The sequence below is a fragment of the Nelumbo lutea genome, chromosome 2 (genome assembly GCF_056320005.1).
Source record: "Nelumbo lutea isolate HS-2025 chromosome 2, American lotus-T2T, whole genome shotgun sequence".
Classification (NCBI taxonomy): domain Eukaryota; kingdom Viridiplantae; phylum Streptophyta; class Magnoliopsida; order Proteales; family Nelumbonaceae; genus Nelumbo; species Nelumbo lutea.
In genome coordinates this window covers 46,675,121-46,796,809 of record NC_142685.1, presented here as the reverse complement: position 1 = coordinate 46,796,809, position 121,689 = coordinate 46,675,121, and the positions used below count along the sequence as shown (strand labels likewise).

The following is a 121,689-nucleotide window of genomic DNA, read 5'->3' as shown; positions in this document are numbered from 1 at the left end:
ATCTTAGCTCCATCTTACAGTTGGGGTAGGTGTTATCTCTGAATTGATATCAATATATGGGCAAGTATTGATGTTATAAGTAGACGTATTTAAAATTTGGGGTTTTTATAATTCAGTCCATCTCTAAGGTGGAGTTAAGATTTTTAGGGGTGGACAAAATCCTGCTCGTGGATTGATGCTAAATTCACGGGCATGATATGGTTTATAGGGGGCTACTAGTAGATTAGGAGGGGGCTGCAATTCAAATTTTTGAGGTGGATTGCAGTTTATATATCCCTTAAAATTTTGGAAAAGTTCAGACAGGCTCATTGCATATTTTTTAATCCCACTACATATCTATAAACATTCAAAATGTCAAATACCCCCACTCTATGCATGGATGCCCATCTTTAAATTAGCATCAATTCCAAGTTGGCACCTATCCCAACAGTACTCTGGGCATAAAAATTCTGACCCTGTGCTAAACCGTCATTCTTCCTTTAAATTTTTTAATTGTTGTAAATTTGCAGTAGAATTTAGAATTCTGAAGTGAAATGCATTATAGTTTTTACATTATTCTTCCATTAGTTAAATTCTTTTGGTATAATACCTAGCCTTTTTTTCAATTGATTTAATGGACATTTCGAATGGATCGACCAATGAAAATCATCAAATGCCCAAAAAGCCCACTGAAGATTTTCTATCCAAAACCCGTATGACCATCCCCAAATACATAACACCCTCCCCCCTCCAACCCAGCAACAGGATTTCCTAAAGATGTGTAGCTGCAATTCACGGCGGGTAGAGGGCAACTCTAACCCTGGTGACAGTTGAATTTGATCTCAAGTTTCTGCTGCAAGAGAGCTTATCAATTGAACCACTAGATGGTTTATATAGGGTTGACTATAATACAGAAAATACATGATATGAGAAAATTCTTACAGCCAATCAATAAAAAGGTGACTAATCATGTGGTATTAATCACAATTTATGGAGTGCTTTGGTTGATCAAAACTCTTCCCGTATCATAGATTTTTCCCTATTGTAAAACATTATTTGTAAGTTTGATAGGTAATGTATTCTGACCTCCTAGGCTTCTTTCCTTAACCCAACCAAACCCAACTGCCTTGTCATCCCCTCCCTTACAGTGAAGGCATTGGATCAAAACTTGCAAGTCTTCAAGATCTTCATGTTATGGATGGTGGGTTTCACTTGCACCATGTCCTTTATCCGGTTATCCCCATCTTATGTCCATTGAAAAAATGTTGGCTGTTCGGGAGAAACATCCCCGGCTGTGCAGAATTAGGTTGCGTTTGGAACGAGTGTAAATCCCGGTTCAGTGCATTATTGCACTCTGGTCCGGTCCAGAATTCTATGTGATTGGAAACAGTGTAAAAATACTTCTATTGATGGAAATTTGCAAACATCGGATGATTTACATCGATCTACCGGTTTCGAAGTAAAAAATCACGCCCTCTTTCATCGAGGGAAATAGGAGAGGAGTTTACTCTCTTCCACCGGCATGGCGCTCTGAGTTCGAAACATCCACCAACAGCCATTTGAGGAGTCCGATCCATTAGCAGCCTTCTAAGATCTGAGGAGTCCGATCGAAACGTCTGAGTGTCAGCGTTTAAGCCTCCGACTGGTGAGAGAACAACGAACCTTCTGTCTGCGTTGAAGTCTTGAAATATACAAAACAGAGATTAGAGAGAACGACGAACCTCTTCTGTGAACCCAGTGCTGGTCAGAGAACAACGAACCTCTTCTGTGAAGACCCTCTCGTACTACCTGAAAGTAAAAAATAACTTCTTCCCCTATTTTGTGCACTTGCTTTTTTGCGTTTTTAGATTCTCTTGTATTTTCATTTTCTCACTATTATATTGAAGATAAATTGTGTTTTGATGACTGGTATTGGCATTTTCATTTTCAACAATTATTCAGCAGAATCACCATACTCTGCTCTTCGAAATCACAATCATGAGAATCAATGGTGGTTCAGGAATTCGAAGGAAAGTACCTACTATATTATGACACGTGGCACCTCAGAACAAGTAGGTAAAACCCATAACCACTTGGGCAACAATTTGCCTTAGGCAAGTTGATGGTGTCCCACATGGTGGCCTGGCCTAGGCGTGACCTGGCGGCCTGGCCCAAGTGCTGGCGACTTGGCATAGGCGCTAATTTGACGACTTGCGAGACGTGTTCGTTAACAAATTCGACAGGAATATCCAAATACTCCCACGATCCTTGGAAGTTGGCCCATGTGCCGAACGATCCAAAGGGTGGTCAACGTGCAAGGCGGTTACCTTAGGGAATCTCAGACCACTTAGACGACTTCTCAGAATCTCGGATGCGGTGCGTGAACCCCACGCCAAACTATGCCTATATAAAGGCACCAACCCCAATGGCATAGGGGGGCAAGTAAGCATATTATATCTCTCATATTTTGTGATTTTTAGCTCGCAGTCTACTATGAGAGTATTGACTTAAGCATCGGAGCGACCTCGCCTGGTTAGCCACCTCAAGTCATCTGACATTGATTCCTTGCAGGTCTCTAAAGAACTGCAAAGCTCAACAATCAATCCAGCTCGCCACCAGGTAGCTCGGCACTCTGGTAAGCTCGGCCCTCTGGTCAGCTCGTCACCTAACCTGCCTAGCTCGACCCAGTCAGCTCGTCACCTAACCTGCCTAGCTCGATCCAGTCAGTTCAGCACCTAACCTGCCCAGCTTGGCCCAGTTAACTTGGCACCTAATCTGCCTCCAACTTGGCCTGGTCAGCTCAACATCCAGGTCCTCATCCAGCAGAAGTTAACTTCGGCCTCTGAGTCATCGGCCACTTGGAAGCAGACCAAATGACGAGGTACTTAACCAAAAAATTGATACATCACCAAAACTTGATTCATCAATTGGCGCCATCTGTGGGAAACGCTACAAAAAGCTAAGTTCTCATCCTCCGAAAGGCTAAGTCCCTTCCAGAAAGCTAAGTTCTCACATTTTAGAAACTAAAAGCTCTCACTTTATAGTTTCCATTTTTTATGAACTCAAAGACTATGCAGAAATTTGATGGCCAACAGACTAAGCAGCTCTACCAACTTTATTTCAACTCGGATAAAGCCTCATCAGTCCTCTTCGTGAGGTACCCTCTACAAAGATGAGCTCTTCGTTGCTGTTGCGGGAGTAGGCGGCCAACAGATTGCATGGACGCCCCTGCCGGTTGAGCCTTCCAAGGCTCCCGTGCGAGCTGGTGACCTAAAGTCAGTAGTGCTGCCCCCATAGGTCGAGCTCCCAATAGCTTCTTTTAGGAGTAGGTAACCGATGTCACTAACGATGCTGATGCAGCGTAGCCATAGCTCTAAGGTGTCGAGCTGATAAAAGACATCGGCACCACATAAGACCCGGATGCCTCTTCGGCATGAGCAAAATCAAAGATCAATGAGAGTGGACTACGAGTCGCTCCCAGAGCCTAAGGGATAAAGTGACGAACTGGCAAAGACTTCGGCACCACATAAGACCAAGTCGCCTCTTCGGCATGGGCAAAATCAAGGGTAAGGAGAGTGAACTACGAGTTGCTCCCAGAGCCTAAGGAATTGAATCGATGCTTACGAGCTCATTGAATTAGTCATTTCAGGCCAAAAAGAGCAATATACTCCATTTCGCCGAGTTACTTTCAACTCGGGAGTGGGGGGCAAATGATGAGGGAAGATTTGGCCCTCCATTGATATTGTGGCACATGGCACCTCAGAACAACTAGGTGACACCTGGAACCACTTAGGCAACAAGTTGCCTTAGCCAAGTTGATGGTGTCCCACCTAGCGGCCTAGTCCAAGCGAGACTTGGCGACCTGGCATAGGCGCCGACCTAGCGGCCTAGCCCAGGTGTGACCTAGCAGCCTGGCATAGGTGCTGACCTGGCGGCCTAGCCTAGGTGCGAACTAGCAGCCTGGCACAGGTGCCGACCTGGCGGTCTGGCCCAGGTGCGAACTGACAACCTGGCATAGGCGCCAACCTGGCGATCTGCGAGATGTGCTCACCAACAAATTCGACATGCATATCCAAACATTCCCACGATCTTTGGAAATTGGCCCACGTGCCGAACGATCCGGAGGGTGGTCAACGTGCATGGCAGTTATCTTAGGGAATCTCGGACCACTTAGACGACTTCTCCGAAATCTCGGATGCGGTGCGTGAACCCCATGCCAAACTATGCCTATATAAAGGCACCAACCCCAGTGGCATAGGGGGGCAAGTAAGCATATTATATCTCTCATACTTTGTGATTTTTAGCTCGCAGTCTACTATGAGAGTATTGACTTAAGCATCAGAGCGACCGCGCCGGGTTAGCCACCTCGGGTCCTTTGACATTGATTCCTTGCAGGTCTCTAAAGAATTACGAAGCTCAACAATCAATCCAGCTCGCCACCAGGCAGCTCGGCCCTTTGGTCAGCTCGTCACCTAACCTGCCTAGCTCGGCCCAGTCAGCTCGTCACTTAACCTGCCTAGCTTGGTCCAGTCAGTTCGATACCTAACCTGCCCAGCTCGGCCCGATTAACTCGGCACCTAATCTACCCTCAGCTCGGCTTGGTCAGCTCGGCATCCAGGTTCTATCCAGCAGAAGTTAACTTCGGCCTCTGAGTCATCAGCCACTTGGAAGCAGACCAAATGACGATGTACTTAGCACAACAAATTGATACATCACCTACTTAATGGAATCTCAACTGATACTTATTAGTGATGGATATAGAGTACGAACAGAACGCTTAACCTTCATTCATTCACAAATTTTATCTCCAAACATTCCCTCATCCAAATCCCCAACAAAAAGAATGGAAGTACAAGTTTTATGGTTAAAGGAGGAGAATGGACAGTGGGTGGTGATAGTACGTGGCTTAGTCATTCCCTCAGCCCAATCTCACAGTTGACTGTACATTAAGCCCCTTCCCTCTGGGTTCGTATTTTCCACTTAATGATGAAATACATCTGAAATTGTATAAGCTTGGCTTTTTCACACTTTCCCCATAATACATCTGCCAAAGTTGAGTTCAAACAGCCCAAAGTTGCCCTAGTGGACCAAACCAAGAATGATGCCTCAGGCAGCCCAAAGTTGCCCTATCCAATTATGTTTCAGAGTTCAAACAGCCTAAGCTTGCCCAAGTATGGAAACCTAGCAATGTTTATATATAGGAAATTATTGAGCAACCACATGTTTCTGAGTCTCTTTTGCTAACTCTTTGAATGGGTTCTAACTAGTTCATGCCAATACCCAAAAAAAAAAAAAGATGGATGTCAAGTGGATTAAAGTTTGATGTCTGACCACTGCTAATTTGCACTTAGGTGATAGGTGCTTCTAGGATCACTTTACCTGTTTGTGTATATAATATTTGCCTTAGATATTGTAATCTATACATGCTCATAGGTGAAGTAATCAATCGCATCTACCAAATAAATAAATAAAATAGGCCTCAATCACATCAACAACTAAGCTGAAATCACTATTTTTATTATTCATTATTCCCTGATAAAGCTATCTATGTCAATCTCTAAAAGGGGAGCTACTCAGAGGTTGAACCCTTGTTTTTCTTTGCTAGACCTAAGGAATGGTGTGATGGGCTGTGAAGAATGTACTTTCCAATTTCTACTTCCTCTCAAGCCTAAGAGACACATGTGACAGACAAGATATAGGTTGTAATGCAGTTTTGACCATGTAAATTGTAATGCAATTCAAAGCATGTGAAGATAGAAATTATCATCTTCTAATTAGTGTTTAACTAACTGATGATCTTGATGCAAGCCCTGAACAGCTCATTGGGGTCTGGGTTTTTTATTATTTTGATTGGATCAATGGCCTAGCCATCTGATTGTGTGCCCTGTTTTACTACTCTTTGAGTACAGTAAAACAGAAACAACATGTCAGATTTGGGTGGGGGTTGTTAAATGATACATACTACAATCTAGGCCTTGATACATGTTTGTATCATTCACCACACGTCGTTGTTTGAACACCTTCCAATAATAATATTCACCGAACTCTACTTTTATTATTATTACTATGGTAGATAGTGCGGATCTTCTAGTAACAAACAAAGCTACATACATCAAGCTTGATCACCTATCAATGTATTAGAATTTAAAGACGCACGCACAAGTTTATTTTCTCATATGTCAGGGAGAGGTGGTACAGAGCTGTTTGTTTTGTTATTAGCAGATGTAGATGTAGTCATGTAGATATATTGGCAATAAAATCACCCACAATCCTCTCCCAATCACAATAAATCATGTCTACATGATAGAGGTTGATAGACACTAATATATATTAGTTGTGATATTTTGAACCTTGGCTGAACTGAAAAGCTTTGTTGTCTTGTCTTTTGCTAAGTAAGTTTTCATGGAGAGGTTGTGGGTTCCTTAATAATTGAAGCTGAAGTTGGATAGATTACTGTACCATTGAATATTTTATCATCTAACTATTATTACTGTACCCTTGAATATTTTATCCACTAAAAGGTACAAGTCAGTAAGTCATTCATTTAAGCAATTTTAGAGAGTATCGGCATACTTATCCTCAAGGCCATTATATTTATATATGTGCAGTTTTAATACTGGTTTACACCAACTTCTTGAAGGTGTTTTTGTTGCTTATTCATTTCAAATGGTGTGGCACATTTTGTCTTTAATGTGTACAAGAAATGGAGTCTGGAGCATTCCAGTTAGCTAGGGTATACCTTGTCATTTTGAATTTCATTCCATTCTCTCAGCAAAAAGGCCATTACCTAGTGCTGGTCCTAGAGATACAGGGCCTTGGGAGTTGGGAGGGATGGAACTAGGAGTAGGAACAGTCAATCTTAATCTCTAGTTTTATTTAGTTATTTATTTTTTGTTCTCTTCCTTCTTTTTTCTCACAAAGTTGTTGCCCTTAAATCTGGAACCCCCATTCACATGCTTTTCAGCCCAATATTTTCCAATGTTTTACCATCAGATCAAGCAATAATCAATCCCAAAAATTCCTCAGAAAAATAGCCAATGAACAAGGAAAGCTACCTTAAAAATTGAAGATTTTTAAAAAGTTCTAGCAAGAATGATTTAACTGATACTAAAGCATTCATCTCTGTTTTGAGATGCATTGATGAAGTGAGTAGCTGAACAATAAATGAATAGCTGACAAATTCATTACTCATTTTTTAACAATTGTGAGAAGGTTTTGGTCAAGAGGTTGTTGAAATCACGAGATACAGGAAATCGGGTATAGGGTAAAGAGAGAAAATATAAAATGACTCTTAACAAAAAAAGCACAAGTTAATAAATAAAATGCCTATACTAAGATATTTATTTGGAGTATTTACCAATTCCCAGTTCCAGTGGTTTGATTGTCTCGTGTGGTCCAATGCAAGCTTTCATACAAGTCTACAACATACTTGTAGATCTTGAATTTCAGTAGATTTTTCTGTGGAAATTTCAGTGAATATTTTGGTGGAATCTCAGTTAATTTTTATGTGGAATTTCATTTGTTTTTTTTTTTTGTGGAATTTCAGTACATTTTTTATGTGAAATTTAAGTGAATTTTAGTGATATTCATACAAATTGGGATATAAGCTGGTCATTGAGCGACATAGGTTATTGGGCTAATGACCAGCTTAATATTTATTATATAGTTGGCCTCTGCATATGTGGCAAAAGATGCAGATGTCTCATCTGCATGTAGGACAAATGAGAGATTGTGGCTGATCAATCAATGGTATCCTCTGATCAATCAATGATCACCGGTTGGTGGGCTTTGTGAGAAAGGCAGGTGAGATTAATTTTCAAAACCGGGTGACACAAGTCTACAAAGTATTTTTACATCGCTTAAGTATCCAAATGGTAGCAAAAGCACACACCGTTGTTTTGTATCTCGTGCCAAACATGAAGAGCGTAAATCAAGCATGCAAAAACAAATCGTTTTACATTTTTCTGAACCGGTGAAATGCAATTTTACACACTGCAATTTTGCATTTACACTCCTTCCAAACGCAGCCTTAAGAACATTTTTTGTATTTTTATGTTATTATTCATTGGAAATGTTCTCAATACACAATGGGATGTAGCTATGAGGTCAGTGTTAGGAGCACTCTATGAGGAGCATATCCCAATTCTATCATAAAAAATTCAAATATTAATTGAATGCAGTATCTATGTAGCCAAATGTTGAATCAATAACAAATTAATAATAATCCACATCAGTCATAAAGCGGTAAGTGAGAGAGAGAGAGAGTGGTCATAGGTCATATACATTTAATAAATGACATGGGGTGTTGTCATTAGTTCCACAGTCCATTACAGAACCATTGCCTTCAACTAGTCCAATCTATATCCTGGGTGTGAATTGGGATTTGCTCCTTACAAAACACTCTTTACACTGACCTCAGAACCACATCCCACTACATAATGGGAATATCTCCATTGAATAATAACATACAAGTATGGGAAATGTTCCTAATATTCTGTTGGTACATGCTGTGAGGTTGGTGCTAGTGCTCTATAAGGAACAGATATGGGCTTAGAGGGTGTGGAACAAAAGAGTATTTGTAACATAAATATATAAATATATATACACAAAAAAAAAAGACGAGGAAGAGGCATTAAGTGTGGATTAGAGACGAGTTGAGTCGAATATTTAGCTATTCAAGATCGACTCGCCAAAAAGCCATGAGGCTCGAGCTTGGTTCGAGCTAGAGAGTTGAGTTCGAGTTTGACTCGATTCAAAAGTTTGCAATTCGATTCAAGCTTGATTGTGAGCCAAGCTTCCTATAAAATTAAAAATATATATATATTTTTATTTTACATATAAAAAATTTATGAATTACAAAAACTAGTTATTATTACATGCACAAAAATAGTTGCATATAATATTTTATTTTTTATTTATATATTTATGTATATATTGTTTTTATATGTATAATATTTTTATCTCGATTAGGCTCGCAAGCCTTACGAGTCGAGCTATATTAGACCTGAGATTGGCTCAATTAGAAAATGAGCATATATATTGGGCTCAAATTCAACTCAAAGCTTGATTTAGACCGAACCGAATTAAGCTTTTCAAAAGTTGAGATCGAATAGCTCATAAAAGGCTCAATTCACTTCCACTCCTACGAGGAAATGAATGAGATAATGTGTCATATGTAAAAAGCTTCCAAACAGTGTGGACTGTTTTCCCTAAATAGGATCAACAAGTCATTGACAACGTCAACACCAAGATGGGGATTGTGACCAGATCACTGGTTCAATTAGCGGGTTGAGGCATTACATTTTTTATCCATTTAATTCAACTATTTCATCACCAAAACAAATGAATAAATAAATATATGAACGTCCAATATTAAATTTAAAACCCTTGGGTTAAGTGTTGATTAATTAGGGAATTGGGATATGCTCCTTACACCAAACCTCATAGCTACATTCCACCGTGTATTAGAAACATCTATACTATTTTAAAAAGTACCAATGGCCTCAAGAATATTTCTGGAATTTTCTAAGGACAAAATTTACCCATCTATATTTAAATTTATTGATAAAAAATGAGGGCAAATAAGGTAATCGGTTCTTGATATTAAATGAATTAAAAATATGTAATTTTAAGATAGTCAATGCATTCAATTCTCTCTCATTAAATACAACATTTAAGTTATTAACTTACATTCATGTTCATTGAATCATATATTTAAGTCATTTTTGTTTATTCTCATCATTAAGTTTTACTAATTAAATCCATACTTAATAAATTAATAATTCCAATAACATAAAAGCTCATACATTTAAAATCTACCTAACAAAAATAGTGTCTTCATCTAGGTGATGGTAAGAAATTAAATCATTTTGGGTTAAACGAGTCAATCCATGTTTCCACGATTAAATAATAAAATGAAAAAATAGATAAAATGAAAAAAATAGGGAAATTTTTTAACATACATATCAAACAATAGTAAGTATGATAAATAAGAAATGTTTTTATTAATGATGGAAATGGAATATAAATTTAAAACCAATTAGAAATAAAAAAAAAATTCCTATTCTACTCATTAAGTCATATATTTAAGATATGTTTTTCTCATCATTAAATTCTATTAAATCCACAATATTAATTTTAGTAGTATAAAAATAAATATTTTGAAAGCAAAACCATTTTCTTCCCTTCCGGTGGTGGGCAAGCAATTCAACCATTTGGTGTCAAATGGATTAATAAATAATGCCATAATTAAATAATAAAAAGTTAAAATAAATAATCATAAAATGTAAAAAGAATTTTTATTAATGATGAAAATGGAATGCTAAATTTAAAATCTACCTAGAAATGAAATGATGTCATAGTCAAATAATAAAATTTTTAATAATAGAAAATAAAATGAATAAAAAAAAAGATAAATAAATTATGGGAACATATCTAATGTTATATATTTATAAAAAATAAAATATTGGATACATCTCTAATATTATGGATTCACTATATTGAACAAAAATAAGTTTTATACATAAGAAATACATCTCTTAGTCCATGTTGGACACAACAAAAAGCCTATACCGAAAATAGGTTTTCAGTTTCTCTCCCACTCCATGACTCCATTTGTCTCTTGATCTCCCACTCTTTCGGCTTTGGTATGTAGCCAAATCAAAACCTTTCTTTATTTTTCTCTCTATCGTTCTCCGTCAATCTCTCATTTTCTTCTCCTTCACTCTCCCTCTAAATCAATATCTCCTTCTCCCTTAATCTCTACCATTCTTCAGTTAGTGTAAATTTTATAGACAAGAGTTTATTGTAATTTTTTATCAAATTGGTGTAATGATTTTTTAACCATACCAAGTTGGTCTCATGTTCCTTTATACAATCTGATTAATACCAATATAAGTGTGTAAGAAAATAAAAAAGAACGAGAGAAGGAGTGAGAGAGAAACAGAGGGAGAATGATAGAAATTAAGGAAGAAAGAGAGATCGATTGAAAAAAAAGAATGAGATAAATTAAGGAATAATGATAGGTAGAGAGAGAATGAGAGGAATTGATATTGAGAACGTAAATACATAAACCAAAAACCGTTTTTATTTATTTTCAAATCACATAGTCGTTGGGTAGATAAAGATGACTGTGAGAGTAAGAGAGTGTGAAGGAGATTGAGAGAGAAACTAAAATCATTTTTTTATTTTTATAATCACCCAACATTAAAGGGCAATTTTGGTATAAGTTTTTTGTTGTGTTCAATATGAATTAAGAGTCCCATGTTGGCAACGACCACATAAGCCTCCGATGACATGGTGAGGGTTTTTATATTTTGAAATGTAGAGCCGGTTGTTAGAGTTTTGTTGGTTTATGGACCAATTTGTAGCCTAATTTAAAATATATGGTTGGTTCCGACTATATTTTTCCCTAATTTAAAACTAATCCAAAAACAAAGCTATTTTCTTATCTAGATGGTGGGTTAATGATCCAAATTTTCAAAGAAACCCATGATGTTACAATTGAACAATAAATATTTAAAAAATGATAGAACACAAAAAATGAAAATGTACAATTTTGTCAAAAACATTTGAGAACATTTCTGATGTTATATATTCACCATATTAAATAAAATAATTGTTAAAATAAAAGTTATTTTTATTTATGATAAAAATGCAATACAAAATTTAATAATAATTGTTGTTTGCTACAAGTATTTAAGTTTATTTTTAATCATGTTATTTTTGTTATTTTTCAATTTTTATCTTAACTATGATATATTTAAAACTCAAATAATTAATATGAAGAAAAATTTGTCACGTGCAACACATGTGCTCAATTACTGGTTTCTTCTAAATAATAATATACAAGTATAGAAAAAGCTCCCGATGTACCTTAGATCGGCTTCTATCAGGGCAAATCAGTGCCCACACCGTTCTAGCAGTATTTTGCAACCTTGCATTGGGAATATCTCTCCATGAAATAAAGCATACAAGTATGGAGATATTCTCAATGCAGGGCAGTAAAGGTTGATCGAATGGGCTTTGCCCTAATAGAAGCCGAACTCGTTTGATACATGTTGTAAAGTCAGTGTGAGGAGTGCTCTGTGAGGAGCAGACCTGGGCTTTGATTAGGGTCATGACACTGTATCTAGACATGTTCATTGGCCAGGCTTCGGGTCTGATTTACACTATGTCAAGCTCGGGCTTCGGGTTGGGGCCCATTCAAATTTTGACAAAAGCCAAACCCGAGCCTGGCCTATGAATAGGTCTAATTTTTGGCAAAGCTGAACCAACCCTAACCTGATAGGGTCGGGCCAGTGTGGTTTTACCACCTAACCCAACCCACTAACATCTCTATGTGTATCCAAATCCATTTAAATATGAGTTAGTGTGACCTAAAAAAAGCTTTTAACAAACTTGTGAGAATGTATACGTATATGAGATTATGGTGAAGGTCTATATTAACCCTAAATCTGTTATCCCACACTACCCACAAGAGATTATAACTGTACATCCGGAACATCTTCTGATGAACGATATCATACAGGCACCCGGAGATATAGATTTTAGGCGATCATAATATAGTTACTTTATGCAACAAATAAGGTAATGCGTTTGACAACTTTTGTTTGGCTCTATAGGACTACATAACGGGATCTTGAGGGGGGACTTGGTGCATGTGGAATTCGATCCCAAATTTCTGCTACAAGCTTATAAGTTACAACTAGTTGGAGACCTTACCAATCAGCAAATTGGCACCTTGCAATATCTATTAATTAAAGTAGGCATTGAAAGGGAAATGTAGAAAAAGCTTCCTTTTTTCTGGTAGGCAAATAGGCATTGGAGTCGTTATTTTACCCCACTGAATTTTGTCATATATCTCTGTTTTCAAATTTGAAAATGTTTCATGTCTCACCTTTCTTGCCTATTTTATTAGTTATCAAATACCACCTAAGACAGGGAAATGAAATATGTGAACTTTGCAAGACAATGGGGCTCCTTCACCCATTAGAGTTACATGGTCCATGAGATTCGTTATGCTTCTTGCCGTAGAACTTTCAACCATTTGGATGGAATTTGTTCTTCCTAACCCTGTGGTCCACACCCACCTACTGCAAGGAACATCTACGATGGTATGGGTATATTCTTCAAAATCTTTGTCAATACGCCACACAATAAAATGAATTCGTCCAAATTAGTTGCTATTGCTTTTTGATACGTTTTCAAATTATCTTTTTTACATAAGTATGCACGCTTTTCAAGTTTGTGCTTGCAATTCCTTATAAAAAAAAGAAAAATAAAATGTTCACAATGCACATGAACATTTATACGTATAATTTTGTCTCGATATAATTTGTATAAGTTAAATCTAAATACCATATATTAATTATATTACACACATCTATATCAGATATCCTTACACCAGTGATGACAAAGACAACCTAATTATACATTTCTTTATTAACCAAACACTAACTCATTGATGGGAGAATATAATTCTGGGATTCTAATAAAATTCTATTTGCATGTTTGGGCCTACCGGGTGAAGCATTTACTTAAAAAAATAATATTCTTCCAAGGTCCTTGTTATGCTTAGAAAAGGGAGTGGTTTATATTATATCTTTGTCCCTCTGCTACAGAAAAGGACTCTCAGAGAATAAGCATGCTAATTCTGATTTTATTTATTTATTTTTTTATAGTCTACTATCATGTGTTTTGAGACAATGGCTTTGGCTTCACCCGATAAGAATAGGTGCAACCTATTGATATTTAGAAGTCTAGAAATCAAAATTTTTCTCACAGGACCAGATCAGCTAACAAGTTAGCACCTGAAGTAGCCAAGTTTATTTTCAAGAGGAACGTTAACGTTTTTGAAACATGTGACTCAAATCACTCTTGGGTTAGACCAATGGTTTTGAAAACCAGATCGGATCAGACAGTCAGACCAATTGACCAGGGAATTCGATCAGGCAATTGGCTCCATTTCACCCTAAAAGCATTTTGGGGCCAAAATCGTTGATTTGATCAGTGATCCACTGACCCAGGCAGTTGAATCATTGACTCAAACAATAGTTTTTGGCCATTTTTTAATTTAATTAATTTTTAAAATCAAAACGAACCATCTATTCGAACCGGACAGTTAGACCATTTTACTTGAAAACCAGTAGTGAAAATGGTTCCATGTCCAGTCCTATTTTTAAAGCTTTGGTGAAACCTAAATCCCACTCTCAGAAAATCTAAATCCCAAGACACCCCAAATTTCACCCTCAAGTTGCTCTCTCTCTATATTTTTTAACGACCAAAGGATACATAAAATAGAAAAACCCAACAACATAACATAGCGTATTAATATGACCCATAAGTTAGATATGAATTGAGTCCTATTCTTCCACAACAAATTACTATGAAAATTCATGACCCATAAGTAGGCCACAACAAAAATTCATGACACAACACAAAGATTATTACCATAAATCTATTTTAGATGATAGGTGTTGAATGATGATTTTGTGCAACTAGTTATCAGTATATATTAGAAAGAACAGAAGCCCATTAAAGAATATCTGATTTAGAGTTTGAGAGATGGAATCTTTTGAACCTTTTTTCTTTTCTTTTGCAATAATCTCTAAGAGGAAACGCAATTTAGTGGAGGAATCTTATGGTCATGTAAGAAAATCCCACTATACATGCGCGTATCTTTGGTATCCAAGCCAAGTTCTTTGATTTATCTCCTAATAAGAGGCACCATTTTGGTATCATGGTGTCGTGTTCTTGTTTTGACTCCACATAAGTGTTATATTGGCATTTTCATTTCAATGTTCTAACAAGTCATTTGGTTGAGCATATTTAGGTAATATTTGATGCATTTCTATTTCTAATTACAAGGTTTTGAGTTGATTAATGCAAACTGCAGGTGAGATATATGTATTGTTACATCACAAATAAGAGTTAATTCAGCTAGAACGATTAATACTATTGTTGTTTGTTTCTGCCTGAATTGTCAACTTGGTTTTTTTACAAACGGCTTCTCACACATGTTTATGTTTATTTAAGGTATGGCTGTTTCAATTATGAGCAGCTCCCAAATTGCATTAATCAACCCCAATGTTCATTTTTCTGCCTTATTTTTTGGCCAAAAACTGTTGATTTGGTCAGCAAATCACTGATCTAGGCAGTCAGGACTATCGATTTGAATAACAGTTTTTGGCCATTATTTACTTTTTTAACTCTTTTATTCTTTTTTGTCAGAACGAACCATCCATTTGATTCAAACAGTTAGATCATCTGACCCAGAAACCAGACACAGACCCAGTTATTAGATATGATCCTTTATATTTGCAAGCCAATCTACTATCTGATTTGTTTCCTTATAAATGTTGACTTAGTAACATTAAGGCTCCATTGGGAAGGAGTCAAATACAAATATGTAGAGCACAAAAATGTAAGGTTTTGCACTGTACATATTTGTGTTTGTACTTCTTCCAAACTGAGCCTAAAACTCAAATTGAAAATAGTGCAAATACAAATGTATACAGTACAAAGCCTTGTATTTTACATTGCTAAGCCTGTATGTACATCAGTTTGGATGTCCTACCCACAAGAACCCTACCCACACCCATCCATATATCAGTACAACCACACATTGAGAACATCTCACTATTTACATGTTATCATTCATGTGAAAATGTTCTCAATGTACAAATATAATGTCCCGTGGGTAGGAATGGATAGGATTCTTGTGGTTAAGAAATATTGATTGTATTTTACATTGTACACATTTGTATTTACAGTCCTAAACTGAGCATAAGAATCAAAATATCAGCATTAATATGCCCCATATTAAATGTATTATATCTGTATCAGTGGACTTGAAGACACATGCATAGCATAGCATGGATGCATTGAGACTTATATCGGTCCCCAAAATAATTGCTAGAATGTTAGTAAGTTACAGAGTTTGTTTGACCAAGGCACTGTTAACCTCATTTGCAATCTGGTGGTGAAAACAAACTGGTATGGACTCTAGACAATAAGCCTATGTTTGGTTTGAAGGAAAATGCAAGGAAATGCAGGGAAAGGTAGGGAAACATTTACAAACCTCGTATAGGTTCCCCTGTTTTTCCCTTCCTTTCCCTACCTTTTTCCTTCAAACCAAACATAGCCTAAAGGAAAATTCTCAGTAAAGTCTGCTTATCATCTGGCTACCTCCCTTCAACATAACTAGAATGCTAGAGGCAGTTGTGTTATCTTGACCCCAAAAACATGGAAAAAGACTTGGGCTTTAAAAGTTCCCCCCTAAGATTAAGCATTTCATCTGGAAATGCTGCCACAACAGTATTGCAGTGAATCAGGTTTTAGTCAAAAGAAAAATTAAATTGGACCCACTATGTAATCTCTGTGGAATAGAGGAGGAAAGCATCTTGCATTCACTCTTTTCATGCGAACATGCAAGAGCAACCTGGTTTTGTAGCAGCTTGAGGGCTTGTTCCTTTCCTTTTTAACTCTTATCTCTTAACAGGAATCTTTTAACTTTAAGAGAAAAATGGTTGTTCATTTCCTCTTATCTCTTATCTCTTAAAGTTCAATCATACAGCTTTTTGTTTTTCAATAATACCCCCAAAAAGATACACAAAAACTCTCACTTATATGGGATCAAAATGGATATTTGATAATTTTTAGAATTCAGAACAACATTCTCCGCATTCGGAGTTAAGAGGAAAGAAAGGTTCACCAATACCAATATACTTCTTAATGTAATTATTGCACTTTCAGATGTCAAACTTCAGAGCAAACGAACAGGCCCCGAGTCTCGCTTGTTTAAATTTAAATTCATTAGGAAGCTTTGCAGAATGGTGGACTTGGTGTCTAAATCAGGACATTCATAATGCTGAAAATCCTAACCAGTTGGTAGAAGTATATATTGTTGTTATCTGGAATATTTGGAATGCAAGAAACAAATCTGTCTTTGAAGAGGTGCAGCCTAACCCATTTGTAACTTTGATTCATGTAAACAGGATGATGAAGGAAGTGTGGAAAGCTTCCCATCCAGAATCAACTGATTCTTCTCTAATTGAAGCTGATGTGAGCAAAGAAAGTGTGCCTGCTTAGAAGTTAGAAGGTTTCCTCTTCATGTAGAGCAAAAACATATGGCAGTTTTTGTAATAGTGGGCAGGGGGGTTTGGTTTTTGGATTTCAAACGATTCAGGTTCTTTTTTATTAGCTGGGTGTGGTATGTGTAAGTCTGTCTCAGCTGAATTCTCAGAATTGATAGCCATTTTGGAATGTTGTTTATCTGCTAAAAATTTGGATACATCTAGCATAATCATTGACTGTGACTCAGCTAATATAGTACCTGTGCTGAATCAAAGATCTTTTGATTGTTCTCCTCTGCTGTGGCCTCTTTTACAAGATCTGTACTCTTTAGCAGATTTCTCTTTTCAAGTCAGATTCTGTAAAAGATCTCAGAATGTTGGTGCTCATGAATTAGGTTGGAATTCTGTTTGGAGAAGCCCCCCTTCATTGTTATTTTCGTTGATGCAGAAGGATAATGCAATCTCAACCTCTGCTGTGTGGGAGCCACCTTAGTGTGTGTGGAATGGTGGTTAGTCCTTTTTTTCCTGGCTTCTCTGTTTCTGTTTTGTTTGTGTTCTGTTTTCTTGAGGAATTACCAAAAAAAAAAAAAAAGCATGGATGCATTTATATACACCTGGTTGAAGGGTTTTAAAACCTAACGACTAACGACTATTACTTGATGTCCCTCTAATGCTTATAAAATATATAAAAAAAAAGAAGTATCAACTTTATCCATACACATCCATACCCAAGCGTTGGGATTTGATGTATCGATATTTTGACCATTGGGTGATAAGAGCTTCATAGTCTTGTAATACTTTGACAGATCTCTATATTGGGCTATTAACTTTCCATGGAGCTTCCAATTTTATGCTTGTAGCACTTGTTCACTACTTCGAGTCTCTTTCAATTTGGATGTTGTAGTGCTTATTAAACTTGGAGCTTCAATAAAGTTTTTCTTTTTTTTTTTCTTACAAAATATTAATAGGCTGCATTTGGTTGAAGTGCAGATTTCATTTTGCACCAGTATAATGCATGGGGGTGCAAATAGGGTTTGATTTATCCTGTTTGTTTGTGAAGAGTAAAATAGTAGGGTCCCACCTTAAATGCAAGAGAATGATGGTAGTAAAGGGGTTATTTGTTTGGGAGTGAGATGGGAAACAAAGTGCCATAGTCCCCAATTTTATATGAAAGGGAATTGAGGTAGAAAGAAGGTGATACAAATTTGCATCAATTATTGAGATGCAAAATTAACACTGCTATTGAATTGAATGCAAATGAGACAAGGTTAATTTAGACTGGATTCAGCCCTTCAGTCCTCACAAAAACGGTGCTTACTCATAACCATTTTGCAGCTGTGCATTGAGAATATCTCCCTATGAATAATAAAAACATACAATTACCGAGATATTTTCAATACATGGTTGCAAGTGGCTGTGAGGGCGGTGTGAGGACTGAATCCAAGTTAAGGCTCGGTTTGAAAAGAGTACAACTACAAATATATACAATGCAAATACATGCAAAATAAAACAAAATACAAAATTTTGCACTCTATGTATTTGTATTTGTATTCCTTCCAAATTAAGAGAAAAACCAAAAATACAAATTTGGTATCATATAATAATGTAAATTATAATTACAAGCAAATAGATGCAAATTTGCATTGCAACCAAACACAGCCATAGAGAAAGTTTAACTACATGTGGTCTCAAATGCTAATGCATCCTATTTCATTAGGTATGGCAAGGGACTGCTGTTACCCGTGACCATGGTCATAGAGAGTCCGGATATGATACTCGAGAGCACTCCTTACACCAATCTCCCAAGTCATACATTGGGAATAAGTACTTATATGTTTGTTCATGAAAGATGTTCTCAATACACGGTAAGATGTGTTGTGAAGAGCCCGATTGAATCACAGCTTGGAATCTTGTGAAAAATGGAAGAATACTTGGGGGTTATTAATAGTTTTATTTGCCACATGTTCATCATTCTTGCCACGTTGGACGAATGATTTACTAGCGCCATCATTGGTTATTTTCTATTCTTTTTGGTCTGTAAGTATGAGGTAAGGTCTGAAGAAACGAAACGGAATTTCTTAAAATTAAAAAATCGCATAAATATTCTCGATGTGCGGCTAGATGCCGTGCTCTCACGATATTTGGACGGTTTTTGCTTTCAGGAGATCGGGGTTGAGAAAGAAACACAAACGATTTAACTTCGCTCCAAAATAGTCCCAATAGGGAATAGACAGGCGATAACGAGAGGGACCGGGTGCTCTACCGTCCACAGTCCATAGTTCCACACCTCCAAGTACGGAACCACGCCTTATCCCAAGAGACCGGATCTTCTTCTCACAACTAACGCCTCACATGCGCCTCACATACATCCTAAGATCATTTTCCGTATTTATTTGTTATTATTCACGCGAGATGTTTTCAATGCACGGTGGATGTGCATGTAAGGAGCAGATCCGTCACTTATCGAAAACCCCATTTCCGTACGAATCAAGCCATGAGTCCCACAACCACCAAGAGCTCCACCGGCCCACTCCCGCGAAATACAAAAGCGGCAAGTGCTACAGCTGAATGCTGATGATGCAAATACAAGAGAGGAGAAGGCAGGAAGGTAATTTTCCTACCACCACCACCACCAGCTCAAAAGCAGATATACATAGAGTCTGAAAATACCACAGCCAGCATCGGAATATGTCCTCCTCTTTCCTGTCTTCTTACACGTTATAAATACTCTAACAAACCTCATGATCTCTTCCAGATAAAGACGAGCTCTTTCTCTATATCCACCTTCTTCTTTGGTCGTGTATTGAGTAGGGTTTCTGCCATTACAGTCATACTCTTAGAAGAACTCAGTTAAAGATAGCGAGAGAGATAAGCAAAATAGTGAGTTTATAATGGATACATACACTCTGCATATGGTCATGGCGGCTTTCTTTGGGGCTTCTTTCGTGGCCGTTTCCGCCTACTACATGCACCGGAAAACCCTAACCCAGTTACTGGAGTTTGCGAAGACGGTTGAACGAGAGAGTGAAGATGGCGATGAGGTGGTGGACAAAGATGACTCGCCGAGGCATTTCAAGAAGCACGCAGATAAGCGGAGAAACCATGGGAGGCGTAAGGCAGCAGGGTATTACCGACGAACGTCCGCCTCGTTGCCGGATGTTATGATGATTGCCGCTGCTGCCGAAGTAGAGGAGAAGCGGAACGGCCCGCTTTCGGCGGAGGACCGTAATTTTTCGATTCCGGCTGGGTTGCCTCGTTTACACACGCTTCCTGAAGGTATGTATCTTCCTGACTTCTCTTTCTCTATGAAGTGAAAAAAAAAGCTAACGTATTTGACGCCTTTTGGTGGTGAATTAGAGTTTGCAGGTTTTGCTGCAATGCTATTCATGTTACCAAATAGATTATAAAACTTTTTTTTTTAAAGAGATCATAAAACGTTGGCACATTGCCAGTTTTACCACAGTTTAAACTCTCCATCGTATTCTTATATGTAGAAATTTGTTTAGGAAAAGTCAAATGGAATGCTTGATTTTGATCATTTTGCTGACGACGCTGAATGAAATGAATGTCAAATGAGCATTTTGGGCTCTGGACTGGGCAGAAGAGACAGAGCTATCATCTATGGACGATGTAACAACAATCTGCATGTACCAGGAGTGTGTTTTCTTCTTCTTCTTCTTCTTTCCTTTGGCTGCCTCAGACTAACGTATTTTTTCTTGAGCTGACTCACTAAAATACTTAGGTCATGCACAGCGTATACTTGATTAAGTAGTCTTGGATTAACGCATCCTTTTTCTTTGACACTCATTTTTCTGGATCTCAATGCATTGTTCCACAGAACTCTCTTATCTTCAGAATACTTTACCCTATTGGGGATTGGGGCTCTGACAAAGCTGCACCTTGAATTCCCACCTTGTAAGACAAGAGAGAATGTTGCCAAGAAATCATTATTCTGATCCTCATAGAATAACAGAGTGGAGCAAATCCTTTTGGCGTTCAATATGACTTTTTTAAACCTTCTTGCGTATTTTCTTCTTATCCAGGTATGAGTTTCCCACAGAGGGAGGATGGAGAGGCAAGTCCAATAATGAATAAAGGAGTAGTAATCAGTAACCAGAAGAAAAAAGTAGTGGCCAGTGTATAAAAAGCTTATGCCTTGAGGCTTGCCTTGATGCGAGGCTTAAGGAAAAAATGCTTGATGCTCATGCCTGAAAGCATAAAACCTTGAGACGCCTAATGCGTGTGTGGTTATATGTTTATGTATATTTATATACATGTCTTAATGATTATATTTATGTTTGAACATATTTAAAGAGGTTGCTTTACGTTTAAAGCTTTATAAATTATTAAGTGGTTTTCAAGTTCCTGATATACTTATGAGGCTCATGTCTCTTGCTTCAAGGCTTTCTCCTCACACATCTAAAGGTCCAACCTTATGTCTCTTGCTACAAGGTCCCACCTTGCTTCAAGGCTCCTTTCCTTGTACATGTTTTTTTTTTTCAAAACCTTTTCAGAGGGGTTAGTTTAAGGCCTGTGGCCTGCCTACCCCCTGAAATGAGAAACCTTGAAAAGGGAAAAGAAAATGATGTAATAGTCAGATAAAGCCACATTTGTACCTTTCTGAGGGCTTTTCTCTTATCCTTCATTGTATGAAGAATCGACATCTCATGTTTTCAAGAGACAATGATTAAGATTGCAAAACATTAAGCATTGAAGATATGATACTCCCATAAAGAATCCTGTAACAAGTGAAAGCATGTCATTTTGGCTATTATTTATGTGGATAAAATAGAAAAAAGCGAACCATTCAGAAATTAGCTATTTCTTTTATTGGTAGGTTTTTCTTGTTAAAATTTGAAGCTTGCATTCTGCTCTTATAATGTTAAGAATTCTTGATGTTTCTCTCTCAATTCAAGGATTCAGGATGTAGATGTCTGAGATATTATAAAAGTTCTACTCTTATAATATCAAAACTTGTATGTGTTTTCAGATGTACCAAATAGAAACTAGAATGTAACGAGTTGATTAGAGTATGTGCTGTACTCAGGTGGCAATTATGGCTTGACTCCAAGTTACTTATATTCAATTTTGCTAGTTTGTTAAATGAACCATTGAAATGCATCTACCTGTGTCTACATCTACTACTACCTCTTGGTTATCTTGTAAGATTGGCTTCAGTGTCTAGCTAGGCACAGATGATGCCAGAGTCTTTCTGGAGGAGTCAAATTTTCATCTCATTGAAAATTACGAGCTACTATTTGTAATCTTCATTAATGATAAAGCATATATTTTTTCTGCCTCCATTGATTGTTTAATTTATTTTAGAACTGTTGTTTCAGGACAATCTGCAGGGAGAGCAAGCTCAACTAAGAGAACTGGACACATAATGAGACCAACTTCTCCCAAGTCTCCTGTTGCTAGTGCTAGTGCCTTTGAGAGTGTTGAAGGATCCGATGAAGAGGATGATTTAACTGATAATGCTAAACTAGACACTGCATATATGCACGCCAATGGAAGTGCTGTAAGTTCATCATTCACTTTTGTATGTGCTTTTGCAATGCACTCATCTTTTTTTTTTTTGATAAATGAATGGCAGTTTTATTAAGAAATGTAAAAGTGTACAATCACCCTAAGAGATGGCACGAGATGTTACCTCCCCTTAGAAATGAGAAAATGAGCACACTCTAAACAGAATTACTATTATAAGGTAGCCCAGAACAATTCACCCCTTGATACCCCTTGTTTAGACAAAGAATCAGCCATTGTTTTGCCGATCTGCTAACCCACTGAAATCTAACTGACATGTTCCTTGTAAGCCAATTAACTTTCTTGAGAAGATCCCTGTAGCCCCAAAAAACTGTTTCTGCATCCAATGTCCAACCCACTACCACCTTAGTGTCCCCTTCAACTATCATGTCCTCCACTCCAAGTTGGTTAGCCACCTGTATTCCTCATTTCCTTGTACTGCTGCTAGTATCTCAGACCTTGTAGAGTCATCAACTCCCACTGGTCTGGAAAATAAACAAGGATAGGATGTTGCTATCCTTATCTCTCAAAATCCTTCCTATACCCGAGGGCCCTGGATTGCCTTGCAATGCACTTATCTTTGCAAGCAATGCAAATTCCTGCACATTGGTGGGGCAGCTTGGCATTACATTTGTGTAAAAGCATACATACTTTTAGATAGGTACCTATCTACATGTTTGTGTATATGTATGCATATTAGCATATGAATATAAACAGTACTATGGACCACCCTTTCTTTTCTTTCTGCACCCCAGTTGTAGACTTGTAGGTTCCTATAATCTCATGATAGTTGATATTTATATTCTCAAGGAATTTTATTTGTGTTAGTCCACCAAGCTCATCCATATTGTGGTAATACCAATGTTGCATGGACTCTCCTAAATAGTTAAAGTATCTGTGTTGGATGTTTATTAGATTCCGACAATCGGTAGATTATTTAGGGATGCGTCCACATAGCAATTTCCTTTTAAGTCTAACATAAATGAACAACTAATATACATGATGAATAGTATTTTTCCTATTGAACATTCTTAAAATAACAAATATAAGTTCTAGACCTTTTCCTATGGGTATATGTTATTAAAATTTGAAATATATGGGCTCTTTATAGTATTTAGTATTCTATAGAAGTCTTTGTGTGTCCATGCTATTTTGTCTTACCAAGTCAGACTCCTCAACATGTATTGGGTTCTGGTTCCTGTGTCCATGTCCATACAACACTGGCTTATACATTATTTTGACAGTTGACAGAATCTTAAAAGAATGTATTTTGTATCTCTGATGGACAGGGACCTCAGTGTGGAAGTCTTCTCCAGAATTTGCCTGATAATATTAATGGCAATACCGAGGAGAAGCCAATAGCTGCTGCTAGCATGATCCGGTCCCATAGTGTATCTGGTGACCTGCATGGGGTTCAGCCTGACCCTGTAGCAGCTGATATTCTTAGGAAAGAACCAGAGCAGGAAACTTTTGTACGGTTGAAAATTACTCCAAGTGGTAATCACATCTTTCCATCTCTTGTCGGTGTACATCTTTGCATCTCGGAATTCTTGTATTTGTTATTAGAGTGGTTTTACATGTTTTAGTCAGTCTGTATTTGGATCTTCTCTTTTTGTCCATATACACAGAAACTGGTTGCATTGGCTTGTAGATCCCAGAATGGAAAGGCAGCAAGTAGAAATGGTTTGTTCATATGTGTTCACAATTTTGGAAAAGATAATCATCTTGTGTAGAAAATAGTGTCTGTCAGATTCTTCTTATATAGGCCATTAAGCAAAGGAAGTAAACCAACTTAATGGAATAATATAAAATTCCTGAAGCCAATTATTGTTTATTTATTTATTTATTAGTCTTCCATTAATATACTAGACTAGTAGAGTTATATTTTAAGTTAAACTTCAAATGCAAGAAGAATGTGGTGACTAACTAGAAATTCAACCAAGGCAATCAGCATTGCACTATAAAGGGTTCTGGAATGAAGGCAGTGCAGACTTGACAGGAAGCTTACAATCCTTCAGATATTTTATGTTTTTATTGTTTAAAAAAATAGTTAAGTTCTCCTTATTATTTCCGTAGCACTATGTCCAAGTTTGCTGGCAATGATGCTACTAGATGTTGTGTAACCATAGGCTATTAATTAATTAACTGATTTAGCAGTTAGTTTAGTTAGTTTGTGATTATTAAAACAGGTCTATTTGCTTCCAAAGTGGATCCTGAAATGAGTCTTGCTTTGCTTATAGTGCCTGGTATAGACATTCCACACAGAGGGTGATCACTGCCATTAATTTCTTGTTTCTTTGAGCTGACTTGTGAGTATAGTTCCTAATGTGGCACATGTTTTTCTAACTTCCATGGGGCTTCTGGAAAGCTGCCATATAATTTCTGATGCATACATACATTATGAGGCATCTTAAGATGTATAGAAAATTTAACACAAACATTTGTGCATGTATTTTACTGTTTTTTTTTTTTAAATTCTGATGAAGTATTTTAGTCCAAACAAGCTACCTGATTTTTCTCTATTTTGATATTGTGGTCTGGATGCTTATAAGGTGCTATTTCATGGTCTACCAGTCAAGCAATTTAAAGGCATTGTGTATTTAATCCTGCATTGATATTGAGGCTGAAATATAACTATTGTAAATTTATTTGTAATAATGGTTGCTTATCAATAAAACAAGTACTCTTTCATTGTCTGTCGGCTGAACAATTTAAAGGTAACGTTACCATGTATTTAATCCTGTATGAATATTGAGGCTGAAATGTAATTATTGTAAATTTATCTGTAACCTTGGTTAGAGGTACCATCTCCGGATGAAGTGGAAGCTTATCTGGTACTTCAAGAATGCCTTGAGTTACGAGAAAGTTATCTGTTCAGAGAGCAAGTTGCTCCATGGGAGAAAGAAGTAATAACAGATCCTAGTACTCCAAAGCCTATTCCAAATCCATTTTCATATTCCCCTGAGGGGAAAAGTGATGTAAGTTTGTACTTTGTTTTCTTACTTTTTATAATAGGTGCTTTCTATTTTTCCAATCCAGACTAGTATTAAAATATGTGATTTCTTAAGTTGGTCTTTTCTGATGCCATTTGTCATTGTCTTTTTTTTTTTTTTTTTTAATTTCTCAGCATTATTTTCAGATGGAGGACGGAGTTGTTCAAGTTTATGCGAATAAATACTGTAAAATGCAAATCCAGTCATTTCTCTTGCCTTTTGTTGTTTGGTCTGTAGTCTTGATTCTGGAATACTTCCCTGTTCCACCCAAAATTCATGATATGCATACTTTGTCATGTTTCAGCCAAAGAGAAACTTTTCCATGTAGCTGATGCAACGACCTTCTTCACTGATTTGCATCATATCCTTAAAGTAATTGCTGCAGGGAATATTCGAACTTTATGTCATCATAGACTGGTTCTTCTGGAACAGGTTTTATCCCTGCTGACAAATGTTTATTACAAGAATGAAATTTATATACTTAATGGCAAAATGCTGAATGCTGAATTGATTTTTCACCTTTACTTCCATTCAGAAGTTCAACCTTCATTTGATGCTTAATGCGGATAGAGAATTTCTTGCTCAGAAAAGTGCACCCCATCGTGATTTTTATAATGTAAGGAAGGTTGATACACATGTTCACCACTCGGCATGCATGAACCAGAAACATCTTTTGAGGTTTATAAAATCGAAGTTGAGAAAAGAACCTGATGAGGTACTGATTTGGATCAACTCCCTTGTACTGTTGCAATACTTTTTTTTTGAGTCAGTTCACATAAGAACCTGACTTTGAAACCATTACCTCTTTGGAACAACTTAGGAATTAGGATCTATGCTATTTAGAGACCTGTGCAAGGGTGCCGTATTGTGTTGGATAGTTCAATTTTTAGTGTAAATTTCTTATCCAACACCTTGACCAGCTGTTTCCTTGCTGAATCTTGGCAACATTAGTCTAGAACTGTACTGTATAAGCAAATATGGAATCAAAGACTGCCTGACAGAGTTGCATACTTGATTACTTAGAACTAATAACTAGAACATTTTATTTTGAAGATAAGTTGCATTTGTATTACATTGAAGCCTTTAAATAGTAGCTTTGAATGTTTTATCTCTTTAGGACAGCTTAGGCTCTTATTTGGGCAAGCAACAGGACTGAAGCCTGTCCAATAATTCTATCATTGTTTGCCTGGAAATTAGTGACAAATATAACCTTTCCTTTTGAAAGCAAGTCACATTGCTAGTACACTGAAGTATTATGCTTTCATGTACTTCTATGCAGGTTGTAATATTCCGAGATGGGACATATTTGACATTGAAAGAAGTTTTTGAGAGCTTGGATTTAACTGGGTAACATGAAATTCAGTTTTACTATTTTAAAATTGTCTAATATATAATGTATTTTGAGACTTGGTAGATAATTATGGTGTTTCTTCTGACAGCTATGATCTTAATGTGGATCTGCTAGATGTTCATGCTGATAAGAGTACATTTCATCGTTTTGATAAATTTAATCTAAAGTATAATCCTTGCGGTCAAAGCAGACTCAGGGAGATTTTCCTTAAACAGGATAATCTTATCCAAGGTACACAGTACACCCTATTAATTTAGTTAATTTTCTTGTTTTAATACACAAACCTTGAAAGAGAGATTTTGAACATTCCAATTCTACAATCCTAGTTTATTATGTTTGGATGCTATGGGACTTGCACTGCATTCACCTTATTGTCATCAATTAGCTTTCCTTGTTATCTCAATAGTTTAGATGTGAACATGGAATTGACCTGGATTGTCCAAAACTGGATGGTTCAATATGATTAGTGCATTCTTTTTTTCTAATATTCTGATGCAGGTCTACAGAATGGAGCCACTATACATGATAAGTAGCAGATATTGGTATCTGTGGAAGTGTCGGTCATCTAAATATGTTAAACATGTCAGAAATATCGGAAATATCATATGAAAATATTGTAATAAAATTATAGACATGATGGAAAGTTGGAAACATTGTGAACATGCAAAAATATAGAACGATATGTTATGAAATGATAAAAGTAGTGTACACAGACCTTTTTAAATTATTATCTTGTTCTAAATCATTAAACAACACTAAGAAACTAAGGTTGTAGACAAAATAATATATTGTCAAGTTGTCCTGTAAACCTTATGGCCCCATTTGTTTTTTGGTAAGCTACTTTCCCGGGTAAGTGCATTTACCCATGTTCTTTTATTTCCCAGGTAAATAAGGCAATGGCCATTTTGTCCATAAAAATCCATTATTAAAAGGTGCATTTTTGTCCCGTTCAAGTGTCGGCAACTTCCCCCCTAGGTGAGAAAGTTATTTACCCACCTATGAGATGGGTATCACTTACCCCAGGAAAATAAATTCTGGAAAAAGAACATCGGTTTCTTGGTCAATGGGAACCGAAATCTCATTGACCAACTTTCCCCCTCTCAAAATCCAAAAAAAGAACGCCTCCTAAGAGTCAAAACTACATAATAGAACAAGTTCAAGCAAAAATTAAAGTCAAAGAAAACCAAATGATTCTAGTAGGCCAACCAAGTAATCTATTACACAAACAAAGACTGACATTTAACTTCCATTTTTTGGTAGAAATATGTAACTTCATGTTTGAAAAGAATATTGAACTCTCAAGTGGTAATCATGTCCATTAGGCAGGCGATAACATTGCTACTCCACATATTTACAATATTGTCACCAACTTATGCTATAACACTATCTCTCTTCTACGCCTCATAGTGCTTGTGGTGTTCAGTGGGGAGTGGAGAATATGTTGATTCCTGTAAAATTTCTTGTCAGTACCCACAGAAATGGAAATATATTGTGGATATGTTAGGAAATTTATGGATATTTTAAATCATGAGTGGTAGTTTGTTTTTTATTTTCATTCACATTTGGATTCATATATTTTTTCTATGACAGAACAGTACTGAAATTAATTAATATAAAAAGTGAATAAAACAATACAGAATCCAAAGTAGGGGTCTAGCCTCAGCTAACATACATGAATACAATCTGATAATTTCTTTGATTAGCCTGCAACTATGTTGGCAATCTTGCCTGCTTTCCAGTTGTATTTTGTCCATGGTTCTGTTATTAAGGAGTAATTTTCATTTGCTTTCCTAACCAACAGGTCGTTTCCTTGCTGAGTTGACTAAACAAGTGTTTTCTGATCTTTCTGCAAGTAAATACCAGGTGCTTCATAGATCTTTTTCTCAAATATTTATTTTGTTCAGTGCTTTGGATTTAAATCTGCCATTGAGTTTTTTTTTTTTCAATAAAAAAATACCTTTTTCAAAAAAAAGTTTGATTTTTGGCTGAAGCAGATTCTTTATTGCGGCCTACGTTTCTTAAACTTGTTGGGCCAATGGGGTCTCATAACTGTATGGATTCTCAAGATGGGATTCTTGGATTCTTTCCAGGATTAAATAAAGAACTTAAGAGAGATTGGGGAAGGGCAGTGGAAGCAACATCAAAATCTTTTTAACTTACTTTCATAGAAAATATTCGGTTTGGAAATCTTTTATCTGGTTGGTGCACTTTTAATTTGGTAGGATTTAGTTTATTTAGAAGGATATGCATGGTTGGTCTTAAGGACTTTGGTATTATGAATTTATGATCTTAAAATGCAGGTGGTTTGTTTTTGCTTTCACGTGCCAAATTGGCAATGGTGACTGACGTTCATTGTTGTTTTGGCAGATGGCTGAATACAGGTTATCAATATATGGTAGAAAACAAAGCGAGTGGGACCAATTAGCTAGTTGGGTAGTGAATAACGAGCTATACAGTGAAAACGTTGTTTGGTTAATTCAGGTATTTTATGTCTCGTTGAAATTCACTACAAGCCGTACTGATAAAATATATACTCTATAATATGGTCTAGTGCGTACTGTCATGTTGCTTGTATAACCAGTTACTTGGGTTCAAGGTGCAAGGACATTTATTTCTTGTTATATTTAAACATTTGATCTAGTTTGTTGTACAAATAATGCACTTACTAACTTACAGTGTTAAATGGATGATCATTATTATTAATGTTCCTTTAGTTTCTAGAACTTCCAATTGTTTTATAAAATTATTATGTCCTGAACAAATAGTAATGCAGCACAAGTAAGATATTTCTTTAGCTATTAGGAGCTAATAACTTCAACTAAAAGTGTTTTTTTTTCCTTGAGAAAGAGAAGTGTATTTGTATTATTGAAGTATAAATGGGACTATGGGAGGGACTTCCAGTATCACATTACAGCAAATGTCATAAAACTGAGAGAATTTGTTTTCAAAGACTATGCAGTTCCTCCATCCAGATTGACCATAGGACAGTGGCTGGCAGCAGGCGCCAAATAATCATGCCTTTACTGCCCAGTCCCTCAATATGCCAATTATCGAGGAAATCATGAGTTATCTTAGGGAAGATCCAACTCAACTGTAAATTGTTAAGAAAATGAACCCAGATTTGTCTGCTCATGGAGCAATGCAGGAAGAGATTTTCCACTGTCTCCAAGTCATAGTTACATAAAGGACAGCTTGTTGATGAAATGTTTATACCCCTCTTGATTAGTTTATTGTTGGTTAGACGTTGTCCAAGATCAGCTGTTCAAACTAGAAAGGCCACCTTAGATTGTACATTACCCACCAGAACAGATTTATGGGGGAAGCTAGGAGCATTCAAACTTGGAAGTATGATGATGTATCGTGGATTTAAAAGCAACCAGATCTATTCTACCTCCCAACTCTTCTGTCTGTGTAATTGACATTGATTTGGTAATTTTGGAGCTGACAGAGCATTTGAATTTGGGGGATCATTATACGGATAAGTTCAGATAGAGAGAACATTTCAACCACAATGGCCTCCTTGTTAGCTGCAATGTTAAAAGAAACTTGGGTAGGATTCTACTAGGTGCCTGTCTCCAAACCAATAATTGTGTTAAAATCTTAATCTTGTTCAATTGCCTAGTTTTAGAGTGATGCCTTAAAGGAAATGTGGTTGGGCTTTTATCATTCATCAACAAATGAGGTTGGGCTTTCTGAATACCCTTCCAAACTGATCACCCCCCATTTATAAGCCCATAGTTGGATACAATCATCTGTCTCCACCAGTTGTCCCTGTCAACATCGGATCTTGAGAGGCATTTTCTCAGGAGAGTTAGGTTTGTATCTTTTGTTATGTATAGTCCCAAACCACCCAATTGCTTCGGAGAGCAGATTTTTTCCCAATCTACCAGGTGGATCTTCTTGTCATCCTTCCACCCATTCCCCAAGAACTCCCTTTACAACTTTTCTGCTTGTTTTTAATTTTTTATGGAATGTGATACAGCCATAGGAAGTGGCCAGTCATAACTGGCCTTCCATGAAGAGAGTTTTATATGACAAGCAACAGCACACTATACAATTGGATCCCACAGAGAGCAGGAGGAACATTTTACACCAGGGGGAGAAGCCTAAGTAGGTAATAGGCTATAGGTAGAAAGGTAACCTTGCAGCTGAGGACATTTGCAAGGATCTGTGTTTGGTACTTGGTTCTATGGATCAAGGAGATCTTTTTCTAGGTTGATTCACAAGTCAGAAACAGTGAAACCATCTTAGGGTTTGTCAATGAAGAGGGAGAAAATTTGGTTACAAATCAAAAATTTGACAACACGGTTTTGGAATTAGAGAGGATTAATGAGAAATCTAAGGATCCGAAGGATTTCAGGGAGACTCCTGCTGTGAGAATATTTAAGAGTCAGAGAAAACATCAATATGTTCTAGTTTCAAAAGCTTTCGATTGATTGAAAAGGAGTTCATTTGGGATAGGGCCAAACAAGAAGGTGAAAAAGAGTCTTTAAGAAGTAGAGTGGTTCATGTCCAAGCTATTGTAGAGATGAAAAGTGATGATTTGAGTTTGGAGTGTTAAGCTGATTGCATGCTTTTCTTGGTTTATAGGATTGTTGGCATTTGTGGGGGTCTGGTCTCTTTGTTCTTTCGGATGGGTTGGTAATTTGATTGTTTGAGCTTGTTGTATGGAAGTTGATATGTATGAGTTGTCTGGTTGTTAGAGTCTGGATGTATGTTTTTTGATGTCACTGTTTGGAGAGATTGGTGTCTTAGTGATTGTTCTTGATAGAGTGGTTTTTAGGTTGGAGTTGGTTGGCAATAGGTCTTGTCTTTTCTTTATTCTCTCAATTGACTTACGGTCACCTTGTAATATGCTTTTTTCTTTTAATTAATTATTCTATTACTGAAAAAAAAATTAGCACCCTAGAGTTGATTATGAGAGGCCTCTAATAAGAATAAAGTGTTGCCAGCAAATTGGAGAAGGCAGGTCTTGGGCATGTTGCTACTCATTTCAAATCCTGAAATATAACCACCTTCCATGGCTTTGTAAGCGAGGGTGGACAAAGCTTCAATGACACAAATGAAGAGAAGTGGGGAGAGGGGGTCAGATTGACAGTGTCCCGTTGAGCTCTTGAAGAATTCAGTTGGAGATCTATTGAGAAGGATGGAGAATTAGGAGGTCAGATGCATACTTTTGTCCAGATTCTCCATTTGCCACCAAAATTTATTCTTTCAAGAAGATGAAAAGATCACATTACCTAATATTGGTCCCAGCTGGCATGATCACAAGCCTTTTCTATATCTACTTTACATAGCACCCCTGACTTACCTGGTTTCAGTCTCAAGGCAATCAATTCACTGGCCACTTAGTACTCCATCTAGCATTTGTCTACTTGGGACAGAAGCTTCTTGGGAGTTTCTGATGATGCTGGATAAATTTCATTTGAATCTAGTTGTAAGCAGTTTCACCAGAATCTTGTAAATACTTCCCACTAATCTGATTTAGCCCAAAGTCCTTGATGCCAACTGCCCCACCTTTTTTAGCCATTAAGGCAATGAAAGTATTGATGAGACATCTCTCAATAGAGTCATTTTTTGTGGAAATCTGCAAAGCCTTTCAACAATTCAGGTTTTATTGTTCTCTTAGCAAAGTGTGTTTGGTAAATCATCCCTGCCATTGTGTTAGGAACTATCTGGGCTGAAAGAAACAATCAAATTTTTTATAACAAGAAGAGGAGTCTGGATGTTTTAATTCAGCAGGCTGTTAGTAGAGTTGCATCTTGGGTCTTGGTTGTAAAAGATTTTAAGCATCAGAATGTGTCTCTGTTGCTTAAGTCTAGAAATTTGTGGGAGGTGTAATCTGTTGTTTCTTCCTGGGTGGGGGTGTTCACCCTAGGAGTCTGTTGTACCATGCTTTTCTGTTTTTTAATAAATTTACTTTACCTTTCCTTCAAAAAAAAAAGTTCTCATGGCAAACTCTTGAAGAAACACATGTCAAAATCATCTAATCAGGGGCTTATCTTGTCCTTGATTACTTCCCAAATTTCCTCACTTAAGGGGGTTTCAATGGCAGGCTGGCAGCTTGTTGGACTGAAGTTAATTACTTGAACTGAAGATCATCTAGGTTGGGTCTCTTTGTTGTTTATTTCTTATATAAGCTCTTCCTTGTAGGTAAGTTTATCAAACATCAGCTTTGAATTGACTTGAATTTTTCTCTCCTCTTGGGAAATGCTTCCCAATTCCTCCTATATGTGTATTTCTTTTCCTAATGTTTTATGCATTCCACCAACTCAAACTTTTATCTTTGAAGCCTTCTTCCTCAAGCCAGTGATTTTCCAAGTGGAAAGGCCCAGGAGCTCAAAAGAAAATGCCCCCAACTAGAAGCAGGGATGAATGGTGGGATGGGGGTCTGGATAGGGCTTCTTGGTAAGTGGCTGGGCATCATTCTAATCCCATTATATAACTCATGACTCATATACATTGAAACCTCGGAACACTATATACACGATATCCTAGACTTAATATTTTGCATTTTTTTAGACCTAGGTACTTCCCTACACTTTCGTCCCCAAGAATGCCCCATTTTTGGTTTTTCTTTACCCCATAATATTTTTAATAGATTATAAATTTAATATATAGAAAAAGAAGGGAAAAGATCATTCGAGAAAATACCCCTCATCATTCCATCACCTGGAGGCCTAATAACTATAGCAATTTTTGCAGTGGCCATTCTCAGGCTCAAACCTGCATTGTCTTGCTTTCCAGCCCGAGATTTTACCATCATACCAAGCAATGGCCCACACACCAATTAAGGGGCCACTTGATAAACAACTGAAGTGGTTGATGCTTTATCTTTTGATGGATAAAATAATTAAATGATAAAAGATTTGAAGATATGGTAATTAACCCAATTTCAGCTTCAACCTAAGGATCTCACAACCTCCTTCATAACTTATTCACTAAAATACAAGACAGTAAGTCATTCAGTTCAGCCACTTAAGCTGTAATCAAACAGCCTCTAAGGTTAATAATCTCTTTACCCTACATTTGATAGGCATACACATGAAAACCCAAGCATTGAATGAATTGACTTTTCATAGACTCAAACACATCTGCCACAAATTTTGAATGAATTCTTATTAAATACCCTCTTTACAAATTTCAAGAAAATTCCTACTTCACCTTTGACAAAAAAAAAAAAAAAACTAAGGTACCCTTTCTGTGTTGACACCATTTCCCTTGGGCTAGATGAAATCCTGCTGATGAATTTGCTTGAATATATTGTTGAAAGAGAGCTTTGTTTGATTCCTCCAGTTGGAATAATCTTCTATTTGTTCTAGTCAATCCATAAATGATATTGGATGCAATAAATCATATAATTTAATCTTCTATTTATTTCGAATGAGATCTTTCATGCATAAATCATATATAACTGAAATCGTATCATGTCATTGCGGATTTTCTTTTCATGGATTATGAAGGTTTCATTAGATAAGGAAAATATACTAAGCATCTTTAATTGTCATTTATTATACTTACAAGTTTTTACATTTATCTGAAATTTCTGGTTTCTCCAGCTGCCAAGGCTGTACAATGTATACAAGGAAATGGGCATTGTGACATCTTTCCAGAACATGCTTGACAATATTTTCCTTCCCCTTTTTGAGGTTACTGTTGACCCAGATTCACACCCGCATTTGCATCTTTTCTTGAAGCAGGTTTGCCTCATTCCTGTTATATGAATATAACTTTTCATTGTAGTTTGTGTTCGAGGTTGGCTAAAACTATGAATGTGAGTAAGAATGTTGCATGTTGTATCAATCATAAGAGATTTCTGAATTAAACTGATGCACTGCAAATGTAGGTTTTGTTTCTTGAGATATGTACTGTATTTTTTCCAATTTCCCACTATTTAGGTTAAAGGTTAAGTTGGTTTGTGCACCACATAATGTGTGGCTTTTCCATGGATGCACATGACAAAGGAAGGGAAATTTAACTCTTAAGGATAAACTTTTCTCTCTGATCTTTGTGAGCACATTGATTGAGTTGGATTCAAAATGTTCCGAGTACAGATGTGAATGTGGTCAAAGGAGGGCATAGATGGAAAATGATTGAGGTGCAATTTGCATATCACATGTGAACATTACATGAAGTGGTGATTTGGTTTGCTTTTATTATATTGATCTTAAACCATGTGGAGTCCCACTGGTCTGTTAACTTGTAGATGCACCTCATTAAATAAGGCACTTTTTGGAGGGAATCAAGCACTGCAAACAAGTAACAAAATCCTTCAGGGCTCTAGGGATTGGTAATTTCAAGAAAAGGAACATGGCTCTTCTGGGGAAGTGGTTGTGGAGGTTCTCTTTGGAAAGGGATAAATTGTGGACTAAGATTGTGGTTAGCATTCATGGGCTGGAAGACAATGGCTGAGATCCTGGAATCTTGGCAAGGGCTTCAGTTGCTTCTCCTTGGAAATCCATCCACAATCTGCTTCCAGTTTTTTCCCTTTGGATCAGGTATGGTCTAAACTCTGGTAACCGAATAATTTTCTGGGAACATCTTTGGGTTGGGGATTCTTCTCTGAAAGACAAGTTTCCTTCCTTGTATGCTCTTTCAGATTTGAAAAATGGACCCATTTCTTATTTCTTAGTCCCTTCAGCTTCCACTTCGGGCTTTGGTTGGAACCTTGGCCTGCGTAGGGTAATTAGGGATATGGACTTGGATAACCTGGTAGCTCTGCTAGCCTCCCTTGAGGGTGTCTTCCTAAACCTTGCTAAGGAAGACACCCGATTTCGGACCCTTTCTAGCTCTGGTACCTTTTCTTGTGCTTCTTTCTTTGAAACTTTAACACAGCCTCCTACCCTCTTGGGGTTGTCCTTTCTAGTTAAGGAAATTTGGAGCAGACCTATTCCTCCTCGAGTGGGGTTTTTTTGTTGGGAAATTTTCCTGGAAAGAATCAACACCTTAGACTTACTCCAAAGAAAGAGACCCAACTATTGTCTACTTCCTAATAGATGTGCTCTTTGTAAAGCTGATGGGGAATTTGGCTACCACCTCATGGTCTCTTGTAAGGTTGCTAAATCTGTTTGGGAGTGGGTTTTCTCCCGTTTTGGGTGTTCTTGGTATCCTCCGGAGACTGTCCAAGGTTTGTTTTTCCCATCTTTTTTTAGTTGGTCTAAGAAGCGAGGGAAGACCATGTGGAGGTGTATTAGGGCAACGGTTTGCTGGTCTTTGTGGGAAGAAAGAAACTCACGCATATTTTCTGACAAGGAAAAAACTTTGGAAGATTTTGTTAGATCGAATCCCTTATAAGAGCGGTCCACTGGCTAAAATATTTGGAGTTGTGTTCAGATTGTCCTATGGATGACTTGCTAAGAAACTGGAAAGATATTGCTTTCACTGCAAGATGCAAGAGGACTCTTTGTTCGTTCTGGTCCCCTCCCTTCTCGGGCTTTTTAAAGCTGAATTTTGATGGCAGCAATGTAAGGAACCCAGGGCCCTCTGGGAGGAGTCTTCAGGAATGAGGAAGGGATTGTTACTGCTTTATTCTCTGGTCCTATTGGAGAAGGTGACTCTCTTAGGGCTGAGATCCTTGCAGCGCTTGAAGGAATTTGAAGAGCAAAAGATCTAAATATTAGCCGTTTGATTCTGGAAGGTGACTCGAAGGTGGTGATTAATTGGTTGAAGACAGAGGACAGTGGTTTGTGGAACTTTAACAATGAGAAAAAACAGTTCTTATGGCTGGGTAGGGACATAGAGATTCAGTACAACTGGGTGAAGAGGAGTGCCAACTCATTTGCGGATGGGTTGGCCAAGCAAGGAGTGAATAGGGAGGCTGTTTTTTGGGCTAGTTTTTAATTTTCTTTGCTTTCCCTGAGTTTTCTGATTTTTGGGGAGCTAAGTTATTTTATCTCTCTTTGTATTCCTTTCCCTCTATTCTCTTAATTTAATGAAATTGATGTTATTGATCAAAAAAAAAAAAAAAACAAAAACAAAATCCTTCAGGGGAACAAAAGAAACACTTTTATGGCAGAATTGCATTTGGAAACTCCATGAATGCAAATTACATTTTGAAGCTGCCTATTGTGAAATGTTTTTTTCCTCCCTTTTTACTTGAAGCCAATGTTTTATCCCTTTTTAGTTCCATGTAGTTTTATGTACCATGATCTACATTTTGCAAATTGAATAAAAGATGGTTGATGTATAAAGTTAGAATTGCTTCCTGTTTTATTTTCTGGAATCATCAAATTGATATATTCAAACTTTATTATGTCAATTGGAATCATCATCATCATCATCTTCATCTTTCAGGTTGTGGGATTCGATTTGGTGGATGATGAAAGTAAGCCTGAAAGACGTCCAACGAAACACATGCCAACACCAGCTCAATGGACAAATATTTTTAATCCTGCATACTCATACTATGTGTATTACTGTTACGCCAACCTGTATATACTAAATAAGGTACAAATTAGACTTTCTGGAACAACTATTTCTTCCTGCTTTGCCAAATACACATGCTTAGAAAGTCGGTTAGTCTGCTTTGGTGGATCATAGTAGCTACAGCTTGTACACTGTCAGAGTTATAATGCAGAAAGACATTCTTCCTGCCTATACCACCTGTACCACATGAATGGCAGTATTGTTTGGACATTTCAATCAAAGCCTGTAGATGATCGAAAAAACAGCCTCATCAGATATTGATCATCTTATCTGTTGACCCTCCCCCTACCACGCACAATGGATAGATTTGTTCCTCATTTATGCATGGATGGAGGCTTCATCTGATCTAATGTTCTGGGACTGCATTAAAGGACTACTAATCTGTTTACTGTAATCTGTCAGCTTCGTGAATCAAAGGGCATGACAACAATCAATTTCCGTCCACATTCAGGAGAGGTATCCATGGACTCTTTTCAACTAATCAGGCTAGCACATAATCCAATGTTTTAGTGGTTGTCTTATGTGCATTGCTATTTTCAGGCTGGTGACATTGATCACCTTGCTGCAACTTTTCTTACGGCTCATAACATTGCCCATGGGATCAATTTGAGAAGATCTCCTGTCCTTCAATATTTGTATTACCTTGCACAGGTAACAGGAATGTTCTCATCAGCTAATTTTATTTTAAATGAGTTTCTCTCACATGTTTTTAACTCTGTTGGGATTTTGGTTTATAGATTGGCCTGGCTATGTCTCCTCTCAGCAACAACTCCTTATTTCTAGATTATCATCGGAACCCTTTTCCAATGTTTTTCCTACGTGGCCTCAATGTTTCACTTTCTACGGATGATCCATTACAAATCCATTTAACAAAAGAACCCTTGGTGGAAGAATACAGTATTGCAGCTTCTGTAAGATCTCTCTCTCTCTCTCTATATATATATATATATGTATGTATGTATGTATATATGTATGCATGTATATATGTATGTATGTCCTTATGTACAGATATAGGCAGATAATTTAGCTCTAAAGAAACTAATCTCTAATTTTCAGGTTTGGAAGTTGAGCTCATGTGATCTATGTGAGATCGCCCGCAATTCAGTTTACCAGTCAGGCTTTTCGCATGCTTTGAAGGTACATAACATTAGCACACAATACTAGTGTTTATTTCTGGTAAGGCAGTAAGCTGAAGCTGGATTCTATTGTGCTTCCACATGGCACAGTATGCTGCACCAATTATTTCTTAATATCACTACAGATTTCTTTAAGATGTATCTGGACTCTAGGGTCTGTGGCACTCTTTTTTAAGATGAGAAGATAACAAAATCAGATGGGATTTATTAGGAAGCTACATAATTTTTTTCTAAGGATACTCCCTCAAAATCTTTTTTAGTTATTCCTGCACAGGGAAAGTTATAGTGAAACTTCTACAGAACTTCGCATAGCCAGAATGATATGCCCCCATCTGACTGGTTGGCACTGAAAATCTGGTAAGTGTGTCAAAAGTGGCATAGAACTTCCTTGTGTCATATCTATAGGAGCTCTTATTGAGAGTATTACCTATTTGGTTCTTTGATTAGACTTGAGTGATATAATGCGGCTATGTCATACAGGCATACATGTTAGAAGGGCATTAATAAGGACCTTTTCTTCCCTAATTTGTTTATTTACTAAAAACTGCCATCATCTCTCTCATTGTACAGTGCTGCTGTCAGTGAGAACTTGGAACTACATACATATTTTAGTTCACACTGTTTGGGAGCAGAAACTTGGTTGCTGATTGATTTTATTGAGATGCCTGTTCTACCATGTCCAATCTGTGCTTCTCAACTATAAGCAACATAAAGTGCTTTCTATGGCATGTAGATAATATTCAAGTTAAATTAAATCCTACATACTTACGACACTGGTAAAATTACTTTACCTGTAACTGATGTGTTCGAACTCTTTTCATACTAGTCACACTGGATTGGGAGATCATACTACAAGAGAGGTCCAGATGGGAATGATATTCACAAAACAAATGTGCCTCATATCCGTGTGGAGTTCCGGGACATGGTATGTTTTCATCTGTTGTTTTCCACCTACAAGTTTTTATCTTGGATCTGTATTGTGATGAACTAAGGGCTATTGCTTGGTGTTATGATAAAATCCTGGGCTGACAAGTGAGAACATGGGTTCAACTCTGAGAGTCACCACTTTGCACAAGAACAAAGGCTGGGTCCTCATCCAGTCCACCCTCCCAATACCCTTGATGGCTTGGACCAACTTTGCACAAAAGTTGAAATGAATCATTCAAAAAACAGAAACTTAAATAAGAATGATAGAGAAGATGAAATGTTCATAAAAAAAAATGATAGAGAAGATGAAAGTTAACAAAAATTCAAATAATTTTTTACAGATATGGAGAGAGGAGATGCAACAGGTTTATCTGGGTCGAGCTAATATTCCTGAAGAAGTGGACAAGTGAAGTGCATGATACATTGCCAATTTAGCTATTGGTGATTATTCAATTCTTTTCCTGGTAAGCTTTCAGTGGATGTTCACGGTACAGATGGGTCTGAATGAAATTTCCATTTTGCAATCCTCCTGATATTTAACCTCTGGGATCAGAAACTGAAATGTTTCTACTTCCTTAGTAATGATATGTTCACGGTACAGATCTTCTAACTGCATCAATCTGTAATAAAGAATGTGTTTTGATTGCAGGATGGAGTTACAACGACGATGACTTTATTTGTGTGTTAAAGACGAGGTTACCTCTTTTGCTATAAGATTCAGGGGTGAATGCCTGAATGTCCATCAGTTCACAAGGCATCAGGGGAGCGTTAAGTTGCCTGAATGTCTCCATCAGTCAGAAATTGAATGGGGTTAAAGTTGCCAGCGTTAAAATATATAAGCTTAAATACGTGATGAAATCAATTGGGCCAGAATTTGGACCAAAAGAAAATACATTGTGGCCTTGATGTGGCTTAGACTTTACAGTTTGAGGCTCCGAGCAACATAATACAGGTTATACCAGAGTTACAGTTGCTGATTCAAAAAATAAGAATAAAAAAATAACAGGTTTTACTAGAAGACCCTGTCTGTGGCTCATGTTAAGCTTCTTTAATCACCTATTCATTCCATTATTTGTAATAAGATAAGAAGCTGCTTATTCTTAAAAAAGTGGCATTACCCTTGTTTCCATCAAGGATGATAATTGTACCTTTTAAGTCCGAAACAGAAAGTAATTGGTCCACCAATTACATGTCAGTATATACATCAAAATTTTGGCACCAGACGGTATAAAGATGGTTGTTTTTAATGGTATGGTTTTGAGAACAATGGTTATTCTGTTTATTATTGTTGTGGCTGCCATGTCCCCTTGATTGTTCTGGGCAAGCGGCAAGCCCTTTCCAACGTTTTCTCTACTAATCCTGACTAGTAAACGCCTACGTGCATTTGCACGTGGCAGTATCTCCAAGACAATTATTTATAATTCATGAGTAGTGTCTGAACGGTTATAACTTACAAGTGGATAATTTCTTAACAGTTATGAGTGGGCAATTTCTGAAATGAGAGTAAAAGACATATGCTCTCTTTATGCCTGCTGTGTGCTTAGACAAAAGGGATAGAAAACTGATGGCTCATATCATGAGCCATTTTTATGGCTAGCACTTGAAAACAGAGGACAACGTTCTGGCAAAGTGAATTGTAGAAAACTGAACTTATAATTTAAATGGCATCTCAAAATTGAAATAGCAAGAAAAATAACAAAAACCAATGTTTTACAAACCCAATGTTGAGCAATTAGTCAAAAAGAAAATTCATGTTTCAATCAGTAGTTTTTTAATAAAACCCAGTTACAAAAATGCAGTCATTGTTGTGGTGATAGATGGTAGATACCCAAATCAATTGTAATTTGTACAAAGTGAAGTAAATTTTCTCAAATGTCTATTTCAAGGAATAATGCTGTCAAACAAGAAGATAAAGGTAGGAAATCTGAAAATGGGAGGGGATCTACCAAAAAGTTTCAAGATCAAAATCCCTAAAGTTGATAAAGAAAAAGAGAAAAAAGCTGATATAGATGAAACGAATTCTGAAAAAAAAAAATAAAAGTACCCACATTCAGATTTGTACACAAAGAATAAATAAAATGATATGAACAAGGGAATGATGTTACACACCCGAATTGATGACCAGTGCCAAGCATAAAACTGTTCAACTCGCTAAGGCTATTGCAGACATAACTATTCATCAAGCAACTCTTGATCTTGTTGCAGTTTTTGTTGTTGTTAACCCTCTTCCGCAACCAATTTGAATAGTCCCCTAATTTATACTCCTTATACCCTTTACACGACAGAACCTCTCTTGCACTCTTGTTAGTCACCACGAAAGTGAGGATCATGAAGCAGAAAAGAAAAACAATGAGGAGGAACATCACTTAGAGGTAAATTTAGAGAAGCCATGAGACCTGTATCATGCACCTATGAGTTTGGCGAGAGACACCAAAAAGAGAAACACCCTAGAGCGATAATGGATTTTTCAAGGAACTTCTCACGGTCAATATTCGCTCTGTTTGCCAGCCATATTCCACCTCCCAAGATCATAATTGAGAACAAAAAGATCGCGAGCTTCATAATTCCGATTAAGTTATTACTCACTCGGAACAACTTCCATCGTTCTTGAAATATCAATCAATCTACTACAAAAGCAACTAAGATTAAGAAAAACATAATAGGAACAAAAAGAGAGAGGTCAACGACGGATTGAAAGGAATACATATAGTTATTGTTCAGGACTCGGGGCTTTCGTCCATTCAATGTTTGTTCATATAGTGATTTCATAGAAGGATGTGGAATACCTCCGCTATGTTGCTACAACGATCGTTGGAGATGGATTTCTCTTCAACTCCAAGCTTAGATGGAAAGTAGCGGGAATGGGGAGAGGTTTTGGTTCTGAGCAGTATCTAATTTATGGACAGTTATAAGTGCGCAGTTGCAGACAGGTGATTTGAACCTCATATGTAGATAGTATGTCGATAAACCACAGAGAGTATGTTGATAAACCACTTCAGTTAATTAGAGTGTTTAGCACAACTTCTGATTAAAGTGGGTCACTTTATTTATAATGTGCATACCCACTATTATATTCTTGAAACTGGATTGACAGGTGTCCAAATGGTTGGAAGAAAAAGAAATGTTTTGAAGTTGGAATGATAAATATTATTGAGCTTTTTCTTTCCTAAAATTAAGGAACCTGGCTAACCCACGTATAACAAACTTGACAACTAAATTTGAACTTTACATGCAATTGAAATTCTTCTTCCTGCAAGATTAAAATGCCACCTCTCTAACTGGAATGACAAATATACCTTCAATATTGCTCACCGAATGCAGGGTAGAATTAATCCAGTGAAAAGCTCAGAAAATTGTTTATCATTTTATATTTGCGCTTCATCGACGACGAGCGAGGCGAGGTTCATTCGAATTGGTTTTGAGAACAATTGTGCATCATTTCACAAAAATATAATGGCTAGGCGAGGTTCAAATAATTTATGTGAAGAATTTGATGTCTGAAGAATTGTGCTTGCGTTTGCGAAACCGGGAAAGATCTTCACTCGCCAAACGTCCCAAACACTTTGCCCTTACCTTCTGATTTTAGGATGTAATCTCAAGATAGAATGGTCTAGTGGCCTGAATGTGGAGTTGAATAACAGCCTATGGCTATGGACGTTGACTAGAAAGTCTTGATTATCACATCTGATTTAGAGCGGCCGCCGATGGTTTATGTGCACGGGGTATAGAGGAACTAGCGTTAGATCTTGAAAGACATGCACATAGATGGTAACAAAAAAATGACCATTGATCATTACAATCAAAAGATGACATACTTTAGCTGAAGCACTTTGTCCTATTAAATTCTGATCTAATACTCCAATTTTGTTTTAAGCTCCGGATAAATACTAGTCTTGGCTTCAAATGATAAAACATAGACCGCAAAAGTTAAACTGTAATCCTGGTGTATTTGCAGTTTTGCACAAATCCCCGTTGCATTTCCTGCTTCCATCATTATTAAGGGCTCTCAAGATGCTCTTTCATCACTCTGGGTTTGCTTTATTTTCCATAGTTGTCAGACTCGGACTGGAGTGGATGGTTGAAGTTGAACCAGTGACTTGGTGACTTGGCTTAAAGGGTTCCCAGTTAATTGATGGTTTTCACGGTCCGAATGAATTAACTATCCACTTCAACTGGTAAAATCATGATCCAGAGAGCATTCCGTTTGTCTGGTCCTCTGACAACATTGCTATTTTATCTCACTACAAAGAAAATTAACAGGAGAATTGCAGGTCCCAAAGTGTCCAATCCATCAAGCCGTTCTCTAGGGCTGTTCACAGGTCGGGTTGGGTTGGTTTAGTAGTGTTTTTTCAACCAACCCGATGTGGTTGGGTTACTTGTAGACCAAACCGAAATCGACCCTCTATTAAGTAAAACTGACATGGTCAGTTTGGGTCGATTTGGGTTTCAACCAACTCTAAGCTTGCACAATGCACATGAAGTCAAAGTGCTAATATTATATATAATATTTCAGAATATATTTTCTGGAAATATATATTTAAAACCAAAACATATATCTTCTAATTTCTGGAAATATATACCCGATATATTTCAGAATATATATTTTTTCAGATATATATTTATTATTTAAAACTAAAATATCTATATTTAACAGATATTTTTTCAGAATATATATTTTTTCACATAACTCAATTCGGTTCGGTTCGGTTTCGGTTTTCACATATGAAAACCGAAACCGAACCGAATTATTGATTTGCTCATCTTTGCAACCCGAAACCGACCAGTAGTGAAGAAAAACCAGCTAACTTGGGTTGGGTCGGGCCGGATTGGTCGGTTTGGATTTATTTGTGAACAGCCCTACCATTCTCAGATCCAAACTGGAGTGAACCAAAAACCAGGATAGAATAGGAGGTTGTTTGGTACTGTGGCCATTTATTTAATAATTGTTTTGTATTAGATTTATCTTGAAAACGAGAAAGTGGTTGATAATCCTTATCAAATTTGATAAGGGTGGTGGAAAATTTTGAAAAGAAACTTATCTTGTGGAAGATAAATTAAATCTCCTTAGGGGTAGGATAATCTTTATTGAATGCACTTTACCTAATCTCCTAGTGTACTTCCTTTCAGTCTTCAAAATGCCTTGAGCCATTGGTAACAGGTTAGAAATGATTATGAGGGATTTTTTGTGGGAACCGGGGGAGGAGAAAAAGGACCACCTAATTAGGTGGGGTGCTGTGTGTAAAGGAGTCTAGTGGTTTGGGTTTAGGAAGGCTAAAAGAAAAGAATGAGGTCATGCTAGGAAAATGGCTATGGAGATTTTCACGTGATAGAATGGCTGGGATGCTGGGGTGTCAAGCGGGGCTTCAAGCGCCTCTCTGTGAAAAGCAATCCATAAGGTCCTCCCACTCTTTCAACCACATCAGATATGACCTTAAATTGAGGAACAAAGTGAAGTTCTAGAAAGATATTTGGGTGGGCGAAAACCCTTTGAAAATCTCTTACCCATCCTTGTTTGCTTTATCTTCCTTCAAAGATAAACTGGTTTGTGACTTCTTACTTCCTTCTCCTTCACTCTCGGGGTTTGGGTGAAACCTAGGGTTTTGTAGAAATGTAAGAGACTTAAAACTGGATCTGGCTTCTAATCTCCTTTAGTTACTAGATGGGATTTTTCTTGACCCTAATAGAGGAGATAATAGGGCTTGGACTGTACAATCCTCGGGAGTTTTCAGTGTCCTCTTTTTTCAATGCTTTTACTGCCTTAAATCTCCCTTCTCTACCTTCTCCGGTCAAAGAAGTTTGGAGTCACCCTATACCCCCCAAAGTGGGTACTTTTTGTTGGGAAATCTTCCATGGTCCAATCTACATCAGCAACATGGCTTGTGTAATTCTAATGGTGAAACTGCTTACCATCTTTTCATATCCTGTCCCTTTGCTAACTGCATTTGAGAGAGAATCTTTGTGCTCTTTGGTTGCATGTGGTATACTCCAAGCGGTTTGGACAGGTTCTTTGATTCATCCACATTCAAGTACTCGAGAAAAAAGAGGGAAGATGCTCTGGAGATGCACAAGGACAGCAATGTAATGGATGATTTGGGAAGAAAGAAACTTCAGAATTTTCAAGGAAAAGAGGAGCGCATAATCTACTTTTCAGGGCATTGTGGTTAAAGCTCATTGGGTAAAGACTATGACTGTTTTCAGATTTCACTTTTGATGATATTATCAGAAATTAGGGGGTGATTCAAGCTTCCTCCTCCAAGAAAAAACTGGTAGGACAATAGACCCCACCCACAATTGATTTCCTCAAACTGAATTTTGATGGCAACAGTTTTGGCAATCTAGGTCTGTTGGGCTTAAGCGGGATGTTGAGAAATGTTGGCGGAGAAATGTTGGGGTTATTCTCGACCAATTGGAGAAGGGGACTCCATGAGAGCAGGCTAAAGGCAGTCATGTTTGGCATACAGAAAGCTGTGGAGTTAGGTTGTATTTCTAATCTGGCTAAGAAAAAGGAGCAACATCCATGGTGATTCAGAAATGAAATAAAAAAAATTATAAATTTGTCAAAAAACATGCAATTATTAATTCATTGGATTCCAAGGTCAGCCAACAATCTAGCCGATCAGTTGGCAAAACAAGGTGTGAACAGAGAACAGTTTTTTGGGCACAGTTGCATCTTTCAAAAGCAAAATCACTGGGGTTTTTCTATTTTCTGTTGTAAGGGATAGATAAGGCTACATAATAATGTAAAGATACCTTTCTATTATCAATAAATCTATTCTATTTTTACTGATAAAAAACGAAAAAGTGGCTGATAAATGTTTATTTGGTGTTGTTTGACGGTTAGATTAGACACCATATAAGCTGTACAGCATATAAACAGCTAGGTATTGGAAGAAACATTAAAAATAGTGTTTCCCAAACAGTTGGCTCTCACATAAATCAAGAAAATATCTATTTAATAAAGTCTTACCAAATAGCATTTTTGGAATAAACACCTGTGTAGTGTGTGGCAATGAACTGACGCCATTTTTCAAATGAATGGCCACAGAACCAAATACCATCTAGATTTACCATCATTTAATCTTAACATAGACTAACAGGTGATTGGGTTGATTCAAAGTTTTCAGTCCCAGATAGATGAACCCACTTTACACAACAGTGGTGAAACAGAATTCATGTAGCCCACCCCATAGATGTGGTGATGATGATGATGAAGAATTCATTTGCTTCCGATTTGATTAACAATAGTATTTGCAGGTTTTACTTACATGTATGGCGGATCATTTACTCCTTTTGCTCAAAGATGTTGAATGATTTTAAACATCAATGACACGTACACTTTACTATATGTGATGTCTAAACCAAAAGAAAATTTATATTAAAAAATCTCACTACTAATTTCTAAATGATGCTGCTGTAAATGTTGTTTTACATTGATATTTTGCTGGAAAAACTGTTTTTTTTTTTTGAAAGCTGGAAAAACTGGTATGGATATGCTCAAAGTATACCTGAACTATCATTCCAGTTTTGGCGGTCTCACCATATAAAGTAGCATTTCTCTAATTAACTAGATCCTCAAGCACAGAAAGACTGAACTAAAAGTCGCCCGTGAGAAACAGAGGTTACAAAATTCATGCGACAAAAGTAAATAAGAAAGTATAAGAGGGACCCAGAATCAAACTTTTTTATACTGATTTATCTCTTTAGTTACTCCTTCAGCAAGTGCATCCACATTGTGGTTCTTCCTGAAAAACTTTACAAATACCATGTCTGGTCCCGGCTGGACAGATTGGATAGTGACCGACCTTTGGCATTATCTTGCATGAAGTAGCTGCCGAGACTGGAACCCACTTCCTACAAAAAAAAAAAAAAAAAAGAGACTGGAACCCACTTTTCTTATGTTGCTGCCTAATATTTGACCATTGCACTTTGCCTCTTAAAAGGGCCATTACCAAATGTTGGTCCTGATTAGGGTTGTCAGCAGGTCACATTCGGGCACCCCAACCCCAACCTGACTAAATGAAAGAGTTGTTGAATCCAACCCGACCGGATAACAACTAATTCCAATCTGATCCATAGACAGTATGCTATTCTTAATGAAGATTATATTTACAAATTTTTAAATGTTACTATCTCACTTGTTGTATAAGATTTATGAATATTTCATTATAACTATCTGTCACCTGTCTAGAATTATGATAAACTTAGTTTCAGTTTTCATTTAAAGAAAAAACATAATCTCAAGTCCTCTTCAAACAAGAGAGAAATAACACAACATCACCAAATTATCTAAACCAACAACATGACACCACCTCTAACAATAAGGAATAGAAAGGAAAAAAATGACTTAGTGATGCTTACGAATTGGGTTTGATGCAGGTTAGCCTTAACCAGGACCTGACAAGGATGGTAGGGTTGGAAAAAAAATGTTGAACAAGGAAAATTAGGCGGTGTTTGGTTTCGTGTTCATCTCATGGATGGACCGTTTTGGTCTGGTCCACGGGATGAACACCCTGTTTGGTTGGCTGTAGACGGGACCAGTCCACGCTATATCATGGACCGGTCCCGTCCACACCTCAATTTAGCAGCAACGGAAAAATCTCGTGCTTAGGATCCGTCCACAGTCTATTCTTTGATCCCCTGCTTCACACTCTCCCTGAAACCCTATTCTGCTTCACATTTTACCATTGGAGGTCTCCATCGCCTGCTGAAGCTCTCCACTGGTTCACCTGCCAAGGCTCCATCTTGAAGAAACTCACAATGTAAGTTTCTCTCTTTCTCTCTCTCTGTTCAGTTCCGTTTCAAGTGTTGTTCTTGACAAATGTTAGATCTACATCCGAAAATCCTCTGTACTGTGTTTCCCTCTTGATGTTAAATCCTTCTTTATTGTGTGAATAGTACTGTGTTTCCCTCTTAGCTGTTGAATGATGTTAAATCCTGAACAGCCGATTGTTTGTTTTTGTGTTCTTGATGCATCCATCCGGTTTGTAAGGAAGGTTGCCTTAGAGTTACAGTCTCACCCCTAAAAAGCAAGGAAGGTTGAAACATATTGATATGCTGAAGACTAGGAAGGGCACTCAACTAAAGATGCCATAATCAACAACTTGCGTTTAGACAATTGATTTCTTTTCTGTATCAAAAGCTCTTTCCAATCATGCCAACTTGGATGGTGGAATCAAATCTGTCAATTTATTCACTCTTCTCCTCTTCCCTCCAAATGTTGTGGAAAAAAAGTATTTTGTTGCTTCTTTTATTTTTATTGCCAAACATATAAGCATAGGAACATTATGATGTAATGGGCATTGAACTCTAATGCAAAGTATTAATGCATGATTTAAAGATTTTTTGACTTTTATGTTGCCCTATAGTTTGATCCATAGAAAATGTATGTAGATAGGGAGAACCATGACTTCATTATCAAATCAGCCATTTAAAAACAAAAAGAAGAAAATAAAATGGAAATATAGTGTAATTGTTCTAAATTTCTAATACCATTTGTTGGAGAAAGAGATATAATGAGAGAAGTAAATGAGTCTAAGTGATCTCTGTGATGTGGTTGGGTTGGGCTCTGTGAGGAGTAAAAGTGAGTAAGAAGACTGGTTGCATTACTGATGTCTTATCAAGTTTGGACTAGGGTTGATATTAATTCATTGATGCCTTTTTCAATATATTTATCATGTAAAATGCAAAAATTAGATATTTATGATTAACTGTGTAGGTCATTCATAAAATGTATATGAGATGCATGGAATCAAAAAGTGTGGCGTGGACTGGTCCACACCACACCTACAGAACGCCACTGTGGGTGTGGACTTCAGAACAGCTATGGACTGTGGTGTGGTGTGGACCAATCCACACCCACCAATTTCTCATCCACACTACAGAGCACCCCCTTAGATAGGGGAGAATCGTGTAGGATGGCCGTAGGCTTGGTTGTGTCTTGAAAGCCTTAATGGGATTTTCCTGGGTTCTGGAGTTTAATGGGCCTTGATGTCTTTTTTTTTTTATTGTTGGGTAAGGGGTAAAGCCAGTACTTAAAGGGATTGGAGGTTTCTGTCTTTTTTGGGGATTTGAGTTTTTTTGTGTGTGATATCTTATCACCTCGTAGTACTTTCTACTTTATTCTCTATAATAAATTTTTTCTTTATTATTTATTATCAAAAAAAGGACCTGACCAAGGATGAACAGGAATACTTCTTTGTTGGAATGAAGATGACAAAATACATCCTGCATGGACATTTCTGGATATACTCTATAGCTTTAACACCTCAAAAATGTACATAGTATGTTTTAAGAAACCATGTTATAAAAAATCTGTTTAAGCTTCAAAAACTATATATAAAAGCATAACATAAGCATATTATATGGGATATACCTGTATCCATGTCCAAGATTTTGGGAAATGTGGTATCTCCGTTTGTTGTGTCTGCGTTGGTATCCATATCTGTTTATCATAGAGATCCCATAGTGGCACCAATTTCTTTTTCTCTTTTGGATTTGCCTATCTCTGCCTCCTTATTCCTGAGTGTTTCGCAGTTGGTAGATTCCTCAAATCCATCATATATAACATAGTATCATGCCATATTTTACAGCTGCCCTAAAATGTGAAAGTAACATAGCAGGAAGGACCAAGCTTATGCCTCACATTCACCAGGTGATTTTAAATAAATTTGATTGGATGAATGAGACCATTCCCAAGGATCCCGGGATATGTGGCTATCAAATCATAGAGGCTATGCATTTGACTGCCAGGTTGAAGCCATCATTGCACTGAGCAGTGTTTCAAAACTCATCAATCAAGATCCACGTCTGCACAATCTGGTTGGCCCTTACCAAGGAAATGGAGGGTTACCTTGCTTAAGTGAATTGTATATATTCTATACATGGAAAGCTAGAGAATTTATGGGGATACCTTTTTTCTTTGTGTCTGGAGTGGGTGGATGGCCTTGCCTTTGTAATGAAAATATGAAATATTTATGATAAAGAGAAGAGACTAATGTACTCGCTCATGTAAACAGCTGAGGAAGTGACAAGGCATCAAAATGGCATCTAGAGACAAATCACCTGAAGGTGCAATTTCTCAAATAATCCACTCCTCCCAACATGATGACCCTTGCCAAGACTGTAACCAACAAACTTGGAAGTTGGAAGACCTAGGAATGCATCCAAGTTAAATGTTTCATCTAAGAGCTCAAGGCTCTATTCTTCCTAATGGGATCATCAGAACCAAAACATAAGAACCAGCCAACGACAATCTAGGATCACTGTGCGTTTAATCCTAGGGAAAGAATCAACCTCAAAATCTAAAATAAAGCCATGATTTCAGCTCAGATTGTACATTTAACCTATCAAGCCATAAAAGACCAGGACAATTTCCCTGTGATCTATAAAAAATTCCATTTTAGCCAATTCCTGAATGCCCTGGGTTCAGCAAGGAGCACCTACTATAGCATTCAACCATGCAAGGAGAAAAGTGAAAAACATAAAATACTAAAAAATCTTGGAAACAGTGGTGGGCCTTGGTGCAATGGTTGGGTTGCTCCATTGTGACCTGGGCTACCGTTTGCAGGGGTAAGGATGTGTACATCTGTTCCTCTCCAGACCCTGCATTGGCAGGAGCCTCGTGCACTGGGCTACCGTTATACTAAAAATAAAAGATGGATATGTTAGGAACACTTAAAATGGCAAGAATACTGGCAAAATACACAAAGCAATACATACATGATTATAGAGTGATCAACCAGGTAATCAGAGCCTTCCTTTTCTGTCTTCATATAATACACTTGATAAGCACATGCAACTTTCCTTATCTCTTCTGGTGTACCAGTTAACCAATTAAATTTGGGTGAAACTCTGTAACAGGGATTGACATTTTAGGCACCTCATTTGATCAAATCTGATTTAAGAAATGTTCAAATTTTTTTTTTATCATCAAAGGAAACTTTTATTTGAAATTAGATTTAAGAAGTTTTACAACTTTGTGTATGGAACTAGAAGTCCCATACGATTACATATTTCTGTCCCTTTTACAATGCAGCCCAAAACAATTGTTGCCTCAAAGCCCCTTGTTTAGCAAGATGATCAGCTAGCCCATTTGCACTCCTTCTAACCCATTTAAATTCTGCCACTACCTCCTTTGCAACCTTTTCCACTTCCTTATCACTTGTTTGAAGGTCCACGGAGTAGTTCTATTGTTATTAGCCCAAGAGATGATCACCTTGGAATCCCCTTCAACCTTAATTTGCCTCATTCCAATGCTTGGCTATCTTCAATCCTTGTAGCAAAACCATTACCTTAGCTTTTAGAGAGTTGCCCATGCCAATAGGTCCAGAGAATAATGTTAATATCCTCCCTTCAGAATTTCTGATTACTCCCCCGGTACCTGACAATCCCGGATTTCCAAATGAACTTCCATCAAAATTCAGTTTAATTCTGTTACCATATGGGGGTTTCCATTCCATCCTTACTCTCTCTTTCACTCTTGAAGATTGTGGTACTTCTGTCCAGGATCTTATAATGTCTATAGCTGAGAACTCTTGGAAGATATGCAAAGAGCTTACCCAATGGGCTACTTTAATTTTGATTGTGTCAATCACCTCCTTCGTGGTTCTACTCTTTTCTAAGAATATTCTGCTATTCCTTTCTTCCCATATCACCCAACAAATAGCTGCCTTTGTTGCTTTCCACATAGCCTTCCTTCTTTTCTTTGATTGCCTAAAAAAATATTGGTTAAAAAGACCTGCCACATTTTGAGGAGAAGCCCACTTGCAACAAAGAGAAAACAAAAAGAATCCTAAACAAGATGCACAAAAGAACAAGATAAAAATAGGTGTGTCAAGGTCTCACCACTTTCCTTACAAAGGGAGCACATGTGAGGAGAAAGGCATGCAAAAGGCCTTCTTTTTTGCAGCATATCACATGTATTAACCTTGCCAAGGAAAATTTCCCAACAGAAGGCTTGGATTTTTGGGTGGATAGGCTTACTCCAAATTTCTTTTACAGGGAAGTCCCCATCCGGGTTGCAAGGTGAGGCAAGAACATTAAAGAAAGAGGAACAAGAGAATAGCCAATATGTGGAGCCTTTCCAAATTCTGGAATCTTCCAAGGATGGTTCCAAAAGAATTTGTCCTAGAACATCTAGCAAGTGAATGAAGGATGCACATTCAATTTCCCTCAGGCCCCTTCTGAAACCCATATTCTAATTGACCCCAGTTGGGCTAGGAATACCCAAAAAACTTATTGTTTTCCCTTTGAAGTTTGACAAAGTGTAAAGGTCAGGGAAAAGGTCTTTGAGTGGACAATCTCCCACCCAAAGATCTTCCCAGAAACGAACTTTATTGCCCTGGCCCACATCAAACCGAATGGAATTAAGGAAAGTTGGGTAAATTTCATGAAATAGCTTTCCAAGGAGAAAGACTCAAAATTTTCAATTTTGACAAAAATTGTGATGCTTCAAAAATGAGAAATTTCAGAGTTTGTAGAAACTGCCAAATGGTTTGAAGTTTTTAAATTTGATGGAAGCACTATGATGAATGAAACCTTACAGTAGAAGTGTAGATGATGCAGATGCAGAAGCAAGGAAAGATTTATAGGGAAACAAACCAATATTCCAATTCCTATACCAATTTCAGAATTTTTGGGTTATAAGATATTGGTATTGTCTCATTTTTTTTTATTTATTTTCTAGTTGTTGGTGTCTTAAGAACATAGTTCTGTTTTTTAGATTTTTATTTCGAAATTACTATTTATGGTAACCCCTGGACTTACTATTTATAGTAATTCTTGTAATTATTATTTTTAATAAGCTTTTACTATTTCTGATGTCTTTAAATTAAATTAGTTTTAGTAGGATTAAGAAAATATTATTACAGTTGTGTAGGGCTAGGAGTTGGAGCCCTCATTTAAGTGTCCTAATGGGTTACTTATGGATTTGTCTTAGCTTCAAAGCACTTGGGAGTTGTTTGGGTCAGTTTCCTAGTCCAAATTGAAATCTGAAAGGGGACATGCGAGTTAGTGAGTTTATAAATAGAGTCATTGTAATTGGAGTTGAAGGAGAGTTGATATGATGAGATAAGGTTTGGTTCAGTAAATTCTGGTTGTTACCAGAAATTTCTCCTTTTTTTTCCTCTCTTTCTCTTGTTTCTTCTTCTAGGCAATCTATTTCTTTTCTGTTTACCCTAACATCAAGAAGTCAACTTGCTTCTCCTTTCATATTCTTCAACCCTGATCACCCACAACACCTCATTCACTCCACAAAGCCCACCACCAAATCCTAAGTTAGTAGGACCCTTACCCCATCCTATATCAGTAGAACTGCATAATAATGTTAACATAGACATGATTAAAACTAAAAACTAAGATAATACAAAAGCAACAACATATAATAAGTAGAGCAAAATTAGGAAGAAAAATATCCAGCATATCTGCATATGGTACATTGACGTGGAAAAGCATGCAAATGTGATATGGGTTGAGATATTTTATCTCATTTCCATTCATGGTTGAAATATAATGAGCATTTCATTTAAATAATGTAATTATTGAAATTGTGTCGATAGATACTCAGGACCCCTTAAAATGGAAATTTTGCGGGAATTATCAGCATATCATGGGGATATTGCAAACATGGATTTAAGACAGGATGGTATATGTAAAACAACGCAATTATATAAAAAGCTTTGATATTAGAAGGCACCTTTAACATGTTCCCCTACTTGCTCAACAGTGTCTCTCTCAGGATCAACTGAGATGAAAATTGGTACTATATCAATCCCTGCCTTTTCTTCTGCAAGATGGAAAGAAAACAATTTAGTCAGGATTTCATAACTGTCAGAAGTCCTAACATCATGGCAACCTTATATCACAAATACTGTAACAGTTAAGGGAGGAGAATCATTTGCAGACAAATTCTGGTTATTAAAATACAATGTTACAATGCTGGTTGTAATCAAGGTTTAAAATGTCAGTGTCGGTGGAAATATTAGTCATTCAATATAGGAAACATGCCAGAAATGACAGAAACATTGTATGGAAATATTGTAAAAAATATAGACATGGTGAAACCATCGTGAAGTATGCAACCAAGTGTCTTATAGAACACCCATGAAGAATGATCATCTCAAGGACCTCCTTTTTATGGTAAATAACAATTCATTAAAGGAAAATAGTTATACAAAGAGTATACAGGCATTAAAAAAAAAAATCCAAGTAGGTTATCTCAAGCTTCTCCAACCTTTCCTTCTTTCTCCAAAGGTTCTATAGATCAATTGCTCTAGTTTTTCGTTGGTATCCCCACATGACCAAAATAGTTTGTTTTAGGTCGGAAACAACTACTATTGTCAAAAAAGAGCCTCTATATCCAACTAAGGTGGCATTTGATAACTTTGAAGTCAAATGTCTGAAAAGTCAAAAGGTTATTTTTCAGGATTGAAGTCTAAATAGTGGCAGATATGGCCTATTTTACTCTCCCCCACCCCCTTTGTCGTTGCCATTGACACCGAACCAACAGCGGTAATTTCCCCGTTCCCTCCTCATTTTCTTCTCTTCTCTCTCCCTTCCTATCACTCTTCCTCAACCTCCTTCTCAGTTGATGAAGTGCAGTAGAACCATTAATCCTCTTCATCCTCCAAATGTCACAGAACACCACCATCACTGTCAATGTCTATAGTGCTCGTTGGAGAAGACATGACACAGATGATAATGGAGGAAAACGGTGTTCTCTTATATATTCATAAAAAAAAAAGACGGTGTTCTCTTCTATCATTTGAGAGGAAAGAACTCAAACTAGGGCTTGAATAAAGTTTAAAAGAAGGGGCAACACAGGTCATTTCAAAAACTTTTAGGGGCATTTAGAACTTTGGCTAGGCTCTGAAATGCGCCTGGCTGCATTAAGCAACTTGCCCATGCCTTACCATTTCAGACCTATTTTATTTGATTAAAGTTGGTGTCCAGACCTAAACATAAATGGGTCACAACTTGCACATCTGAAAAGTAAGTTATTTAGACGTCTAAAAAGTGTTAGCAAACACCATCTAAAACTTAAAATTAAGTAAAAGAAAACTTCAACCATAGTCATGATCTTTTCCATTCTGCAAAATCCACAAATCCATTGAATAAGTCTTGATATAAATTAGTTCCCCTGGGTTTACACCATAATTTTGTCCAACCCAAAATATGACTTGACTTGAGTTTATGCCATAATTTTACACCTGTATCTTTACCAATATTTGCAAGCATTTCCCTAATAGTCTGATACAATCATATTCTCTACAATGCAAACATACTTTCCGCAAGTGATTGATAGTTTGATACTAATCATTCCCTTTGGTATTATTGAATTCAAATTTCTGGACATGCAATAATTCATTTGACCAAAAATTGCACCTACATGCCTTCAGTAAAGAAGAGAATTTTCATATGCTTATACTGATAAGCACAGGAAATTTAGATCAGTTAGATGTTTATAAGAACTTCAGACAGCAAAACTGGTTCGAGCTTTGGTAAAAGTGTATTTCATTTCTATATCTTCATCACAAGTCCAGCAATATTGAAACTACTAGCAACTTACTTATTTTGTCAATTGCAGCAGCCAACTTTTGTAGCTCATCTGGACAAATATCAGGGCAGTGTGTAAATCCAAAATATATCAAAGTCCATTTCCCCAAGAAGTCTCTATCTGTAACAGACTTCCCATTGTGATCAACAAGGTTGAATGGACCCCCAATAGCAGATTTTCCTACAGAAGGCCCCTCTTTTACTACAATAGAGTCATTATGTATTTCTGCATACAAGAAGAAAGCATATCAATATATAACAAGGAAAAAGAAAGAAGCTTTTGTGTTAAGGGAGACAATATGAATCCAATTCCAAGATGTAAGATGAACCAATAAGTAAGAGAAAAGTAGTAACTAATAAACAAAGATTAATGGTGCAGAACTATAAGTGAGACAGGCACAAGCTATGGCAAACTTGAATTTCCCATTCAACTGGGTGCCTAGGTGTGCCAATGATTTAGCAGACTCACTTGAAAGGGCAAGGTTGGGAAGAAATCAACTAGATTGGGGATGTCCAGCGCTGGATTTCAATTTTTTTTTGAGAAAATTTAACCAGAATTCTTTAATATAAAGAGAGGGAACATGGGAAGAACCCCTACAAGTTACAAAGGAGGAAGCTTGTTGCTATACAAATGCTCCAAATACACACCAAATTTAGCTAGGCCATCTGCAGTACGATTGTGTTCCCTAGGAATCCAAACTAAGTTAACATTTAAACAGTCCAAAGAATCCCAAGCCTCTGTCAGATAATGATTCAGTCTCCAGGGACCCCCCCCCCCCCCCTTTGTCTCTTAACCATTTTATCGTATTTGCTGAATCACCTGCAATGGTCAAATTCTGAATTCCCAAATTTTTTATTATCCTGATTCCGGTGAGAGAAGCCATCACTTCAGCCTTTGTGGAGTCAACCAAGCCAATTGGACCACTAAAAGTCCAGCATATATTGCCCCTTTCGTCCCCTACTGTACCTCCAATACCAGCTAATCCAGGGTTACCTAAGGCACAACCGTTGAAGTTAAGGGTCATCACTCCTTCACTGATGGGGACAGGGTGCCTCAAGGATGTTGGATGGGGATGAGGGAGAAACAGAAAGGGGTAATCATCTCTATTAAGATCATTGACTGAAAGTCCTTTGAACAGATCTGAATTCACCATCCAGAGGTTGTAAAGGTAAGTAATATCTGAGATTAATTCCTCCAGGGTTCTGCTTTTATTGTCAAAGAGGCGATTGCTTCTTTCATCCCAAACATCCCACAACACTGCATGTAGCACTGATTGCCAAAAGACTTTACCCCTTTTACTTAACCCTGTTCCTTTCCATTGATGCAATGTGTCCATAATGTGTTTTGGAAAAGCCCAGATATAACTTGCCATTTTCAAGAAGTGGGACCATATCTTTTGGGTAAATCTGCAGTGAAGAAGGATGTGATCTGCAGATTCACCTTCGCTGAAGCATAGAATACAAACATGAGGAGATATGGAGCGTCTTCCCAAAAGGTTTTTCTGCAGGAGATCACAAGTATTTACTTTCTGGAGACAAGCTTCCCAAACAAAGAAGCAAATTCTTGAAGGGATGTGGCTACACCAGATTTTCTTATAAGGAAAGGAGAAATCATGTTCATCAGCGATCAAAGCCCTGAACATAGACTTAGAAAGGTGGCTCATGGTGGCACTAATACTTTTGGTAGAATTATGAGGAAGAGAAAGGATGATTTGTACCCTGTCTCTGATGTGTGGTTATTGTGCCTAAAGGAGGGGGAATCTTGTGGTCATCTTCTTATCGACTGTGAAATAGCTCGCATTCTTTGGTAATCTTTCCTCAACCTCTTCTGTAACAGCATTTTTTCCTAGGCTCCACCTCTGGATGTTGGAGATTTTCTCAACCAATGGCTGGGTTGAAGGTTGGAAACAGAGGTAGAATGTCTGGGAAGCTGGTGGTGCATGCTGTTATGTGGAGCATTTGGGAGGAGTGGAACAGAATGGTTTTCGAAGGGAAATTTTTGTCCTCAGAAGACTTGAAATCGACAATCCTGTTCCTAATTAATGTTCAGTATGTTCAGTTGAAAGCCCACAAGCTGTTTAGAGACATACCTTTTGGAGATTTGGAAAGAGACCTGTGGCAGGTTTGTAATTTGTACTCCAAGACTTGGAGCAAGCATTGTACTATTTCTCCAGCTGCTTCTTTGAGCTTGCTGGTTTTTTAATGAATTTACTGTTGACTATCAAAAAAGAAATGGTATAGAATTATAGCAACTAGTGACTTGGATTTTTAAAACAAGTGCACATACCAACCATAATTGTAACCAATAAATCCATGATAAACAGAATCCAGGAAAGAGATGAAAATAGGACTATGGAATTTGTTGAAAATAAGAGTCTTTGACAATGCAAGGTGGCTCAAATGGGATGGCAGATTATTTGGCCAAACAAGGGGTCCATAGTCGGCAACAATTTTGGGCTCAGTTATAATTGGTAAAATTCAAAGGGCAGTTGGGTAATATATCCCAACTCTGAAAATGGTACTCTTTAACTTTTTTCCAAATTAATAAAATTCTCTATTATTGATCCAAAAAAAACTGAAGGTGGCTCAAAAACTCACCTTTACAATCTAAGAGCTAAATAACCCATGACCTTCCAAATATATTTCCTATTGAGTGGAATAATTAAACTACTTCATTTTTTATTGTTAAGCTAATTAATTGGAAAAGGCAAAGGAAAAAATCTACAAGGAAAGCACTGAAAAAGGGTGTACCAAAATGTTACCATGCTAGAATAGGAAAACCTGAGCCTAGAAACCCTCCCTTTGATGAAGGTAATGAGAACAAAACGAGAACCCAACCTATTTAACTAATGGCAATTTACAAATCAAAGAGAAATTTCTATATGACAACTTGAATCATAAGATAGGCTGAATCATGTAATCAAATATCAAATATAAAAGGTGCCATTTTCCAATGCAATTAGATATTCATCTTTGAATACATCGAAGTCATAAAATACGATTTGGTTTTTCAAAGGGATCATTGGAAAAACCAAAGTGATGCCCCCAATTACATGAGATTCTGTCACTCTAAAACCTTGTACTATTCTTAGAATCCTACTCACCATGGTAATCTACCTTCAATGTGCCGCTTCTTCTCCTTGTCATAATAAAATATAAGCCCTGCTCCAGTTGTAATCAGAAAGAGAAAGCTCAACCATGAAACAGGCTGCAAGAGTCAATTCATATGGATTGTTTAAAACAGATTTTGCTCGAATGTCAACCATATCTAATAAGAATATGTGCCTTAGAGAACAGTCCATTGAAAGCATGACAACCCTTGGAAGCAAAACAAGGATACATATCACCTTCCTATGTGTAGGTTGTCATTACCTACTGAAGCATCATTTGTTCATATGGGTAATTCACTGGTTAAAACAGTAAAAATAAAATAATACTAAAAATCACAAACAGCATTAAGCCTGACATATTATAGTAACATCGAAGTCATACAAGCTGATACAAAAACATCAACGTCACACAAAGCATCACTACCCATTTATTACACATGCTTTAAAACCCTGCTTGCTGAGAAATAATTGCCCATGAAAAAGTTGATGAATTCATTTGAATGGTGAAAGTCTACTTCAACTTCTAGGGATACATTACAAATTTAAAATGGACGAGGTAGTCGCCCTTGAAGGTGACATGTTTTTCTTTCCACTTCATGAAGCTAACACACAAAGTTGATCCTTTAGAGTTGGATACAATTTTTTTGGAATCTAATTTCTTTGGATATAACTTGGAGTCTATGGCAGGAAAAGAAGAGCCAAAACTATGAAAGTATGAAGCTAAGGGGAGATTCCTGGTGTGAAACGAGTAAAGTGTAAATAGCTACAAACAAATTAATAACTGGAACTAAAAGAATCAACTGAAATGAAAATTTTTAACACAAGAAAAGAGTAAACTCTCATTGCTTTGGGTTTTGACAAAATCCTGGCTAAGGGTGGCTAGCAGATCATGATAGATGGATGTTGGCTGCTACATCAGAGAGGTGAGATCTTTTTCTTTTTTTTTTTTTTGAGAGAAAGAGAAGGTAAAGTATAATGCCATTGAAATAAACAAAAAAAACATGTAGAACAAGCTGAAATTTGATTAGGTAACGCCTTTATTGATGAGGCTGAAATTTTCATCCCACCATAATCAAGATCTGTCGACTCAGTTGTTAGGTCACATTGGAAGACATTATTACCTTGTGGTTTTTATAAGGGCATGTTTTATGCTTTGGGTGTGGCGCTATGCTGTTTTTCTGCATGCTCCCTCTCCCTTTTAGGGGTAGGTCCCATCTTCTATCTCTCTATTATTAATCAGTATAAATGACTTTTTGGTTAGTGCCTACTTAATTAATGGACACAGGCAATGACATTTTAAGAATGGTAACAATTCCAATTAATGACAGCTCAGTGAAAGCTAGAACTGTAAGGTCACTCCGACAAGTGATGGATCAAAGTTCAAATGTGAATTGATCAACACCGTCATCTAAACCATGTCCTAACTAAACAGCATTGGCTATATGACTCATGTTCCAACATCAGTTCTGTTCATTGCCATATTTTTTCTTAAATTATGAGTTGTAATATCATTTCTCACTACATCAACCCATGGCCTTTTTGGTCTGCCCCATAGCTCTTCTAGACCCTTCAAACTGTAAGAAATCACTTCTTCTAACTGGTGTTGTAGATGGTCTTCTCTGCATATGACTACACCACCAAAGTCTACTTTCCTTCATTTTATCACCTATTGGAGCTACTCCTAGGTTCCTTCAAATAAGTTTGTTCCTGACCCTATCCTTTTTAGCTTTCCAACTCGCACACTATTCCTGCCACTCATTTTATGGACAAAATAATTCTTTGAGAAGATCTGCATTTCCATATTTGGAATTTAGAATATGATGAAATCCCTAGGGATGAAAACTCATTAAAAATTACAATGTTTTATATTCTTTAAAGGTTTTACTCCTATTTTTTATCCAATTTTAGGTGTTCTTTCGAACATCAAGGGGAATTGGTGCCTCAAAACAAAAATTGAAGAATGGATCAGAGAAGTGTACCATAGCTACAGTACAATGATAATTACCAGCTATGAGAATTCAATCCATTATGTGGGAATGAATTGGTCAAAACCCTTTTCCTAAGAAAATGACCAGGTTTGGCTTTCATTACATAAACCAAATTAGATTGTATTGTATTGTATGATACCGCTATAATTCCCTTCAGTCCTTTCACCCTCGAACCTGAAATTTATAGCTAAATACATAGCTTAATCCTAACCAGCTATTGTCATAATTATGTAAATTTCCAAACAAAAAAAAAAAAGTTACCTAAGTAAATCAACAAAATGTGAAACAATTTGTTGTGAACTGGTGGATTTGGGACAGAAAAAAGGAATTCATATCACTACACTGGCATTAAATACCCTTAAATGATATCTGTTAGATGATATACAACCCATTGGCATGAAATAACCTGCTATCTGAATAAACTTTATAGGCCTATCAAGTCGGAGTGACATTCTTATAGCAAAGTGATCCAAGGATAATTTAGTCAAACGAAAATCTCAGCTAATATAGTAGAAGCATATGGAGTAACAAAAATTTACCCCGCCCCGAACAGGCGAACAGGCTTTCCGGTTTCACCAGTCCTTTGTGATTCGCCAGATTTCTCACTCTCCTCATGATTAGATTCTACAGACTTCTTTGGTGCTATGTTTTCAGGATTAACAGTAGTGCTATTACATAGACATCTTTGAATTACAGTGCACGATTATGTTCCATAACCTAGATAACTAACCTGCAAAATAAAGCGAAGCAGGAAAAACAGGAAAAAACATAAGAGAATGAATTCCATGATAACATTCATTTTAATCGGTAAATAAGTTAAGCTGAAACATCGTTAAGAACATATAAGATGACAGGCCGATGGGATGGCTGGGTCTGGGTTGGCTCCAAATGGGGGAATGTCCGGGACTCCATGGAAGTGTTGAATATAGGGAGATGATCCCTTAATTAGCTTCGAGTGATGCTGACTGTAGAAGAGGAGACTGCGACGAATGAAGCAACAATATGTGTTTCTCGAAATAGCAGACGCCATTGCTACTAGTGCCCTCACCTAAACTGCAAAAACTAATAACGGGTCTCGTCAGATAGGGAAGGAATGAAGGATGCAGAGAAGAAAGAAGATGGCGAGTCTGAATTCTGAAAGGCCAATGCCTGCTTTGCTTTGTAAACTGTAATTGTAGCGCACTGCGCATGTTAATTATAAGAGACATCCCCTACAACTACAACGTTATAACTACTAATCACAACCAACTGACAAGACCATACACCTGCTGAGCTTAGCTAAGCTGATCGGCTGATCCCATTGCACCGATGCCTTAATTACAAATCCACGGGATGCGATTTATAAGGGCTATTAGTACACTATGGGCGGTAATTTCAGAATTTTGCAGTGGCCTGTAATTTATAATTTATAGAGGCTAATAGTAGACTATCATAACGACCTCACATTATTTATGGAAGATGTTCTAAATGCATGGTGAGATGTGCATGTGAGGTCGGTGCGAGGCACCCTTCGTAAGGAGCAGATCCTAATTCCTACGTTATGCATCCAATTATTCCCGTTTGCACATTTAGATTTTAAGATAAGATTACATTGGTGCCCCGATAGCGCCTCACAGAACATCTAACCATGTATGCATAACAATCTCCCAATGACAAGCAGAAACCAGATTCAGTTAATGCAAGGCCCATTCGAACACCAATTATAGCATTGTATTAGGAATATCTCCCCATGAAATAAAACACAAAAGTGTAGAGGTATTCTCGATGCAAGGCTATGAAGGTTGTTTGAACGTTTCTTGCACTGGCTAAAGCCGACCTCTAACAAGCACAGGAGGTGTTCCTAATGCACGCTGAGATTTACATGTGGGGTGCACTGTGTTGGTCAATGTGAACTCTTCTTAGATTTGAAGGACCTTTATGATATTTTTAATTAAACGATGCTCATTGAAGTAAAATTCAAGCATTATTTTTTTGGATTGTGTCTAATTTATTTTAACATAATTCAAGTTTCAATGTATTGGCCAATGTGTTATGTTTTGTATCTTAATGCTAATTATTTATTAATTCTTAAATTTATTAATATGTAATTATTTTTCATTAATTTTAGGTAAAATAAAAAAAAGAACTCCTCTTATAACAATTTTATAAATCATCATTGTGTTTTAACCCCTATTGCTTTGAATAAAATGCAAATACCTCCTTTTCTTTAGCTTTTAGTAACAAAAAGCACTTGAATTATATTTAAATTTTATGTATATAAATTAAATATTAAACTATAATTAATAGCAATAATATTTATACTATAATTAATAGTAATAATATTTATATTGTATTTTAAATACATATAGTTTAAGTTAAAATATAAATTACATGTTAAGTCATATTTAAATTATAAATTTGTTGATAAAATAAAAAAATATATTATTTTTAAACTTAATTGTTATTAATTTTAAATCTCTTAATCTATTTAGACATAACTAAACTTAGTACTAAATAAAAATTTAGTAAAATTTAAAACAATTTAATAAAAAAATTTAAAAAAATTAATACAATTAGGAATGTCACAATGCTCCTTGGAGTTCAACTTGGTTGAATTGGGTCGGGTTGAGGGTTGACCCAAGTAGGAATGGTAATGGGGCGGGTTCGGGGAGGTTTTTGTAAATTCTAGACCTTGCCCGCCTCCCTAAACCTCCCAACTCGTACTTGCCCCAAAATCCGTAGTAGGTTGGATTTTGAGAATGCAACCCCTACCCGCACATGAAACCCTCCCTAACCCTACCCTCCCCACATTCAAGGGTAGGGGTGAGTTTGATTTAGAACCTATATCTAATTTCCTATTATTTATTGTCATACATAAGCAATAAATAAGTAAAAAAACACAAATAAGCAATAAAAATTCCAATTATTTGATTAAGACATGTAGAAAACACAAACTATCAACCCAACAATATGCGGGTCAGGGAGGGTTGGGTTTAGCCTAATATCGTACCCTACGGGTACTCTATGGGTTGTAGAATCTTAAAACTGATCCCCACCCCAAAACCCATCCTTCACCTTCAAGCAAAAAAAAAAAAAAAAAAAAAAAAAACGCCCATTAGGGAGGATTGGGGTGGATACCACTAGGTAGGGTAGAAATTGCCATCCCTAGACCCAAGCCCAACCTTAAGTCACACAAACCTCAAACTTAGACTTGGCCCAACTCAAGGTTAAGCCCAAATTTATCAACCCAACATCTCAGGTTGGGCTTGGGCTTGTGTGTGTTAAATTTTGTAGCATGATTTTCAAGTATAATAGATTAATAATATGTAAATATGTATGTCATAAAATATTGGGTGGGGTCAAATTGGACTGGCTATAGCTTAGGCTACCTAAGGCCTCAAGGTCCGGCCTTGTGCACATTGAACTTTGTAACCTAATTTCCAAGTAAAATAGATTGATAGTATGTAAATATGTATATCATAAAATATTGGGCGGACTCAAATTGGACTGACTAGAGCTTCCGCTTCCTGATGCCTCAACCCAAGGCCAAGGTGAATTTAGATTTGGCCTAAGTTTTTTCGCGCAAGCCCAGCTTGTAGTTAGAAACTCAAGCTCAACCTGATGCAAAATGATTTTTCATTTCAACTGCAAATAAACCCAACAACCATAATCAGAATCCAATTCCAATTCCCAACTGAACCAAACAGGCATCATGATTTGATGATTCAGAATCCAATTTTGATGTCTGTGAACCAAACGGACTCTAAGCCCTACACGATGATTATAGACCTCTATGTACATCCACTTATTTTTTTTCGGTTGTTGCAGGTTTGTTGTTGATTCCCAATAATTCTGATTACAAGTCTAATTTGAGTGCGTGACAGCGTGAGCAAGAACACACAAGCTCTTTTACAGTTTTTACCTTCTATCTGGCTGGCATCATTCACCATGTGATTCAAACTGAAAATTTAGCAGATATATGTACATATACGATGATAAAAATCAATGGCATGTAGCTCACAACTGGACTTTTTTTATGGGCCGGGCTCGGGCTTGGCTTTGGACTAAATTCTAATAAGCAAAGCCCAAACCGAGAAAGTGTAAAGTTGGGCCCAAAGCCCGGCTCTTGAACAGGTCCATTCACAACGGGATAACTTCCCATACACTTGCTTGCACGTCTTTTCTTCATTCGAGAAAGATCGTAGTAGCAGTGCCTACTAGTGTTTGAACGTCTGTTTGTTTCTAGATACTTGGTACGATTGGTTGAACCTTCACCACTTTGATTTTGCCCGTCAAAACAGAAACAGAATCCAATGAACTGTTTTGTTTGTCTTTTCTGGTTAACATGGCGATTTCATAACAAATGAAAACATATACTTGTGTTACAGAAGTATAGAGCCCGCCCCCCGCCGCTTTAAAGTTTAAACCATTAACAAACCAAGACATAACAAAACATCTCTGGCTCACAACATAACATACAGGAAAAGGAAATATGTGCTGGTTTTTATTACTAATAAAATTAATGCATTTAAAGAGCTTGAATGATGTAATCTTTGTACCCAAAATAGGGAAATTTGTTGTTAATTATCACATTACACGAGAAAAAAAACCACACGTATTATATACACTGGGGCAACATTCGGATCAGAAGTTCACAAGGAGACACTGCTGCATGTTAACTCGAATTAGGTATGGATTCATCACTGGTTTTTGTTAGACTGTTGAACAACAAAGAAGAACAAGTTAGCAGTAAGCGACTCAACAAAAACAAAACAAATCAAATTTATATAACGAATATCCTCACCTCGAGATTCTTGGATAAGTCCTGCAACTGCTCTTTAAGTACTTGCCCCTTCTGTGCAGCTGCTACATTGGAACAACAAACACATCCTCGTTACAATATTACCAAGAGTTAAGGCAACTAATAATTAAACGCAATATGGAAAGCATCAGAGAACTTGATAAGAAGCATACCCATATTAGAAATGTCCTCTATTCTCTTTGACGTCCTCACTGCAAACCTCTGAAAAGCAGGGCTATGAATAGAGAGAATGAAACATTATTAATACAGACCAAAATCATCGAGGAGGAGGAAATGGTAGCAGAGGATAAAAATTAAACCACACGATCACTTGGGAGAAACCATTGGTCTGATAACTTGTACATTTGAGACATTAACAGAGGACTACATGAATAATGAATATATTGTTCCCCAACGTCCAAATGCAGCATAGACGCTACACTGGATAGCGAGAGGAACGTTATTCTGGCTTCACATAAACAGTCGCACTAGAATTTAAGCGATCAAGGTGACCATTTTGGGTAGATCAAGAAAGTGAAGCTGTGGTTCACATTAAAACGGCTACGTGTGTGGCAAAGAATGAAAACAAAGAAGTGACTCAGACCCTTAAACAAATGTAAGGTTGCGGTCATCACCGCAGCCGGTAAAGGTCTATAGAGTCATCCATTTGGTATTGAATAAGCAAACAAAAATGTAAATGGTAATTATGGCAACTCAGTCCCTTAGATGTTCTTAGAGTTGCGATCATATTCGCAAATCATTACAGGTCTGTATACTCGTCATCGTTGCTCAAAAAGTAAAACCTAAAAAACAAATGCCCAAATCAAATTAAAAGAATTGGATTTTCAATTTTAACAATAAATATAAAAAACCAAAATAAAGGATTATTTAGATGTCCCATTAATCCCCAGAGAAAAAAATGCATACAAAGAGGAAAAGTATGGTTCAAGAACATCATATCCGTATCGCTTCAAGGGAACGAGTCCAATTGGAATCAAATAATCACAATGACCAGATAATGAAGCAAAACCTAAAACAAATCGATTCGTATACATAATCTTCTCAACTTTCCTAAGCTGCAGTACAATTGCTGTGACGCAGCAGAAGAAAATAGCACAAACGGAAAAATTGAACCAAATATCGCTTCAAGGGAACGAGTCAATCGAGAACAAATGAATCCCGGCGACCAGATAAAGAAGCTTAAGGAAAGTTATAGGCTACAAGAACAAACGAAAAGATCTAAAAAGAGTCGGATAAAAAAGCAAACGAAGAGAAACGAAGCGTAAAATCTACAAAGGGGAACTACCTGTTTGCTAGACCATTGACGATTAACTCATTAGCAACGTAAGAAAGCACCCTGTGCATGAAATTTCCACCTGCCATGATCCTTAAATTGCTCTCCTGTGAAGAATGACAAGTATAGAGACTATTCAGATCCAAAACAAAGGTAGAACGAAAGGGAATCGATGACATGTTCGTATAAGAAAAGTTAGAGAGCACGGAAATTCACGGATCCTAAATCAAAGAAACCCTAATTAAGAGAAGACTAGTCAGGTACCAGGAGAGTGCAAAACGCGATTTCAGTTCAGGGAAGAAAAAAAAAAACCCTAGAACCCTAGACATGCGGCGGGTGGTATCCGCTTTTATAGGGAAATGCTAACGAGATCGAACGGTTGGTATGCACATTCCCAATACGAACGCGTTGGATGTTTATCATCAGGTTCGATTCGGGCCATTCGGCTCCGAACCGTGATAATAGAACTGTTTACACTTTACAAGGTAGTGTTTGATTCGGATTTAGGGATGGCAATTTTTCCATCCCGACGGTACTCGCTTTCCCGACCTGATGGGGATTTCTTTAGCGTTGCGGGGACGGGGACAGGATTCCTAAATCCAGTCCGGATTTCTTGTCCACACAAATTATTCACGTAACATTGCATTAATACATGCATAGTATTACGTAGGACGAGATGTTTCCAATTCACAAGGATAGTGTGTTGTGGGTAGATGTAGACAAAGTTCATATAAGTAAGAGATCTAGAGTCTACTAAATTCCTGAACTGGGGTCAAGGTCGGGGACGAGGGTAGTGTGTTGTCGTAGACGTGGGCAAAGTTCACATGAGTAGAAGATCTGGAGTCTACTAAATCCCCAGACTTGGGTCAGGGTTGGGGATGGGGAATAAGGTCTCTGCCTCAACCCCAATAGGAAAAATCTATGATGCGGAAAATATATAGTATGGAAAGAGTTTTGATCAATCAAAATCCACCCATGAATTTTGATAAATGATACTGATGGTGTGCGATTCGGTCACTCCTACCTGGCAGTTGCGTGGCTCCTAGATGGTACTTGAGATGGAGAAGATGAGAAATCGCCGGGGGGCTTGCCCGACGGGAACACTCCGACGCTTAAGTTAGAGCTCTGTGAAAGACACAAAGAGAGTAAAGGAGGCTAAGAGTGCAGATAGCGCAAGTATCCAAAGATTACCTCTGCCCTTTGGAATTGGGGCTACTTATAACAAAACTCTATCAGATCAGGCCCACCTGCTTTTGTCAGGGTAGGTATAACTGCCACTGTTGTCCTACCGCAACCGTTACAGCCAGGGCTGAGGTGGCACGTGCAGAGCCGTCGTTGCAGGTTACGTACTTGTCAGATGTAAGACATCTTCCAGAGGTGGTGGGCACGACACTGTCTGACAAAAGACGTGATCGCAGTCTTCAGGTTGTCGGGCTCAGTTGTTAGGCAGGAGATCTTCTTGCGATGTGCCGAACTGTTACCCTGTACCGAGCTACCCTGTACGTGGCGAGGTGCCTGTGGCAAGCTACACCGAGTTACCTGGCCCGGGGTGTCTCCACCTCGGGGTATCTAGAGGCGGATCGGGGTGTTCCTTTTTCGGGAGTGGCCTAGAACCCATTGGGAGGAGCTCATGCATTAGGAAAAGTCAGGAGGCCCCGAGCTTGGAGGCAGCTCGGAGCGCTTTAGCCTCGGGAAGAAGGTGCAAGGCAGACGACTCTCGGCGAGTAGCCTAACCCGCCGAGTTGCCGGATTAAACTCGGCGAGCCCTTCTCATCGGGTTTCGGTTACGCTTGTTGTGCTGTCACGCTGAGTCATTGCTTAAGCAAGGTCATACCCACATGTCCCCGTGCTACGAGGTCGGGCCAAATCACCCTCCATCAGATACCTTATTCATGATCATGTTTTCGGTTCCAATTTATTGGTTAGTTGTTTTTCGGATATCATATCTTTTCCATATGATAGCTGAACCCATTTAAAGTATTGTTTATATTTTAAAAATTTTATTTATTTTAAATAAATTTACTTTTCAAAATATATTGTTAACTAAAAAAATTCGAGAATTTTGGTCCCCGCAACAGTTTCCCTTGGCATAAGAAGTACATTTGAAATTAAGATTCATGACTCTAGGAAAGGTTGGTATGGTACAATGTATTTTTTGAACAATGCTATCTATTCGGTTGATAAATTGTTGGGGTCGTGTCTTGAATTTTGAACCATACAATACAATACAATACAATCGCTACATCTTGTTTTGTTTATGGTTTATTTAGTATATGTTTGGCATCGAGGTTGTAGATAAAACACCGTTTTCTCATGTGTGGGTTGAATACAATGTCTTTTTTTTTTTTGTTTGGAAACGTTGCTGCCAGGTAGGATGTTTCTTGGAGCAACAACAACATTTTCTGTTTGGTATCAATGCTCTAGGAAACGTTTTCAGCACTGATACCTATTATCCAGTGCCACATCATGTCCCTGTTGGCAGCAACGAGTTGCAACTCTAGGAAACGCCAAATTTGGCGTTGCTCCAAGCCACACCTTCCTGATTTCCAAGGCGTGGTTTGAAGCACCATTTTTTATGGAAAAACAGTTTCAAACAAACAAGCGTTTCCTAGAGCATCATTTTTTCCAATGTGGCGTTGATGTGTCACCATTTTCTGGATCAACGACATCGATGCCAAACATACGCATAGTATATGTTTGGCATGGATGTTGTAGATACAACACGGTTTTCTCAGTGTTGCTGATGTGTGGGTTGGAAGAACTATTTTTTGAGAAAACGATGTCTTTTTTTTTTTTGGAAACATTGTTGCTAGGTAGGATGCTTCTTGAAGCAACAACACCTTTTGTTTGGTATTGGTGCTCCATATCTATTTTCCGCACTGATACCCATTATAGGAAGTCCACATCACAGCCACACCATGTCCTCGTTGGCAGTAACGAATTCTAATATGAGAAAACGTCAAATTCAGCGTTGCTCTAAACCATGCCTTCTCAATTTCCAAGGCGTGGCTCGGAGCATCATTTTTTATAGAAAAATGGTTCCAAATATATTGACATTTCCTGGAGCACCATTTTTTCAGCGTGGCATTGATGTATCATCATTTTCTGGAGCAACGACATTAATGCCAAACATACCTACTTAACCAAGCATGTGAATGTTGATTTTGTGTGACTAACATTTATATATACACTAGTGAATGACCTCATATTAAATTTACATTATGGAATCAATAATGTTAAATTTATAGTTATTAATATTTTAATTAATTATTAAAATTTCAAGAAATATTTATTTCAAAAAATAGATTTTCAATAATTATTAGAATATGGATAGTTTTATTTTGTTATGATATATAGAGGGTTAATGATTAATTGAGATTGATAGAATGTAGGCAGAAGTGGTTGTGGATAATCACTTTTGCATTTTTTAGGAATTGATTAAAGATGGTGGTAGTGGGTTGTGGGCTTTAGTAGCAACTTCTCAGAAAATGCCATGTGTTTAGCTTTTCAGAAAAATGAGAAGGCCATATCTTTGAATGGTAGGGGCTATAGCCTAGTAGTGGATTGTGGGCTTTAGCAGGAATTTCTTAAAAATTGTCATGTGTCTAGCTTTCTAGAAAATGAGAAAACCACTTGTCTGAATAGTGGTAGTGGGTTGTGGGCTTTAACAAAAACTTCTCAGAAAATACCATGTGTCTAAATTTAAAAAATTCACATATTTGAATGATGGGGTTGTAGTTTGAAAATATAATATATAAGATTCGCCTCCCATCATAGATTGTTGATTGTATGGTTGTTAAGCAAAGGTTAATAATAGGCTCCGCGAACCACATTGCATGGTTGAAAACACAACAAATTGGCATATTCAATGAAAGGGGATTGTGATGATTTTGAAACGAATGATTGCAGGTCCCCATCAGCGAGCTGACACCTTCTATATTTCGCAAGACCGTAATGCTTGGTATGTTAAAATGCTACAACACTATTTTGTGTGAGAAATGATGAAAGTTTGAATTATTTTGTTCTAGCAACCCAATGTGGGCATAATCCAAGTTATACTTGGAAAAGCATCTGGCATTCTCACATTGTTTTGGAGAAGGGTTGTAGGTGGAGAATTGGGAATGAGTAGCATATCCGTGTGTGGGATGATCCGTGGCTTAAGGAGATGGACAATTTTAAGGTTGATTCGCTTAGAGTTGAGGGGCTTGAAGATATTGTGGTTTCAGACCTATGGATTCCAGACCACAAGGAATGGGATGTCGAAATGATTCATGAGCTTTTTGGCCCAAGGGATGTTAGCACAATTTTGAATATTCCCTTGTCTTATGCTAGTCAAGAGGACCGACTAATTTGGCATTTCTCACCAAATGGGGTATATTCAGTAAAGTCAGGATGTAGGGTTTGCAAGGGATCTTAATACCACTATCTCTCAAGCTATTATTTCGGGTGGATGGGATAAGCTGTGGAAGCTTCCTATTCCACCTAAGGTGAAGAGCTGTGTTTGACGGGTTTGTAGGGAGTGTTTTCCCTATAAAGACCAGCTTGTTAGGTGTGACATCCAGTTAGATACTTCCTGTCATCTCTGTAATACTAACGTTGAAAGTCTGAGCCATGTCTTGTTATCATGTCTGTATGCTCAAGCTTGTTGGTCTAAGGTTGGTATCAACGTAAATGTGTCGAATCACGCCTCTTTTGTTGATTGTCTTCTTGAGTTTTTAGCAGAAACAGATTATGACAAGTCTGGACGTGCTTGCATGGTTTTGTGGAGCATCTGGTCTCAACGTAACTCCAAGCTGTGGAGAAATAATTTTAAGTTGCTTGATCATGCTATTACTAGGAGTTTGCAGCTTCTCCATGATTGGAAGCAAGCTCAAATACAGAAGCAATTGCGCATGGTTATTAATCTTAACCACCAACGTGACGGTAATTGGCGTGCTCTCCTTCCTTGTTCATTCAAGTGTAATGTTGAAGTTGCCTCTTTCACGAGCAGTAACCTCACTGGGTTTGGGATAGTTATACGTGATGAGCTTGGTGCTTTCGTAAAAGGTTACACATCCATAGTTCCTGGTCTATTCATTTCGAAAGAAGGGGAAGTAATGGCCCTTATAGCAGCAATTAAATGGGTGACCAGCATGGATATCCAGAATATGGTATTTGAAACTGATGCCATAGTAGTATGGAAAGCCCTTCGTGCTCTAGCTTCGGACCTGCCTGAATTTGGCTCCCTCGTTCATGAGTGTTCCTCATTGTTACAACAAGGTGTAAACTTCTTGGTGGCTTGTGTCAAAAGGCAAGCTAACACTGTGGCCCATAGCTTAGCTAGGGTTTCTTGTCGTTTCGTTAATCTTTGTATTTGACATGAGCCTCCAGTGTTTGTGGAGGGCTTACTTATTGTGATATTTCTGGTTGAATAATGCATTGCAGTTTATTCTAAAAAAAAAAGACCGTAATGCTTGGTATGTTAAAATGCTACAATACTATTTTGTGTGAGAAATGATGAAAGTTTGAATTATTTTGTTCTAGTCCAAGTGTTCAACTATAAACTTGTCCGCCACTAAAGGATACATGATACTTTAATAAAAAAAACCTAAAAATTGAAATAACCTTAGGTTCAGTTTGGAAGGAGTATAAATACAAATATGCATAGTACAAAACCTTATATTTTGTATGTTTTTGCATTGTATATATCTTCATTTGTACTCATTTCAAACTAAGCCTTATGTGCAATCCCATAAGCCACGGCCATGGGAGATCACCATAATGAAGGGCGTTAACCTGGTGGTTGAACGGTTAATCTGTTTGACTTGGATAATGGTTTTTGATTGCTTTTTATTTTTTATTTTTTAAATAAGAATAGGTCATCCGTTCGAACCGGATGGTCTAGCCATTGACATAGAAACTAGTGGCCAAAGTGGTTCTAGTTTGGAGCAATTTTTAAAACATTGAACACAAGATTCCATTGGGAAAAATATGCTAGTAGATTTAAATATGTTCAAGGAAGAGTGATGACTCTATTAGCATGCCCAAAACCTCTGGGATAAGACTTTAAGGTAAAACAATTTAAAATAAGGGCAAATCTCTTAATGTACCCTTAAGTTTTAAGAAATTGACATACTCTACTGCTATTATTTACATATTGTCTTAAAGTCTCCCCTAAATTTTCTGACAATTGACTAAATCCTCCTTGCCATTAGCTTTTGTTAATAGAAAAATGGATAAGACTATTTTATCTTTCATTCTTCTTTAAATTCTCAAAATTCTACCCTCTATATGTTAGAGCTTTCTTTGTGTTCCATCGCCTTATTTTCCTTCGTCAATCCGTTCATATCTCTCTCTAGCTAACTTGCTGATTAGATATTGTCTAGAGTCTAGACTTTTGAAAGAACTAGTTGGACTAAAGCTTGTTTGTGTGTGGAACAGGATACTGGAATTTTTGCAATAGGAGTGAAAGATGATGCTTGGTGGTTCTAAAGCATTACCAAAGGACATAAATCTTTTGTTTCCTTCTTCCTTCAAGAATCCAGAGGAACTGCAGTCAAAGAGAAGAGGAGTCATGGATTCAGATTCCCACTTTCATCATCATCGTCATCACCACACAACGCAGCCGGCGGTAGTAGCGGTAATGTCGAAGATGGATGCGAGAATTTCCTCCAAACCCTAAAGTAGAGAGCATGTTTGTGAGGTTTATGTCTTTTGCTGGTAGTTGTGATTATACTCTTCTTGATCCACGGGAAATTGGAGAGAAACCTTTAAAATTATCTCCATCCACCAAAGCTGTTAACCATAGAATTTCTCAGTTGGCACCAAGCCACCAACAAAGCATGAAGGCAAGGTTAGGGAACATCTTCTGCACAATTGATTACTTCGGTCAACCTTCCTTTCAACTCTCCAACCTCCACCTATAGGCTGAATTTCAAAGAGATTATATTGTTGTCTTGGTAGTCGCATAGAAATTAAAATGCTAAGTGTGACCATTAAAACATATACTATTTGTATTTGTTTTCTATCTCAACCTAAAATAAAGACGAATATCAATCAAGTTATTTGTCAGTTCTTCTTCTTTACATCATCACGGGTTCAAGCAAAACCATTGGTAGATGAACGTAACTTTAGAGGCGACCAAGTCAAAGCCCATTCCAGGCCAAAATCACCCGCAACTCATCACTATGGTTGTGTTCCACACACAAATTTCTAAAAGAATTGAAGCCAAACATAATATAACAAGTTAGTTCGGGCAGAAACATCTCAGCTTTCTCGGACCCGTGGGTTCCAACTATCATAAGGGGAATCCCACATCCAAAAGATACAACAATCGAGTCTCACCATAGCCAACATGTCTCATCATTATTGAACCCAGACCGGAGTTCGAACCGCCATATTCTGGCCCAAATTTTTTATGAACAAATATGCTCTCATATCCTTCAAATTACCCCCGACATAGAGTCAAGCCAAGACTCTATAGGTGTATAGTATAGAAAGACCTGTGGAAACAAATATGCTCCCATGGAAAGACCTGTGGAAACTGAACATCCCCTATAGGTGTATAGTATTCATTTAGAAAGTGGTGTGGAATGGCCTCCTAACCCGAAGTAAATGCACAAAATGGCTCCATCCCTCTAAAGCATATTTCCCTTTCTATAGACATCAAAAGGAAACAACCACACATATACTCTTTATATGCCCTTTCAGAAGAGCAGTTTGGTGTGAGGCCCAGGTAGGGCTGAACCCGAATGACATCAAAGAGGAAGAGGAAGTTTATGTTTCCATCATAAAGTAGTGGAAAAATTTTAAAAAGAACTTATCACCACAAGAGGTTATACATCTTGTAAGGAAGGGCTGTACTATACTATATCTCATACGGAGAGCCGGAAATGACATCATTTTTTTACCACAAGAATACCACCCCAAGAGACATTATTTCTCGAGTGTGGAAGTATCAATGCTCTCATGACCAATGCTTTGAAAATATAAGGAATAGACAAGAGACGGAACACCCTCACCACACTTCGCATTGATGGATCGTATGACTTACTCTTAGGTTTTGCAAGACGAGCTTTCATCATCCAATGCACAGACAGAGGCACAGTCATCGCTGAAGGAGAACCATGTTGGGCCATTGATAATTATGATGCGGAACTCCGGGTTCTAATTCAAGGGCTCAAAGCAATCGACCAACTCAAGGTATCCAGGATCATGATATATAGTGACTCGTCGCAGCTGATAGATTTTTTGCAAGATAAAAGTCAATTAAAGAAATAGATAGACCAATTACATTAGACACAATTATCAAGACTTTTATCTACTTTTGAACAACTAGAGTTTGTACATATAAATAGAAACTACAACAAGGCTGCTCATACACTAGCCTATCTGGCATTCAAAGGCCAGGTGAAAATACACTATAACCAACGTTTATCCACATTTGTACAGTTCAGTTTAACTTAAAAAAAAAAAAAAACTTTAGAGGTGACCAAATCTTTTTCCTTTTTTTTAATACTAGATATGAATTGGGCCTACATTGGAAAAATCAAAGGAAAGGAAAGACCGTTATAGATAAGAAAGGGGGTGGCTATGTTCTCGGCAATCTAAGCAAGTGATTGTAAGTTGTAGAGACCTATGGTGTCGATGAACATACATGTGTCTTTGCTAGTATTCCCTATGAGATGTCAATGATGTACGATTCAACAACAACGGTTCCAGTGCCAATTAAAGAAGGGTGGAGAGTGGTGGCTGATCTGTAATTGAAGAGGTGATTTTCCTCCCTATGATGTTGAAGTTGAGGACGTGGCACTTAGGCACTCTTGTTTTGAAGGGTAAAATCGACTATAAAAGGGTAATATTGAATTTTAAAATTAATTTTTTTTTACATATATGATGTTACATGTGAACATATTGTGATGGAATGTTAATAAACACTAATGGCAGGGGAGCATTTAATCGATTGTCAAAAAACTTAGATTATTTAAGACAATATATAAATAGTAGGGGTAGAGTTAGTCAATTTCCTAAAGTTTAAAGTTTAAAGGTATTTTAACAGATTTGCCCTTAATATAACAATCTTCTTATAAAACTCTATGTTTTTTTTTTTGAAACCATATAAAACTCTATGAGTCTATATATTAAATCAAATAAAGATGTTAGGTCAAATATTAAAATTGCATATTCCCGAGCCCAACGATATCCAAATATCTGATTCCGAATTCGAATTAAATCATATTAAGCCTGATCTGAATCCGATCCATTTGTAATTGGATCAAATATGAATCTACCCGTATCTGATCCAATATAATTTGATTTGATTCGATTTAAATATATACTAGTGAAGGGGGCCCTGTGTTGTAAGGACTCGCTCATAAACTATCAGGCTCGAGCTTGATTCAAATTAGAGACTTGAACTCGAGCTTGGCTCAAGTCAAAATCTTGAAAGTTTGAGCTCGTCTACCTTTGATTGCAGGTCTCTCAAGCAGTCGAGTGCCAAGCCGAGGTCTCCCTCAATTGCCGAGGTGCCAAATCGATGTCTCCCTCAACTACTGAAGTGTCGAGCTGAGGTTTCCCTAGCAAGAGAGGTGTCGAGCTAAGGTCTCCCTTAGTTGACAAGGTGCCGAGTTGAGGTCTCCCTCAGTAGTCGAGGTGCTGAGCCGAGATCTCCCTTAGTGATTGAGGTGCCGAGCCGAGGTCTGCCTCAGTGGTCAAAGTGTCGTCTAGCTCGAGCTCGATTTGAATTAGAGACTTGACCTTGAGCTCGGCTCGGCTCGAACTTGACTACCTTTGATTGCCGGTCCCCTAGCAGCCGAGATGCCGAGCTGAGGTCTCCCTCCGTTGGAGAGAGAGTGGCATTCTTGTAATTTATAAGGAGAGACAGAGAGAGAAAGATGGTAGGAGAGAGAGATGACATTCTTGTAATTTGTAAGAAAAAGAGAAAGAGTGGCAATTTTTGAAATTTGAAAGAAAAAAAGCAAGAGAGAGAATTGGTAGAGAGTGGCATTCTTATAGTTTCTATGAAAAAAGGCAAAAAATACCGTTAGATTTCAATTCCCTCATCCTGAGGCTTCTTAGTTCTTACGTACACATTTCAGCTTAATATATTTATATAGATAAGTTGGTCTTAATGTTATATTTTTCCACTAAATTGCCATATGTTCAGGTTTTATACAAGTAATTTTCAATTCATTCTGTTCATAAAATATATTATTAAAGACATTTTTAGCTAATAATATATAATATTTTGGTCATTTTTAGTCTAATTTATTTGTACTATTTAATATCAATTATAATCCAAATTCGATTTGAATCCGCTAGATATTAGATAATTATGATCTGATTTGGATTCAAATGTTAACAAATCAAATTCAGATATTCCTATATCCGATTTGATCTGATTCATTTGCAACCTTAACATTCCCACATCCCTATCCACAGAACACCACCGGTGTGTATTGGTAACATCTCCCCATGAATGACAAAAAAGATATTCAATACGCAGCTATGATATCCCATGGATAAAGATGTGGGAACAGCTTGTAGTCGAGCCCCGCATATTATGCATAAAAAGCTTGTGCCATTTAATAACTGCTGAAACCACAGAACTGATTGGCTTATTGCGAAAAAATAATTAACTAACAAAAAATTGGAATAAAATAACCAACTTTAGAGCCTCACTTAGCTCTGATACCACAAACTATGCATAAAAAACTAGTGCCTTTTGATAATTGCTGAAATTGAAGAACTGATTGACTTATTACCTTGTCTTCAGTTGATAAAAATATGGGCGCTGAAACAAAAGAACTGATTGGCTTATTACTTTGCCTTTAGTTGATAAAATAATTAACTGAGGCCAAGCCAGCCTCAACTCAGATATTAAGGAGTTCATAACCTCCTTAATAATACACAATAAGCAATTAACCATGTGGGAATGAGATTTGATCCCAAGTCTCTGTTACAAGTTAAAGATCCTATCCTACACCATCAGTCGGTAATAAAGCAATTAACCATTCAGTTGTTATCAAACGATAGTAATTAAAGTGAAAAGCATATCTTCTATCATAAATCATTTGTAGTTTGAAGCTATGTTTTAATTTTATTTGTAGTTTAAAGATTATGAAATCCATTCGTACCAGAAAAGCTGATTTATGTGGGCATCCTTTTACCAAGGATTTAAGTGGATTTTAATGAATAGAAACAACTTTGTTTAACTAAAATAAATGCTTTAGTTTATTGAAGTAAAACCAGTTATTCTAACAAATGCAAGTGAAACCGCTTCATTTAATGAAGTGAAACTACTTGATTTAATGGGCATTTGGTAGGTATCTGTATCTATGTGTGAATAACTCTCCATGTTTTCTTGAAAATTTTCTTGGCTAAAATATCCCTCTTTATGAACTTGGTCCTCACTATTGTTAGCATAGAAGTTGTAATTTGAATATTACTTTTTAATGCATTTCATTCCTTCATTAAGTCTCATATTTAAGGCATTAACTTCCGTTCTCTCTCATTGAATCCTATGTTTAAGTATTTTTGTTCATCATCATTAAATTCTACTAATTAACTCGATGAACATTGATACTAATAATATAAAAACTATATTTTAAAATCAACCAAAAACAAAATTGTTTTTTAGGTCCTAGATTAATGGTTATATTGTTTGGACCAAACATGTGAACCCAAGATACCATAATTAAATACTAAAAACTTAAAAATAGATAAAATTGCATAAATAAAAAAATTAAAAAATAGGCGCATCTTTAATATTATGTATTTGTCGTTATTAAACAAAAACATGTATGATAAGTAAGAAGTATTTTTATTGATGACGAAAATGGAATGCAATATCTAAAATTGTTCCATAAATGAGACAGTTTTCCTCCTTGAGTGGTGGGTCAATGGTTTAACCATTCAAATCAATGGATCAACCCATGACATCATAATAAAATAATATTTTATTCTAAAATTATAAAAATTACAAAAAATACATAAAATATATAAACTAGAAAAGTTTAGACACTTTTCTAACATTATATATTGATTCATATTAAAAAAATAAGTATAATAAATAAGAATTATTTTTATTAACGATGTAATAAAATACAAATTTTAAAACTCAAAGGGTAAAATGTCTAAGTCAAATGGGTCAGCCCATGTTGTTAACAAAATTTAAAAATATAGAAATACAAAAAAACAGTAGAAATTTTGGCAATGTCTAATATTATATAGCTATCATTTTAAAAAAAATAAGTGCAATAAATAAAAATTATTTTTATTGATGGTGGAAATGGAATACAAAAAAAATGTCTTGAAAAGAAATTTGTTTTCCATTCAAGGAATAGTTCAAAAAATCAAGAGTCTAGGTTAATCCATGATGTCATAATTAAATAATAAAAAAAGAAAAATAGATAGAAATACTAAAAGTTATAAAAAATAGAAAAAGTTTATAGAAAAATTAGGAGACATTGTCCTTGATATTATACAGTTATCACATTATACAAAAAAGAACTATATTTATTCATAATGAATTGAGTAGAAATTTTAATACTTATATAAAAATAAATCCATTTGTTGTGTTATTTCAAATGGGATAGTTCATGATATTAAGATTAAATAATGAAAATTTTAAATTAGAGAAAAATATAAAATATTATAGAAGAAATTTGAAAAAATCTAGACATATCTTTGATATTGTTATTGTTATTACAGCTAGACCTGTTCATGGGCAAGGTAGCTTGATGGGTTGGCCTGGCCCGTTATAAGTCAGACTTGGTCATAATTTTAGGCCTGTAGGTTCAGGCTCGAGCCTAAAGCACTGAGCCTGACTTTTTTCGAGTGAGGCTCGAACTTTCTCCAAAAAGCTCAGCTCGAGCCCGACTTGATACTATATATTAAATAATAAAAATATATTTTATTTAATAATATATATAATATTTTTTCTTTGTTCTTCTTTTCTTTTTTTTCTAAGTAATGGTGAGATGTTTATTATTTTTTACTTTTGAAGGTTTTTAATATAAAAAAATACTTTTTATTGAATAAGAAAGAAAAAAAAATATGTTTTCAAATTTTTGGCTAGGCTCAAGCTCAAGACCTAGGTCCGATGGTCAGGGTGGGCTCGGGCTCAGACCCAAGTGTATTCTGTTGATACATATACAAAGCCCAGCTCGGCTTGACCCGACCCATGAACAGGTAATTATAATTATTATCTAAAATTGCCACATGCAACGTGCAATGCACTTATACATTTAGTCATTTACTAGTTTCGTTCAAAAACATGATCTAAAGTGAAAACACTTTAAAGCCCAAGAACAGAAAGCCTAAAATTGGGGCTTTGTACTTTGGGCATTTAAAAAAACAACATCTTGAAGCTTATCGAGAACCATTCAGACAATCGATTTCATTTTATTTCAAACCCGATCTTTAGCTAAAAACTGATGAATTGAGTGGTCAAACAATGAACCCGTTAGACCCATTTAACGTTTTTTAGCCTTTCTTATTTTAATTTATTTTTTAGAACGAGCCATCCGTTGGCCAGAACGATTCCGATTCCGGATCGTTTATTAAAACATCTGATTCCGGATCGTTTATTAAAACATTGAAGTGAACTACTGTCTACTGGTCCCGTAATTTACTGGTTCACATCCCATTTTTTCGCTGAAATATATTGCTTCATATCGATATCCTTCCTTCGTACAATTAAGATTCATTCTTCATTTGGCCTATATTTTTAAAAGCATGCCTTATTAAGGCTAAAAGCACCGACTTTTGCTAAAAAGTAAAAAACAGAAATAATAAAAATAGCATATCCGACTTATCGATGAAATGTACATAAATGGCCGCACAATTTCGTCTATAAATTGAGTGACCATCTCAACTCTCAAAGCACTGTGCACAGACGAGTAGAACAACCTTCTACGTTTTGTACTTCCGAATTTTTTCCATACAATGCCTGCGTCGACCCAAGCCAGTCTCTTGGGTCTATGGTTTTCTCTCCTACTTTTGTCCCAAGGAGTTGCTTCAGTAGATTATGCATCGGCTCTAACAAAGTCTCTGCTATATTATGAAGCTCAGAGATCCGGAAAGTTACCTCCCAACCAGAGAGTGCAATGGCGAGGGGACTCTGGTCTCCAAGATGGAAAGGATGCAGACGTAAGAAAACTGTTCCTTCGCTTGTAAAATCTATCTATATCTATCTATCTATCTATATATATATATATATATATGAGTAATACTTGATACGACTTCATTAATAATGTAATTTTGCTTGTGGGTGGCAGATTGATCTCGTCGGAGGGTACTATGACGCCGGGGACAACGTGAAATTCGGGTTTCCGATGGCATTTACAGTGACGATGCTTGCATGGAGCGCAGTGGAGTTTGGGGCTGAGCTCTCGGCAAAGAAAGAGCTCAAACATGCCTTGGATGCCATTAAGTGGGGGACAGATTACTTGATCAAAGCTCACCCACAGCCCGACGTTCTGTATGGCGAAGTTGGGGACGGCAACTCCGATCATGCCTGCTGGATGAGACCAGAAGATATGACCACCCCAAGAACTGCTTATAGGATTGATGACCAACACCCTGGAGCAGACCTCGCTGGAGAAACAGCAGCTGCTCTTGCCGCTGCATCGATAGCTTTCCGCAAAGCCAATCCTCAATATGCTTCTAAACTTCTCACTCATGCAAAGCAGGTTATTATTAAGCCGCTCTAGTTTTGGAGAAGAGCGTTTTATTTTTTGGCTTGAAAGAGAAATAATTAATTACTAATTAAAACAAGAAATTACATTCACATTATTGGTTCAATTCTATTTAAATGTTTTTCAGCTCTTTGTCTTTGCTCGCAATCACCCGGGCGTGTATCAAACCAGCATTCCGGTCGCCGGAGCGTTTTACTCCAGCAGTGGATTTGAGGTAAGCTTTTTTGTTTCTGCTGCCATGCATCAGCTTTGACGTATTTTATTAGTTTCTTTGTGATAACAAACATTTTAGTACTGGAAATTAATGAATTGATGTCATTGTTTGGTCTGTGTTGTCAACAGGATGAAATGCTCTGGGCAGCTGCATGGCTCTATCGAGCCACAAATGATCATACTTACTTGGATTACCTTGGCAGCTCCGGTAACACAGGCGGCACTAGATCCATGTTTTCTTGGGACGACAAATTTGTGGGAGCCCAGGTTCTAGTCTCAAAGGTATTAATTAACAGTTTAATACACCAACCAAATCTGTTATTGTAAAACCTGTTCAGTCCTGTTCCACCCCACCAAGTTCTGTGAGACCCATTCCGAACCCATCCCTACCCGGATTCTGAGATCTAAGCATTAAGTTGGATGGGTCAAAATCAAACCCATTTTGAATAATTAAGAAACCCTGTAAGCCATCGATCTGATTTCGGTTTTATTTCATCAATTATAGCTTGTTCTGGAGGGAAAAGTTCAAAACACAGGGAAGTGGGCAGAATACAGGAGTGAGGCGGAGCAGTTCATCTGCAATTGCGTTCAGAAAGGGGATAACAACGTGCAGAGGAGTCCCGGGGGTCTGTTGTGGTGGCAGCCGTGGAACGACCTTCAATACACCACCTCCGCTATGTTCGTCGCAACCGCCTATTCTGAGTATCTGACGGCCGCCCGTGCCACCATCCAGTGCCAAGGGGGTAGAGTTGGGCCTTCGGATCTAATTTCATTCGTTCGTTCACAGGTATTACTAATCACAAGCAGCTTTAGTTAAAAGTTAAAAGTTAAAAGCTAAAAGAAAAAAAAAAAAAAACTCTTTTTCATTGATTTATGGATCGATTCTGATGATCCATTTCAATGTGTATGTTCAGGCGAATTACATTCTGGGTTCAAACCCGAAGGGAATGAGTTATATGGTGGGATTCGGGTCAAGGTATCCTCAAATGGTCCATCATAGAGGTGCTTCCATTGTGTCGATCAAGAAAGACAGGACACCGGTGACATGCAAAGGTGGCTACGACATGTGGTTTAACAGAAATGCACCGAATCCGAACGTGTTGGTCGGGGCCATCGTCGGAGGCCCGGATCAGAATGATGCTTATACAGATTCGAGGTCAAACTTCCAGCAAGCAGAGCCTGCAACCGTTAATACAGCACCTTTCGTTGGAGTTTTGGCCAAACTTGCCTCAACCTTGTGATTTATTCTTCTTCTTTATACTGAATTGAATGTAATCTCAAAAGGATATAGTTTTGTGACCTTACCTTAAAACTGAAAAGAGTTATTAAATAGGTGTGGTAAATTGGTTAATGATAATATTTATATAATAAATATTTTGATAAATGGTGGCAATGATTTTGAATAAATTAGTTGCATTCTGATTTATCAAAGCACAATGTTGTCCAAGCAATATTTTTTTTATATATATGAAACAATTAATTAGTATAATTGTTATCCTGCGCTTAACTGGGTAAATGTACTTACAACTTAAAATGTAAGGAGTATAAATATAAATATGTACAAAATAATACAAAATACAAGGTTTTGCACTGTATATATTTATATTTGTACTCCTTCCAAATTGAGCTATGGGAGTAAGTATCTTTTAGGTAAGTCCATTTACCCGTATTTGATCTTTTGTCTCACCTACTTTCCTGATAAAGTGGTCATTTTTACCATGCATGTTGCAAATGACCACTTATAGGATTATTTTTGTGATTAAAATTTGGTTTCTTTCCCTCTCTAACGGGAAATTAACCCACTTATGAGGAGAATAAGATTTTTCTGTATAAGTGGCCAAAATAGTTACTCAAAGAAAGTTATCTCTATGGGTTCCATAAATGTTTTTCACAGAATAAAGGAAAGTTGGTCAATTTTCCGACCCTAAATTACTTATAAACAATTTTACCAAAAAAATAAAAACTTGTAAACAACCAGTGCCTTAAATAAATAGTACATTGAACACCACATTATTAATTGGAGAGGATAGTGATTTATTATTTATTTATGATTTTGCCATCAAAGTAATTATACATTAGATGTTTTATTTTTGGGGGTAAATTGCTGAAACCTCCTCTGAAATTTCTGGTTCTTACAATAACTTCTCGTAAGGTTTTCATAATTGTAATCACCTCTCCTGAACTTTCTGACATAGTTGCAAGTAGACCTCCTCAGGTAGAATATTCTAAAAAGAGACAATCTAAAATACCCATGCAATTGCTTTTGACAGAAATATTTACTTTCCAAAATTTTCTTCATATAAATCATTACCCCAAACCCTTCTGATAACTTTTGTGAAATTGATTTATTTTTCAAAATTTCCCATAAAATCAATCACTCAAAGGGCTGCAACTTTAAATTCTCTTTGGTTTTATTGTTCATAAAGCTTGTATTATTTTTTCTTGGTAGAAACCAAGCTCATAACTTCATGGGTATTTTGAGCATTTTCTTGCCCTTTTTTACAAGATTCTATAAGAGGGGGGGGGGGGGTCTATTTGCAACTGTATCAAAAAGCTTAGGGGAGGTGTTTGCAATTACTAAACTTTAGGAGAGGTTTCAACAATGATTAGAAACTTTAGGGGATGTTTCATCAAGTTATCCTTTTTTATAATATGGCCCTAAGGCCACTTTCATTCATCAGCAATGTATTGGTTTACAAGCCTCTCATAAGTGTAAATGTCATGAAGAATGAGATATCGTATCCAATGAGGTGTGAAGTGTACGCCTTGAGGCGAGGCGCACAGATTTTGCCTCAAGGCTAAAACCTCACAACTTTGATGTGAGGCTTAAGCCTTTGTCAAAATGAGATGTAAGCCTCAAGTCTTAAGGCGTGAGGCGTAAGCTTGAGGTATAAAAAGGTGTAAGCCTCAAGTATTAATGATTAATTAGTGATTTAATGCAAAAAATATGTATTTTTATAATTTAAAACATATAGAAAAAAACTTTAATAATAATGGGCCAAATAAAAAAGTACGAATGTATGAAAAACCAATAAAGCAAATCAAATTCTATTAGTTATTCATAGTGTTTTAAGAGAGTTCAATGCAAAATGGATTAATCAAGTTCTTAGTTTCTTTTGGATAAATTAAGTGAGATTATTATTATTATTATTATTATTATTATTATTATTATTATTATTATTATTATTATTATTATTATTATTATTATTACAAGGATCAAATCAACTAAATTGTTTCCTTTCTTTTTAACTATTGGATGGCCATAAATCTAATATCAATTATGTGGATGATTCTTCATATGTTTCTTTTCTTCTAGATTGTTTTTTACATGAAACGTAAAATGTTTATAATTGCTAGTTGATTAGTTATTTTATTTTATTTAATGCTTAAATTCCAAAACTTATTGCATATAAACTTTTAGTTTATGGATATGTGTAACTTCTACCATTTTAATTTGGTATATTATATGTAATTTTTATTTATTTACAAACATTAATTAATTTTTTTCCTTAAACTTTGAGGCTTATGCCTTGTAACTCCTCAAGACTTATGCCTCACCTTTTTTGGGCCATTACGCCTTTAGCCTTTTAAAACCTTGATTGTAAGATCGTTTGACATGAATAACCAACACTAAGTCAAACTTCCTACAATCAAATACATAAATATGTATGGACTATGTTCTTCTTCTTCCAACTGGAAATGGATAGGTTCCAAAAAATCTCCCTCGAAAATTGAAAGTAGAATAGCAACCTGATTGTAAGACCCTTTGACATGAATAACCACCACTCAGTCAAATAAGGGAAGAAGCTTAATTACATAAACATGTATAGACCATGTTCTTGTTCTTCCAACTGGAATTGGATAGGTTCCAAAGAATGAAGAGCTTAGTTTGGCTAGATGATGATGAGATATCGTATCCAATGAGGGATCTCTGTGAACCAAAAATTGAAAGTAGAAGAGCTTAATTAGTTTGGCTAGACGATGAGCAACCTGGTTGTAAAGATCATCTGACATGAGCAACCAACACTGAGTCAAGTAAGGGAGGAAGGAAATAGGAATGTTCTTCCAACTGAATTAAAATATGCATGTATGGACCTAGGTGGGGAAGGAAATAGGAATGTTCTTCCAACTGGAATCGGATTGGTTCCAAAGCATCTCCCTCGAAAATAATGTTGCAAAACTGAACATGTTTGGCGAACTTTAATTCTTCAACTACTGAACATGTTTGCCTTGTGTGTAAGGACGCAAGTTAGGTTTCCAATTTGAAGAATTTATACAGCAGTGGGCTGGACCCACTCAAATTTTAGCAAATCCTCAACCCAAAGTTCTATCCCTATTAAGATCACCATTGCGTATGTCTAACTCTTTATTTTAATTTAGTAAATCCCCAACCCGAGTCCACCAAATTGTAACCTCACTGATTAATACCACTTTGCGTATGTCTAACTCTTTCTTTTATTTTTGATGACTATAATTTCTTTGAAACTCTTTGTTTGGTACAACTACAAGGTCTCTTCTCATTAGTAATTATTGGAAAAATGGAGATCAAGGCAGCTATGACAAGACGACCAAGGAGAATATGGGATTCTCAAGTTGAACCCACAAGACAGAAACTCACTACAATTTCATCTGCATGGTACAAGAGAAGATGATAAAAATTTCCTTTTGCTTTTAAGAGGTTATGAATTGTAAAATTTGTCTTGAGCTGTTCTTGTTGTCATTCAATTGGTGAAGTCAATAAACACAGAAATTATTTGTAAACTGTAATCTCTAAATATCTTTCTAACTTAACGGGGGTGCAGGATGTATCCTCAGCAGTTGTGCCAATGAGGCCATTATATGCAATAGAATGATCGTTGATGCTAGATTTCCAACAAAAGATAAAGTAATTGGCATTTTTTTTTCATAAATTTTCATCTCGCTAATTTTGCTAAAAAAAATTAGCAATACCATTTTCATTATTTTTTATTCAAAAGATGAACGAATAATTTGAGAACTAACTCAGCTGGTATGAGATATAAGGTCCAAATTAGAAGTTTCTTTGCTTTATTATATATTTTTTATTTATATGATTTAGATATACTTTAATATTTATACTGATACATGTAAAAGTAGTTGATTATATAACAAATAAAATTTTAAAAGGCCGAGTATTTTAACCCAAAAGTTTAAAATTATAGTGCTTTATACATGAACATGTATATTTTTTTTGGTTTCGACTTTCATACTCAAAAAAATTACAGCCAATCAACTGGAATCATAAAAAAAATTGACTAATCAGGTGGTATTCAACAAAATTCTCAGCGTGCTAATGCTTTGATTGGTCAAAGGTCTCTGTGCAAAATATCTTTTTGGTATCACAGATTTTCCCATATTTTTATAATTTTTTTTACAATTCTAGGTATTGAATTTTTAAATAAAATTTTGACCATTTTTCTTATAATTTTTAGGGTAAAAATATATAAACATACTTGAGTTTTCATAAATTAACTTCAACATACCCTAATTTTTTTAACTTAAAAAATACATTGTGAATTTTTTATCCTTTATTTTTCATTCAATTTTTCAAAAGATACACTGATCAATAGACTATTTATATTGCCTTGTGAGTTCTTTATTACATATTCACCCTGGTGAACTGAAACACTTGTTTGTTTATAGAGGGGATAATCCATAAAGGATAACTTGGAGATGGGGGCGGGGAAGGTGAAAGCACGACTCTATCACTATCAATCTCATCAATGACATTGGGTTGCCAACTGATTTGGGACAAGTGCAACAGCCCACTCTAAGTAGGATGCCATATTGCCATTAGACCTGTTCCATGGGCCGGGTAGCCCGATGGGCTGGCCCGGTCTAAGTTAAGCTTGAACAGGATTTCAGGCCTGTAGGCACGGGCTCGGATTTAAAATATCGTGTCCAACTTTTTTTGGGTCGGGTTTGGAGGCTCGAGCTGGGAGTCTCTGAGTTGATAATGTATTATATAATAAAAATATATTTTATATAATAAAATATTCATATATAATTTTTTTTTCTTTGTTATGATTCCCTTTTTTCAAAGAATGGTGAGATCTTTCATTATTTTTTAGGTTTTGAGGTCTTTTAATATAAATAAAATAGTTTTTAATTAAAGAAAAAAAGAAAAAAAATCATTTCACTATATTTCTCACCGGGATCAAGCTCAAGACCTAGGCCCAATGGTCAGACCGGACTCAGGCTCGGGCCTGAACATATCTTGTTAATGTAGAGAAAAAGCCTGGCTGAACCCGTGAACAGGTCTAATTGCCATCCATCAAAAATTGAAAACCCAAATTGCTTATGAGCACCCTACGCATTTAGAGGAGAAATTCTTGGCTCTTGGGCTCACTTGTGGCCTAAGCCAAACCCAAGCTTATCTTATTTGCTATCTAAACACCTCTGTACTATCAAAGATGGCTTGCCAAGCGAAGTTAAGATCATATTAATGTTCTCTCTTTTTTTGTTAACCGAACCAATCCGTTGGCCATCTTTTTTTTCTCCTCTTCTCTCATGTTCTTATTCTTGTCCGAATATGCAAAATAGGATTTTTAAAATTTTAAATAACTTCACATATTCCTCTTCTTTGATGGAGGGTATTGAGCAATTGGGTCCCAAACCACTGTAAAGAAATGAGGAAGAAGCTAGATGCTGGTATTTGCTTTTTGTTCTGCGGGAAGTGCAACTAGCAACCCATGCAAAATGATGCAACAAATTGCTAATAGAAATAGAACAAATTATAATCTACTAAAAACAAGAATGCACCTAAACCAACACCAACTTAAAGAAACCGGATCATATAATTTAGTATTAATAAATATAAATTGTTTATAGCTTGAACGTAACCCTTATCAGCAAATACCACAATCACTACCAAACAATTAATATTGTCAAAATGCAAGTTTCATCATATGAATCATATGGAAACAAGAAAAGAGAGAACCAGTCTAATCGCCAAAACTTTCAACTTAGAACTCTCAATGCCAGATGCATACAAGATAGCAAAGACAGGTTTGAGCACGAATGTTGACAAAACTTCAATTTATATTCGCCGCCAAGGTGTCATCCCAAGCTAAAAGTTCCTACTTGCAACAGGTTCATAATCTCCACTGGGCATGTCTCGTGTTTGGTAATCCCTATTTGGTGTATTTCCCATATTCATACTGCTCGGCTTCTGGTAGCTTCTGCTCTCAGCATAGTTCATGCTTATGTTACCAGGTACGTCTCTGTCTTGGTAATCTCTACTTGGTATGTTTCCCACGCCCATGTTAGTGGGCATTTCCCTGCTGTGGTATTCTCCATTTGGCAGACCTCCCATATGTGTCCCCCGATTCTGATAATCTCTGTTCGATACATTTTCAATGTCCCTGGCCTGGAAGTCCTGATTTTGAACTGGTGGTCTCACATCCCTACTCTGATAATTCCAGTTTTGTGAGGGAGGTGGGATGTCTCTACTCTGAGAGTTCCAATTCTGTGTTGGTGGTGGTGTGTTCATATCCCTATTCTGTGAGTTCCACGTCTGCACTGGAGATGGAGGCATGTTCATGCCCCTACTCTCGGAATTCCATGTCTGTGCTGGAGGTGGAGGAGGTATATTCATGTCCCTACCCTGGGAATTCCAAGTCTGTGTTGGAGGAGTCTGAGAATTCCAATTTGGTGTAGCAGGCGGCATGCTTGTGTCCCTAATCTGGGAATTCCAATTTTGAACCGGTGGCGGTGTGTTCCAATTCTGCATCTGAGGAGGTACGTTCATATCTCTAGCTTGAAAATTCTGATTTTGCACAGGGTGTGTTGTATAGCTATTCTGGAAATCACGATTCTGCATCGGCGGTGGTGGTGGTGGTCGGTTCTGGAAACCTGGGTTCTGCACTGGTGGTGGTAAATTTAAATTTGGTGGTTGCACATTCTGAGTCTGACTTGCAAAAGTCTGATTTGGCATTGGGGAAGGTGGTCCCTGGTTCTGGAGCTCATGATTACCAACGGGAGGCACTCCCTGGTTAGGACCACCCTGGTTTTGAGGCACAGAGTTTGGTGTTGAGGGGGGTGGAGGTGGCGGCATATCCCTGTTCATCATATTCTCCCTCCGCCTCTCAAAGTTTCTCGACCTATCATAATTCCTTGGCCTGTCATTACGCCTTGATCTTTCATTTGCCCGAGCATTATTTCGGACCCATTCTTCATGATACTTGGGATCATATGGCACAGCTTGCCCATCAATAAACGGCTCCCCTATGGACAGATTTCGAAGAAAAAAATGAAATAGAATGCATCAGAGATCAAATCACTCATCATAAATGCAAAACAGGAAAATATAAAAAAAAAAAAAGAAGCAAAATTCATTCTGCCATCAGCATCAAGTGTAGAAAAAGAATCAGAGTGCAGTTAAAAAAACATATAAATTGAAGTTCTCGATCATAAAGAGGAGAGTTTCATTAGAAAGTCATTTCAGGAAAATAAGCATGAAAAATGACAAATTAAGCTCCAAGTAGCAAGTGGGATGGGAATTAAGGATCCATAAAAGAGAAAATAAGATATTATAAGAACACAACTTGAAGTTCAGGAGATGTGAAGAGGGAAGTTAATCCCCGTAAAAATATACAGAAAGGCTGAAATGGGCACCAGTAACTAAGGCATTGTTGTACATGAAGAAGAATAGAATTATACCTCCGTAGCTCTTATTCTTGACATCCAGATAAGAATCGGGAAGTACCCATCTAACCCTTGGCAGCTCTGTTTCAAATAAAAAAGATAAATAAAATAAATATGCCAGAGAGAGTTCCTCCAAAACCAAAATAAAAAATGCCAAAGACGCTAAGTACCCTTGACTTTATACGAGAGTTCCTCTGAAACAAGGCATCCAAAGGCAAAGTAATGCCTCGTCGATACCGAGTAAATCTTTCTCCGTGCTTCGTCTTCACTGCAACAAATTAAAGAAAGAGACAATTCAAGAAAGGAAAAACCTTAAATCATAGAATACTCTCCACATCCGCAGTGAGACCAAGGCAGAGACTTGTAAATGTAAGTGGCAATACCTGCCAAGAACTTGAGCTAGGGTTTTGATATAGCTGTCAATGATTTCGTCACGAGTGATATTAGGGTCGGGAGGCTCCATGACGACAAGCCAATGCTCGAAGTCGCATCCATCCAGGAGTATCGTCTCCTTAGGAGGCCTATTTGACGAGTCATTCATCGATCGCGTGGACAAATTCCGAACAACCAAGACTCCATTGCTAACCATATCATTGTTGTTACCTGCTACAGAAACCCAAGGAAAATAACAGGAGGAGAGATATCTTAAGGAGGGCTTCTTTTGATTCTGCGATAGCGCGGAATTAAAAAGTGAATCAAGGTTAGGTTTTGTTGTTCCATAAGTGGAGGAAAAACGAGGGACGGTGGTGTTGGGCTTGCTGGCTGCCGCTGCTGCTTGCCGCCTGAGAGAAACCAGGGCTCGACGAGGAATCATTTTGACCGCCTTCTCTCTCTCTCTCTCACCGCTTAAACCCTGCGGCACGATTTTGGGAGGGGCGGGGATTTAAGAACTTATATACAGTATGAAAGAACAATCTAGGGTCCTCAATGTCGTGTATACATTATTACAGTGATGACCACTTGGCCGAACCGTTGGATCTGTTTATTCTTAAGCTTAGGTCGTTGGACTCGGCGGGATGCTGTCATGCTGGTTCAACGAGGATCGATCGTAGGCGCTTTACAAAGTTTAGTTTAAATTTCTTAAACTATCCTTTTGATTTACAAAGTTTAGTATAAATTTCTTAAACTATCGGTTTAATTAATTTATTAAATATGTCCTTACTGATTAGGGGTGAGTATTATTCATTTATTTGGTTAAAATTGAAATATTAAATCGAAAATTTCAGTTTTGGTTTATCGGTTCGGTTTTTTTGGTTTTTGTGTAATTCGGTTCAATTAATTTGATTTTTATAAATTTTGATTTTCAGTTAGGGTTGAAAATTCGGTTAATCAAAAAATCAAATTAACTGAAATTCATTATATAATATACATTATATAGCATACTATATATTTATATATTAATATATTATATATAATGTATTTATAATGAAATTCAGTTTCATAATATATATATATATATATTATAGGTTATAGTATATAATATTTTACCCTGTACTTTGGCTCGAGTGATAATTTGGTCCCCAAACTTTATCCGAACTTTTAAAATGTTACAATCCAATACCTATCGTTAATTAGTTCATTAATCAATCATTAAGTGACATTTGAAAAAAAGTAAAAAACACCCTAAGAATGCCATCTAATTCTCTTTATCAACCATCCAAACATTAAAAATAAAATGAACAATCCCAAATTCTAGATTATTCTAAACAATCACCAACTTTTTTGAATAGAAGAGGTTAAGATTTGGCACTGCTCAGGTTTTTTTTTTTTTTTTTTTTGTCAAAGTTTGGATGATTGATAAAGAGAATTATATGGCATTCAAAGGGCATTTTTGACCTTTCAAGTGCCACTTAATGACTGATTAATGGATTGGTTAATGACATGTACTGGATTGTCAGATTTTGAAAGTTCAGATATTGAATTGTCATATTTTGAAAGTTCGGATACTGAATTGTCACATTTTAAAGTTTAGGGACCAAATTATCACTCGAGCCAAAATACAAGGTATTGATCGGGAATTTTTCCTATATATATATATATATATATATATATATTAATTAAATTCGATTTTTAACTGAAATAACCAAAAACCAAACAAAAAATTTCAGTTTCAATTATTTCAGTTTTCTTATAATTTGGTTTCGGTTCAATTTCAATTATTTCAGTTTTCTTATAATTTGGTTTTGGTTCAATTTTTATTTTTTGTTTATTTTGATTTTTAAAATTTTGATTTATTTTGACTATCTGTATGAAGTATAATTTTTTTTCCTTAATTAAACCTTACCGTTACCATTAACATCCATTAATTAAACTTTACCGTCAACATCCATTAATTAAACCTTACCCTTACGATTTTCTTCCTTGAAAGTTGAAACAGCCATAAACCGAGCTGACTCGGTCCTTAACCAGTCAGTGGTGGCAATAACCCCCTCGACCTCCGCCCTCTCTCTCTCTTCAGTTGATCGTCACTGCTTCTAGACAGTACCATTGCGGAGCTAACAGACTATCCAGTGGATCGTGGATTGGAACGTTAGATAAATTGAAGCAAAAACCACCAAGGAACTTCAGATGCTCCATCCCAGACCGAGATCTCTAATGTGGCATTACCAAAATCCGGCCGATTATGGCCAAGAGCGAAGACCTGGTGCCACTTAGGGTTTCTAGAAGCTTCGCCAGGTTTGTGGGTCGCTATTTTCGATTTAACGAGGTGGCTATCCGTACGGATCTTCGCATAAGGGCTCTCGTTTGGTTCCGGAGCATGGGCCTTTATAATTCGAATGAACAAGTACCGCATTGGCTCAACAAGTACGCTGAAATCTGTTCGCTCTCATCGGAAAATCTGCCCTGTGATAACCTTCGGCACATATTCCCTGTTAGGTCTCCCGAAGACATTGATTGCTCTGTAGTCACTATTCCACTGGTTTGGACCTTCCGTACTTCCGGCGGTACCTATTGTTTAGTGGGTTTTTCTGCGGCTGTCTTGCCTTTGGTTGCAAGCTTCCTCTCACCATTTTCATTCTTGGGTGGTATTGGCTAGCCTATTTTACAAGTTTATGGGCCGGCTTAACCACCTGCCTATTTACATACAATAATTTACATTAACAAAAGATGATTGAAGTTTCCAGTGATGTTTTTATCAGTTCCTTTTAATTTCAAAAACATTTCCATTGCCATTTCATAGCAAAAAAACCTTTTTTATAATTTATATAAAAAAATTTGTACAAACCTCTTATTATTGCTCAGATCTCCATTGTTCATGATGATCTTGCTATGCAAGATTGTCCTTCTTAAGGAGAAAGAGAGATCCATGTGAAAACATTAAGAGCCTAGTAGATGCATTTTGTGTGGTAGTGTTCCATGATCTATCCACTAAGATGATGACGGTAATTTGTTGAACTGCAAGGGTAGCATTAAATAATAGTCAAAGAGTTAGGGTATACTTAATCAATTAGCTAATAAAAGTGCTTCTTTCGTTCTGACTTAAAGAAAAATGCTTTTGGGTAAAATAAGTATTTTGAAAATTAAATGACGGGCTAAAATGGACAAGAAACATAATCAGTAATTCTAAAAAGCACTATAAAAAAAGACAGTTTTGAGTTTATTCAAAGCAGGCTTATTTTTGAAAAAAAAAGAGCTTATTTGGACTTATTTCCCAAACGCATAAGTTATTGTATACTCCCATTGTAATTGCTTAAAAATAAACACTCTTTCAATGAAAGATAATATATATATATATATATATATATTTTATTTATATTTATTTTTAGGGTAAATTACAAATAGGTAGCCTATACTTTGGGGGTAGTAAAAGATAGGTACCTTGAACTCCCAAAATTAGACACTTAGTTCCATCCTTTAGTATTTTCAGTAAAAATTACATAATACCAAAAATACCCTTATCATGTATTTTTTAGATCATTCATAGGTAATTGAACGTCTCCCCATAATGATGTTTTCACATAAACAACAAATAGCATATTCAAATTTTCAGATGACAGTATTCTCTCATAATGATTCTATTTCATAGAATGATCTTAAAAATACATAAGAAAGACATTTTTAACATTATAAAATGTTTAATTTACAGTATACTAAAAGGTGAACCCAAGTGTTTATTTTTAAAAGTTTAAGATACTCAAATGTTAGCAATTAAAAGTTTAAGATGCCTATGTATCATAATCCCCAAAGTACATGAAGCCTATCTGTAATTTACCCTTATTTTTAATCACCTTAAACAACAAGCGTGATAAAACCAATGTTTTGAACGGTTGAGCAGATGGTCAAACTGGTGACCCGGTGACCCATCTCGTCGGTTGCCCAAGTTTTATTGTATTTCAGCATTACCAGGGTTGGCTGGCTGGCCCCCCTAGTTCTTTGGGTTGGGCTAGGTGGGCCTACCGTAAACTAGCCAAGCTTAATGCATATCATTACAATGTGTCAAAATGCTGGTTGAGCTTTGTTGATAACATGGATGCCTGACCAAATTGACGTTAGTTATCCCTTGATTTATTTGGGATTGTTTTGCAGGTCGATGTTGATTCCACTTATATTTTTATAGATTTTTGTCATTAATAAATACCATATTAGACATAGCCATTTGGGCTCTGTTTGGATAATTTCTTTTGCTTTTGGGCCTTGGGTTTAAAAACAAAATTGAGCCGAAGAATGTGTTTGGGTGTTTGACAAGATTTAAGAGTTATCTCTGACTCGTTGTAGCAGAGACGTGGGATCAATATCAAGGGGGGATTTTAGCTGTTGGGGACCCAACAGCCAAAATTGACCGGGGGGGAGTGGGGTTAAGGAGATGGCGGGTTAAGGAGATGGGGATTGGCTACCCCCGAGTTGTGTGGCCCCATGAAGAAAAAAGTTATCTTTAAAAGCATAAAAAAAGCTATCTTGAGTAACTCACATGGTTTTCAAAATTGGACTGCACTGGACGTGGTCAGACCAAAAAACGGGAGCCAGGTAGGTGACCGTTCCGTTTTACCCCAGAATTATTATTTTGCCAAAAATCATTGATTTGGTTAGCAAATCGTTGACCTGGGCAGTTAAACCATTCGAACCTTCCAATAATTTTGGCCATTTTTTATTATTTTTATTTTTTTGTTAGGATGGGCTGTCCATTCAATTCAAACGGTCGGACCCCTGACCAGTTTGTTATCCCGTTCAGTTTTAAAAACCTTGATATCTCACCATTTTGAATTTAGTTTGTTTTTTTTGGTAACTCACTAGGACAAATAAACTTATCTCGATAAGTTTCTCAGGTAACACTTATTCGAGTAAGTGCAGTTACCTTTATTTCATAGAGGCAATTTTTTATCAGAAAATTTTATAACATTTATTGTCCACTCAGAAATTTTCATTTACCTATATAAGGTCTATGTGATACAATTTTACCCATGAAACTACCATTATTAACAAACAAATGTGGGATTGTTAATCAAGAGGAACAACTTTCCCATTGAACCGGGTAAGAATCGTAAAAGAAATCAAATGGTTTTTGAGTCATGCCCTAGGCTCCAAGCGTGCAGCTTGGGTCGGATCTTCAATGGGCCCCAACCTGAACCGGAGATGTAGTTAAGTACCCAACCAAAATTTTGGTGGGCTAGGATTTGGGATTGGGTGAAAGCGGGGGCCTAGATCTGGCCTATAATGGGCTTGGGTTTTACTTTGTCTCAGGCTTGTTAAAATAAAAACGTATATACATTGAGATGAACCCACCATGAATCAAACCCCATTTGAGATGTCCTATAATGGGCTTACGTCGACTTTGCACCCTAACCAATATTGAATCAAACCTTATTTAATCCGAAGGAGGGTGTTACATCTATCACCGACACAAGCACCCACGAATAAATTGTGTATTATATTGCTCACTGAAAAGTTGTATTTGTTTGCAGAGTGTAAATTTGGACCGGACACAACATTTTTACCTGGTTTATATTTGCATCCTTCTGTTTAGAACAATGATTTTCACTTGTATCAGGTGCAGAGCTTGCACAAATAGACAGTGCACATCTTGCATCCAAAAAATGATGCAAATTTTGCATCACCTTCCTCCTACCTTCTCTGGCATATGAAGTGGGAAAAATATCATCTTAATTTCTATTTTTTGCTCTCCCCCAAACAAATAACATTAGGCCTGCTGTCATCCACTTTTGCATAGAATGGGAACTACATCATTTTACATCCTATTGTATTCCTCACAAACCAACAAAAGAAAGTAAAAGATGAAGCAAAAGAAACCAGATTTTAGGCTCAAGCAGTTTGCAATTTCTATACATTTATATATATTAGTGAAAATTTGCACTGTCAAATAGAGTCAATAGTCAAAACCAATGTTTTTGAATCACCATTGACCTGAACAATTGGACCTCTTGGCCCAGAAATCATTCAAACAGTCTGTTTCGTTTTATTTCAAACTGTATCCCTGGCCAAAAACCATTGAATTGATCAACTACCTGTTGATTTGAACAGTTAAACTGTCAATTCATTCAATCTGTTCAACAGTTTTAGCTTTATTTTTATTTTTATTTTACTTTCTTTATTTTTTATTAAAATGGGCCATCCAAATTTGAATGTACGATACAGTTTTGGTTCCGGATTAGTTTTTAAAACCTTGATAAAAACTGAGCTACATCCAAATTCGAATGTACAATTCAGGAATATGGATAATCCGTTTGCTGGCTATGTAACTCCAAGTCTAGTTTGTATTTAACTTGTACAGTTGATATTAAATTTTCTCTTGATATAACTCAGAGAAGTTAGCTAGAGAACATGATTGAGTTGACTAACTAACTTCTATTATCTGTCTCACCCTTTTCTGGCATGAAAACTTAATTAGGAAGATAGAGAAAGAAAGAGTCCGTCTGTGTGAGCTGTATATACCAACTCAGTCCCATAAACTCTTATAATATACCAAGCGGTTGAATAAAAAGTTCTAGTATTTGAGAGTAGTGACACTCAGCATTCCACACATTTGATTCCGATAAGTTACAAATTGATAATTTTTGAAAGAAGGGCCATTACCTAACCGACTGGACCCTGTTATAGAGAGAGTTGGGTCTGCATTTTGAGTTTTAATTATTAATAATTAACTTCTACGTCTACATTATAAACTCCATGATTACAATTTGGACTAAGTTTATCTGTTTCTAATTATTTATCTACAATATTTCATATAGGATACCTAACGTTGCCATATTATAGGGGATATGTAAAATATTTTGAGAAGACAAGAGTAGGGCCATTTGCAACTAAAGGCTTATTAATTATTGTTGGTTTGATCGGGTTAAACACAATAAACCCAATTAATGGTAAGGCCTCTTCTGGTTTTATTAATATATAGGGTATGGGTTAGGGCCAAAGTTATAAAATATTGGTGTCATGAATATAATTTTAAGACATGTATTAATAAAAATACATTTATAAAATATATGAATATAAGAAAAGTCAAATAAATCATAAAGATATTATAGCACTAAATCTGAGTCTCAAGTGAATATTAATAGGATATATACACATGAGAATATATTTTAATAGTTTGTATGACGTGTGAACTACTGTGATACAGTTGGAAAATCATGGGAAATAGTGGAAGAACTAATGCATGGCTCAAATCATGAAAATTTATTATTTTAATGACCAATAAATTATTTATTTATTTTTAGTTTTCTAATTGAAATAGACATTAAATTTGAATCCATTCCATCAGTGCCATGTATTGTGAGCCATGGTTTTTAAAATCGTCCCGGAGACCGAAACGAATGGTCAGCCCATTCTAACAAAAAATAAAAAAATGAAAATCGGTTAAAACCATTCGAATGGTTTGAAAGGTTAATCGCCCAAGTCAGCAGTTTGCTGACCAAAATCAACAATTTTTATGAAAAATCTGATTTTAGAGAAAATCGAAATCGGTCACCTGGTCAGTTCCCGGTTTTTTCAGTCTGACCGTCTGGTTCGATCCAATTATGAAAACCATGTTGTGAGCCCCAAACTGATATACATCAGAGAATATCAACCAATGTGTACTGATACTTCAAACCCTAGTTAAGACTGGGTTGGAGGTTGGATTTTTTTTTTTCCTTTTCCTTTTTCTTTTAGTTTGACGACTCTGACCAGTTCCCATATCAATTGGGTTTGAGAATTCTATCACAGGTGATGATAGAGGTGAGCTAGTGAGGTTACCTTACAACCAAGCCACTGTTCGAATCTCTAACAACAAGCTTTGAGTCTCTGACATAAAGGAAAAAAAAAAGGCTATTTCTTGTTAAATTCATTGACATATAAAGGATCTTCTAAACGCTTCATTACCTACAATCATTGGAATTTTCAACAATAAAAGGGTTTATTTCTTTTGTATTAATCAATGCCTGAATCCTCCACTGGGGACATTACTTTTTCTATGAACAGCATAACATCACGTCAATAACCAGTTTGGTATATATTTATATACCAACTCTTTTTCTTTCAAACTTCAAAGACGATAGTAGCGGGACTTAAGCTGCATCTTCGCTAAGACGAATCGTCCAATTTACCAATTGCCCTATCTCTCAGTTATCAACAATAAAAGGGTTGGTTCAAAGTAATCTCCATTGGTCCATCATTAAAACATTACTACGGTACTACCCGTCAGTGCATGCAACACATTTATTGTTTTTTTTTTTAATTTCTATTCAGTACCTGGCTGCCATTTTATTTTTATATTTCCAAGAGGTCATGTTTTACTATTCATCTTATTCATCTAAGACCTAAAAATGCATTCTTACTTTAGGCAATAACCAAGAAGGCTACGTGCATTGGCTTCGGTATAAATTTTATTTGTATTAGCATAGAAGCATTGGCTTCGGTATAAATTTTATTTGTATTAGCATAGAATAATAGATAGGGAAAACTCTACTTTAGCATCCTGAATCAAGGTTTTTAAAAACTGAACCGGTCAGGGGTCCGGTTCTGGGTTGAATGATTTGATTGTTCGAACCAAACAGACAATTCTTTCTAACAAAAAAATAATAATAAAAAACAAAAGACAAAATTGTTGGACAATTTGAACGATTCGAACACCCGGGTCAGCGGTTTGTTGATCAAATCAATGGTCTTTGGCGAAATAACGGTTCTGGGGTAAAATAGAACTGATCACCTGACCGGTGCTACTTTTCCAGTCCGGTCCGATTTTGAAAACCATGCCCTGAACTTTGGGGGTAGTGTCAAATTAGTACCTAAACTTTCTAATGTATAGTACTTAAACTTTCAAAAAAGTGTCAAGTTGGTCTCTGTTGTTAACCAACCTTCATTTATCCATTAAAAATACCAAAACTACCCTTCAAAAGAAGACACTATTCATGTCTTCTACCTTGAGACTGAATTGATTGAAGTGTTTTAGATTCTAGATTAATGAAGTAATTGTCTTCTACCTTTTAATCTGGAGCACATTATTGTCTAGTTATTTCTTTGCTTTTAGTTATTGTTTCCCTCTATCATATTTCATATTTTTTCTACTTTTTTCTTTGAAGATAACTGGTTCAGTCTCAAGGTAGAAGACAATGAACAATGTCTTCTTTTGAAGGGTACTTTTGACATTTTCAACAAATAACTTATGGTCAGTTAACGACAAGGACCAACTTGGCACTTTTTGAAAGTTCAGGTGCTGCAGTGACATGTTTGAAAGCTTGATTACTAACTTGACACTACCCGCAAAATTCAGGATACTAAAGTGGAATTTTTCCTAATAAATATTGGAAGTGCAAGTGGGCTAAGTGTAAATTTTGGTTTGCTCAAATTTGACTTTGTTTTATTTATTTATGAGAAATAAAAATAAATAAAAAAAATGATATAATCCCACCTTATATGCAAGAAAATGGAAATAGGAGGAGAGTTATTTGTTTGAGAATGACATACAAAACAAAATGATAAGGTTTTCCATTTTATATAACAGAGAATTGGGGTAGTAGGAAGGTGGTGTGAATTACATAAGTTCTTGATATATAAAATTTGCACCAACAATAAGTGCAAATGAAACAAAAAGTACAAATTTTATATGAAATTAGAGTACAAATCATAATTACAAACATACAAATGCAAAACTGAACAGGTGCAAAATATATACTTGATTCAGCTTTACACTGCAAACAAACAGATATGAAAGACCAAAAAGTTTGGTACCCAATAAAAAAATGGGGACGATATTTGAATTACAAAGCAAGGAATAACAAAAAAGAGGGGAGGGGAGTTGTTGGGTTATGAGCGAGAGATGATACGGGCATAGAGTAACTCATTCCATGTATCGGGTAAGCCTGGTGGACACCAGTGGATACAATCGGCATATATGGCGGGATCGGCCTTCTGTTCGGGTGTGAGTAGGTTGCCTTGACGAATGGTGTAGACAGAGGTGTGTGCGTCCTTCCGGTACTCGGAGAGGGTTGTTATGTTAAGAAAGTGGACGGGCACCTTCATCGACTGTGTCACGTTGGCAGCCACGACAAAGAGCCGGCGGTCTGTGCCCACCTCCAACCGGGTGGTCATGTTCACCACCGGCATTGTCTCCTTGGCACACTTGATCCCATCCGGGTTGTTCCAGTCCGTGCTCCTGCACCCACCACCAATTCAATAATGTATCAACACTTTTGTAACTACCACTAAAACAGATAGGCTGTGTTTGGTTGCAGTGCAAATTTATTTGTATTAGTATAAGGGAGTGTAAATGTAAAAAATGTGAATTCTTGTTTAATTTTGTTTCCAATTTTATTTTACTCTGCTTCATGTCTTAATTTACTTATGTACTGTAATTAAAGAAAATAAGTTAAAATTTAAAACAAAAATAGGTCAGAATTTACACAAATTATTTGTATTGTCATGATTTTACATCAGTGCAAATTTATTTGCATTGCAACCAAACACAACCTAAGGAAGTCACATCTGTCCCTCACAGAATGCCCAAAAATGTCCCACAGCACATCCCAACCGTGTATTGAAAACATCTCTCAATGACAAGTATGAAAGATGTTCTCAATGCATGTTGAGATGTGCACGTGGGGCACATTCTCTGGGGGACAGATGTGAACTGGCAGATAAGCATTGCTTCACCAACCAAGTAACCAACAATTGAAAAAGGATATATTGCTTAATAAACGCTGAATCCTCATCTACGCCCCATAGATGCCCCACAGTACATCCCAACCATATATTGGGAACATCTTCCTACGGGATGCTTCCAATGCATTTTGAGATGTGCATGTGGGGTGTGTGTGGGGTGCCGATGTCAACTGATAAATGCAGATTTAACTTGATCATCCAATACCAGAACAACCAAACCCTTGTATGTCATGACATCAGGACTGGACCAACTGGTCAAACTGATAAAATTGGTCCCCCTGGAGCGTTACTTTCACAGGGGAGATCACATCAGTGCCCTATATGCACATCTCAGCATGCATTGGGAATATCTCCCGGATTTGTTATAGGAAGATGTTCCTAAAACATGGTAAAGATGTGCTGTGGGGCACTGATGTGATCTCTTCACAGGGTAAATTGGAGAAGGCCCTCCTCCTGTCAAACCTAAGGGTCCGGATTTAGTCAGTACAAGACCCGTTCCAACAACCTTTATAGCTTTACATTGGGAATATCTCTCATGAAATAAAACAATGCAAGGCTGTAAAGGCTATTCAAACGGGTCTTGCACCGACAGAAGCCGATCCACAAACCTAATTGGTTGATTGGCTCCGACGTACCTCACATTGGGATCTGTGATTCGCCATGCTGCATAAAAAATGGGATCTATGTAATCAATTACAAGTGAATACACGCAAGTATATAGGACACTGGTGTATTCACTTGGTAATAGGAGACAGGATGGGCTCTCTACAAAGCGTGTCCCACAGCCCATCTGAGAAATGTTCCCAATTTCCCATTACACGGGGATGGGCCGTGGGTTGTGCGTGGGACATGCTTTATGCGGAGCGCATCCGGACCTTTGGTTGTAGGGCCGTAGGGGGCCAACAGCATCTGTGCTGTTGAGAACGAGTCTGGCTTCGGTCAGGGACTCAGGGTAAAGCCCGTTTTAACAGCCTCTTATAACCTTGTATTGGAAACACCTTCTTACTTGTGTGTTTTATTTTATGGATAGATATTCGTAATGTAAGGTTATAAGAGGTTGAGTACGGGCTTATTTGACTGAAGCCGAACTCGTTGAAAATATTTTTGGGAATGCCATGTTACCATGTAATTATTCCTTATTTTCTTTTTAACTACAATCATAGACATGAACAACATGAATTGATATCATAGGCTGCTGTTGGGGCCAACAGGCAAAGTGAACTGGGATAAGTAGCTTTTTTACACACAGTAAGATGAGCAGCAGATCCGGGCCCAACAAACTCAATTCATGAACCGTCTCTAAATGGATCAAATACAACAAAATGGGAGGAGATCCGATCCAATGGACCGGTCCTGAAGGTATCAGCTTCACTAATCAAACAAATTTGACACATAGTAAACCCTGCCCTACTGATTAAATAAACTGAAAAGGTTAAGTAGCATTATTAGCGTGGGGGACTCCCCTGATCAACTCTTGATTATTATCATATTAATTATAGGGTGAGCTGGAGGTTGATGACCCATCTTTCATAATTTATAGTGGAGTGAGGTCAATGCATTGAAAAATAGAGTTGATAGGATTGTGGGAGAGGGACTAGTTAAAACAAATGAATAAAATGACAATCACCACCGAACAAGCCAGCCAAATGCTAAGTATACAATAAAAGAATATAAATCAACCACAGTGAGGGGAATCTCTATTTTTCATGGCGGATAGAATGTAGATAGAGAGTAGCCGGCAGAAAATCCGGTTTGTTTTCGGCCTGCCTCCCTATTATGTTTGTTTAAAATTGTAGAGATATATAAAGAGAGAGAGGGAGAGAGAGGTTTACTTGATATGAAGAGGAGACATGCTGTTGAAGAAAACTGAAGTACGTTGTGGATCGACGTTTTCCTCTACCCAGTTGGCCCAGGTCCTTAAAACCCTTGCATATGCAATTGGGCGTTCAACCTCATCGAATTCCGTGTCCCCTTCATCGAATGATCCTCGGCTTTTGCATCAGTACAAATAAAATATATGTAAGGTCCACAATTCAGATCGAAGTTGAGGAATTAATGGTTGAAGCACAACGGCAGCACTTACAGAACTTTCATCTTAGGGGTGTTCATCCACCATATATATGTATTGAAAATCAAATAGTCCACGCCCTTCCAATGTTTCCCGTGCTTCGCGATTGATTCGGGCATTATAATCCGGTCCAAAATGCTATGCATCCTTGGATCATCCGAGTTTGATTGGACCAAAAATGGGGCCCAGTAAAACTCCACACTAACCCCATATTCCTTCACGTCACAAAATCCCACGTCAAAAGAAAAGTAGAAAATTACTCAATATTCAACTCGAATTATTCGAAATTTCGAATCGCACCGACGGCGCAGAGAGAGAGAGAGACCTCAGCTCTGAAAACAGAGAGAGAGCCAGACTTGTTTACGCTCTTCTTTCCAGGAAGGATGACAGATTGAATTAGACAAACCATGGATTCCCATTGGTTCCGATTCAACGAGTCGCCAACGAACATAAGCCGTTTTCCTCGGAGCTTCTCAAGCAGCAATCTTGCACTGAACCTGAACGAAGACATTCAATAAACAAAATTGAATCAGAAAGTCTTATCAACGATCCAAGAGAGAGAGAGAGAGAAATAAAACAAGATTAACTTTTAAAATTAAAGAAAGAAAGAAAAGAATTAAATTAAGATGGTTTAAATTAGTTCCTTACTTGGGTAAGGAACAATCTCTGGGCTGCCATCTCCAATTTTGGTATAGAGAATCCTCCCTACCATTCCTCATGCATGTTACCTGTGCGGTGAGGAACTCACACTCGTCTTCTCTATAGAGGGGATGGGAGACGTTGTCGAAAACCCACTCGCCGGTAAAGAGATCGCAATCTTCTGGAGGCACATCGACCACCTCGTCTTCTTCTTTGAGGGTTACAGGTAATTCGATTGCTTCATTTTCTTGCTTTGCTATGATCGTCTTCATATTAAGAGCTTCTGCCGTTTCGTCAGTGCTGTCCTCCTGTGCTTCTTTACTACTACTTGAATTCGTTAAAATTGGCTTCTGATCATCCTTCTTGTCGGTTTCTTGCACTGAGTTGTCTGAGTTCGAGTGGTTTTGCTGGAGGTCTTGAGGTTTAGGACCGGAGAATGGAAATTGTGCGATCGATTTGACGTCTTCATTATATATGAAGACCGCGAAGATAAGGACGGTTAAGACGATGACAAAGATGGAGATATTGCTGCTTCTCCGGCCACTTCCGCTGTGCTTCATTGGGGCGGCGTCTGAGAGAAAGAGGGGCACTTTCCGGCGAAGTGGCCACATGAAGAGACAACCGTAAAGGAAGAGGGAAGAGGGAAGAGGGAAGAGAAAGCAGGTGATATAGGGAATGAAAGAGAGAGTAGGAGATAGAAAATATGTATTTGGTTAAATGGGTTTGGTGAGGTGGGGTTTCCTTTAAGAAAACTGATTTGGATTTTGGAGGGAGAATTGTCCTTCTCAGTCTTTCTTGTATTAACTACTTTGATTCCAAGCCATGAAGAAGGTATTTCATGGTTCATACTCGGGACTAGAGGGAGACATTACCAAAAAAATAAAGAAGAAGAAGGAGAGAGAGAAATCAAGTCATCAAAGAGTGAGATCAAAGCTTTGCCAAATGGACCTTTCAAACTAGTTTTCTACTTTGTAGTCTGTAGTCTTATAAATATATATATATATATATACTTGGTGGAAAGACATCTCAATTTAATGACCACAAGCTTTCAATCCCATATAGAATTTTAGTTTGGGGGTTGGGACCAAGATATCTATTGGGTGATGGGTGCTGAAACCATGTGCCACGGCGCTTTACCTCCCTAGCGAGTACATGGCTCACATGGTCCACCAACTAATTGACTAGCAAGAGCAATTATTTAGCCTTGATTTGATGTGCATAAATAGTCAGGCTAGCTAAGCCTTGTCCGTCTAAAGACTCATCAAGTGGTAATAAGCTAAGCTTCCTTGTGATGTTGTAATTGGGTATTTACCCTTTCCAAATGGTGATTCACTGGTCCTGTGAGAGTTGGGCTGGATTTATGGACCTAATCTTTCACATTTATAACCATTTCCAGACGTGAAAACAATTTGGGGTTTTCAAGCCTCCGTTATTTTTGCAATGCAATTTAATTTGCATTAATATAAGTGCAAATCAGAAGGATGTAAATGTTGGTCTACTTTTGCTTTAAATTTACATTACTTTGTTTCGTGTTTTATTTTACTTCATTTACATTCTGCAAACAAGCAAGACAAAGTACAACTTAGAACAAAAAGAAACCAGAATTTGCATTTGCATTTGACTCATTTGCAATCCCATGTTTTGCACCAGTGCAAATAAAATTGCACTACAAACAAACTTGGGCCTAATGGAAAATCAAGAATATTGCTTCTGTTCATCAAATTTTGATATCACGAGGATCATAATGTACGAACGCCTATTTTATCATAAGATTAACATCATAACCACAATGGAAAAGAACAGAAAGTAATTAAGACAATATGGACAGCTATTTAATCTTAAGTTTCACATCATACCCACAACTGAAAAGAACAGAAAACAAATTAAGCCATAAAGAAAAGAAAGTGATTATCTTTGTCAAATGGACTCTAGAAGAACACTGATGTAGGCACAACCTATTTTTTATTAAAGTGATTGTCCTTGATCTTGATCATCTAAGTACAGAAACAAAAGAATACATAAATTGGCGTTTTCAATTAATTTTTTTTATTCATTTACACTGACTATTGGAAGTATGACTTCTTTTATGAAAAATGGAATGTGCCCAAATCACTCCCCTTCAAAAATCCTGTTTCTATATATTTCTGACACATGGCAACAGATGTGGCAATCAGAATGTGCTGATGTGGCAATGCCCTGCATACTCCTTTTTCCTTGGAAAAAAAATAAAGAGAAGTACATAAATATTCAAGAGCTATTATTTGACGTGGAAAAGTGAACTCAACTGTGGTCCATGGGTCAGAAAACGAAGGGATGAAAGAACTGCCTGAAGTGGTTAACTGTAAGACGGAGGCATGGATCTTCCATTGTGGGCCTGTCGCCACAAACCTTACTGTTGCTGTCCGGCTAAGACGTGACTTGAAGAGGGAAGATATTCAGAATGTTCTTCCAACTTTGATGAGTGTCCGCACGATCTTTCCTTTATCTCAACTACTACCGACCAACAACCATTGCAATTTGGAAGACTGATAATCAGCTTGGGTTGGGCTCAATCTCGATTGTCACAGTCATATCGATTATCAAATATAGATATATTAGGTTTAGGTTTGAGCTCAATTTGATGGGCTAGTACACTCACTATAATGGGCCCATTTAGGACCCAGAATTGCAGGGACATTGGGCCAGGTCTAAATAAGAAAAGGAGAGAATATGTCTATTCCATTATGGGAGAGAGTGTTTGTGAAGTTCCAGTAGCAGCACCAGGGCAACCATATATTTTTATGTTATCTTCCAAGTTCATTCAGGCTTCGGCTAGCAAGATAAACTTGAGGCTTGGGATGGGCTCATGCAGTGGATACACTAGCCCGGGCTTACAGCTAGACCAGACAATTGGGTTGGGTCGGATTGGGTTCAAGTTAGGCCAGGGCAATTTCAGATCATTTTGAGTTGGGTCACCATTCGGGTTGGGCTGGCAAAGGCTAGACCCCAATCCTAAATATTAAGGTTAGGGATCAAACAGGTCAATGATTCAACAACTTGGGTCAGCTGGTCTTTGAAAAAGTCAATGGTTTTTACCAAAAATGTGGATTTAACCATGTGGTTCAAACAGTTTGAACTGTTCAACCATCTGAGGGGGTGTTCTGTAATGTGGATGAGAAATTGAGTGATGTATTCTCGACCACACTGCACCTGTAGTTTGGCTGAGAACACACTATACCACAGCAGTGTTTTGTACTGTGGACAAAAACAGGAAGTCTGAACCACACCACACCCATAGAGGCGTTTTATAAGGTGTGGTGCGGTTCTGTCCACACCTTGTGTTTTGGTCCTGTCTATCTCGAATACACAATGTGAGATAATCCACAATGTCAATCTATAGTAATAATTTTTCTTTTGTTTTTTAAGCAAAATGCAAATTAATTTAAAATGTGATTAATTTAACAATAGCAAATACAAATTAATAAAAAAAAATTAACAAATGAATTCAAACAATTAATAATGACTAAAATATTAAAAGTAATAAAAAACATAAAACACACACATAAGATAACTAATATATTCATGATAAATAATTAATAAACATTAATCTAGAATTATTAAAATTAATGAAAACATAAAAAAGTAAAATTCCTACTTTTAATACCAATTAATAATAATTGTAATGGTAATATAAATATTATTAATTAGATATAAGATAAATATTAATAGATAGGGAGAGGGGCCTGTGGTGTGGTTGTGACCACGAGATAATAATGCAGCCAATATTTTGGGGTGTGGTGTAATCCACACCATGAGATAGTGGGTTTTAATCCACACCACGTCATAGCAAAACATCTTAAAGTGGTGTGGTGTATTTTGAAATTGATTATCTCGTTGATTCGCTACATTACCAAACACCACCTGAGTCAATATTAATTTAAAAATGTTATCGCGAAATTGTTCGGGTTAAATTGGATTGGGTCAGGTCGGATCCACAGGTTGGGTCAACTTTTTACCAAGTCTACTTAAGGCGCTCATGACTATAAGACAATTGACAGGCGACAACAACACGCTTAAGAAAACTTACTATTTGAGAAATGTAAAGGCCAAGCGACTTCATTCAGTAGTCAGTACAGAGCAACAGACCCTCATCTGTACTTGCTTCGTTCCCTACTTATAAATGTTAGTTGAATGGTTGAAACATCGCTTTCTTTCCAAGTTAAAGCAAGTAAATGTTGCAACTTGCAAGGCTAGTTAATCTACTGCAGGGACCCTCCAAATCTTTAGCACCCAACTTCCATTCATCATTTTCTTATTTTCTTCTCGATTTTATGCTTATATTGCTGGTGGATTCATCTCGCTTGACCTCATCTCTCTCTCTGGCTTCCCTATGACACCTTTAGTTTTCTATTAATAAAGAAGGAAATTCTTAAAGCCAAACCTGAGAAAGTGGGAACTGAAAGGAATACTCAAAAGTTGAGTGGCAGTTGGCAAAAGCTCAATTAATATGGAGAAAATGTTTTATCTACAAATTTAGGGTCCATTTGATTTGTAGTTGGAATTAGAATTCAAATGGTCTATTCCTATAATCTATTTAGTTCAGAAAAATATGAAAATGAGAATTAAAATCAGCAAGGATTAGATTACATTCCCGAAGGAAAGGCAAGGAATGGCCATCCCTCAAAGGATTCAACCAAGTAATAGCTCCTTGTTTAGTTGAAACCATGATAGGGAATTCTCACCTTCCATCCATGGAGTGTGTGACTTGTATCGTGGGAAAAATAGCAATTATTCTTGTGATGTTCAAACATATTCTAATAGAAGGTAATAGGTTTGCTGACTTTCTAGCAAATCTGGGTGTAGATGAAGAGAGATTAATTATCTTTGAGGAAAGATACTGAATTTCTGAGTTTGATTAGGGAATCTCAGATGCATATTCCCGATCTTTGCATCGGTTAATGTGATGGCTTTGTTTTGTTGATGTATAGTCGTGTTTTTTCTTCTCGTTTTTGTTCTCTTCCTTTGAAAGGGAGAGTTTTTGTATCTTGGGTTAGGGGGAGGTGGACTACGTTCTCCCCTAATCTCTTTTCTTCCTTTTTAATAATAGTTAATAATCCATTCATCTGGACTCTGGAGTAAAGTTTTGGGGTTAATAGGGTCATTTGATAACAGCTGAAGTAGCTGAATTGAAAAGTTTGTTGTTTTATTTTTTAATGAATAAATATTTAAGGAGGTTGTGGGTTTCTTAATATAGCAGAATCTAAAATTTCCTTCAGTTCAGCAACTTCAGTCATTATCAAATTGCCCCAAGTCCTAAACCAGCTCAAATTTCATTTTGGATGGTCCAGAATCCGGATAGATGTAACAAACCATCTCGGTCCGTTCGAATGGACTGCAGACGTTTGAGGGGGAGGGTCCAATTTGCTGAATGTGGCCTAAGCTGATTTGGTTATACCTGGGCTAAGGGAGTAGACAACTTGCCATGGACTGACTGGACTTGGGCCTAGGTTAAAGAATGCTCTCGGATGAGTGGGCAAACGCCTTAGCATGAAAATACCCATAACAAGGATGTGACATCCATCTTGACTATGTTGTTGACAGAATGATATCTATATACAATAGCCACTGCATAGAAAACTAGAAATGGGTTCTCGAGGGAATAATCTCCAAACAAGTTAGTCATCTGGTTTTGTACATTTACACTCCATACTAGAATGCAATGGATATTGGATGGAGAGAGAGATGGTTTTCTGAAGCGGAAGCTTCTTTTTATATGTTTATATGTAGTTATACATGGAGAGAAATCAGCAAACGATAGACCCTATTTTTAATTTTAATTGCTAAAAATGTTTTTTTTTTTTTTTAATTCACTGCAGATTGGTTCCGACCCCATTTCAACCCTTTGACATACAAACAGTGGGAAAATGAACTCTCACTATTCTTTGTTAAGGGGGGAAATTTGAGCCCAAAATCCTTGTGGACCTTGCCACCTGGATATAATAAATCCTTTTTTGACAGATTTAATAATTAGGTATTGAAAGTTTCTATGACTACTTTTTCTGGTAAAATCCATCACTAAAAGGTGGTCTAGAGGACAGATGTGGACTGGAATATGGCATCCCTCCAATAGAGAGAGTTGTCTAGTTCGTAGTTCAAATCGTAACATCATCCCTCCATGTGACAAAAAATACAGCAGACAAACAATTCCAATGCAAAAACTCGGTCAAATTCTGATGTACATTCAGTGCACTTGGACAGGTTTCATGCGGTTCAAAGAGAACAAGAACAAGAACAACTTGCTATTGTGTAGGCTAGCTTTTAAATACTTTCCTTTGCCTTTTAGTTAAAATTGAGTGTGAAATCCTTCGACAAAACGAAAAAAAAAATCCGAAACAGAATAAATAAAACAAACACTTTTGCTATGATAATGTCGTAGTTAAAGTTTCATTTGGAAGGAATACAAATACAAAAATGTAAAGCGTAATATCTTATATTTTGTATTATTTTATATATATTTATACAGTATATATCAAATATTTGTACTCCTTCCAAACTGAGCCAAAAGGAATAAAATAATTAAATCAAATGTTTTGATTTATTGCTATGGGCCCACCTTAAATTAGGTGAAGTGACGCTTTGGTTTGGCCACAATGATATATCCAAGGCCACGAATTAAGGGTGTCAATTGGACCGGATTTGGTGCAATATGATTTAGTTTAATATGAATTCTTTATAGATGGATCAGGTCCAATCCAATCCCATGAATACTTTATATCATTTTGGGCTAGTCCAATTCAATATCCAAACTGTTCAATCTATTTAAATCGGTTTTAATCAAACCTGATACATTGACATCTATATTCTTATCTTTTACAATGGACCAGGCCCAATCCAATCTAATAAATACTTTGGACCATTAAGTTAGGACTGGTCCAATTCAATATGACCCGTTCAATATGTCTTATTGGTCTGTCAAATCCATCCAAATTGATTTTGATTTGGATGGGTCCAACCCAAAACCAGTCCATTTTCATAGTAAAAGTGAACTCAAAAATACAACACAACTCACAACTCATTAATCTTCTGCACACTTGCTTAATGCCTTCTCAATGTCCCACCTTTCAAATTTATAGAGATTAAGGGAATTTTCATGCTAAGCTTCTACCTCATTAGCTTACCAAGGTCCAGTTGTGGATTGATTTGTTTTAATGTTAATGAGTTTACATTGGGCTCACAATGGGTTGGGTCTGGGCCGAAACCGACCTAACAATGGGTTGGGTCTGGACCCACAACTGGACTTGATAGGGTTTGTAATTTTTGGACCCAGAAACAATTGAATATGACCAATAAACATTAGATTTTTCATTTTAGGGTAAATTGCTGAAATCTCCCCTGAAGTTTTTTATTGTTGTTGAAATCTCTCTTGAAGTTTGATAATTGCAATCACCTCTCTTGAACTTTATAACATAATTGCAAGTAGATTTCCCTTTGTTAAAATCCTCTAAAAGAGGTATGAAAATGTCTAAAATACCCATGTAGTTACTTTTCACTAAAGTGTATTTTTCAAATTTTCTCTTCATATGAATCATTAGCCCAAACCCTTCCAATCTTTTTTATGAAATTGATTTATTTTCAAAGTTTCCCTTCATATCAATCACTCAAATGTAAATGTGCAACTTTAAATTCTCCTTTTCTTCTTATTGTGATTGTTTTTCTTTTTCTTTTTATAGAAACTAGACTCAATAATAATTGTATGGGTATTTTTGACATTTTTGTGCCTCTTGTTAGCTGATTATAAGAAAGGGGGTCTACTTGCAATTGTATCAGAAAATTCAAGAGAGGTGATTGCAATTACCAAATTAGCAACCGTCAGAAACTGTAGGGGAAGTTTCAGCAATTTATCTTTCATTTTACATCATCTAATTAGGTCTTTCAGTACATTCTTAACTAGTGTAAAATATAAAAACCTCTCCTGAGGTTTTTGACAATCATAAAAACCTCCCCTGAAGTTTCATTTTAATAAAAACCACCCCTATAGTTCCAAAAAATCTTACAGTTACTTCCCCTCCATCATTGTCTCAATCATCAAAATATGATGCGCGAGGAGTCCACTACCCCCACGATGACGCGCTTGTAATAAAGCAAGAATCAACGACTTTGAGGTCAGGCGTGTACTTGTCGACTCAGGCAGCTCAGCCGACATTTTGTTCAAAGCTGCGTTTGACCAGCTCCAGTTGCAGAGAAGCGACCTAAAGCCCACAGACACTCCTTTAGTAGGCTTCAACGGAGAAGAAGTCTGGCCCATTGGGAAAATAACAGTACTTGTGGAAGTCGGCACGTGGCCTTGTGTGGTCAGGTTCAAGCACGACTTCTTGGTGGTCGCGACCCCCTCCCCCTACAATGCCATAGTAGGTCAACTAATCACCCATGTCCTACGGGCAGTGGTCTCCACTTACCACTTGGCTATGAAGTTCCCAACAAACTTCAATGTGGGAGTAGCGCGAGGCGACCGGCTCGAGTCCCGCAAGTGCTACGTTGCCGCCCTAAAGGGGAAAGCCAAGGTGGCCAATGACCTCGAACTGGAACGACCCACGGAGCAAGGCGAAGAGCGAACCGCACCCATTGAAGAAATAGTCGCGGTCCCGACCTCAACAGCAGACCAAGCTCGGACGCTTCATATCGGCGCTTCCATCCAGAGCCCCTACAATCCGAACTAGTAAGTTTTTTACTTCAAAATTTAGATATTTTTGCATGGTCTGCGGAAAAAATGCTCGGTATAGACTCCGAACTCATAACTCACAAGCTGAACATTGATGTTGTAGTTAGGCCCATTAGACAGAAGAAATGCAACCTAGCCCCAGAATGGTGGAAAGCGGTCGACGAGGAAGTCGAGAAGCTCCTCGCAGCGGACTTCTAAGAGAAGTCCACTACCCGAGCTGGGTAGCCAACCCTGTCCTGGTAAAGAAGGCCAACGGCAAGTGGTGCATGTGCATCGACTACACCGACCTGAACTGGGTTTGCCCGAAAGACTGCTTCCCGCTCCCCAGAATCAATCGTTTGGTGAACGCGGCCTCAGGGCATGAGTTGCTAAGTTTCTTGGACGCCTATTTGGGCTATAACCAAATCAAGATGGACCCAGCGGACGAAAAAAAGACTGCCTTCATCACTGAATTCGGCCTATACTGTTACAAGGTTATGCCCTTTAGTTTAAAAAACGCAGAGGCAACCTTTCAAAGGCTCGTAAGTAAATTGTTTGCGCCGTTAATCGGCAGAAAAGTAGAATGTTATGTAGACGACATGGTCGTCAAAACTCAATTCTCACATGAATTAATACAAGACTTGCATTCTGTTTTTGAAAATTTGCGTAAGTTTAATATGAGATTGAATCCAAACAAGTGTGTGTTTGGTGTAACCTCGGGTAAATTCCTAGGATACATCGTTAATCGGTGCGGAATTGAATCCAATCCGGATAAGGTTAAGGCCATCTTAGACATGAGACCACCCCGTAAGTTGAAGGAGGTTCAGAGGTTGAATGGCCGCATAGCCGCCTTGAGCCACTTCATGTCCAAAATGGTGGAACGCTGTCTGCCGTTCTTTAAGGCAATCAAGAGCAAAGGGTTCGAGTGGACCCAAGACTGTCAGCTCGCATTTGACGAGCTCAAGAAATACCTCGCTAGTGTGCCGATCTTAACCCGGCCCGAGGAGGGCAACGTTTTAGAACTGTACCTCTCAGTGATCGATGAAGTGGTCAATTCGGTACTAATAAAGGAAGTAGATCGGATCCAACGACCCATCTATTATGTTAGTAAAGTATTGCAGGGAGCAGAGATGAGATACCCGGAGATAGAAAAGATAGCGTATGCACTAGTAATTGCAGCTCGGAAGCTCCGCCCATAATTCCAAGCTCACACTGTTATCATTCTCACTGACAAACCTCTGAGGCAAGTCTTACTTAAGCCCGAGGTCTCTAGTCGGTTGACGAAGTGGGCCGTTGAGTTCAACAAGTACAATCTCCAATACAAGTCGCGAACTGCCATTAAGGCCCAAGCCTTGGCAGATTTCATCGCTGAGTGCACATTCAGCTCTGAAGCCCCCAGGCCGGTTGAGCACGAGGCTCCCAATTCAGGTGAGCCTAAAGCTCCCAGGTCAGTCAAGTCCGAGCCCCGTGAGGTAGTAACCAGTGTTGCTTCTCTCCTAGTTCGGCCAAGCCCGAGCTGGGATGAGGAGCCATGGATCCTTCACGTAGATGGCTCCTCAAACTAGCAGGGCAGCGGAGCCGGATAGTTCTGCACAACCCAAGTGGCACAAAACTGGAGTACGCACTACGCTTTGAGTTCGCGACATCTAACAATGAAGCGGAGTACGAGGCGTTGATAGCTGGACTAGCTCTAGTCAGAGAAGTAAAAGCCAAGCACATTGTTATCTGTAGCGACTCCCAGCTTGTGGTCAACCAGGTCACCGACGAGTACGAAGCTCGCGAGCCAACCATGATCGCCTACTTAGCCAAAGTTAGAGAGGCCCTGCTCAACTTTCAGTTACACTTTATCAGACAAATCCCTAGGTCAGAGAACGTCGAGGCTGATGCCCTGTCCAGGTTAGCCAGCACCAGCGACATCACCATGAGAATCGTGTACATAGAGGACCTATCTCGGCATAGCAATCTCAGGGGGGCAAAGGAGGTCGCTCCCGTCGTTCAAGCAGAGCCAAGCTGGATTGACCCGCTCGCGAGCTTCTTGCTACACGGGACCCTCCCTGCAGACCGCAATGCAGCTAGAAGGGTGCAACGCAAGGCAACCAAATATGTCATGATAGACGAACAACTATACCGGAGATCTTACACACTCCCCTACTTATGTTATTTGCGACCTACCGAAGCCAAGCTCGTACTCCGCAACACCCATGAGGGTCTATGCGGTGGGCACTTGGGGGGCAGGGCCCTCGCCCAAAAGGCGCTCTGACAAGGGTATTATTGGCCAACAATGAAGGCAGACGCTTTTGAGCTCGTTAGAAAATGTGACAAATGCCAAAGACATGCCAATATTCACCACCAACCCGCTACCGACCTCTAGTATCTCACCAGCCCGTGGTCCTTTACACAGTGGGGCATCGATCTACTCGAGCCATTCCCGCTAGCAACGGGTGGAAGAAAGTTCTTAGTAGTGGCAGTGGACTATTTTACCAAGTGGGTAGAAGTTGAGCCCCTCGTGACGATCACAGCCCGAAATGCCCAAAACTTCTTTTGGAAGAACATCGTGTGCCGCTTTGGATTACCTCGGGAGTTGATCTCCGACAACGGCAAGCAGTTCGAGGACATCAAATTTCAAGACTGGTGCCGAGACATGGGGATCCAACAGAATTTTACTTCAGTCATGCACCCTCAAGCAAATGATCAGGCAGAAGTCATGAACAGAGTCATCCTCCGCGGACTAAAGGCACGGCTGGACCGAGCTAAAGGATTGTGGGCAGATGAACTACCCAGTGTCCTATGGGCCTATCGGACCACGGAGAAGACTGCCACGGGAGAGACACCCTTCAATCTCACCTACGACACCGAAGCAGTGATCCCCGTAGAGATGAAAGTACCTACGTTGCGCCTAGAAACATACATTGATCAAACAAACGCAGATGAGCCTATCAGCAAAGAGTAGCTCGATACTATAACGCCAGGGTCAAGAAGCGAAACCTCCGCGTTGGCGACCTTGCCCTTCGTAAAGTTATGGTGCCTGAGCCTGGCACTGGCAAGCTTGGGTCCAATTGGAAAGGTTCTTACCGAGTGAAATGATTGCTCGGGGAAGGAACATACGAGCTCGAGACCCTCATAGGGAAACAAGTACCTCGAACATGGAATATTGTCAACCTAAGACAATATTATATGTAAGAATCAAGCAGGCCACGAGCTACTCCCTAAGCCTAAGGGCCAGAATACCGAGCTAACATGACCTCAGCACATAAGACCTAGCCGCCAGTTGCCACCTCGGCCTAGGTAAAATCCAGGAGCGGACTACAGGTCCCTCTCCAAGCCTAAGGGCCACAAGAAGACCCCAGTCGCCACTTTGGCCTGGGTGAAATCCAAAAGCAGACTACAGATCCCTTCTTAAGCCTAAGGGTCACAAGAAAGCCCTAGCTGCCACTTCGACATGGAAAACTGACAAAAACCTAGTTATCTCTAACCCTTAAGGGAAAGATAGCTCGGGTATAAACCCTACGGTGTCTATACCCTTGCTGTTCTTACTCAACTCGGTAACCCGATAGTCCAGGGTAACCTGCGCAACCCGAAGTAACACAACTTCACACAGTTACCCTTACCGCCAGCTCAGTGGCATGATAGCTTGGGTAACCTATACATTAAACCGACCAACTTGGAGTCCACTCACACTTAGAAGTATTTTTACACTCAGAGATACTCGAAAGAAACTATATTTCATTAAAAAGAGAGTTTAGGTACAAGAGTTTTTACCCGAGCTCAAAGGCTTAGGATAGTACATTCATAGTTCAGGAAGGGAAAAGATTAAGTTACAAATATAAAGGGCAAACTACTTCGGGGGCTTGCCGCCTCTATCAGGGACCCCTCGGAGACAGTGTCTAGACTGACATCCTCTGCTCCATCTCCGGGACCTTCATCCTGGAAATCAGGGTCATCTTTTGACTGATGCGCGATGTCGTCAGTAATCCGCGATGTAGTAATGGCACTCGTGTCCAGCTCGGGGTAGAGGTGCCTGATCAGCCACTGACTGAGCTTGAAGCCCTTACGATAGGCCCCCATCATCACAGCATCGAATCTCGAAGAGTTGACGTAGTCAATGGTGGCCTGGGTCTTGGCCTCCTCAAGAGCACCTTCGAAGATTGCAATCTTCTCCCTCATATCCTCGTGGAGGTACTTCACTTCATGCTCCAGTTTCCCTTTTGCTTCCTTGAGGCCTTGTACCTCAAGCCTCAGAGCATCCCGCTCAGCCTTGAGGCTGCTCACCTCGAGCCCTAAGGCCTCTTGACCGACCTTGAGACCGTTCACTTCGGCCCTCAACTTATCTTTATCTCGAGCCAACTCTCCCTTCTCTGACATTAACACCTTGATGAAACTCTTTTAAGCCGAGGCGTCACTCTCCAAGCGGTGAACCTGACAACAAGCTGCCCTCAACTCAGTATGGGCTGCGCAAGATGATTCCTCAGCCTTCAGAGCCCGCCTTAGATGTCGCTCTGATTGGAGGGTCAAGGCATGAATGGCGGAGTTCACCTGCAAAAAGGAGAACCGGGTAAGAGGGAGACCAAAAAAAAAGAAGTGGACTCACCACCATAGTATGAGTGGCAGCTCGGGCACCGAGCTAACCAGGAGTGAGTTCGGCTCACTCGCGGCCCTCCCCGAGTATGTAGCCAGCTCACTCTTCTTCAGGCTGCATTGGGGGTTCAGGACAGTTTGGCTTCCCTGACCCTTCGAGTTGGAAGCCGTCATCTCCACATCGTGAGTGGAACTCTCGGAGGTCTCGACGGCAGCATCGGCAGGATGAGCCCCGACAGTAGCAGCATTAGCCTCGGCAACGCTTTCTCTAGCCAGTCGGGTGGGCTTGGTAACGGGCTCGACGGGCTTAACGGCAGGTTCCGCCATCACCTCGGGCCCCTTAGGCACAACCCCCTATTCCAAGTCGATGGCGGGCATGACTACCACCTCGGGCCTTGAGACAAAAGTCTACGGAAGTCGAGGTTCCGCTGAAGCTTGCGGGGACCCAACGTGCGCCTTCTTTGCCACACACTTTTTCCTCTTCATCTAGTGGAAGAGCTTCTAGTTCTCTATCTTTTTCGCCTCCATGGGACCTGCGGCGAAATACGACATCAATAACCCGAAGCAAATATATGAGCAAAAAAGTCGAAGTGGGGAAAACCTACCCGGACTCAAGCCCACTTGGACGAGCTTCTCCTTAGAAGTGAAGTCTTTATAATGCAACCCGAGCTTAGCTAGTGACTGGAGCTCCTTCTTGGTCTTCCCGTCCAGGATGACACCAGGGTCTTGAACGGCTATCCTCCAATCGGTGGGGAAGGGTCACCCCATGCTGCTCCGGACTACGAAGTAGTCCCGCTTCCAAGCTGGGACTATGCTCGGGAGCTTGTGCATGAGTTTAAAACCCGTATGGAGTTCGGGTGGAGTTGGTCCGGGGTAATGTTAAAGTGTACCAACACCTCAACAATTAAAGGGTGAAGTGGAAGTTTTAGCCCGGTTATCAGTTGCTCCCTAAAGATCACGATCTCGTTGGGACCATGCTCCCGTGGGAAGTTGCCGGTGGAAAGACTATATGAGTATTCGCTAGGGAGGCGGAACCTCTGTATGAGGTCCTGAAGCCTCTCTGAGGTCATTATAGAAGGCCCAAACTGATATGGTTCCCGACCTCGATGGGAGGTGGACGCTAGATGACCCGAAGCTACCCATGCTTCGGACGACTAGGTAGTAGAGGGGACATCCCGAGCCGATGTACCTACCTCGGGCTCGTCAATGAGACTATCTACACTAGACGACATACCGAACTAACAGAAAGAAACAAACTAGAAGGGAAAGGAAAGCTCGGGAGGACTCACCGAAGAAACACAACCGGACTGGAAGAACAGAATGAATTGGAGGTCTCGAGCTAAGAAACCCCTGGCGCGAGCTCAAACACTAACGATGAAAGCTTTGTGGCGAAGAAAATGGCCAAGGGACCCCCTATTTATAGCCGCAACCGCAGGTTCTTCGAGGCAAAAACGATTTAGCACGTTTTTGTCGTCTGCGAAATCCAAGTCGCGTGAAGTTCGCACGTAATCTAGACGCGACTTGAATCTCTTTTTTGTCAAGCCAGGAAACCCCCGGGAGTTCTTCCTCCTTCCTCTCATTTCAGGTACATCTCAGGAGCCCCGCGAACGCCAGCTAGGAGTGACCGGATTGTGCTACATCATAAATAAAACAAAATAAAAAATTTCAAGAAAATTAGATAAACATGATCAATTTGGGTCTGAATTGACTGAGAACAAAAACAGAAACCAATATAATCGGATCGAGTTGTTTTGGGTCAAAAGCAACCCATTGACAGCCCTAGCAGTTCTTCCTATTTGCCATAACAAAATCATATGTTGGAATGAGGATGGCCATGGGCTTTGGGCATGATTCATACTTCAATTGTTCAACCTTCCCTAGTATATCAAATTGGTTTTAACTGGACTCTAATTAGAGACAAGCATTGTTCAGTTAAAATTGAAAAACCAAATAAAATTTTTCAATTTCAATTTCAGTTTCTTCAGTTTCATTGTTTCATTTTTCATCCGATTGATCACCTCTTTTATGATATTACTTGATTGGCTTAAGTTTTTCCCATATCATGTCTTTCCAGTATTATATTCAAACCCTATAAAAAAATCTTCAATTTTCTTAGCCGAAAATATATATATAGTATATACCATAAATCAAAATTTTTAAGGCATCTCTAAGAAAACCAAACCAATTTTTTTATTCAAATGTTTACCTAGTAGACTAGGTATATGTTTGGCACTGACGCTGCAGATGAGAAAAACGGTGCTGCTGATGTGTGGGTTGGAAGCGTCGTTTTTATTTTGTTTGGAATCGTTGCTGCTAGGTAGGACGTTTCCTGGAGCAACAACTACTTTTTTTGTTTGGTACCAATACTCCAGGAAACGTTTTCTGCACTTCTACCCATTATCCACTGCCACATCACTGCCCTGCTGGTAACAATGAGTTGTAGCTCCAGGAAACGCCAAATTTGGCATTGCTCCAAGCCATGCCTTCCCGATTTCCAAGGCGTGGCTTGGAGCACTGTTTTCTAGAGAAAAAGGGTTCCAAACAGATGGCTGTTTCCTGGAGCACCATTTTCTCCTACATGACACTAATGTAGTGTCATTTTCTGGAGCAACAACAACAATGCCAAACAAACGCTAGGAGGAGACTGTAATTTCAGATTTCTAAGGTGGAGCCCAGTCTACTTAGCCCTAAAAATTATATAATCTGTAAATCAGAACCTATCACATCACATAATTTAAACCCCTAGACAATGGAGACCACTGCCAGCACCCACATGACAAGTACAGAATAAATATCACATTTGTCCTAGTCGCAATTCCTCCACAACACATTCATACCAACCTCACAGCATGTCTTAGCCGTACATCGAGAACATTTCCTATACTTATATTTATTATTTATAGGAAGATGTTCTCAATTCACGGTGGGATATGGCTGTGAGCTCTAACTTGTGATATTTTGACTTTTCAATTATTTTAACTTTTGATTAGCATGAGGAATTAACAGCCAGATGAGGTTGATGGATTTCATTTTGCTCTTTTACATTGAATATGATTTTGAGATCACAAGTTGATCATCTGAATTGGATTAGATTCAATTTCTCAAGGAATTAGGAAATATAGAAACGAAGTTATTCTTACAACAAAATGAATGTATGAGGCTGAGTTCGGCTAGGGGTGCAAATGGATCAGATCATGATCTGAGGTTTGATCCTATTTGGTTGAATTCGAATCTTCCCATTCGGATCTAGATCCCTCCTCCCTATTTGATTCGGGAATATCCAATCTGATACATGTTATATATATAAATATAAATAAATAAATATATATATATATATATATATATATATATAATATGCTATTTTTTATTTATAAATATATTTTTTTATATTATATTTTTATAAATTTATTATATTATTTATTTTTTACATAAAAATGTATATATGATGAAAATAATTAAAAAAAATATTTGTATTTTAGTTTTTACTTTATTTAAATTAGTATATTTTAATTTTCTTTTAACAATTTATTAATTTTAAAGAAAACAAGTCGGATCATATCAGATCTGAAGATCCAACTTATCGATAGGATTCGAATTCAAATTGAGTCCTATCAGATCTGATCAGATCGAATCAAACATGAAAAGTGTCGGATCATATTTAAATATACCTTGATTTAAATCTGATATGATCTATTTGCATCCCTAAATTAAGTATCGATCAATGCAAATCCATGCTAATACTATTGAAACGGTCTTTTACAACCTACATAGGGAATATCTTCCAATAAAATAAAACATATAAATATAAAGATATTCTTCAAATGGGTATTGCACTGACCGAAGCCAAGCTCGTAAGGATTGGATTGGAAATTCGCACCATGCCTTGTAGTGCGTTGCCAAAATTCACGGAAAAAGTATGTGACTTTTGCATTTCCTTTTCTCTTCTCTTTTTTTTTTTCTTTGTGTTGCA

At 37.6% G+C, this 121,689-nt stretch overlaps 7 protein-coding genes, 1 long non-coding RNA gene, 2 other non-coding genes and 1 pseudogene across 17 annotated transcripts; 4 read left to right on the top strand and 7 right to left on the bottom strand.

The window, feature by feature from the left end:
* The first annotated feature begins 19,455 nt into the window (after positions 1-19,455).
* LOC148870390 (AMP deaminase-like) lies at positions 19,456-40,658 on the top strand. Of its 5 annotated transcripts, none has more exons than XM_088972840.1 (21): positions 19,456-19,641; positions 19,789-20,309; positions 22,373-22,554; positions 23,849-24,056; positions 25,359-25,537; positions 25,687-25,738; positions 25,857-25,984; positions 26,088-26,267; positions 26,832-26,899; positions 26,992-27,134; positions 28,705-28,766; positions 29,271-29,384; positions 34,463-34,603; positions 37,197-37,349; positions 37,731-37,784; positions 37,869-37,979; positions 38,066-38,239; positions 38,385-38,465; positions 39,291-39,389; positions 39,733-39,855; positions 40,041-40,658. In XM_088972840.1, the coding sequence occupies exons 2-20, from the start codon at positions 19,925-19,927 to the stop codon at positions 39,799-39,801; spliced, it is 2,583 nt and encodes an 860-aa protein (XP_088828966.1). In that variant the 5' UTR covers positions 19,456-19,641; positions 19,789-19,924; the 3' UTR covers positions 39,802-39,855; positions 40,041-40,658. The 5 variants fall into 5 exon arrangements, with proteins under 5 accessions (XP_088828966.1, XP_088828969.1, XP_088828967.1 ...); XM_088972843.1 differs by lacking the exon at positions 19,456-19,641 and adding an exon at positions 38,739-38,821 and having other exon boundaries at positions 19,644-20,309; XM_088972841.1 differs by lacking the exon at positions 19,456-19,641 and adding an exon at positions 38,725-38,821 and having other exon boundaries at positions 19,644-20,309.
* Positions 40,659-41,259: 601 nt separating this feature from the next.
* LOC148870389 (tetraspanin-8 pseudogene) lies at positions 41,260-44,540 on the bottom strand (annotated as a pseudogene).
* A 47-nt stretch (positions 44,541-44,587) lies between these two features.
* Positions 44,588-46,194, top strand: LOC148870388 (uncharacterized). Its single transcript, XR_016106449.1, has 2 exons — positions 44,588-45,566; positions 45,731-46,194. It is a non-coding gene; the product is annotated as an uncharacterized LOC148870388 (long non-coding RNA).
* A 566-nt stretch (positions 46,195-46,760) lies between these two features.
* LOC148870387 (cytochrome c oxidase assembly factor HCC1-like) lies at positions 46,761-61,740 on the bottom strand (the record flags this gene model as incomplete). The annotated part of the gene is given in 7 exon segments (XM_088969968.1): positions 46,761-47,168; positions 51,094-51,218; positions 51,221-51,241; positions 54,084-54,173; positions 55,956-56,168; positions 59,060-59,150; positions 61,585-61,740. Coding segments are annotated over 7 exon segments (801 nt in total), but the record flags the coding sequence as incomplete, so codon positions are not given.
* Positions 61,741-65,495: 3,755 nt separating this feature from the next.
* On the bottom strand, positions 65,496-67,816 carry LOC148870384 (uncharacterized). Of its 4 annotated transcripts, none has more exons than XM_088969201.1 (5): positions 67,379-67,816; positions 67,127-67,221; positions 65,994-66,055; positions 65,824-65,882; positions 65,496-65,737 (listed from the first exon to the last, which is right to left on the bottom strand). In XM_088969201.1, exons 2-5 carry the CDS (start codon positions 67,201-67,203, stop codon positions 65,720-65,722), a joined length of 216 nt encoding a protein of 71 aa, XP_088825327.1. In that variant the 5' UTR covers positions 67,204-67,221; positions 67,379-67,816; the 3' UTR covers positions 65,496-65,719. The 4 variants fall into 4 exon arrangements, with proteins under 4 accessions (XP_088825327.1, XP_088825326.1, XP_088825324.1 ...); XM_088969200.1 differs by having other exon boundaries at positions 65,824-65,885; positions 67,379-67,513; XM_088969198.1 differs by lacking the exon at positions 67,379-67,816 and having other exon boundaries at positions 65,824-65,885; positions 67,127-67,372.
* On the bottom strand, positions 66,220-66,355 carry LOC148870386 (small nucleolar RNA snoR136). Its single transcript, XR_016108412.1, has one exon. It is a non-coding gene; the product is annotated as a small nucleolar RNA snoR136 (small nucleolar RNA).
* LOC148870385 (small nucleolar RNA SNORD25) lies at positions 66,529-66,610 on the bottom strand. The gene has a single exon (XR_016108528.1). It is a non-coding gene; the product is annotated as a small nucleolar RNA SNORD25 (small nucleolar RNA).
* Positions 67,817-71,279: 3,463 nt separating the features above from the next.
* LOC148870383 (uncharacterized) lies at positions 71,280-72,471 on the top strand. Its single transcript, XM_088969967.1, has 2 exons — positions 71,280-71,486; positions 71,770-72,471. Exons 1-2 carry the CDS (start codon positions 71,280-71,282, stop codon positions 72,469-72,471), a joined length of 909 nt encoding a protein of 302 aa, XP_088826093.1.
* Positions 72,472-80,954: 8,483 nt separating this feature from the next.
* LOC148870382 (endoglucanase 12-like) lies at positions 80,955-83,389 on the top strand. The gene is made up of 6 exons (XM_088971693.1): positions 80,955-81,244; positions 81,373-81,786; positions 81,920-82,006; positions 82,135-82,287; positions 82,511-82,792; positions 82,920-83,389. Exons 1-6 carry the CDS (start codon positions 81,041-81,043, stop codon positions 83,244-83,246), a joined length of 1,467 nt encoding a protein of 488 aa, XP_088827819.1. The 5' UTR covers positions 80,955-81,040; the 3' UTR covers positions 83,247-83,389.
* A 5,412-nt stretch (positions 83,390-88,801) lies between these two features.
* On the bottom strand, positions 88,802-91,623 carry LOC148870381 (uncharacterized). The gene is made up of 4 exons (XM_088967363.1): positions 91,053-91,623; positions 90,840-90,937; positions 90,685-90,750; positions 88,802-90,249 (listed from the first exon to the last, which is right to left on the bottom strand). Exons 1-4 carry the CDS (start codon positions 91,481-91,483, stop codon positions 89,093-89,095), a joined length of 1,752 nt encoding a protein of 583 aa, XP_088823489.1. The 5' UTR covers positions 91,484-91,623; the 3' UTR covers positions 88,802-89,092.
* Positions 91,624-100,563: 8,940 nt separating this feature from the next.
* On the bottom strand, positions 100,564-105,445 carry LOC148870380 (xylan O-acetyltransferase 1-like). Its single transcript, XM_088968394.1, has 5 exons — positions 104,477-105,445; positions 104,154-104,325; positions 103,844-104,043; positions 103,593-103,751; positions 100,564-101,254 (listed from the first exon to the last, which is right to left on the bottom strand). Exons 1-5 carry the CDS (start codon positions 105,076-105,078, stop codon positions 100,906-100,908), a joined length of 1,482 nt encoding a protein of 493 aa, XP_088824520.1. The 5' UTR covers positions 105,079-105,445; the 3' UTR covers positions 100,564-100,905.
* Positions 105,446-121,689: the final 16,244 nt, after the last annotated feature.

What these genes read in the sequence shown, in the direction of transcription:
- LOC148870380 (XM_088968394.1), bottom strand. Translation starts at nt 105,078, where the DNA reads ATGTGGCCACTTCGCCGGAAAGTGCCCCTCTTTCTCTCAGACGCCGCC. An exon ending in AGAGATTGTTCCTTACCCAA is followed by an intron (nt 104,326 to 104,476) that starts GTAAGGAACTAA and finishes GTCTTCGTTCAG; the next exon opens with GTTCAGTGCAAGATTGCTGC. An exon ending in TCTCTGTTTTCAGAGCTGAG is followed by an intron (nt 104,044 to 104,153) that starts GTCTCTCTCTCT and finishes TGTGACGTGAAG; the next exon opens with GAATATGGGGTTAGTGTGGA.
- LOC148870390 (XM_088972840.1), top strand. Translation starts at nt 19,925, where the DNA reads ATGGATACATACACTCTGCATATGGTCATGGCGGCTTTCTTTGGGGCT. An exon ending in GAGAGCTTGGATTTAACTGG is followed by an intron (nt 26,900 to 26,991) that starts GTAACATGAAAT and finishes TTCTTCTGACAG; the next exon opens with CTATGATCTTAATGTGGATC. An exon ending in TCCGTCCACATTCAGGAGAG is followed by an intron (nt 37,785 to 37,868) that starts GTATCCATGGAC and finishes TGCTATTTTCAG; the next exon opens with GCTGGTGACATTGATCACCT.
- LOC148870383 (XM_088969967.1), top strand. Translation starts at nt 71,280, where the DNA reads ATGGACAATTTTAAGGTTGATTCGCTTAGAGTTGAGGGGCTTGAAGAT. An exon ending in GGCATTTCTCACCAAATGGG is followed by an intron (nt 71,487 to 71,769) that starts GTATATTCAGTA and finishes TGTTGGTCTAAG; the next exon opens with GTTGGTATCAACGTAAATGT.
- LOC148870384 (XM_088969198.1), bottom strand. Translation starts at nt 67,293, where the DNA reads ATGTCATCGATTCCCTTTCGTTCTACCTTTGTTTTGGATCTGAATAGT. An exon ending in GTCAATGGTCTAGCAAACAG is followed by an intron (nt 66,056 to 67,126) that starts GTAGTTCCCCTT and finishes CTCTATTCATAG; the next exon opens with CCCTGCTTTTCAGAGGTTTG. An exon ending in AGAGGACATTTCTAATATGG is followed by an intron (nt 65,886 to 65,993) that starts GTATGCTTCTTA and finishes GTTCCAATGTAG; the next exon opens with CAGCTGCACAGAAGGGGCAA.
- LOC148870381 (XM_088967363.1), bottom strand. Translation starts at nt 91,483, where the DNA reads ATGATTCCTCGTCGAGCCCTGGTTTCTCTCAGGCGGCAAGCAGCAGCG. An exon ending in ACTCTCGTATAAAGTCAAGG is followed by an intron (nt 90,751 to 90,839) that starts GTACTTAGCGTC and finishes TATTTGAAACAG; the next exon opens with AGCTGCCAAGGGTTAGATGG. An exon ending in CAAGAATAAGAGCTACGGAG is followed by an intron (nt 90,250 to 90,684) that starts GTATAATTCTAT and finishes ATCTGTCCATAG; the next exon opens with GGGAGCCGTTTATTGATGGG.
- LOC148870382 (XM_088971693.1), top strand. Translation starts at nt 81,041, where the DNA reads ATGCCTGCGTCGACCCAAGCCAGTCTCTTGGGTCTATGGTTTTCTCTC. An exon ending in TTCTCACTCATGCAAAGCAG is followed by an intron (nt 81,787 to 81,919) that starts GTTATTATTAAG and finishes AATGTTTTTCAG; the next exon opens with CTCTTTGTCTTTGCTCGCAA. An exon ending in TTTCATTCGTTCGTTCACAG is followed by an intron (nt 82,793 to 82,919) that starts GTATTACTAATC and finishes GTGTATGTTCAG; the next exon opens with GCGAATTACATTCTGGGTTC.